Consider the following 144,179-nt stretch of genomic DNA (forward strand, 5'->3'; position numbering starts at 1 on the left):
TGTGGAGGCACTCACATGATGAGGAACCAAGGTTCACCGGCTGCCATGTGAGGGAGCTTGGCTGCAGTCCCGCCCCGGCCCCCTACCCCCACCAGACAGGCCTCCACCAGAGACTGCATCTCTGGCCAACAGCTTGGCTGTAACCTCATAGAGACCCTAAGCTAGGGGCACCCAATTAAGTAGTATATGTATTCCTGACCCATATAAACTTAGATAATAAATGCTTACTGTCTTAAGCTTAGAAGTTTTGCAGTAATTTGTTACACAGAAATATGTAACCAATTTATATATTATGTAATTAGGTGATTCTGACGCAGACTAAAGTTTGAGAACCACTGCTTTCACTTCAGGAATGGTCAGTCACCAACTGAAGCAGAATTTCTCACTCTTGCCTTTGTCTTTTAGTAAGGATCAGGTAAATTTTTGATTGCTTCACCTGCTTCTCAGAGTGGTCACTAAACTTTCGTAACTCTGGTGGGGCTTGTTATTTGCCAGATTGAGTGCCTCCCTTTCTTGCCTTTATTTTTCTCCTTGCTTTCAAACCCCACTCAATTCCTGTTCTTACACCACATTTTGCCTGAGGGGTACCCTATGGAAGGATATAAATCTGTAACTGCTAGTTTGTCAAAGTCGTCTCCTATTGAAACAAGTCTTGTCCATTCTCCCTTCCTGAGATGGATAACTTGCATCTAAGGAGACATTTCCCATCACAGTGTCCACTAACCCCAGCTGCCTGTGGTGAGTGTATCCTGTCTCTGCCACACCCTCCCTTAGTTTCCTGTAGTTCATCAAGCACACTCCCCTGGAGCTGAAGCAAACCTGTATTTCCACCTGTTGTGTCCGCATCAACCTGGAAATCCAGCAAGGGAGCTCTGATGAGTTTAGGTTGGTGAAATTGATGGGCAAATCTGACCTAGCTGTCATCCTTACTCCTGGTTGTACATAGAATCACCCAAGAACTTTGGACACAAGCTGATCCCCAGGCCCTACCCAGACTGCTAAAGTCATAGTCCTCAGGTGACTCTCACAATTTTAGGGGACAGTCTCTCAATTATTCTCAATTATGGGTATTCTTTGTGCACTACCCCTAGCCCCAGTAGTTTTGAATCTTCCCCCTCCTCTAAAGGTGTCATTCTAGTCTGTCCTGAGACCTCTCTTCTCTTCATCTGTGGGATGTCTTTGGCTCCAGCCACTGTTTCTAATTCATAATAGCATGTTTCCCTCACTTTTCAAGAGCAATTGGATCCACATTATTCCCCATCTCCTTATCTTGGCCTTCAAATCCACTTTGTGCTTCATGTCCGTCTCATTGGTCCAGGCACTTAAATTCCTAGGAAAGACTCTTCCTTTAGCTAAATTAGTAAGTGTATCAGTTACTATTCTCCAGAAAAGCAGAGTCAATAAGACCTATGTATATATATTAAGAGATTTATTTTAAGTAATTGACTTTTGTGATTATAAGGGCTAGTAAGTCTGAAATTTGTCAGGCAGACCAGCAGCCTGGAAACTCAGGAAGAATTTACATTATTACCTTAAGGCAGAATTCCTTCTTCTCCTGGAAACCTCAGATTTTGCTCTTAAGGCACTAAACTAGTTGGATGAGGCTCATCTGACATTGTTAAAGGTGATCTCCTTTACTTAAATTCGGCTAACTGCAGATGTTAATCATATTTATAAAAATACCTTTACAGCAATATTTAGACTAGGGTTTGACTAAACAACTGGGCACCATAACCTTAGTCAAGTAGATACATAAAATTTAACCTTACTGTTGATTTTCTTCCTTTTTGTTCTCATTCGTCCTCTGTTCTTGGTTTGAAAGCTAATCTGAAGAAAGTTTTCCAAAACAGTTCTGTTCTTGCTTACGTTTCTAAAGAAATCTCATTCTAGGAACAGAATGTTCCACACACAGACCTTCCAGTGGCATTCCTGACCTTTATTTAGTTTTACAGTGATATCACTGAGAAGATAAAAAAAAAAATTTATAATTAGAGCAAGGAGTGCAGTGACATCTGCAAGATGGCTGTTTTGTGCAATAATATGGGCTAAAAATTATGTGAAGACATTCACCTGGGCCCAAGTTTGCTTTTCAAAACCAATGTTATGGTTGTACTGGTTCTCATGGTTCTTATAATGATGGCAAGATGTCCTCAGTAATAAATATCAGAAATATGTAGAAAACCATATAGACTCAACAACAACTATTAGAACAAATAAGTAAACTCAGCAAGGTCACAAAATACAAAATCAACACACAAAAGTCTGTTGCATTTCTATACACCAATACTGAACTATCTAAAAAAGAAATTTAAAAAATTCCATTGACAAGAGTACCAAAAAGAATAAAATAGAAATAAACCTAACCAAGGAGGTGAGAGACATGTACACTGAAAACTATAAAATACTAATGAAAGAAATGAAAGCAGAAACAAATAAATGAAAAACCTTCCATGTTCATGGATTGGAAGAATTAGTATTGTTCAAATGTCCATATTACCCAAGCAGTTTACAGGTCCAATGTAATCCCTATCAAAATCCCAAATACATTTTTACAGAAATAGAAAAAACAATCCTAAAATTCCTAAGGAACCGCAAAAGATCCCTAACAGGCAAAGTAAGTTTGAATAAGAAGAACAAAGCTGAAGGTATCACACTTTCTGGTTTCAAAACCTTGCAAAGCTATATTAATTAAAACAGCATGGTGTTGGTTTAAAATAAACATATTTATTTTATAAATGGAACAATAAAAAGCTCACAAATAAACCCACATGTATGCATTCTACTGGTTTTTGACAAGGATACTAAGAATAAACAATTGGAAAAGAAATTCTCTTCAATAAGTGGTGCTGAGAAAACCAGATATCCACATCCAAAAGAATGAAATCAGACCCTTATCTTTCACCATAACAAAAATTAACTAAAAATGGATTAAATGGTTGAACATAGATTTGCAATCCTAAACTCCTAGAAGAAAACATTACAGAAAGTTACTTGACATTGGTCTTTGGCAATAGTATTTTGAATGTGACACCAAAAGCACAAACAACAAAAACAAAAACAAAAAAAGAAGTGAGACTAACTGAAAAGCTTCTGCACAACAAATGAAACAATCAACAGAGTGAAAAGGCAATCTACAGAATGGGAGAAACCAACTGCAAACCATATATCTGATATTGTGGTTAATTTCTACAATTCATGAGGAACGCATACAGTTCAATAGCATAAATAAATAAATAATCCAATTTAAAAATGATCAAAGAACTTGAATATACATACAAATAGTCAACAGTTATATAAAAAGATGCCCACCATCACTAAGCATCAGGGAAATTCAAATAAAAATCACAATGAGATATCTCTTCACATCCCTTAGGATAGCTATTATCAAAAAAAAAAAGCACAAAAGATAATTGTTGGGGAGGTTATAGTGAAATTGGAACTTATACAGTGTTGGTAGTAATGTAAAATGATACGACCACTGTGGGAAACAGTATGTAGGTTCCTCAAAAAATTAAAAATAGAACTGTCGTATGGTCCAGAAATCCTACTTCTAGGTATATATACAAAATAATTGAAATCAGGATCTCAAAGACATATCTGCACTCCTGGGTTCATGGCAGCATTAGTCACAGTAGCCGAGATATGGAAACAACCTAAATATCCATCAACAGATAAATAGATAAAGAAAATACGGTACACACACACACACACGCACACACACAGTAGACTATTATTCATCTTTTAAAAAGAAGTAAATCTTACCATTTGTGACACCATGGATGGATCTAGACGACATTATACCAGATGAAATAAGTTACTCACAGAAGGACAAATACTGCATGATTCCTCTTATCTGAGGCATCTAACATAGTCATAGGTATAGAGGTAGACAATAGAATGATGGTTTCTGGGAGATGGTGTGTGGGGGGCGGGTATAAGTTGCTGTTCAAAGGGTAGAAAGCTAGTTTTACAAGGCAAGTGAGTTCCAGAAATCTGCTGCACAACATAATGCCTATAGTCAGCAATAAGGTATTGTGTTCTTAAAAATTTGTTAAGAGAGTAGATCTCATTTTAAGTGTTCTTACCACAAAAGAAGGGGGGCACAGAAAATTTTGGGAGGTGGCAGATAGGTTTATTACCTGGATTGTAGTGATGGTAACACAGATGTAAGAATATGTCCAAAATCACCAAGGTATATATATTAATTATGTGCATTTTTGTATACCAATCGTATTTCAATAAAGCTGGAAAAAATAATATAAATGCAATGGGTGATTCTAGATTGCATCTTGGACTGGTAAAATAATTTCTATGATGGACATGAGTTGAACAAAATCTGTACATGGGCTGTAGATTGACAATTAATGCTGTATCAAGGTTAAGTGTCCTGATATTTATAATTGTCTTGTGTTTATGAAAAGAGTGTCCATGTCTTTAGAAAACACAACTAAAGTATTTAGGGATACATCATTATAAAATACATATGCAAAGAAAAAATAAAAGTATAGCAAAAAATGTTAATAATTGGTGAATCTGGGTATACGGGAGTTTTTGTACTATGTTTATAGCTTCCTTGTAAGTTTGAAAATATATCAAATAAAAGGTAAAGGGGAATAAAGATCAGTGAGAGATCCTCAGGGGTCCACACCCTCAGCCAGTCAGGACTCACTGGGTCACACCCAGCTGCAAGGGGACTGGGAGCTGGTGTCCAGGCAGATGGTCATGTGCCAAGTCACAGCTGAAGACTTCTATTATTAAAGAGAATAGATATAATATAGGAAGAGTGAGCAAATGGACACAATTGTTATTCACATAAATAAAATATATATGAGTGTCTCTGCTTCCTATATTCTATAAGTTATACTTCGCTGTACATGAAATTAAACTGAACTGACCTTATATGAATGCAAAATGTACCATCACCCTTATATCGGAATTAGAATCAAGGGTGGAATCTCCACCTCCGTGAAATATCTTCCTGCTCTTGTCTGTCTTAGATCTAGTTCCTTGGGATATGCAGAGCCTTCTGAGACCAATCTCTTTTCAGATGTCTTTCCTCCTGCCTCCTCTCACCTGGCAGTCTCCTGCTGGTGCCACCCTGCCCTCCACCCCAACCCAGCAGCTGGCAGAAAAGTGCTACAGAGGCTCCGTGCCTGCATCACAGCACACTTGGAGGGGACCTTTGAGGCCAAGAGGCAGAAGTCGCTGACAACTGGAGAATGCAGTTGCAGCCCCTTGTTCAAGATACATTTAAAAATTTTATTTTTCCCCTTTCCACATGTTCTTCTGTTTTGCTTCTTAAATTCCACATAGGAGTGAGATCACATGGTATTTGTCTTTCTCTGACTGACTTATTTCACTTAGCATAATACACTCTAGCTCATCCATGTCATTGCAAATGGCAAGATTTCATTCTTTTTGATGGCTGAGCAATATTTGACTGTGTATATATACCACATCTTCTTTATCCACTCATCCACCAGTGGACATTTGGACTCTTTTCATATGTTGGCTATTGTAGACATGGCTGCTATAAATATTAGGGTGTGTGTGGTCCTTCAAATCACTATGTCTGTATCTTTTAGATAAATACCTGGTAGTGTAATTGCTGAGTCATATGGTAGTTCTATTTTTAACTTTTTGAGGAACCACCATACCGTTTTCCAGAGTGGCTGTACCAGTTTGCATTCCCACCAACAGTGTTAGAGGGTTCCCCTTTCTCCACAACCTCTCCAACATCTCTTGTTTCTTGTGTTGTTAATTTTAGCCATTCTGAGAGGTATGAGGTGGTATCTCATCATGGTTTTGATTTGTATTTCTCTGATGATGAGTGATGTTAAACGTCTTTTCATGTCTGTTAGCCATCTAGATGTCTTCCTTGGAAAAGTGACTATTCATGTCTTCCACCCATTTCTTAACTAGATTTTTTGGTTTTGGGGTACTGGGCTTGATAAGTTCTTTATAAATTTTGGATACTGACCCTTTATTAGATAGGTCATTTGCAAATATCTTCTCCCATTCCCTAGGCTGCCTTTTAGTTTTGTTGATTGTTTCCTTCTCTGTGCAGAAGAGAGAGAGGGAGGGAAACAAACCATAAGAGACTCTTAACTATGGAGAACAAACTGAGGGTTGTTGGAGGGAGTGGGTGGGGAATGAGCTAGATGGGTGATGGGTATTAAAGAGGGCACTTGTTGGGCGCCTGGGTGGCTCAGTCGTTGAGCGTCTGCCTTCGGCTCAGGTCATGATCCCAGGGTCCTGGGATCGAGTCCCACGTCGGGCTCCCTGCTCAGCGGGAAGCCTGCTTCTCCCTTTCCCATTCCCCCTGCTTGTGTTCCCTCTATTGCTGTGTCTCTCTCTGTCAAATAAATAAATAAAATCTTTAAAAAAAAAAAAAGAGGGCACTTGTTATGATGAGCACTGGGTGTTTTATGTCAGTAATGAATCACTAGATTCTGCTCCTGAGACCAATATTGCACTCTATGTTCACTAACTAGAATTTAAATTTTTAAAAAATAAATAAATAAATAAATTCAAACTCAGCTTGCATGTGTGCAAAATATTTTCCACCATTTGATAGTTGTTTTTTTTTTAATTTTATTTATTTATTTGACAGTGAGAGACATAGTGAGAGAGGGAACACAAGCAGGGGGAGTAGGAGAGGGAGAAGCAGGCTTCCCCACGGATCAGGGAGCCCGATGTGGGGCTCGATCCCAGAACCCTGGGATCACGACCCAAGCCGAAGGCAGATGCTTAACGACTGAGCCACCCAGGCGCCCCACACCATTTGATAGTTTTGTTCCTTCTTTAAATATGTGTATATGAAGAAAGGAGAGGGAGAAAGGGGGGTTGGCTCTCTGATGGGTTAGACCCTTCTTTGGCTTGGGAAGGCAGGAGACATTATATCTCAAAGAAATTAGGGTATATAGTTCCAGGGTTTTATGATGTGTGAGTCAGCACCCCAAAGGAGGGTGAGTAGGAGTCAGACAAGTGAAAACTCCCTGGCAGAGCAGACCAGGTGTGGTGCAACAGTCCTATCATTCCAGATACATCTATCTGCCCTTTGACTCTACATTTTCACATAAGGAATTCTCCTGTGGGCCACAGATTAACTAAAACTCCAAGTGATCATATCTGTTATTTTATCCACTGTTCCCTCCAGCTAGGACAAAGAAACTTAACAAAGGCAAGCACGTTCTATTTCCATGGGAATAACCATATTTCCCCCTAATTCCCTAAGGTTCTTCTTCCTTACCTTTTACCTTAACATTCTTACCTGTGTTTGAAAATATGCAGGCAGGGCATTCCTCTGCCTATAAAATTAACCCCCTTCCCCAAGTGGAGCCCTTATTCTTTCCCTCTGATATTTTTCTCCTTTGACAATTCTTTCTTCCTTTTGTCCTGTTTCAAATGGCCTTGAAGCTCTGCTTTTCTTTTTTCCCTTCTCTCTCAGAGCTCTTATTTGGTTTTAAAAATGCAATAAGCCTATCCTTTCAGATGAATGCTATTTCCACATCTCTAGTTCAAATACCATTCCCAACCTGTTCTTGGAGAATTTCATTTGGGTGTAGAGAAAAGAAAGTCATCCAACTCACATGGAAACCTGGGCAACCCAAGGAGGTGATGAAAATATCCTAAGTCTGAGGTCCCCACTGAGAAACAGAGATTATATTGTCTTCCCATCAACCTGTCTGTCCTGGGGCCATCTAACAGGTCCCTGTGATGATGGACATGTTTTCTATCCACTTGTGGCAATTGAGTACTTGAACTGTAGCATGTGTGACTGAGTAGTTGAATCTTTAATTTATTTAATTTTGTTTTAAATTTTAAAACTGAGTAGAATAAAACTTTTTTCATTAAACACAACTTTGTTGTTTTGGTAGGACTGCATTCAAATTTAACTGCTGGAAATTTAGTGTCTGAATCAAGATAAACGTGATACTACAGAGCATCTAATTAAATAATTTTTATATTGTTACATTTGAAATGATAATACTTTGGATACATTTGGTTAAATAAAATATATTATTAAAATTAACTTCACCTGATTCTTTTTACTCTTGAAAATGCAGCTCCAAGATAATTTGAGATTACACACATGACTCACATATTTCTATTAGACAGTGTTGGTCAATGTGGTAATGCATTTCAAAATACTTTGGCATAAACAGTGGGAAGTGTATGCGTTCACAGAGATAAACTCTCCACAAACTAAAAACAGCTGTGAATGTTCAGCGCTCCATCAGAAATCTCCATCTCAAGGTGATTCATTGGAATCAGAAGTCACTAATTAGCAAAATGGCAGACAAGTTAACATCTGCCATTATTGAAACCTACACCAGAAGGTTTAATCAGCAAAAAAGCTGATAGAATTTACTTTTGTGTGTGTAGAAATCATAATGAGATTTGGCTGAAAAAAATTTGCACAGAGTTGGCCACCCTTGGATAAACGAGACAAGCCCAGGAACCCCCAGCATCTTGGGGCAATGCTCAAAGAGGATGGCTGTGCTGGCCATGTGACACTCCACTTCCTGGTGATCCCCATGCTGAGCCAATCCCAGGGAATGCCAGTCTGATCCACAGAATGTCTTCATCCTGGAGTCACCCTCTCAAGCAAACACCAGCTAGAGGATGGAGAGTGAGCTACAGGAGAAACCACAGGACTGTCTGGTGCCTGCACATTAATGTGTGAATGTTTGGAAGAGTTGGATCGAGGCTTGTTTCTATAACTGGGTGACAAGGTTGGGAGGAAAGGAAGATTGTGTAGCCCTCTCTTAGCTTTAATTGGGAAGGGTTACTGATATAGACCAAAAGAACTGACTTTTACTGAATGACCAAATTTACTTACATTATTTCAGTACATTCCCTCTGAAGGCAACAAGGATAGGACAACTAAGTGGGTTATAGCATGCCACGTGCTACTACAGCCATACATCTTTTTTCCCCTCTCTCCCTCCTGTCCTCTCAACCTACCTCTTTTTTTTTTTTAATTTACCTTCTTTCTCTTTTCCTTTCTTTGTCACAAATCACTTTCTTTCCCTAATTTCCTCATCTCTATTAATGGAACCATCCTTTTCCTTGCTACCCAAACTGAAAACTACATTGACTCCTCTTTCTTTTCTTCCCTCACCACCCCCCACCAACAACATTAAGACAATTTTCAAGATTGAATCAGTAATCAAAAACTTCCTAACAAAGAAAAGCCCAGGAACAAATGACATTCACCTTTCAGTAGGTGAATAGATAAACATGCTGGGTACATCCACATAACAGAATATTATGTATTCCTAAAAGAAAATGAGCTATCAAGGCTATAAAGACATAGGGAAAACTTAAATGCCTATGAGTAAGTGAAAGAAACCAATCTGAAAGGGCTACATACACACCGGGATTCCAGCTAGATGACATTCTGGAAAAAGCAAAACTATAAAGGCAAGAAAAAGATCAGTGTTTCCAGGGATTAAGGAGGAAACAGGAATAAAAAGACAGAGCATAGAGGATTTTTAGGGCAGTGAAACCACGCCATGTGATACCATAATGGTGGATACATGTATTTGTCCAAACTCACAGAATGAAACTCTGGGCTTTGTGGGATAATGATGTGTCCATGTATGTTCATCAGTTGTAAAAAAAATTGAACCACTCTGGTGGGGGTGTTGTTGATGTGGGAGGCACATGTGTGGGGGCAGAGGGTAAATGGGAAATCTCTGTATCTTCTGCTCAATTTTGCTGTGAACCTAAAACTACTCTAAATAACAAAATCTCTTTTAAAAATTCAGTACCTTTTTTTATGATAAAAAAATGCAAAACAGAGATAGAAGAAAACTACCTCAACATACTAAAGGTCTTACAGGAAAAGCCCACAGCTAACCTCATTCTCAATGGTGATAGAATGAAAGCTTATTCTCTAGGATCAGAACAGCACAAGGATGTCTGCTTTTCCAACTTCTATTCAACACAGTACTAGAAGTTCTAGCCAGAACAATGAATCAAGAAAAAAAAGACAAAACCATTCATATTAGAAAGGAAGAAGTATAGTTATCCCTGTTTGTAGATGACATGTTATATGTATAATACCCTACAGATCACACACATATTTGAACTAATAAATTCAGCAGTTGCGGATACAAAATAAAAATAAAAAATCATTTGTATTCTATACACTAACAATGAACAATCTGAAAAAGAAAGAAAACCATTTTATTTTTAGAAATAGGAGTGTAATGTGGACATCTACCCAATAAAATTGTTTTGGAGGAAAGAGAAAAAAAAGCATCAAAAATAATAAAACACTTTGAAATAAACTAAGAAGAGCAAAGACTTATATACTGATAGCTGCAGTGTGTTGATAAAAGAAATTAAAGCAGACACAGATAAATGAAAGACATCTTGTGCTCTAGAAGAGATGACAATATTGTTAAGATGGCATTACTGTCCCAAACAATCTAAACATTCAGAGCAATCCCTAGCAAAATCCCAATGATGTTTTGCAGAAATAGAAAAAATCATCTTACAATGCATTTAATTTTAAGGGACCCTAAATAAACAAAACAAATTTGAAAAAGAAGAACAAAGTTGGAGTTCTCACACTTTCTAATTTCAAAACTGACTATAAACTTGCAATAATCAAAGCAGTGTGGTCCTGACATAAAGAAAGACCTACAGGCAGCCATCAAAAGGAATGAGATCTTGCCATTTGCAACGACGTGGATGGAACTGGAGGGTATTATGTTGAGTGAAATAAGTCAAACAGAGAAAAACATGTATCATATGACCTCACTGATATGAGGAATTCTTAATCGCAGGAAACAAACTGAATGTTGTTGGAGTGGGGTTGGGGTGGGAGGGATGGGGTGACTGGGTGATAGACACTGGGGAGGGTATGTGCTCTGGTAAGCGCTGTGAATTGTGCAAGACTGTTGAATCTCAGATCTGTACCTCTGAAACAAATAATGCAATATATGTTAAGAAAAAAAAAAGAAGAAGAAGGTAGCGGGAGGGGAAGAATGAAGCGGGGGAAATCAGAGGGGTAGACGAACCATGAGAAACGATGGACTCTGAAAAACAAACAGGGTTCTAGAGGGGAGGGGGGTGGGAGGATGGGTTAGCCTGGTGGTGGGTATTGAGGAGGGCACATTCTGCATGGAGCACTGGGTGTTATGCACAAACAATGAATCATGGAACACTTCATCTAAAACTAATGATGTAATGTATGGGGATTAACATAAGAATAAAAAAAAAAAAAAGAAGATATGGTATATGGGGCACCTGGGTGGCTCAGTCTGTTAATCTGCCTTCGGCTCAGGTCATGATCCCAGGGTCCTGGAATCAAGCCCCGCATCAGGCTCCCTGCTCAGCAAAAAGCCTGCTTCTCTCTCTCTCTCTGCTGCTCCCCTGCTTGTGCGCTCTCTCTCTCTCTCTGTTAAATAAATAAATAAATGAAATCATTAAAAAAAAAAAAAAGAAAGAAAGAAAGACCTATAGGGTGCCTGGGTGGCTCAGTTGGTTAAGCGACTGCCTTCGGCTCAGGTCATGATCCTGGAGTCCCAGGATCGAGTCCCGCATCGGGCTACCTGCTTAGCAGGGAGTCTGCTTCTCCCTCTCCCGCTCCCCCCTCTTGTGCTCTCTCTCTCAAATAAATAAATAAAATCTTAAAAAAAAAAGACCTATAGATCAATGGAATAAAAAGAAGAGCCTGGAAATAAACTTTTGCATATATGGTCAAATGATTTTTGGCAAAGGTACCAATAGCCACTCAGTTGGAAAAAGACATTCTTTTCAATAAATGGCTAAAACAAGACAAGAATACCCAAAGAGTTGGGAAAACTAGATATCCATATGCAAAAGAATGAGGTTGGGCCTCACCAAACACCATATACAAAAATTTAACTCAAAATGGTTATAAGACCTAAATGTAAAAGCTAAAACTATACAACTCTCAGAAGGAAATATAGGGGAAAATCTTCAAGATATTGGATTTAGCAATGATTTCTTGGATATGACATCAAAAGCACAGGGGACCAAAGAAAGAAAGCAAATAAACTGGACAGTTTTGTGCATCAAAGGACACTATCAACAAAATGAAAAAGCAATCCATACAACAAAAGAAAATATTTGCAAATCATATACCTGAAAGAGATTAATTTCCAGAATATATAAAGAATTCCTACAACTCAACAACAACAACAAAAAACTCCATTTAAAGATGGACAAAGACTTTAATAAGCATTTCTTCAAAAAATATGCAAATGGCTAATAATCACATTAAAAAATGATCAGCATTCACTAATCATTAGGGAAATGCAAATGAAAACCACAGGACACACCATTTGACACCCATTAAGATGAGTATTAATTTAAAAAAAAGCAAAACAACAACAAAAAATGGGAAATAATCGGTGCTGGTGAGGATGTGGAGAAATTGGAAATTTTGTGCACTGTTGTGGGAATGGAAAATGGTATAGCCACTATGGAAAATGGTATGACATGTGTGGTAGTTCCTCAATAAGTTAAAAATAGAGTCATCAAATAATACAGCAATTCCACTTCCGGGTATATACCTCCAAAAATTGGAAGTAGAGACTCAAAGAAAATTTGTACTTCCATGTTCATAGCAACATTACTCACAATAGCCAAAAGGTAGAAGCTATCCAAGTGACCATGGGCAGATGAATGGATAAACAAAATATGGTGTATATATACAATAGAATATTTTCAGCCTTAAAAAGGAAAGAAATTCTGACTTGCTATAGGGATGAAACTTGAGGATAATATGCTAAGTCACAATAAGACAAATACTCTATGATTCCACTTATATGAGGGGCCTGGAGTAGTCAAATTCATAGGGATGGAAAGCAGAGTGGTGGTTGTCAAGGGCTGGGGGGAGGGGAAAATGGGAACTGTGTATGGATGGGGAAAATGAATAAGTTCTGAAGATGATGATGGTGATGGTTTCACAGCAATGTGAATGTACTTACTGGCACTGAACTGTACACTCAAAAATGGTTAGGATAGTAAATTTTATGTTATGTACATTTTACCACAATAAAAATGGCATAGAAAAAACCCTCTAAATTGAGGCAAATTTATTTTTCCCCTAGAGTGTTTCTTGCATCAGTCACATCTTCATACTTGCAGACACTGAAGTCTTACCTCATGCCAAAAACAGTTTCCCAAAAGGACAAGGTCTTACACATCACCAAGATTGGGGTGTGCAGAGCAGGATTTGGAGTGTGGATTTCTGAAGAGGATTCTCACCTTCCACAAGAGGCCTTGAGCTCTTCCTGCAAGGACTTGCTGGGCTGGGACACAAAGGAGTCACAGTGAGGGGCAGGACCAGTGTGTGCTCTTCCCATAAGAGCTCCTTTCAGGTCCCAAAAGCAATCACAACTTGCAAGAGATATGGCATGGGCATGACACTCCCTATGGATGGGTGTGTTGCAGTAAGTGACATGCTGTGAGCTGTGGGCAACCCTGAAGATCCTTCAGATCCTCCTCCTACTGGCATGTTGCCCTGTGTTAAGGATGCATTCATTGACTCAAAAGATCATGAGAACTCAGAGGACCCTTGAGACTTTCTTCTCAGTGGTTTCCAAAGGCTGGCCTGTAGATGATGCCCTTGCTGCTGCATCAGAATCACCTGAAGGATTTGTTAAAAATGCAGGTTCCTAGGCTCCACTGCCAGAGGGTCTGACTCTATCAGATAAGGCCTCAGAATATATATACATTTTTAAGCTCTCCAGGTGTTTCTGGCAGGGAGTCAGATTTCAGATTGTTGGCAATGCCAAAGAAAGATGAGCAGAGTACACTGAAAGTAACTTGCAATTTGAAGTTGTAGGGTCTGGTGGAGCTTGATGGTCTCCTTTTGGCATAGGGAGGATTGGACCAAATAGTCCCTGACCATCCCCTCCAGAACCCAAGTAGACTTTGAGATTGGTCACATCTCCAGGACTTTAATACCAATATAAGGACATAGTAGAACAGGCAAGTCTCTGTGGCCAGAGCACACCTGTGCTGGGGCTGAAATCAGTGCTCTGAGATTTCACTAAGGATTTCTTTGGTTTCTTGGGTTTTTTTGTTTTTTCAGTTGGTTGGTTTTTATTGTTTGTTTGTTTGTGTTTTTTTGTTGTTTTTTTTTAGTGCTAGAGTGAGTAAATGTTGCTGTGAATTCAATTGCAAAACAATCTTGCAATCTCATGAGACAGGGTAATGTGCAACCTCTGAGGAAGAATGTCCAGAAACAGAGACAGGAGCAGAGAAGTGGGTTTAGACTGGGAAGCAGGAAGGCAGACTCTACAACCTTAGAATTTGACTGTGAAGACCCAGGCTTTAGGCTCTTGAAACATGTGGTAGTGAATGAAGAACTCCCCATGGTTATCTTAGACCATTTAATTGGAAAATCTAAAGACAAGTGCCACGAATTACTCACCGAATGACTCACTGGGTTTTCCAGGAGCTGTCCTGTCCTGTCCTGCTTCTCACGTGGGTACCCCTAAGGAGAACAGAACAACCCCTAAGGAGGATAGAACACCCTCTGAGGAAGAGGAAGCACCCCTAAGGAGGTCAGAGCATCCCTTAAGATACTCTCTCACCTTACCCTACCCTCTTGTCCCTGGCCCCCAACCTTCATCACTCTATTAAGTCTGACAGCTTTCCTTTACAGTCAGGAGGATGCAAAAAAAAAGCTGAGAACCACTATTTTATTTTTGTCAAAGTAATATCTGCACATAATAGGAAGTGCAGATGAGTTTAAGAGGAAAAACAACAGTCTCATCTGCTCCATGCTACTGTCCTGGCCCCCAGAGCAGGCTGCTATGTTCCAGTTCTTCTCGTGTCTTCCCTTATGACTTGTCTAGGCTATAGGCTTATACCGCTCTAACTGTATTTGTCAGCGTTGGACAAGATTTGTCTGATCTCTGATATGAAAGGTGGCAATTGATCCAAACAGGCACAAACCCATCTCCCATATTTGATATTTCTATTTCAATTCTACTATATGCTATCCTTTAACTTGAACCACTGTGTGTGGACATTGGAGATATATATCCCAAACCTAATTCTTTAGCCTAAATTCACATGGGTTGCAATGAGGCTTAAGAACGACATTCACTTAGTCAAAAGCAGCTGATGTGTCTGGAAAAACAAAAAGGTGGAAACTGGACTGAATTAGTGTTTTGTCCCCCCAAAAGGGGTGTTATCTTTGCAGCGATTTGTCTGTTTTATGTTTCCAAAATAAGTGCCAGTGTTGGACATTTGTGGTTGATCTCCAAATGCTATTTGAGGAAGTGGAAATTTGGCTGAGTCACTGGAAACTGTTTCAAGATACCCAAAAAGAACACTGAATGGAACCATTTCAAGGAGAAAGCAGCCGTTGTCCATGCCTGGAGAGCCATTAAGGAAGGCAAAAAGGACACGTTTGTCAAATTGGCCAGGTTTAAAGAGACTGTTTTGAAAGAAGCAGCAGTAAACATTGCCCAAAAACTGTCAAAATGAAAAGAATTGAGGACACTGTGCACAATGTGAGTAAAATGTCTAAGGCAGGACAACCCTGACAGGCTGTGCAGACAGGGCTTCCGTGACAAAAGGCCAGCATAAAATAAAACAGAGTGGTTGGACAGAAGGTTTCAAGGGCCTCAGCCAATGATTGCATCTGTTGCTTAGGCCTTATTTTATAATGCAATAAAACCTGCTCCCAGTAGAAAACAAGAAGAACCCAAGTCCTCTTGGACTTCAACACTGGGGCAGAGAACACGGGTACTGTATGAGACAGCAGTTAGCTGGTGTTGTGAGAGGCCACACAGCTTCATTGCACACGCCTTTCATGTAAACTTCACACAAGACAATGCCACGGAAGAGGGGAAGGGCCTTGGGAAGCCTGGGTATGGGACAGGGGTTTCCCAGTTGCAAGGTCAGAACACAAGGTCTTGAACCCAAGCTTCTCAACACTTTGAAGTTCAAGAGGGTGAGTTTGGTGGCCAGAACTTCTCAAAAAAAAAAAATCATATTTAATTCTCTAGAATAAGTTTTCTTAAGCTCTTATCTCAACATGAATCAGACCAGAAGTCTAAACTTAAAGCCAAACAACAGTGCCACATCCTGTGTCCACACCCCATCCCAGGGAACCTGATAGTAACAGAGCCATGGAAACCTCTGCTCCCCGCCTCCTCTACATGTTCCCTAGTCCCACAGCTCAGAATATGTAGTGCACACCTTAGCTCAGTTGCCTTCTGCTGGGGATGAGGATGGTTAGAAACAAGCTTGGCTCCTAAGGGATCCTTTTCCAATAAGGAGAAGAATCAAACACCACAAATATAATTTGCTGAGCATCTAGTTCTGCCAGGCATTCTGTCATTGTCTTTTGTACATTGTCTCATTCACTTCATAACAACCACTTGGGTAAGATACCAGATAATTCTAATTTCATGGTTGTGGAAACAGAAGCTCATGTAAAGTAAAAATGTGTCCCAGTGCTGCAACCAGCAAGAGGTGCAAAATGGGACCCAAACTCAGGTGTGTCCAACTCCAAAGACCTCCTCAACTCTGCTTTGCCTCCTTCTAAGGTTTCTATAAACTACAACATATTAACCATACAAATCATCTAAAACCTTCAGCTTCTATAAATGGATACAATGATGATACAGCTTCTTTTCAATCAACCCATATTCTGAGTCTGCACCCCCAGTTTTTTCTCTTGCTCTTCTAGGCAAGTTCTTGCCTGCATCCAAGAGGAAGTTAAAACTTCCCAGGAAAACAAACTCCTTGAAGAATTAAACCTACAAAAATTCAGAAAAAGATAAAAGAAGAAATCTAATATTTCCAAATGATAAAGGAATAAGGTGGAGCTTATAGGATTGGGTCCTGGGGATACTAAATTATAATGGCTAATCCAGGAAGGGCTTCCTAAAACCTGAGCTCAAACTCCCTTCCCCAAAGCCAGGGTCTGAGTGGAGATCACGAAGGGCCACTGGCTCCCTGACCACAAGTTAGGAGCTGGCAGGGAGCAGCCCTAGGTAGCAGGCAAGACCTAGGTCTAGTAATGTGTCCTGACATTATACTCCCTTTCTGACCAATGTCAAATGATCACCTTCTTATATTAGGCCTATACCTTCTTCACCCACCAGTAGAGTAGAAAAAGAGACTCAAAAGCAACCAACATGTTTTAAAAAATGGCCACAGGACAGACAGGCTATTAGAATCTGGGAGTAAAGAAGGAACTGTTCCATGAACAGTGCTGGAAAAGCCAGCTGTGCATCCAGGGCTGGAGGGGGTGGGGAGGAGTGGATGTCAAGCCTTAGATCCCTACCTCACACCTAACACACACTCAGACTCCAGCTGGATCACACACATAAAGGAGAAAAGCAAAGAAAATAACACAGTTCAAAGAAAGTATAGGAGAATATGGGAGAGGATTTTTAAAATAAACATAAAAAGAGCACAAACCCTCAACAAAAATGTTGATATACTGAGCTGTCTTCAATTTAATAACAACAGAAATCATTAGCATGGTGATCCCTGATAAAACTGTAGGAGGGGCTATCCCAAGTCCCAGCAATATTCCTTCCAATATTCCTTCCACCCTAGAGTAACTCACACAGGTGCACATGGATACCAGGAAGAAGGTGCCTGTTGCTGGTCCAACTTTAATAGTAAAAGAGTAGGTGAATCCAGTGTCACTCAGCAGAGAATGATTTCATTAACAGTGGTCAATTACAGCAAGGTTCTAATGCATTAGATCAACAAGTGCCCACATGGGCGACCTCACCAATATGATTTGAATAAAAGCATCAAGTTGCAGAAATGCAGTATGATATTATTTATGCAAAATGCTAAAAGCCTGCCACTTAATAACATATATCATTCTGGCTGACTTTCTCCCTGTGAGGTTTCAATGGGACAATGCTTCTAGAGAGCCTGGGGCAGCACCTGGCAAGAGTGAGCCCACGTGAATATCAGCTACTGTCTGTATCGAGAAAAAAAAAACCTCTTGATTGTTGAAGGCACTGTTATTTGGAATTTCAGTTCTGCTGAGGCAAACCTACATTTTACCTAGTAAAAGTGGTTGTGTACCATTTCATACTTTTTAAATTTATGGAGAATATTTTGAAGTTAAAAAAAAAACTAAAGTACACAGGAAAGAAAAATAATGGGCACTGTTAGGAGAAATTCTGTTCTGGGCACATAGCAGGCTTGTCAAAGGAGACGGTGGGTGCAGTTCCGCACTGAGCAAAAGTGAGAGAGCTCAAGGTGTCTTGGAAGCCAGAGAAAGATGCTTTAGGAGACAAGATCTCAACAACCACAAGCATGTTTATAACAGGATTGGGTGATTTTCCGTCTTCTTGTTTCAGTTTTCAAATCCACTTTGCCCATATACAGCTGACCCTTGAACAACATACATTTGAGCTCCATGGGTCCACGTATAGGTGGGATTGCTCCAATTAACAACACAGTATGGTGCTGTCAACATATTTTCTCGTCCTTATGATTTTCTTACTAATGTTTTCTTTTCTCTAGCTGACTTGATTGTAAGAATACAGTATTTAATATGTATAACACTCAAAATATATGTTAACTGACTATTAAATTATCAGTAAGACTTCCTGACAACCTTAGCTAAGTTTGAGGGGGGGTCGTCAAAAGTTATAGATGGATATTCAACTGCATGGGGGTCAGTGCCCCTAACCCCCATGTTGTTCAAGGGTCAAGCTGTATATAGCCCACAGTGCAAAGAAAGCTTCTCTTTTCATGTAGACAGCAATGAAGGAGATGGGGCAGCCAGCTCTGGTCACAAGAAAGGCAAAGGACGGTTTGCAACCATGAGCCATGGAGGGGTGTGGAGCAGCACTCTGGCTTGGTGGGAGCCCAGCTGCCCAGGGACAAGGGGCCAGTGGGTCTGTTTCTCCTAAGTGGGTCTGTAAGACCACTGGCTCATAACCACACAGCAGGCTGGATTGGTGGAAGGAGGAGAAAACCACCCCAGTGACTTCCCATCTGCACATGCTGCAAGTGATTTTCTGGTGGAGACATCACATATCTTGTGGTCATATTAATATTTTTATTCTTCCTTTTGCCATTTATACATTCAGTTTTTATTACTCCTCTTTATCAATTTAAATTAGCTGGAAGTCTAAATGAGATGCCTGCCTTAAATGATCAGGACTTAACGTCTCCTGAAGACTCAAGCAAGAAGAGCTCTCCAGATGGAAGCCCCAGGGATGGGAGGGACAGGTGTGAAGCAGCTCTGCTAGGCCTGGAGGTCTCCTGCCTCCTTGGTGCTTTCCTTTGACCTGACTGTGATCACTCCATTCTGTGCTGAGTCCTGGGGTTCTCTCTGCCCCTGTTTTCCTCTTTTGCTCACATGGACTCTGGGCACAACCTTATTTCCCAGCACAGGAACCCTAGCATCTCAGGTTATCTGGGTGGGGCCCCATGAGGCGGTGTCAAGCTGGAGGTACAGGGCCCTTAGGAAGTGGTCTGGAAGCCAAACGGGCAATCCTGGGCAAGATGGTGCAGGACAGTTGGAAGGTAGGGCAGAGTTAGGCTGGGCAGTGAGTCAGACCACCTGGAAGGTATTGAGCTGTGAGGTCAGAGAGAGGAAGCTGGGAGGAATGCCATGCCTGTGTCTGGGACAGAGATGGTGGTTTCGGCTTGCCTGCTGCATCACCTTTGTCTCCACAGGGAAGAGCTGGTGGTTTGGTCCTGGCCACTGCTGACATTTCCTGATTTCCAAAAGGAATGCTTCTAGAAATACAGGGTTTTGGTTGAAGGAATCAGGCCCATTTCAGTGAGCAGTTACTGAAACCTTCCTATGTGACCTGTATGGGGCACTCTGTGCCAGTAACATAAAAGTGGGCCTAACAAAAGTCCTGCTTCTCCCAGGAGACAAGCACTTATTACTCAGGTTAGTGAGACAAAGTTTTGCCATGGGACTTAAGACAGCCTTAGAGAAAAAGTACATTTGGCCTGGGCATTGAAGGATGAATAGGAGTCCCTAGAGAAAAGGCATCCCAGATCCCAGATGGAGGGGTGGCCAGACAGAAGGCTGTGACAGGCTGCTGTATGCTCCCAGATGGGGATCATATACCTCTGGGTCTACTCAGGGCCTACAAAATGTCTGTGCCTATATCTTTCAGGTTTTGACAGGGTAAGATACATATTCACTCTTCTCATTCCTTGGCTTAATATGCTTCTAATTCCTTCTTGATATGCTAGTAGCTCTCAGCCTGGAAAGGAAGACCACTCCAGACCAGTAAGGACTTGGCCAGTGTATAAACACACTTGTAAGAGTAGTGTGTCCATGCACCTGTGATCCCAGGTCTGGATGTGGCCAGATGCTGACTTCCGCTTAGCTGCACTGTGAGGACCCGTGTGATGCACAGAGGTCTAAATCATCCCTCCTGTAAGATCATGTGAGGGCCTTCCCTTGGATGGGGAAGACATTGACATATGTAGGACAGACCTGTGTTCTTTGGACCCTTTCTATGGCAAAGTGTGAGTGGCCTCAGTGGGCATTTGCTGGTTCTGTTGGGACGCTTGCAATCTATCCATGTGTGTCAGGATTCTACTTCACACAGGTCTCCACAGCCTGTCCCCACAGCTGAAAATCCACAGCGACATCCTTATGATTGCAAACACTCCTATCCTAACCCAAAACATGCACAATCATTCTCAGGCTAAAAAACCATATCACTTAAGCTTCAGTTTGTGTAAACTTAAAGCCATCTGAGAAATGATATGACCTCTTTCTTTCCTTTCCTTTCCTTTCCTTTTTTTTTAAATTGGTTTTGGTTAATGTGCTCTATTAAAGTGTGATTGACATACAAAAGCTATAACATTTGATGTCTACAACTGACAGTTTGGAGATGAGTGTACACCAATGAAAGTATCACTATCATTATAAATAACACAATACAACCTGTCAGGATGCAGTATGGTGGGGGACAATAAAACAGTGACCATGAACTTTGCCAAAAGAGAAAAATCACAAACAACCATGGAGGATAAGACGCAGGGATGCTCACATTCCCTGGAACAAGGAGACGAAGTTCTCAGGGGAGAGCATTAGCTGAGGGCACATTGCAGCATTTCCTAAATGTGGGCAACCCTAGAATTGCAAAACTTGGGTTGGAGAGACCCAAATCATGGGAAGGACACCAGCTCTGAGGACCTTTGTGCAGTGAGGACAGGCTGTCAGCTTCAAAGCAGTCTTCTCTCTGTCTGTAGGTTCATCTGGTCACTGATGCCTGGGAGGTCTACAAACCCTGCACTAGACATGGAGTTCTGACCCCTTCCCTGATCCAGTGTGGCTCCCACACGCCATCCTCAGCCCCAGACCTTACCTTACACTTGAGTGACTTCTCCTGGTGATTTAGCTGCATCCCCCACCCCCACCTTCAGGGACTCACTCTGAACTGTGCCCCTCAACATGTGGTCCAGAGACTAGGACCATCAGCATCCCCTGGGAGCAGGTGAAGTCCCTGGGAGGAGGTGAAGATGCAAACTTTCCAGGGCTGCCTGACTGACTGGGTCAGAATTCTGGCTGGGGAAAGGCCCAGGGCTCTGGGTGTCCACAGGCCTTTCAGGGCATTCTGGTCCCCCTGAGTTCACAAGTAGTGGCAGACAAATGCTGAAGCCTTTCACAAGCACAGAGCTGAAGCCTCGTTTGGAAAGATGTGCTCTTTAGTCCTTCCAGAGCCCCATCTGCTGCTCCAGATGGAGGCTGTGAGGGTCCCTCTCTAGAACCCAGACTCTGCACACAGGAATTGTGTCCACTGAGCCTTGAGGACCTTCACCACGAGAGGGCACTGATGCTCACCTAATGGTCACAGCTCAGCCATCCCTGGGAGCTCACTGGCTTTGTTCTGTGTCTGTTTCTCCCTCACTCCACCCTCCCTCTTCTAGAGCAAACTCCTACAAAGGGATCTATAGGCCCAGTGTGTGTCAAGGCTCACCCCTGCTGCAACACCTTTGGAGCGCATGTGCTTGCATCATCCAGCCAGGCCCCAGGCTGAGCACATGGCAGCACATCCAGGGGCCAAGAAGTCCAAAGGGAGATGCAGTGAGCTCAGCTGGAAGCTTCTGGTTCCAGGACCCTGAATTCCCCTGACCTGGCATCATCCCAGGAGCCAGTGAGCCTTCTCTGCTCTACTACTCAAGGGGGGCTGGGGAGCTGAGGGGGACACAGACACTTGTACTCATCAAGACCTCAGTGCTTCTTTCTTCCAAAGATACCCATTTTCTCTGTGCAGGTTGCCTCTGTCTCCCCCAAATTTGGCTCTTGATCACTCGTCCTTTTTGGCTCTGTCCTTATCTCAGTGGCCCTCCCCCTACTGCTAAGTCCTGGGGTCACCTTCCACTTCCACCTCTTGCTCTTGTGTCCTTGTTTCAGCCTCTGATTCTGGGGCATCCAAATAATATCTCTGCCCAGCGAAGAGCTGAGAGGGATGTTGTGGCAGGGACTCAGCTACAGGGGACCCCTCCCTCCCATTGCTGGTTCTTTCCAACCCACCCTGCCTGGGCTTGTTCCTGTCTCTGGATAGGAGGCAATTATGCAGCTTGGAATGGGGAGGCAGGGTGATGTGTGGGAAGGGACAATGTGTGATAGCAGGGAGGATATACAGAGGAGGAGTTGTTCTGAAGCTATTATACTGGACCAATGCCCAGGGAGGTTTGGAGGGAGCTTGAACTAGAAGGGCAAAGCCCCTGGGTCCCCAGATATCCATAGTCATGCCACATTGGCAGGTTGGGCAGGCTCTGCCCTGGGCCTTGCTGCTGCTTCTCTTAGGTTCCCAGTTCCTGGTGACTCAAGGGTCAAGATCCGAAGAGGAAGCAGAGAGTGAAAACCAAAAAGCCATGCAGAGCTACTTCCTTGCCACTGTGGAGTATGCCTTACACATATTCAACTTGCAGAGCAATGACACGAAGGCCTACAGGCTGGTGCGCATCCTGAATTCCAGGAGGGAGCTGGTAGGTACCACACCCTGGCCTAATAATCTGCACTTGCTATGAAGTCAGGGTCAGGAGTGGGGGGGTCCTATCTAGGGATCTTGTTCTGAAGTCCATAAAATAGAGCAAAAAGACAAACTATACAGTTAGTTTCAGTTTTATGAAAAAATTTGAAATTTTAAATACCCAGGTCAATGTCTACTGTAGGTAGGATGTTCTAATTTTCATCCTTTGATGAAGTTACTTATTGATGATCAAAATACAGACTATGAGGCGCTAAAGATCCTGAATAAGGAAAAGAACAAGACAGAAAGGAGGAGGAGGAGATAGATTGAGAAAATGTCCAAGAAGAGGGTTTGAGGAAATAATCTAGCAAAACAAATGCAAACAGAAACAGAACAGATACCAAAAGAAATGGAGGTAGAAGGGCCTGAGAATCAGGGCAGTAAGGATTCTCCCTCATCCAGAGTAGCCTCTGTGACCTCCGAGCCTCTTCTCTGGGCTCCTCCCTGTGGTCTCCACCTACGGGGATGGATGCTATTCTATACTCTTCCCAGACCATGGTTCTCAACCCTAGGGCAGTGTCCTTGTAATGGAGTGTCTACAGAATGCAGCTAGGAAGGTTGTTTTCATGTGGGCTGCAGCAGGAGCATGTATGGTCATGTGTGTATGTGTGTCAGGTGTGGGTGTGAGTGTTTTAGTGAGTGTGTGAGAGTGTGAATATGGGTAAGTATGAGTTTTTGAGTGAGTGTGTGTGTCCCTTTGTGTGACTGTGTGTGTAGGTGTGGGTGTGAGTAGCATGAGTGTGTCACTGAGTGTGTGTAGTATGTGTGCAAGCATGTGTGTGTGTACACATATTAGGGCCCAGGACATTCCTCTCTCCCTCTGGACCTCTGCCCCAAGAACCTGAGGGAAGGACAGTGGGAGCTCCACCCTGCACGGAGCTCCAGCCTCCTGCTGTGCCAGGTCCCGTCTGGTTCTGCTGCCCGAGCTCTCTCAGATTAGACCTCTGGGATCCCTAGATCTGCACTCACATTGAGTTAGGGTATTGGGAGTAATTAAGCGTGGAGTGGGGTGGGTAAGGAATGGAAAGAATTGAGCAGAGAAGAGTAAAGAAGGAATACAGAAAATTCCACCTTCACTTTGTAATAGGGCAAGAGGTATCTGGAAGCCATAGTTGGGGGGAATGAGGGTTGTGTGCAAAAGTGGGCACTCTCGGGCTCACATGAGTGTTCACAGCACTGCAAGCCAACTTCCTGTTGTCAAGCAAGTGAAAGTTGTGACGATGGAGTGGTAGATGAGTCTCCTACCCTGGAGCTGACATTATTCAGCAGAATCTTGCAAAGCCAACACCCTCCCAGGCACCTGATCCCTGGAGTGCTGTTGTAACTTCAGAAGCATACTAGAAGTCAGGCTGGGTCTCCCTGGAGCATTTGGGAACATGGGGCTGCAGGGTGCGATGTATAAATGGTGTGTGACCAGGCCTGCGTCTACCCCAGGTCTCACAGCAAACACAGGCCTCTTTGCTTGAATTCCCCAAGCTTAGCTTTAACCCCAGCAAGCTGATCCAGGCCCAGAGGCAGCTCCCTACATGGAGGAGTGTTTGGGGCTCTCCCCACACTGCATGGGTCTACACTGGCAGCTGTGCAAGGGGACCAGGAGGCAGATTCTCACATTAATGTCAATGTCTATTACAGTTCATGGAGAAGAACACAATGGCATTCTCCATGGAGTTGCAGCTTAGAAGAACAAGATGTGGGAAATTTGACGAAGATATTGACAACTGTCCCTTTCAAGCAAGTTCAGGGCAGAACAATGTAAGACATGCAGCAGATCCCTGGGGTCACACAGCTGAGGATGCAGCTTAGGACAGATGTGGAGGTGAAGGAGATGACAGTGCCATTTCTAGGGACACAGACGAGTGAGGGAGCTGCAGGCACTGCTCTCCCCACCACTGGTGCTGCAATAGGAGCCCAGCTGGACAGGCCATCCTCAGGGTCCACTTGTAGCCCCCTGGCCAATCTGGGAACCACCTCTGCCCACTCACCCCATTCCAGTTGCCTGGCCCTTGGGCCCCAGTGATGACAGATTGCTCTTGGCCACACGGGTCCATGTCTCCTGGGAAAGCCACAGGATGTCCCTTCTCTTGTCTTTATTGACGTGCCTTCCCCACAGAATTCAGGGGGAAAATATTGAGATGGGCAACATGGCCTTTGCCAGATTGGCTTTCTCAGGTCCCCCTGAGAAAAGAGCCTGTGGGGTGGGGATTGAAGAGGGGACCACCGCCCTCCTTCCCATGCCCTGACGAGATTCCATGGACTATCAGCTGCTGCACCAGGGAGAATGGTCAAGGTGAACCCCAGCTCTGGGACTAACCCAACTAGGGTGAAGGGCTCCTCTGAAATAGCACCCCCTGGGAGAGAGCACCCCAATGCTATGTTAGGACCATAGGTCACACTGGTTCAGCTTGAGTGTTTTCCTGGAGACCACAGGGCTAAGGATGAGAAAATGGTACAGGAGCCCCTGAGGTCAGGACAAGGTCCTGAGTTCAGAACAACCAGGGCTCAGGTGGGGCTGTGGCTGAGGACCACAGCCTGCATCCCCAGCTGCTCACCCCAGTATGGGTGGTTGGGATGTGTGCTGTGTTTAAAGCAGGAGCCACTGTTTCTAACCATTCTCCACCCACCTTCCATCCCTGTGCTTACCCTCAGATCATCACCTGTTTCTTCATCATCAGCACTGAGCCCTGGAACACAATGTTCGAACTCTGGAACAAGACCTGCTTGGAGGGACACCTGCATGGCTCAGTTGGCTAAGCATCTGCCTTTGGCTCAGGTCATGATCCCAGGGTCCTGGGATCGAGTCCTGCATCGGTATCCCTGCTCAGTGGGGAGTCTGCTTCTCCCTCTCTCTCTGCCTGCTGCTCCCCGCCCCTGCTTGTGCTCTCTCCCTGTGTCAAAAAAATACTAGAAAAAAAAAAAAAAAAAAAAAAAAAAAAACCCTGCTTGGATGGTGCCCACTGATGAAATGTCAGCACATCTGGCTCTGGTTGTTCTTCTCCTGGACACAAGTGATGTCCTGTAGGTCTCCCTTCAGTGGCTGAGCAGCTCTAAGTTGTGTTCTCTTTATTTGCAAATATTTCATGTCTCATACCTGGACATTGTGAAAATTCCTCCTGCTCATTTTCTTCATGTAGAAAAATCATTAAACATTAGCATTTCAAGAAGCTTGTGCAGCATGGTTCCAGACAGAGGGGCTGGGCACGTGAAGGGCTCATCCTAACAGGGCAGTCGAGCGGGCCTAGGGTGATGGTTCTCCTCCCTCTCAGACCTCCAGAGTCTCTCCCGGTGGCCCAATCTGGAAGTACAGGAGTCTCTGAGCTGCTGCCTTGGGGCTCATGAGGAATGACCTGCTCCCTAGAGGTTCAATGACCATGACCCGGCAGAAAACCCAAAGTGCAGGATGGACACAGACAGGCACTCAGGCCCTCAGGACACATGAGGCCCCCATCTTGAGGGGCTTGCTTACACCCATTCCCTGGTCCACACAGCTGTGAGGATGTGGGAGCGTCTGTAGCCTCCACCCACAGAGTGGTCCAGCTGCCAGCAGGAGCAGCAAGTCCTGGAGCCTCAGAAATGTTCCATTAGTGTCTCCCCACCTTTGGACAAGGAGGCTGCATTTTCATGAAATCCCAGGAGACCCACGGGCAATTGAATTTTGAGTGGCACTGCTCTACCAAATGCTATGAGACTCTGCCTGCATCTCCCGGGTGCAGATTTAGCAGACAATTTCTGCAAAAAGAGTTCAACTGTGTTGGCCTTTGTGGGCCATCAGTCTTGTTCTCATCTCCTCAGTGTTGCTTTGAAAGCTCCATAGAAAATATGAATACATATTACAGTGTTGTCTTCCGGTGAGACTGTATTTACACACACAGGCAGGGTATGTGTTTGATCCTCAGGCTGTGGCTGCCACCACCCCCACCCCTGCCAAAATAAAGGCCCCTCCAGTGCCCGTGAAGCTGATGCACCCAGTGTCCCACAGTGTCATCACCTATAATTTAATCTTGGGCTGAAAATACATTTATAATTAACACTTTATTTTAATGATTATCAGATTATTATTTTAAAAATCCACATTCTATATCGAGTAGAGGGGTTTACAGACACTGTGGAAGTAGACTGGTTCACTCACCTTTCAACTCTGTTGCTTCCTTTATCATGTTTAGCCTTCTTGGTATCAGCTCTTAGAAAGGTGATAGAACCTTCTAACTTCATGTGCAGACGCCTATTTGCCTGTAACAGGATCAGCTGCTGTGGTGAATGGTCCAACTCTGTGGTGTTACTGGGATTCAGGTTCATGAGTACTGGAGCTTCTTGATGGAGCGCTCCTCTTAGCATCACCTCACTGCAAACTGTACTGCTCTCGAGGCTACTGGTCTCGATCCAACCATGTACCGTGTCACCACTGCTATGAGAACGTTCTTGCAGTTGCCCTCTGACTAGTGATGTGTGGGAAGGAGCTGGCCCACAATACAGGACTTTGCAGGGAGCTAGAGATGTCTACACTTGGGGTGGGTGATGAGTTTATCTCTTTGTCTCACATGGGAAAGAAATGTGACTTGGACCCTCCATGCTTGTGTGGCTCTGTGAGGATAATGGATTCAAGATGAGCGTTGAGGACCACACCCAATGTGGCACCAGTGGGCCACATTGCAAGTAGTGAGGAGTGAGCATCAGGGGTGCCCCCAGTGGGCAGGCTGGATGGGGGATGGACCGACTCCTTCAGTACCAGGAGCTGGGCCTGCAGCTGGGGTTGCAGTTCACCCATGGACAAGGCCTGTATGCCCACCATAGACAAGGCCTGTATGCCCACCATCTCCATCAGTGTGTCCTCCCCAGGGTCACTGATAATCACAGTGGTGAGAACAACTCCTAGAATCTGCACTTTAGTGTCACCTCAGTGGCAGCACTAAGGCCCGCCTTAACTCTTGTCCCCAAGCCTGTGACCGAGGGTCAGATGCTATGGACCAATGCACAAGGTGCACATGGACCTGAGCAGAGACAAGGAAAGAAGCAAATAGTCAGAGTGACTCCAAACTAGGGAGAATGTGCCAGAAAACACAACACTTCTACTCCATAACCCTGAATATTATCCCAAATGGCACCCTTAGGAGAAAACATGGAGGATGCTATCCCAGGGTGGCATGTGGGCAATTGGAGTGTAGATGGCTAAGGGCAGGGCCAAGGCTGCAGGACTGGCATGTGGCAGAGTTGGGCAGGCTCTCTCAATTCCAGTCCAGGGCCCCCAGCCAGCTCCCTGGGGCTCCCTGGAGACCAAGGGGAATGCATCACAGTTGGCCAGTGCTATATGGTCCCCAGGGTTCTCAGTGGCTTCACACCAGGAAATGGCCTTTGTCACTCACCACCTAGGGCAGAGAGGGTCAGCCAGAGAGTGGGAGCCTGGGCCCCTCTAAACTTGACCCTGTCCTCACCTTCCATGGGTTAATCCCACCTGTGTTCTCTCCCCGTGGTCTGATGCCTAGGGAGAGAGGGTGTGCTCAAGCACGAGGAGTATTGTGATCCTGAACAGGGCTTCTGCCATGGCCATACTCATCTTTCAACCAGAGCCTTGAAGGCTGCAGACATCTGGCTCTACCTGCCAGCCCTGCTCACTGAGGCAGGATGGCTCCAGGCAGCTCATTCCCAGTGCTTTCTCAAGCTCACTCCACAGCCCTGGCCTGGGTCCCCTTCCCTGGATATTCGGATTTCTTCCCTCTCCTGGCCCCAGGAAGGCAGCTTAGGCTTATTCAACAAACCTACTCTGAAAGGAGGAGAAGTGGGCGGGATCTCCGGAGCCAGGTAGAGGTGGACAGGGTAAGAGAGGAAAGGTTTCCCCACAGTACATGATCCTCAATCCTACATCTGTTACAAAGTTGGAGCACCTGGAGCATGGACTCACTGTCAGGCCCTGGGGCCAGAGTCTCTGGGGTGGGGGGGCGGGAGAACCATTAACAAAGCCCCACAAGTGTGGTCTGAGGCAGGATTTAGCAAGTCTCTGCCAGGAGCCATGACTTGATGCCTGCTTTGTGGGCTCTGAACACACAAGAGACTGTCTCCTGGAGCTACCTGATGGGACTTGAGTAGAATTAGTGCAGTGGCTATGGAAAATACATTGGGATCACAGTGGGAAAAGAGCTCCCTTTATGCTTCCTTCTGCAGATTGAGGATTGACTCAGGACAGTCCAGTGTGGGGGTAAACAGGAGGTTGGTTGGTGGGAGTGTCTTCAAGAAAAATGTACTAAAGTCTGCTACCAGACGGGAAAGCTATGGGAGAACAAAGTTGTGTCCATTCTGAGTGATGTTCAGCTGGCAGCAAGGAAGCCCACTGTCAGGCTTTCCCCATGGCTCTGCCTGGGAGATCATACATTGCTGGGAAGCCCATTCAGGTCTCTACAGAGGATGAACCCTGAAGATATCTAATACCACATGTGTACTGTGAGTCCCCAGGGAGACCCTGAGATGTGGACTGGAAGGTACAGGTAGTTCATTTGGGAGATGATCACAAGGGGCACACTGAGGGGAAGGGAAGCAGATAAGGGAGACAGTCAACATGGCTGTTGTTATGGGTCACGGTCCTGCTGGACTATGTGAGAACCCTGTGGATCTTGTCTCTGACCTGCATCTGTGGTGCTGGAACTCTAAGCCTTTTCCTGCTGCAGCTCTATGTGGGGATGGAGTGTTGCCCTTGGGCCTACCTCTCCCCACTGAGGTGTGCCTACTCTGCAGATGGGGTACCAGTTGTACAGAGGAAGCCCTGAGTAGAACTTAGGGGAGAATAGGATCTTTCAGTGATGTGGAGAGTGTCAGGTACTGAGTGGTCCACCTGCATGAGCACTGGAAGGACAGCTAGTTGGAGGAGGGGAGCCACAGCTCCAAGACCAAATGCAGACCCTGCTTATTTGTGTAAACAGTCTTACTGGAACACAACACTCATATTTGTGTTTACATTGTTTATAGAACTTTCAAAGCAAAGTCGGGGATCTGAGAACAACGCCATATGGCCCACAAAGGCCAAAACAGTTACACTCTATGTACAGAAAATGTTTGCTAATCCTCTTTTAGGGGATTCAGGCTGAGTCTCATAGCATGTGGGAGAGCAGTGCCTTTCAAATGGTAAGTGTCCATGGGTCTCCTGGGAATTCAAGAAAATGCAGCTTCCTTGTGCAAAGGTGGGGAGACACTAATGGATCATTTCTGAGGCTCTAGGACTTGCTGCTGCTGCTGGTGGCTGGACCACTCTGTGGGTGGAGGCTACAGATGCTCCCACATCCTCACAGCTGTGTGGATCAGGGAATGGGTGTGAGCAAGCCCCCAAAGACCCACAGAGGGGGGCCTCATATGTCCTGAGGGCCTGAGGTACTGTCTGGGTCCACCTTGCAATTTGGGTTCTCTGCCAAGTCATGGGCATTGCACCTTTGGGGACAAAGGTGATCCCTCATGAGCCCCAAGACAGCAGCTCAGAAGTACCTTGTGCTTCCAGACTGTGACACCTGGACTGGCTGCAGAGGTCCAAGAGGGAAGAGAACCCACCCCCATGTGCCCACCCTACTGCTCTGCTGGGATCAGTCCTTCACCTGCACAGCCCCTCTGGAACCATGCCACACAAAGCTTCTTGAAATGCAGATATTTAATGATATATTCTACATGAAAAAATTGGACAGTGAGGAATTTCCATAATGCCTGGAAGTGAGACCCGGACACTTGCAAGAGAACAACCTGGTGTTGTCACCTACATAGAAATGCTGGTGTCCAGAAGAAGAACAGCTAGAGGCCAGGTGGGGATGGCCTCAGTCAAAGGAAGCCCTCCAAGCAGGTCTTGTTCAGGAGTTCAAACTTTGTCCTCCAGGGCTCAGTGCTGATGGTGAAGAAGCAGGTGATGGTCTGAGGGAACAAGCACAAGAATGGAGGGTGGGTAGAGAATACTGGAAATCAGCGGCTCCAGCTTTAAATACAGCACACATCCCAACCACCCACCCCAAGGTGAGCAGCTAGGGATGCAGGCTGTGGTCCTCTGATGTACCCCCATCCAAGGTCTTCATATTCTGGACCTAGGACCTTGTCCTGACCTCAGGGGCACCTGTGTCATACTCCCTACCTTGGCTTGTGGTCTCTAGGGGAACACTCAGGCTGACTCAGTGTGACCCAAGCCCCTAATGCAGCACTGGGGTGCTCTTTACTGGTGAGTGCTAACTCAGAGGAGCCTCTGGTCAAGGTGGGCTTGCCCTAGAGCTGGGGTTCACATTGACATTTTCCCTTGTACCAGGAGATGGTAGTTCCCAGGAGATGGGACCCAGGTCAGGACATAGGAGAAAAGGCAGTAAGCCCTTCCTTAACCCCCACCCCTTCAGACTGTTGACAGAACCAAGGGGAACTCCAAAATAGTCAGTGAGGCAAAGGTACTGTAGGCCACCTTAACATGCCCCTATTCCTGGAGGTCAGGAAGGGAAGTGGATAAAGCTCAGAGAAGAGAATCCTGTCTCAGCCCCAGGAGACCTGGACACTCATTGCCAGGACCAATCTGATATCAGTGTGGCCCAGGGCACAGGCAGCTGGAATGGGGTGAGTGGGCAGACTTGGTTCTCAGATTGGTCAGGAGACTACAAGGGGAACTTGGGGCTGGCTGGCCCACTTGGGTTCCTACTGCAGCACCAGCAGTAGACATGGCAGCATCTGCAGCTCCCTCACTCGTCTGTGTCCCTAAGAATGGCACTGTCATTTGCTTCACCTCCACATCTGTCCCAAGCTGCATCCTCAGCTGTGTGACCCAAGGGATCTGCTGTGTGTCTTACATTGTTCAGCTCTGGACTTTCTTGAAAGGGACAGTTGTCAATGTCTTCATCAAATTTCTCACATTCAGTTCTGCGAAGCTTTATCTCCATGGAGAATGTCAGGATGTCTTCTATCTGTGGTACATGGAGACGTTACAGTCTCAACCCACCTCTTGGTTAGCTTGAGCAACTACTAGTGTAGATCCATGCAATGTGGGGAGAGCCCCAAACACTCCTCCACACAGGGAGCTTGGTCAGCTTGCTGGGGGTAAAGCCAACTTGGGGAATTCAGAGCAAAGAACCCTGAGGTTGTTGAGGCCAGGGATAGATGTCGGCTGAGTCACACACCATTCATATATCACACCTTGCAGCATTATGTCCCCAGATACGCCAGGGAGACCCAACCTGACTTCCATCATGCTTCTGAAGCTACAACGCACTCTCAGGAGACAGGTGCCAAGTGCCTGGGAAGGTGTTGGCTCTGCAAGGGTTTTGCTGAGTAATGTCAGCCCCAGAGTAGGAGACTCATTTATGACTCCACTGGCACACCTTTCACCTGCCCGAGAACAGGAAAATGTCCTGCATGTTGCTGGAACACTGAGCACATGAGCGCGCACACGCACGCGCACACACACACACACACACATACATACACCAACTATGGCTTCTGGATACCTCTTGTCCTATTACAAAGTGCAGCTGGAATTTTCTATACTCTTCTCCACTCTGTCTACTTCATTCGATCCTATATCCCCCACTCCACCCTCCATTACTCCCCACACCCTAACTCAGTGTGAGTGCAGATCTAGGAGCCCAGAGCAGAACTCAGAGAGAGCTTAGGCAGCAGAACCAGCCAGGATGTGACCCAGCAGTGGTCACAGAGGCTGGAGCTCTCTGCAGGGTGGAGCTCCCACTGCCCTTCCCTCAGGGTCTCAGGGCAGAGGTCCAGAGGGAGAGAAAGGAATGGCCCAGGCCCTAACACGTGCACACATGCACACACACTCACAGACATACACTCAGACACACATATACACACTTTCACACACTCACTCCTACACACTCACACTTGCACACATACTAACACAAACTCACTCACCCACTAATACACACTCACTCAACTCACACTTTCACATACACACACATACTCATTGACACAGTCATACCTACACCCTCTCACCCCCCAAACACACATGGCCATATATGCTCCTGATGCAGCCCATGTGCATCTGTAGACACTCCATTACAAGGACAATGCTCTAGGATATTGAGAACCATGGTCTGGGAAGAGTATAGAATAGCATCCATCCCCGTAGGTGGAGACCACAGGGAGGAGCCCAGAGAAGAGGCCCAGAGGTCACAGAGGCTACTCTGGATGAAGGAGAATCCTTACTGCCCTGACCCTCAAGCCCTGCTCCCTCCCTCTCTCTCAGTGTCTGCTCTCTGTTTTCTAATCATCTCCTTGTATTTGTTCCTTAGAATATTTCCTCAACGGATCTCATCTGTGGATCTTTTCCTTGGTCAGGATCTTTATCACCTCATAGGTTATATTTTGAGGTCATTCATCATTAATGTTATAAAATGATGAAGATTGAAAATACACCTTATATGAGAGTAGATGTTGTCTGAGGTATTTAAATTTCCAAATTTTTATTTTATAAAACTGAATCTAACTGGACAGGTTGTATTTTCCCTGTTTTATGGACTTCAGATGGTGAACAAGATCCCTCAATAAGACCCCTCCTCCCAAAACCCTGACTTTATAGCAAGTGCAGGTCATCAGGCAGGAAGATGTGGTCACCTACCTGTTCCTTCCAGGAATTCAGGATGCGCACCAGCCTGTGGGCCATTGAGTCCTTGCTCTGTAGGTTGAATATGTGTAAGGCATACTCCACAGTGGCAGGGAAATGACGTTCCATGTCCCTTTGTTCATTATTGTCCCCCTTCTCTTGGGATCTCCAGCTGTGAGTCACCAGGAGTTGAGAACTTAGTAGTAGCAGGAGAAAGGCCCAGGGCAGAGCCCATCTGAACTGCCAGTGCAGCATGGCTGCAGGAATCTGGGCAACCATGGCCTTTGCCTTCCCAGCTCAGGCTCCTACCTGAGCCTCTCTGGGCATTGGTCCAGTATAATAGCTTCAGAACAACTCCTCCTCTGTATATCCTCCCTGCTATCACACATTGTCCCTTCCCACACATCACCCTGCCTCCCCATTCCAAGCTGCATAATTGCCTCCTATCCAGAGACAGGAACAAGCCCAGGCAGGGTGGGTTGGAAAGAACCAGCAATGGGAGGGAGGGGTCCCCTGTAGCTGAGTCCCTGCCACAACATCCCTCTCAGCTCTTCGCTGGGCAGAGATATTATTTGGATGCCCCAGAATCAGAGGCTGAAACAAGGACACAAGAGCAAGAGGTGGAAGTGGAAGGTGACCCCAGGACTTAGCAGTAGGGGGAGGGCCACTGAGATAAGGACAGAGCCAAAAAGGACGAGTGATCAAGAGCCAAATTTGGGGGAGACAGAGGCAACCTGCACAGAGAAAATGGGTATCTTTGGAAGAAAGAAGCACTGAGGTCTTGATGAGTACAAGTGTCTGTGTCCCCCTCAGCTCCCCAGCCCCCCTTGAGTAGTAGAGCAGAGAAGGCTCACTGGCTCCTGGGATGATGCCAGGCCAGGGGAATTCAGGGTCCTGGAACCAGAAGCTTCCAGCTGAGCTCACTGCATCTCCCTTTGGACTTCTTGGCCCCTGGATGTGCTGCCATGTGCTCAGCCTGGGGCCTGGCTGGATGATGCAAGCACATGCGCTCCAAAGGTGTTGCAGCAGGGGTGAGCCTTGACACACACTGGGCCTATAGATCCCTTTGTAGGAGTTTGCTCTAGAAGAGGGAGGGTGGAGTGAGGGAGAAACAGACACAGAACAAAGCCAGTGAGCTCCCAGGGATGGCTGAGCTGTGACCATTAGGTGAGCATCAGTGCCCTCTCGTGGTGAAGGTCCTCAAGGCTCAGTGGACACAATTCCTGTGTGCAGAGTCTGGGTTCTAGAGAGGGACCCTCACAGCCTCCATCTGGAGCAGCAGATGGGGCTCTGGAAGGACTAAAGAGCACATCTTTCCAAATGAGGCTTCAGCTCTGTGCTTGTGAAAGGCTTCAGCATTTGTCTGCCACTACTTGTGAACTCAGGGGGACCAGAATGCCCTGAAAGGCCTGTGGACACCCAGAGCCCTGGGCCTTTCCCCAGCCAGAATTCTGACCCAGTCAGTCAGGCAGCCCTGGAAAGTTTGCATCTTCACCTCCTCCCAGGGACTTCACCTGCTCCCAGGGGATGCTGATGGTCCTAGTCTCTGGACCACATGTTGAGGAGCACAGTTCAGAGTGAGTCCCTGAAGGTGGGGGTGGGGGATGCAGCTAAATCACCAGGAGAAGTCACTCAAGTGTAAGGTAAGGTCTGGGGCTGAGGATGGCGTGTGGGAGCCACACTGGGTCAGGGAAGGGGTCAGAACTCCATGTCTAGTGCAGGGTTTGTAGACCTCCCAGGCATCAGTGACCAGATGAACCTACAGACAGAGAGAAGACTGCTTTGAAGCTGACAGCCTGTCCTCACTGCACAAAGGTCCTCAGAGCTGGCATTCTTCCCAGGAATGGGGCCTCTCAAAACTCATTCTCACATTTAATCAATGCCCAAGAATTGATTGATTCATGTTTTTCTATTTTCAGTTATTGTGATAAGTGTTGTATTGTGTATTTCTTTTCTATGTATTTATTTTTATGCCTGATTATTCCTTCTTTGTAAGCAAAGTTCCCAGGTATTAAATTGCTTCTTCTATATTGTTTCACTTAAGAATTTTGAATTCACATTGTGTAAATGTCCAATGTAATTGTTCTTAAAAATTGTTTTCAGTTCTTATATTTATGATGATTCTATCTATATTGGCTTCTCCAGACATTAAGCAATTGCTTTATCTTCTGATAAGCCCCAATCTCAATCACTCCCCTTTCCAGAAATGCTCTGTACCTGTTCACCCATCCTGGAAGCCCCTCTATCCTTGAAACAGGTCACTTGGTGTTATTTTCCCCCTTCAAAATTATCCTATAGCTTTATGCTGCCATATATGTTTCTATGTCATGGAAGTATTCTTATTTTCTTCAGGAATGTGGGGGGTCATGCTGAGGCTCCCACACAGGGCAGGAACTTTAGGCAGCTGAGGTAGGTCCCTGTGTGCATTGGACAGTCCCCCTCCCAACCCTGGGCTCCCACCCCTGTACTCCTCTAACATGATATCATCCCAAGAGTCAGTGAACCTGGTCTGCTCCACTACTCAAGGGGGCTGCGACCCAAGGGGGACAGAGTCACCTGGACCTGTCAAGTGTTCAAAACCTTTGGTCCTTCTGATGACAATGCATTTTCTCTATGGAGGTTGCTTTCCATCTCCCACAAGGCTGGCTCTTGGCAATTCTTCCTTTTCAACTCTGTCCTTATCTCAGTGGCCCTCACCCTACTGTTGTGTCCTGGAGTCATCTTCCACTTCTACCTCTTAGTCTTGTGTCCTTGTTTTAGCCTCTGATACTGGGGCCTCCAAATGATATATCTCACCAGTGAGGTGGTGATGGAGGGGTTGTGGCTGGGACTCAGCTACAGGGGACCCCCTCCCTCACATTGCGGTTCTTACCAACCCACCCTGCCTGGGGCTGGTCCTCTCCCTTGGAGAGCAGACACATTTTGCAGATTTGGATGGAGAAGGCAGAGTAACAGATTGAAGGAACAGAGTGTAATAACAGAGGAGGCCTGGAAGCAAGAGTTATTTTGGAGCCAGTGAATTGGAACAATGCCTAAGGGACACTTGGGTAGGACCCTGAGCTGGGAAGGGCAAAGGCCATGTGTGCCCAGACCCCTGCAATTATGACACACTGGCAGTGTAGGTGGGCCCTGCCCTGGGCCATGCTCCTGCTTCTCTTAGTTTTCCAGCTCCTAGTTATTCACAGATGGAATTCCCAAGAGGAGAAAGACAGTGATATGGAAAGTCATTTCCCTGCCACTGTGGAGTATGCCTTACACATATTCAACCTGCAGAGCAAGGACATGAAGGCCTACAGACTGGTGCGCATCCTAAATTCCTGGAAGGAGCAGGTAGGTAACCATATTTTTTGACATAATGACCTGCACTTGCTATAGTCAAGGCTAGGGGATCTTGTTCACCATCTGAAGTCCATAAAATACAGTGAAAATACAACTGTCCAGTTAGTGTTAGTTTTATAGAAGAAATAATTTGGAAATTAAACACCCTAGTCAGGGTCCATTCACATGTAAGACATATTTTCAATCTTCATCATTTTATGACATTATTTAATGACTAATACTTCAAAATCTGGACTATGAGGTGATAAAGATCCTGAGCAAGAAAAGGCCCAAAGAGGAGATCAGTTGGGGAAATACTCTAAGAAAACAAATACAAAAAGATCATTAACAAACAGAGGAACAGACATAGAGAGAGGTGGCTTGAGAATCCAGGGAGTGAGGATTCTTCTTCATCCAGAGCAGAGCTTCTCTGGTCTCTTCCCTATGGTCTCCACCTAAGGGAATAGATGTTACTCTACACTCTTCCCAGAGCATTGTCCTTGTAATGGGAGTGTCTACAGAATGCATCCAGGAATGCTATTTTCACATGGGCTACATCAGGAGCAGGTCTAGTCATTTGTGTACAGGTAGGTGTGTGTAAGTGTGTGTGTGTGTGTGTAGAGGTGTGTGTAAAGGTGAGTATGAGTAGTTATGAGTGGGTATATGTCCATGAATGAGTGTGTGTATGAGTGTGTTTGAGTGTATCAATGAGTGTGAGAGTGTATATTGTAAGTATGAGGTTTTGAGTGAGTATGTGTCCGTGAGTGGCTGTGGGTGTAGGTGAGGGTGTGTCAGTGAGCATGTATAGTATTGTGAAAGTGTGAGCACATGTGTAAGCACACCCATTTTGTGTTAATGTGAATGTGTCTGTTTGTGTGTGTAGGTGTGGGTGTAAGTGAGTGTGTCAGTGAGCAGGTGTATGTGTGTGTGTGAGTGTGTATATGTGCGTCCTAGTGTGTATGTGTGAGTGTGCTTGTGTTGGGGGCCCAGGGCATTCCTCTCTCCCTTTGGACCTCTGCCCTGAGAGTCTGAGGAAAGGACAGTGAGAGCTCCACCCTGCATGGAACTCCAGCCTCTGTGAACACTGCCGGGCCAGGTCCCGTCTGGGTCTGCTGCCTGAGCTCTCTCAGGCTGGACCTCTGCTCTGGGCTCTCTAGATATGCACTCACACTGAGTTTGGGGTGGGGGAGTAGTGGAGGGTGGAGTAGGGGTATGGATGGAATGAAGTAGAATGGGGTGGAGAAGAGTACAAAAAATTTTAGAAGGCACTTTGTAATAGGACAAGAGGTATCATTGTGTGTGTGTGTGTACGCATGTGTGCACATGTGAGTGTTCCAGCAGCACTGCAGGGCATCTTCCTGTCCTCAGGCAGGTGAAAGGTGTCACAATGGGGCTGTAGAAGAGTCTCCCACTCTGGGGCTGGCATTACTCAGCAAAATCTTGCAGAGCAAACACCTTCCTAAGCACTCAGCACCTAACCCTGGGGAGTGCTGTTGTAGCTTCAGAAGCATGCTGGAAGTCAGGCTGGGTCTCCCTGGGGCACTTGCGGACATGGGGCTTTAGGGTGTGATGTATGAATGGTGTGTTCCCAGGCCTGCATTTACCCTGGGTCTCACAGCAAACGCAGGCCTCTTTGCTTGAATTCCCCAAGCTTGGCTTTACCCCCAGCAAGCTGTTCCAGGTCGAGCTCCCTACGGGGAGGAGTGTTTGGGACTCTCCCTACACTGTGTGGATCTACACTAGCAGCTCTTAATAGAACCAAGACAGGTGTTCCCACTGTAATGTCTCCATGTACCACAGATAGAAGACGACCTGGCGTTCTCCATGGAGCTGGAGCTTCGCAGAACCAAATGTGGGAAATTTGACGAAGACATTGACAACTGTCCCTTTCAAGAAAGCTCAGAGCTGAACGATGTAAGACACACAGCAGATCCCTCGGGTCACAGAGCTGAGGCTGCAGTTTGGGACAGACAGGGAGGTGAAGCCATTCCTAGGGACACAGACGAGTGAGGGAGCTGCAGGCCCTACCTTGCTCACTGCTGGTGCTGCAGTAGGAGCCCAGCCAGACAGGGACAGGCCATCCTCAGGGTGCACTTGTAGCCCCTGGTCAATCTGGGAACTAACTCTGCCCACTCACCTCATTCCAGCTGCCTGGCTCCCAGGCTACACCAGTGTCAGATTGCTCCTGGCCATGAGGGTCTAGGTCTCCTGAGGCTGAGACAGGATGCCCCTTCTCTGAGCTTTATCCACCTCTCTTCCTGCCTTCAGGAGAAGGAGCATGTTGGGGTGGACAACATCACTTTTGCCCCTGTGGCTCTTTTGAGGTTTTGCTGGCTCTGTTGAGAGCCTGAGGTTATGAGGGTTGAGGAGCAGCCCATTGCCCTCCCTCTCATGCCCTGACCTGGGTCCCAATGATTTATAAGCTGTTGCCCCAGGGGAAAAGGTCAAGGTGAACCCCAACTCTGGGCCACCCCACTTAGGGTGAGGGGTTCCTCTGAGTGAGATAGCACCCCCTGGGAGAGAGCACCCCAATGCTGTGCTAGGGCATAGGTCACACTGGGTCAGCCTAAGTGTTGCCCTGGAAACCACAGGGCTAAGGATGAGGAATTGGCACAGAAGCCCCTGAGGTCAGGACAAGGTCCCAGGTCCAGAGCGAGCAGGATTCAGGTGGGGCTGCACCTGAGGGCCACAGCCTGCCTCCCCAGGTGCCTGTCACCCCAGGATGGGTGTTTAGGATGTGTGCTGTGTTCAGAGTTGGATTGTTTCCCACTACTCTCCACCCACCCTCCATCCCTGTGCTTGTCCCCTCAGACTTTCAACTGCTTCTTCACCATTGGTACTGTGCTGGGAAACAACCTTCTATCTCTTGCACAAGACCTGCTTGGAGGGCTTCCATTGAATGATACTATACCCTGCCTGGCTCTGACTGTTCTCCTGGATCCAATGTTTCTCTGTAGGTGTCTCTTCAGTGGCTGTGCAACACCAGGCTCTGTTTGTTCTCTGTCTGTGTCTCTGTTCTCTGTCTGGGTCTCACTCCAAGGCATTATGGAAATTCTTCATTGTCCATTTTCATCCTGTAGAATAGATCATTAAACATTAGCATTTCAAGAAGCTTTGTGTGGCATTGGTTCCAGACAGAGGGGCTGGGTAAGTGAAGGACTCATCTTAACAGGGAAGTCAGGTGGGCCCAGGATGGGTTCTCTTCCCTCTCAGACCTCCAGGGTCATCTTCCAGGTGGCCCAACCTGGAAGCCCAGGTGCTTCTGTTTCTGGGCTCACAGAGGTACAATGACCATGACCCAGCAGAGCACTCAGAATGCAAGATAGACCCAGACAAGCCCTCATGTCCTCAGGGCACGTGTGGCCCTTGTTTTGGGAATCTTCTAAAAGAGGACTTGGCAAACTTTTTCTGTAGGTGTAACTATTTTGGCCTTTTCGGGCCATATGGCCTGTTCTCAACTCCCTAATGTTGCCTTGAAAGTACCATAGACAATACGAACACAAATAAGAGTGTTGTGTTCCAGTCAGACTATATTTATACATACAGACAGGGGCAGCGCTTGGTCTGGGGTCATGGTTCCCCTCTTCCAACCAGCCATCCCTCTGGTGTCCATGCAGTTGGACCACCCAGTACCTAACACTTCCCATTCCTCCTCAAGATCTGCACCTCCCCCAAGTTCTGCTCAGGGCTTTCTCTGTGCAAGTGGCACTCCATCTGCAGAGTCAGCACACCTCATTGGAGAGACATAGGGCTCAAGGACGACACTCCAACCCCAGGTAGGATGGCGACAGTCTCCCAGCTCCACAGAGGTTGTCAGAGGGAAGATCCACAGGGTTCTCACACATTCCAGTAGGACAAAACCCATGGCTGCTCAGTGACCCATAACAACAGCCACGTTGACTTTCTCCCTCCTCTGTCTGCCTTCCCCTTTGTGCCTCTGTGACCATCTCCCAAATGAACTACTTGCACCCCCCAATTTGCATCACAGGGTCTCCTTGGGGACTTAGAGCAGACATGTGGTGTTAGATATCTTTAGGGCTCATTCTCCATAGAGACCTGGATGGGCTTCCCAGGATTCCAGGCAGAGCCATGGGGAGACCCTAGGGGTGGGTATCCTCCCTGACAGCTGAGCATCACTAAGCATGGACATAGCTGTGCTCTTGTCCCATAGCCATCCTGCCTGGTCCCAGACTTCAGGATATTTCTGAAGACCCTCCCACCATCCAACCTCCTGTCTACTCCCACACTGGTCTGTCCCAAGTTGTGCCTCAATCAGCAGAAGGAAGCATAAAGGGCACTCTTAACCCAATGTGATCCCAGCATGTTTTCCATAGTCAACCCCACTAATTCTACTGAAGTCCCAGAAGGTAGCTCCAGGAGAGGGTCTCCTGTATGTTCTGCCCAATGGTGGGGGGACCTGTCCAGGCCCTTTTGTGGGCTCACCTTACTTCCTGGGGCTGGGAAAGCAGAGCCCACAAGGCGGGTATCAAATCATGGCTCCTGGTAAGGACTCACTAAATCCTGCCTCAGATCACACTTGTGGGGCTTTGTTAATGGTTCCACCCCTCCCCCTTCCCATGGAAATCTACAGAAAGTTGGGGTTTTGAGGGAGGGGGGAAAGATGGCGGAGGAGTAGGGGACTCTATTTCAACTTGTCCCCGGAATTGAGCTGCATATCTATCAGACTACTCTGAGCACCCACGAAACCAGCCTGAGATGTAAGAAGATCTGGATCTCTACAAACAGAATATCGCAGGCAGTTGGTTTTGAGGTACTAAGCGGAGAGCCGTGATTCTGCAGGCAGATACCAGAGGATAAATGGAGGCGGGAGGGTGCCTGGACATGGGGATCCTACACCGCCGGTGAGTGACAGCCTCGCACGCTGTGGAGGGGGCACAGACTCGCAGACTAGTAGCGTTGGGAAAGAACTTTAGGGCAGCGCCCGGGGTGGAAAACCAGACCAGAGGGGTCGCGCACACGTGAATCGCAGGCCCCCCCCAGACAGAAACCGGAGTGACGGTCACGCGCACATGAACTGCAGCCTCTGAGATGGAAACCCGGTGCGCCGGGGTCGCGCCTGTGAACTGCAACCCCTGGGGAGTGGAAACCCCAAGCGGCAGAGTCGCACGCCCGCAAATTGGGAGCGGCTGGCGGTTTTAGAAGCACAAAGGGCAGAGATGTGCCCCGACCTGGAGGCAGGACTGGGAGCACTGCAGAGGGGCACACAACCCAGGACGCTTCAGTTTATAGCAGCACAGACAGAAACGGAGACAGTGTGGCCTGGAGAGCTCACTGAAGAACAGACTGAGGTCTCTCTGCTCTGAGGCAGAGGGTTGGAAATGGTCTCTTCTGCTCTGACTTGCAGAAGACATGCGGAAAGCCGCCAGGGAAAGGCCCAGAGAACAAAAGCCCCAAAGACTGATTCCCACTGAGCCCATCCCCCTCCACAGGGGCGCAGGGCAACTCCGCCCAAACAGGGTTGCCTGAATAACAGCGCAGCAGGCCCCTCCCGCAGAAGACAGGCTGGGAAAACAAGAGGCCAGCAACCCTAAGGTCCCAAGAAAACAGGTGCATCTTGCTTGGGTTCTGGCCAATAATTTCGACTCTATACATTCCCTCAAACACCCATGAACAGAATGACTAGGAGGAGGAGCCCCCAAAACAGAAAAGGCTCAGAGATTATGACTTATGCTGCAGATTTACAAATGGATGCAGATATAACCAAGATGTCGGAGATGGAATTCAGGTTAGCAATTGTGAAGACAATGGCTAGAATGGGGAAATCAATTAATGGCAACATAGAGTCTCTAAGGGCAGAAATAAAAGGGGAATTGGCAGAACTTAAAAATGCTATCAAGGGGGCAGAGCAAGATGGCGGAGGAGTAGGAGACCTGGATTTCGTCTCCTCTCAGGAATTCAGCTGGATAGGGATCAAACCATTCTGAACACCTACAAACTCAACAGGAGATCGAAGAAAAGAATAGCAACAACTCTCTCATCAGAAAAGCGACCACTTTCTGGAAGGTAGGACGTGCGGAGAACTGAATCCAAGGCGATATTCGGGAGGATAGATGGCGGGGAGGGGCCTCCGTCGGCCGCTTGTGGCAAGTGATAGAGCCGCGAAGCACAAAATTGGAACTTTTAAAAGTCTGCTCCGCTGAGGGACGTCACTCTGGTGGCTAAGCGGGGGGTGGAAGCCTCCAGGACAGTGTGGTCTCAGGACCCTCGGGGTCACAGGAAGACTGGGGGTGCCTGAGTGCGGAAGAGCTCCCAGGTATCAGAGCGGGGAAGCCGGATGCAGAGGCAGAGCCCAGGCACAGGCTCTCAGCTCGGGGTTGCCATAAACCATGATCCGCGGCACAGTCAGGCCCCTGCTCCTCCAGCAGGGACCCAGCAAGTGGCAAATCCAGTGAGACTCACCTTCCTCCCCCGGGAGGAGCCACGCGGGAGTGCACCGCAGGGATCTGCTGGGTTTGGAGACTCCACACGGGGTCGGGTGCCAGAGATAGAAACGCGCGGTCACAGGCCGGGCGAGCACGGAGTGCGGCCGGAGACCGGGGAGACGGGAGTGACTGACGGCTTTTCTCTGGGGGCTCACTGAGGAGCGGGGCCCCGAGTTCTCGGCTCCTCCGGGGCGGAGCTTGGGAGGCCGCCATTTTCACTCTCTGCCTCCAAAGCTGTACGGAAAGATTGCAGGGAACAAAAGCCCCGGAGAGCAAACCCAAGCAGATTACTTAGCCGGGAGGGGGCAAGGGCGGGGCAATTCCGCCTCCGGCAGAGACATTTGGAAACCACGGCAACAGGCCCCTCCCCAGAAGATCAGCGAGAACAGCCAGCCAAGACCAAGTTTACCGATCAATGAGAATGGCAGAACTTCAGCGCTAGGGGAATACTGCACATAGAATTCACGGCTTTTTTACCATGATTCTTTAGTCTTTTAAAGTTAATATTTTTGAACTGTCTTTTTGTCTTTTTATTTCTTTTTGAAATTCTCTTTTTCCCTTTTTCAACCAACATCTTATCAATCCCTTTTTTTAAAAATAACATCTTTATTTTTCATTTTTAGAGTCATATTCTATCCCTTCATAGTAGTTACCCATATTTTTGGCTTATATATATAAGTTGTTCTCTCTTTAAAATTTTGAGATAGTTTCTTCTAACAGATTAAAATATATCCTAAATCTCTAGTATATGGTGTTTTCTATTCCCCTGCCTGATCACATCCTCTCCCTTTTTTTTTCTTTTTCTTTTTCTTTTTTTAAATCCTCTTCTTTCTTTTTTCAAACAACTTCTTATCAATTCCATTTATAAAATTTTTTATAATTTCCATCTTTACAATCATATTCCATCCCTTCATCATATCAACCCTTATTTTTGTACATATATAAGTTTTTCTTTCTTTAAAATTTTGGGAGGCACTTTCTTCTAAAAGACCAAAATACACCCCAAATCTAGTGTGTGGCACTGATCTATATACCAGCCTGATCATATTTGATCACATTCTGTTTTTTGTTGTTGTTGTTCTTGTTTTGTTTCGTTTGTTTTTGTTTTTATCTTTATCTTTATCTTTTTCTTTTTTTTCTTTTTCTTTTTTCTCTCTTTCCCTTTCTTATCCCACTGCTTCAGGTCTTTTCTGATTTGTTTAGAGTATATTTTTCTGGGGACGTGGTTACTCTGCTAGCATTTTGTTCTCTCATTAATCTATTCTCCTCTGCAAAAAATGACAAGACGGAAAAAATCACCTCAACAAAAAGAACAAGAGGTAGTACCGACTGCCAGGGACCTACTCAATACGGACATTAGTACGATGTCAGATCTAGAGTTAAGAATCATCACTTTAAAGATACTAGCTGGGCTTGAAAAAAATATGGAAGTTATTAGAGAAACCATTTCTGGAGAAGAAAAAGAGCTAAAATCCAAACAAGTAGAAATCAAAAAGGCTATTAATGAGGTGCAATCAAAAATGGGGGCGCTAAGTGCTAGAATAAATGAGGCAGAAGAGAGAATCAGTAATATAGAAGATGAAATGATGGAAAATAAAGAAGCTGAGAAAAAGAGAGATAAACAACTACTGGATCACGAGGGCAGAATTCGAGAGATAAGCGATACCATAAGACGAAACAACATTAGAATAATTGGGATCCCAGAAGAAGAAGAAAGAGAGAGAGGGGCAGAAGGTATAATGGAGCAAATTATAGCAGAGAACTTCCCTAATTTGGGGAAAGAAACAGGCATGAAAATCCAGGAAGCACAGAGAACCCCTCTCAAAATCAATAAAAACAGGTCAACACCCCGACATCTAATAGTAAAACTTACGAGTCTCATAGACAAAGAGAAAATCCTGAAAGCAGCTCAGGAGAAGAGATATGTAACCTACAAGGGTAGAAACATTAGATTGGCAACAGACCTATCCACAGAGACCTGGCAGGCCAGAAAGGACTGGCAGGCTATAAGCAGAGCACTAAATGAGAAAAATATGCAGCCAAGAATACTATGTCCAGCTAGGCTGTCATTGAAAATTGAAGGAGAGATAAAAAGCTTCCAGGACAAACAAAAACTAAAGGAATTTGCAAACACAAAACCAGCCCTACAGGAAATCTTGAAAGGGGTCCTCTAAGCAACGAGAGAGCCTAAAAGCAACATAGACCAGAAAGGAACACAGACAATATACGGTAACAGTCACCTTACAGGCAATACAATGGCACTAAATTGCTATCTTTCAATAGTTACTGTGAATGTAAATGGGATGAATGCCCCAATCAAAAGACACAGGCTAACAGACTGGATTAAAAAACAAGACCCATCAATATGCTGTCTGCAAGAGACTCATTTTAGAACCAAAGACACCCCCAGATTGAAAGGGGGTGGAAAACCATTTACCATGCTAATGGACACCAAAAGAAAGCTGGGGTGGCAATCCTTATATCAGACAAATTAGATTTTAAACCAAAGACTGTAATAAGAGATGAGGAAGGACACTATATCTTACATAAAGGATCTATCCAACAAGAAGATCTAACAATTGTAAATATCTATGCCCCTAACATGGGAGCAGCCAATTATATAAGGCAATTAATAACAAAAGCAAAGAAACACATCGACATAAATACAATAATAGTGGGGTACGTTAACACCCCCCTCACTAAAATGGACAGATCGTCTAAGCAAAAGATCAACAAGGAAATAAAGACTTTAAATGACACACTGGACCAAATGGACTTCACAGACATATTCAGAATATTCCACCCCAAAGCAACGGAATACACATTCTTCTCTAGTGCCCATGGAACATTCTCCAGAATAGATCACATCCTAGGTCATAAATCAGGTCTCAACCAGTACCAAAAGATTGGGATCATTCCCTGCCTATTTTCAGACCACAATGCTTTGAAACTAGAACTCAATCACAAGAGGAAAGTCAGAAAGAACTCAAATACATGGAGGCTAAAGAGCATCCTACTAAAGAATGAATGGGTCAACCAGGAAATTAAAGAAGAATTAAAAATATTCATGGACACCAATGAAAATGAAAACACAACTGTTCAAAATCTTTGGGATGCAGCAAAGGCAGGCCTAAGAGGAAAGTATATAGCAATGCAAGCCTTTCTCAAGAAACAAGAAAGGTCTCAAGTACACAACCTAACCCTCCACCTAAAGGAACTGGAGAAAGAACAGCAAATAAAGCCTAAACCCAGCAGGAGAAGAGAAATCATAAAGATCAGAGCAGAAATCAATGAAATAGAGACTAAAAGAACAGTAGAACAGATCAACGAAACTAGGAGCTGGTTCTTTGAAAGAATTAACAAGATTGATAAACCCCTGGCCAGACTTATCAAAAAGAGAAGAGAAAAGACCCAAATCAAAAAAATCATGAATGAAAGAGGAGAGAAAACAACCAACACCAAAGAAATACAAACAATTGTAAGAACATATTATGAGCAACTCTATGCCAGCAAATTAGATAACCTGGAAGAGATGGATGCATTCCTAGAGATGTATCAACTACCAAAACTGAACCAGGATGAAAGAGAAAACCTGAACAGACCTATAACCACTAAGGAAATTGAAGCAGTCATCAAAAATCTCCCAAAAAACAAAAGCCCAGGGCCAGATGGCTTCCCAGGGGAATTCTACCAAACATTTCAAGAAGAATTAATACCTATTCTTCTGAAACTGTTCCAAAAAATAGAAATGGAAGGAAAACTTCCAAACTCATTTTATGAAGCCAGCATTACCTTGATCCCCAAACCAGACAAAGAACCCATCAAAAAGGAGAATTACAGACCAATATCCCTGATGAACATGGATGCAAAAATTCTCACCAAAATACTAGCCAATAGGATCCAACAGTACATTAAAAGGATTATTCACCACGACCAAGTGGGATTTATCCCTGGGCTGCAAGGTTGGTTCAATATCCACAAATCAATCATTGTGATACAATACATTAACCAAAGAAAGAACAAGAATCATATGATCCTCTCAATAGATGCAGAAAAAGCTTTTGACAAAGTACAGCATCCTTTCTTGATCAAAACTCTTCAGAGTATAGGGATAGAGGGTACATACCTCAATATCATAAAAGCCATCTATGAAAAACCTACAGCGAATATCATTCTCAATGGGGAAAAACTGAGAGCTTTCCCCCTAAGGTCAGGAACGCGGCAGGGATGTCCACTATCACCACTGCTATTCAACATAGTATTGGAAGTCCTAGCCACAGCAATCAGACAACAAAAAGAAATCAAAGGCATCCAAATTGACAAAGAAGAAGTCAAACTCTCACTCTTTGCAGATGATATGATACTTTATGTGGAAAACCCAGAAGACTCCACCCCAAAATTGCTAGAACTCATACAGGAATTCAGTCAAGTGGCAGGATATAAAATCAATGCGCAGAAGTCAGTGGCATTCCTATACACCAACAACAAGACAGAAGAAAGAGAAATTAAGGAGTCGATCCCATTTACAATTGCACCCAAAACCATAAGATACCTAGGAATAAATCTAACCAAAGAGACAAAGGATCTTTACTCAGAAAACTATAAAATACTCATGAAAGAAATTGAGGAAGACACAAAGAAATGGAAAAATGTTCCATGCTCATGGATTGGAAGAACAAATATTGTGAAGATATCAATGGTACCTAGAACAATCTACACATTCAATGCAATCCCCATCAAAATACCATCCACTTTTTTCAAAGAAATGGAACAAATAATCCTAAAATTTGTATGGAACCAGAAAAAGACCCCGCAGCCAGAGGAATGTTGAAAAAGAAAAGCAAAGCCGGTGGCATCACAATTCCGGGCTTCCAACTCTATTACAAAGCTGTCATCATCAAGACAGCATGGTACTGGCACAAAAACAGACACATAGATCAATGGAACAGAATAGAGAGCCCAGAAATGGACCCTCAACTCTATGGTCAACTCATCTTCGACAAAGCAGGAAAGAATGTCCAATGGAACAAAGACAGTCTCTTCAACAAATGTTGGGAAAATTGGATAGCCACATGCAGAAGAATGAAAGTGGACCATTTCCTTACACCACACACAAAAATAGACTCCAAATGGTTGAAAGACCTCAATGTGAGACAGGAGTCCATCAACATCCTAAAGCAGAACACAGGCAGCAACCTCTTTGACCTCAGCTGCGGCAACTTCTTCCTAGAAACATCGCCAAAGGCAAGGGAAGCAAGGGCAAAAATGAACTATTGCGACTTCATCAAGATAAAAGCTGTTGCAAAGCAAAGGAAACAGTCAACAAAACCAAAAGACAACTGACAGAATGGGAGAAGATATTTGCAAATGACACATCAGATAAAGGGCTAGTATCCAAAATCTATAAAGAACTCATCAAACTCAACACCCAAAGAACAAAGAATCCAATCAAGAAATGGGCAGAAGACATGAACAGACATTTTTCCAAAGAAGACATCCAAATGGCCAACAGACACATGAAAAAGTGCTCAATATCGCTCGGCATCAGGGAAATCCAAATCAAAACCTCAATGAGATACCACCTCACACCAGTCAGAAGGGCTAAAATTAACAAGTCAGGAAACGACAGATGTTGGCGGGGATGCAGAGAAAGGGGAACCCTCCTACACTGTTGGTGGGAGTGCAAGCTGGTGCACCCACTCTGGAAAACTGTATGGAGGTTCCTCAAAAAGTTGAAAATAGAGCTACCATATGATCCAGCAATTGCACTACTGGGTATTTACCCCAAAGATACAAAAGTAGGGATCCGAAGGGGTACGTGCACCCCGATGTTTATAGCAGCAATGTCCACAATAGCCAAACTGTGGAAAGAGCCAAGATGTCCATCGACAGATGACTGGATAAATAAGAGGTGGTATATATATACAATGTAATATTATGCAGCCATCAAAAGGAATGAGATCTTGCCATTTGCAACGACGTGGATGGAACTGGAGGGTATTATGTTGAGTGAAATAAGTCAAACAGAGAAAGACATGTATCATATGACCTCACTGATATGAGGAATTCTTAATCGCAGGAAACAAACTGAGGGTTGCTGGAGTGGGGGTGGGGTGGGAGGGATGGGGTGACTGTGTGATAGACAGTGGGGAGGGTATGTGCTCTGGTAAGTGCTGTGAATTGTGCAAGACTGTTGAATCTCAGATCTGTACCTATGAAACAAATAATGCAATATATGTTAAGAAAAAAAAAAGAAGAAGAAGAAGGTAGCGGGAGGGGAAGAATGAAGGTGGGGAAATCGGAGGGGTAGACGAACCATGAGAGACGATGGACTCTGAAAAACAAACAGGGTTCTAGAGGGGAGGGGGTTGGGAGAATGGGTTAGCCTGGTGGTGGGTATTGAGGAGGGCACATTCTGCATGGAGCACTGGGTGTTATGCACAAACAATGAATCATGGAACACTTCATCTAAAACTAATGATGTAATATATGGGGATTAACATAAGAATAAAAAAAATGCTATCAATGAGATCCAATCCAATCTAGATAAACTGATATCTAGGGTAATTGAGACAGAAGAGAGAATAAGCGATCTGGAAGACAGTATAATAGATAAAAAGGGAAAAGAGGAGGGGCGCCTGGGTGGCTCAGTTGGTTAAGCGACCGCCTTCGGCTCAGGTCATGATCCTGGAGTCCTGGGATCGAGTCCCGCATCGGGCTCCCTGCTCGGCAGGGAGTCTGCTTCTCCCTCTGACCCTCCTCCCTCTCATGCTCTCTGTCTCTCATTCTCTCTCTCTCAAATAAATAAATAAAATCTTTAAAAAAAAAAGGGGGGGGGAGAGGAGGCCAGGATAAAACAACTCAGAATCCATGAAAATAGAATCAGAGAAATAAGTGACACCATGAAGCGTTCCAATGTCAGAATCATTGGAATCCCGGAGGGAGTGGAGAGAGAGAGAAGACTAGAAGATGTATTTGAGCAAATCGTAGCTGAGAACTTCCCTAATCTGGGGAATGAAACAAACATTCGAGTCCTAGAGGCAGAGAGGACCCCTCCTATGATCAAGGAAAACAGGCCAACACCCCGGCATGTAATAGTAAAACTTGCAAATTTTAGAACCAAGGAAAGCATCTTAAGGGCAGTTAGGGGGAAGAGATTCCTTATGTACAGAGGGAGGAACATCAGAATAACGTCAGACCTATCCACAGAGACCTGGCAAGCCAGAAAGGCCTGGCAAGGCATATTCAGGGTACTAAATGACAAGAACATGCAGCCAAGAATACTTTATCCGGCAAGGCTTTCATTTAGAATGGATGGAGAGATGCAGATCTTCCACGACCGGCAGAAATTGAAAGAATATGTGACCACCAAGCCGGCCCTGCAAGAAATATTAAGGGGGGTTCTATAAAAGGAGAAGACCCCAAGAGTGATCTACAACAGAAATTTACAGGGACAATCTATAAAAATAACATCTTCACAGGCAAAATGATGACAATTAATTCATATCTTTCAATAATTACTCAATGTGAATGACCTAAATGCTCCCATAAAATGGCACAGGGTTGCAGATTGGATAAAAAGACAGGACCCATCCATATGCTGTCTACAAGAGACTCATTTTGAACCTAAAGATACATCCAGACTGAAAGTGAAGGGATGGAGATCTATCTTCCATGCCAGCAGACCTCAAAAGAAAGCTGGGGTAGCAATTCTTATATCAGACAAGTTAGATTTTAAACTAAAGTCTGTAATAAGAGACACAGGAGGACACTATATCATTCTTAAAGGGTCTATCCAACAAGAAGATCTAATAATTGTAAATATCTATGCCCCCAACATGGGAGCAGCCATCTACATAAGCCAACTGTTAACCAAAATAAAGAGTCATATTGATAACAATACGTTAATTGTAGGAGACCTCAATACTCCACTCTCAGCAATGGACGGATCATCTAAGCAGAAAATCAACAAGGAAACAAGAGCTTTGAATGATCCATTGGACCAGATGGACCTCATAGATATTTACAGAACATTCCACCCTAAAACAACAGAATACTCATTCTTCTCGAGCGCACATGGAACTTTCTCCATAATAGACCATATACTGGGTCACAAATCAGGTCTCAACCGATACCAAAAGATTGAGATTATTCCATGCATATTCTCAGACCACAATGCTCTAAAACTGGAACTCAATCACAAGAAAAAATTTGGCAGAAATTCAAACACTTGGAAGCTAAAGACCACTCTGCTCAAGAATGTTTGGGTCAACCAAGAAATCAAAGAAGAACTTAAACAATTCATGGAAATCAATGAGAATGAAAACACATCGGTCCAAAACCTATGGGATACTGCAAAGGTGGTCCTAAGAGGGAAATACATAGCCATCCAAGCCTCACTCAAAAAAATAGAAAAATCCCGAATTCACCAACTAACTCTACACCTTAAAGAACTAGAGAAAAAGCAACAAACGTTGCCTAAGCCACGCATTAGAAGAGAAATAATTAAAATTAGAGCAGAAATCAATGAATTAGAAACCAGAAACACAGTAGATCAGATCAACAAAACTGGAAGTTGGTTCTTTGAAAGAATTAATAAGATTGATAAACCACTGGCCAGACTTATCCAAAAGAAGAGAGAAAGGACCCAAATTAATAAAATTATGAATGAAAGGGGAGAGATCATGACTAACACCAAGGAAATAGAAACAACTCTTAGAAATTATTATCAATAACTATATGCCAATAAACTGAGCAATCTGGATGAAATGGAGGCCTTCCTGGAAACCTATCAGCTGCCAAGACTGAAACAGGAAGAAATTGACAACCTGAATAGGCCAATAACCAGTAATGAGATTGAAGCAGTGATCAAAAACCTCCCCAAAAACAATAATCCAGGGCCTGATGGATTCCCTGGGGAATTCTACCAAACATTCAAAGAAGAAATAATACCTATTCTACTGAAGCTGTTTCAAAAAATAGAAACAGAAGGAAAACTTCCAAACTCATTCTATGAGGCCAGCATTACCTTAATCCCCAAGCCAGGCAAAGACCCCATCAAAAAGGAGAATTTCAGACCAATATCCCTGATGAATATGGATTCCAAAATCCTCAACAAAATCCTAGCTAATAGGATCCAACAATACATTAAAAGGATCATCCACCACGACCAAGTGGGATTTATCCCCGGGATGCAAGGGTAGTTCAACATTCGCAAATCAATTAACGTGATAGAACACATTAATAAGAGGAAGGAGAAGAACCATATGGTCCTCTCAATTGATGCAGAAAAAGCATTTGATAACATACAACATCCTTTCCTGATTAAAACTCTCCAGAGTATAGGGATAGAGGGAACATTCCTCAAGCTCATAAAATCCATCTATGAAAAACCCACAGCAAATATCATCCTCAATGGGGAAAAGGTGAGAGCCTTTCCCTTAAGATCAGGAACACGTCAAGGTGCCCACTCTCACCACTGTTGTTCAACATAGTACTAGAAGTCGTAGCAACAGCAATCAGACAACAAAAAGAAATAAAAGGTATTCAAATGGGCAAAGAAGAAGTCAAACTCTCTCTTTTCGCAGACGACATGATACTTTATGTGCAAAACCCAAAAGACTCCACCCCCAAATTACTAGAACTCATCCAGCAATTCAGTCATGTGGCAGGATACAAAATCCATGCACAGAAATCAGTTGCTTTCTTATACACTAACAACGCAACTGTAGAAAGAGAAATGATTCCATTTACAATAGCACCAAAAACCATAAGATACCTCAGAATAAACCCAACCAAAGAGGTAAAGGATCTATACTCTAAGAACTACAAAACACTCATGAAAGAAATTGAAAAAGGCACAAAAAGATGGAAAAATATTCCATACTCATGGATCGGAAGAATAAACATTGTTAAAATGTCTATGCTACCCAGAGCAATCTATACCTTCAAGGCCATCCCAATCAAAAGTCCAATGACATTTTTCAAAGTGCTGGAACAAACAATCCTAAAATTTGTATGGAATCAGAAAAGACCCTGAATTGCCAAGGAAATGTTGAAAAAGAAAAACAAAGCTGGGGGCATCACGCTGCCCGATTTCAAGCTCTATTACAAAGCTGTGATCACCAAGACAGCATGGTACTGGCACAAAAACAGACATACAGACCAATGGAACAGAATAGAGAACCCAGATATAGACCCTCAACTCTATGGTCAAATAATCTTTGACAAAGCAGGAAAAAACATGCAATGGAAAAAAGACAGTCTCTTCAATAAATGGTGCTGGGAAAATTGGACAGCCACATGCAGAAGAATGAAACTCGACCATTCTCTAACACCATTCACAAAGATAAACTCAAAGTGGATGAAAGACCTCAGTGTGAGACAGGAATCCATCAAAATTCTAGAGGAGAACATAGGCAGTAACCTCTTTGACATTGGCCACAGCAATTTCTTTCAAGATACATCTCCCAAAGCTAGTGAAACAAAAGCAAAAATGAACTTTGGGGACTTCATCAAGATAAAAAGCTTCTGCACAGCAAAGGAAACAGTCAACAAAACAAAGAGGCAACCCACAGAATGGGAGAAGATATTTGCAAATGACACTACAGATAAAGGGCTGGTATCCAAGATCTATAAAGAACTTCTCAAACTCAACACCCAAAAAACAAATAATCAAGTCAAAAAGTGGGCAGAAGAGATGAAGACACTTCTCTGAAGAAAACATACAAATGGCTAACAGACACATGAAAAAATGTTCATCATCATTAGCCACCAGGGAAATCCAAATCAAAACCACACTGAGATACCACCTTACACCAGTTAGAATGGCAAGAATGGACAGGAAAAGAAACAACAAATGTTGGAGAGGTTGTGGAGAAAGGGGAACCCTCTTACACTGTTGGTGGGAATGCAAGTTGGTACAGCCACTTTGGAAAACAGTGTGGAGGTTCCTCAAAAATTTAAAAATAGAGCTACCCTATGACCCAGCAATTGCACTACTGGGTATTTACCCCAAAGACACAGATGTAGTGAAAAGAAGGGCCATATGCACCCCAATATTCATAGCAGCAATGTCCACAATAGCCAAACTGGAAAGAGCCAAGATGCCCTTCAACAGATGAATGGATAAAGAAGATGTGGTCCATATATACAATGGAATATGACTCAGCCATCAGAAAAGATGAATACCCAACTTTTACATCAACATGGATGGGACTGGAGGAGATTATGTTAAGTGAAATAAGTCAAGCATAGAAAGTCATTTATCATATGGTTTCACTTATTTGTGGAACATAAGGAATAACATGGAGGACATTAGGAGAAGGAAGGGAAAAATGGGCGGGGAGAATTGGAGGGAGAGATGAACCATGAGAGACTATGGACCTGAGAAACAAACAGGGTTTTAGAGGGGAGGGGGGAGGGGGATTGGTTAGCCTGGTGATGGGTATTAAGGAGGGCATGTACTGCATGGAGCACTGGGTGTTATATGAAAACAATGGATCGTGGATCACCACATCAAAAACCAATGATGTATTGTATGGTAACTAACATAACATAATAAAATTAAAAACTACAAAAAAGAAAGTTGGGGTTTTAGGGGCACCTGGGTGGCTCAGTCGGTTAAGCGTCTGCTTTTGGCTCAGGTCGCAGGGTCCCAGATCCCAGGGTCCCAGGATCAAGCCCCATGTTGTGCTCCCTGCTCAGTGGGGAGCCTGCTTCTCCCTCTGCCCACAGCTCCCCCTGCTTGTTATATTTCTCTCTCCCCCTCCACACAAATAAATAAATAAAATCTTTAAAAATAAAAAAAAAGGAGAAAAAGAAAGTGGGGATTTTGACCCAGTTCCCACTGTGTCCCCAGGGCCCTGAGGATGAGTACAAGTTTCAGGTGCTCCAGCTTTGTAACAGGTGTAAGACTGAGGGACCAGTTCTTGTGGGAAGGCCCCTCTCCCTTGCCCTGTCCATCCTTGTTGGCTTGGGGTGGTCCTGCCTGCTTCTTTTCTGGAGTTTGTGTGTTGAGGGAACAGGGAAACGGTTTCTGGATACTCAGTGTCACCCTGAGGTAGGTCCCTGGGCAAAACCCTGCCAGAGGCAGAGGCAAAAGCAGGGGCTTGCTAGAAACACACACCAGCTACCTGGCCAGGCCCCAATTCCCAGCGAGGAAAAGAGGCCCAGCTAGTGGCTCAATCTCAGGAGAGCTCCCTCTTCCCCAAAATGTGAATCTAGTGTTGACTCTGCTGCCCTAGTACTGGCCTGTTGGCCTCAGTCTCTGGGTCAAGGCCTGCAACTGGGAAAATAGCTATGCTGGTTATCAAATGCTCTACCATGTTCTGCTCTGCGGCCACTTCCTCATCTGTCAGGAGACAGTGGACACTTTCCTCAACTTTCCCAAGGTGTCAGGGTCACGATATAGCCTGGGCTCAATAAATACAGGACTGAACACAAAGTAACAATGAAGTGGAAAACTTGGGACGGCCTTGGTGGATGCCCAGGCCTCTCCCATGGAGGACAGAGGAAGGAGGAAGGGGTCTGGGACCTGGGGTAGTTGGAGCTGGCCGGTGACGTACATGGAGAGCTACCCCAGCAGCCTGCAGTCTTTGCCCTGTGAGTGAGCCTCAGCATGACCCCACACATTTCAGAGTGGTCCCTGATGTCCCTGATGCTCCAACTCCCCTCAGATCCCAATACCTGACGTGGAATGCAGACCTGGATTTCTCCCTGGCCCTAGTGTAGCCCAGTAAGGGAGTGTGTCTTGCTTGGAAGCTACATTTTTGAGTCTCTCTTTTTTTCAAAATTCTCATGATCAAAGGGAAAATGAGGACATGGTGACAAAGCCAATGCTTCTGTCATCCATGTATCTTCTAAAAAGCACAATTTCTGCAGAGGAGGGTGGAGGCAGGATAACTTCTCACAGTCACCTGGTCCCCCAGGTGGCCCAGGCTACAGACTTGGCCTTAATGAGGCTTTGAACTTTGGAAGGGAATGGGCCAATAATGAAGGTGCCTCAGAGTTCTCTTCAGGCTCGCATATGACACTGACAACTGTGGGCAAATAAAAACTCAGAAATCCGGAGCCCCTGGGTGGCTCAGTCAGTTAAGCATCCATGATTAAGCATCTGCCTTTGGCTCAGGTCATGATCTTAGGGTCCTGGGATGGAGCCCCACATCGGGCTCCCTGCTCAGCAGGGAGCCTGCTTCTCCTTCTCCCTCTGCCCCTCCCCCCTGCTCATGCATGCTCTCTCTCTCTCTCTCCTAATAAGTAAAATCTAAAAAAAAAAAAAAAAAAAAAAAAAAAACCCTCAGAAATCTCATTAGTCAATATAACTGTTTTGATACTGATTCTTCATTCTGACTAACTCAGTGCATCAGAAGGGCCCAGATAGTTCTGGAGAGTTAAACCCAAAGCAATATCCCACTAGTACTAGACAGCTGACCTTGGGTGTGGTCAGTAAAGTCTAGTTTGTCCCAGATGCTTGCAGGATTGTGGATAAGATGGAAACAACCAGCCTAGGGTGTGTCAGTGTGTTAGGTCCCTCCAGGCGTGGAACCACATTGTCAGGGTTCAGAGGAGAAAGCCCTAGGGGCTGCTCATGGGACCAGATGGGGCTGGCCAACTCCAGCTATAGAGCAAGAGAGCAAATGCTGTGGCAGTGGTTGCGGGCTGAAGGGCAGAGGTGGGCAGAGAAGTGAAAGCTACAGGGGCCATTCGCATAGGGATCCCCATCCCAAGGCGGGGGAGCAATGTGACAAGAACTGGTCTGCCTCTGTTTCTAGAACTCCATGACCACATGGAGGAGGGAGGTCTGGGCATGCCTTCCCCAGAACATGGTTACTGGCTGAGGTGAGAAAATGCAAGTGTGTCCTGTTGCCTGATCTCCCCCAGTTATGCCCCAGGTTGTCCCAGGCTGCCCTTCACAGTAGATCTGGGCTCCACTATGAGGTTGCTTCCTCCAGAAGCTCAGCTTGAGACAATAATTCAAGTGCAAGTGGTTTATTTTGAGGGGATTATACAAAATACCAGAAGGGCAGTGAGGAAGTAAGAGTGGGAAGCAGCATGTCAGAGAGAGCAGACTAACAATGTGGGAGGTTAGGGCTCTGTCTTGCTGGGCACATCTCAAAAACTAGATAGGACACGCCTCAGTGTTACTGTCCAAGGGTCTGGAGCCTGGGGCATTCCCTCCCCAGCACTCTAGCCATGTCCCATAGGTGAAGAGAAAGCCTTCAGGCAGCAAGGCTCAGGTACAGGGAGTGTTTCCTTGTCAGACAGGTGACACCCAAGCTTTACCGTCTCTTACATGTCGAAGAAGGCATGCATGCCCTTGTTCCTGTGTTACTGTTGACACTGCCCTGGCTGGACTTGACCTGCCCACCAGTGCTGTAACTTCCATATCCAGGTTTCAGAAAGTGCCTCTTTCTGGTCATGTTAACCATCTTCATCATCTTATCCTACCTCTCCACACATGCACACATACACGCACACACAAACACATATGAACATGTGTGCACACACAGTGGTAGCCAGCCTCCAAGATGACATCCACTGATCCTCATCTCCTGGTCATCATACCCTTGTACAGTCCCTTCCCACGCTGAGCCAGAGCTAATCTGGGGGACGATTAACACAAGGAAGAAGCGATGGTGTATGACATCTGAAGCTAAGTCACAAAGAGCAGTGTGGCTTCCATCTTAGTCTCTCAGAACATTCTATCTGGAGGAAGCCATATCAAGCACCCAGAGGCTCTGTGGAGAGGCCCACATGGAGAACAGAGATCTCCTGTCAGTGGCCAGCACCAACTTGTAGTCATAAGTGTGAGCCACCTGGGAAGTGGATTCTCCAGAGCCAAACTAACCCTCAGATGAGGGCAGTGTAGTCAATGTCTGAGTGTAACCTCAACAGACAATGACATCTGGAACCACCCCACCAAGCCACCCTCAGATCCCTGACCCACAGACACCGTAAGAGATTTAAATTACTTAAGCCATTAAGGGCAGAGTGATTAGTCATGCAGCATTAGATAACTGATATATCCCACTGTGCACACACGCACACACATTCATGCACAAAGCAGCCTAGTATCCATGAGCCATCAATCACCCCTACATTGTTTCTGCTTCACTTCAAAACCAAAAGTACACTGCAAATATACAAATAACCCAACTATCTTCCAGTTGGATCAGTTGTCTAAAACTGTTTTTAAGCCAATGGGCTGTGTCTTCCCTGGAGTCCTAGGCAGGGAGATTTCTGTGGAAATCCATGGAAGGAACACTCTCAAGGCAGCCAGACCCCTCAGAATCTTGCAGAAACAATCCATCAGCTCAAAACAGTTGAGGACTGCGTCCTCCAGTTAGTTCTCCGGAAACAGCTGCCAGTGAAAAGTAATCTGTGCTCAGAGTTCAATGAGATAAGGAAACAGGTTTACAGTCTCTTCCATCTACTGGCAGCAGATTGTCCCGCTAGTAGATGAGTGAGTCAACTAGAAGAGGCTGACCAACACTGTAAAAAGGTATCATGTTCTCAGTATCAGCCCCTGAAGGGCACACAAAAAAGCAAAAAGGCCACAAAAATGAAGTCAATGGGTCAGCTTATTTAGATGTTTCGCAGGTGTATTTCCTTCTTTAAAATGGAAGTGAAAACAGTCGAACATGCTAGAAGATAATTAGACCTCTTCGCATTGTTTCTTCAGCATAGTGAACTCAAATTTCCAAGGTTTGGTTGCAACAATAAAGGTGCAAAGAAACATCTAAAAGAGACAAAAAGAATAATCAGTTTGTAAGAAAGAAAAATGAAAAACAAACAGAAGCTTCTATTTCTGGGTGCTGGGATTTGGCTTCAGGGTGGCTAAAGGCAGCCTGAGCCAGTCTTGCCCCTGCAGTCCCTGAACTGTTAGACCTGAGACCGGATGGCAGGGGAGCCAGCCTCACTCACCAGGATGGACCCCTGCCAATTCACCTCCCTGTGATCTGAAGCCATCATGGATAGCAGGAGCCCAGAAACTGGTTATCTCAGAAATCTTCATCTCCAGCTCTGGCCCTCATCCAGCCACGCTGACTCCCCTGCAGCCTACTGAGATTGCATGCTGCCTGAAGGGCCTGGTGAGTCCTTCCCAGAAGAGGCAGGAATACTACAGAGTCCTGCATGTCTTGGTGGGGCAGGTCAAGGTCTGGCCAGAGACAAGAAGCAAAACTTGCAGCCAGGGAACTGAGGGGACACATAGAGCTCTTTCCCAGGGCCTGCAGAATGAGCGAGAGTTTCAGGATCCTGGTGTGGGATGAGTTCACTTGTATCCCTCCTCTCACTCCTAAAATTTTTATTCAGTTAGAATAAAAATACAAATGAGGAATACCGCTCCTATATCAATGGAAACATGAATGGCAACATCAAACAGAATTGAAGTTGTATAAGATACAAATACTGAGGGATCAGCTTGAAGAAGAAAATAAGGCCAAGCTACCAGCAATCCAGACAGGCCATTGGAGAACTGTGGCCAGCCCAGAGATTCACCCTGGCTGGAGGGGAATCTGGGACGGGTTCAGCTGTTTCTTGGCAGTAGTAGGAAGGGGAGGAAGTGGGCTTATCAGAGTCGACTAATAGCTTAACTTCTGGATCAGCCAAAGTAGACAGGAAAAAGTCAGGAAACAGAGGAATTAAAAACCCAATTATCAGGATCAATCCTAGAGGACATATATTAAAAATCTTTAAGAAGTGAAAAAAATAATGAGTAATTCAACTTCCAGGAACTTTGCCTACAAGGAAACAATAATCACACAAAGAGAAATAAAAAAGAATATTTATTAAAGCACTGTTTATAATAGCTAAAAGTTAGGAAAACTTAACCAATTCTCAGGGATCTGTTAAGTAAAATGTGGAACACAAGTAAATGAAATCACAGTTTCACTATATAATGCTCTCAAATAATTTTACAATTATACAATTATTTCTAGTAAGGTTGAAATATTTTAATATCCCTAGTAATCATCCACATTTTCACTTCCAGGCTTTGCTTTTTAATGTCTTTTTTTTTTTTTTTTTCCCCTGGAGCAACCAGAGGGCCCCTGTCAGGAGCCACAGTCAAGTCACTGGAAACCCCTAACCTCAACTCCTCAGCTTCCCACTTCCTGTCTGTCTCCCCTTGGCCAAACTCAACTGCAGGCCAGAGGGTGCCCATTGATGCGATCTCTAGAAGTCAGAGGGCATAAAGCACTGTTCATAATAGCTAAAAGTTAGGGCATGTTAATAGTTAGGGCAAAAGCATGTTAAATACACATTCCATTCCCCTCTCTCTAAGATAAACACTCAAATTGTTGAGAAGTGTTCCTACCCATTATAATAATATAAAAATATTTAGAAATCCTTACACTTTGTTATTAAATGAAAATCTAGGTTATAGAACAGTATATGTATGATCCCAACTACACAAAAATACAAATATAAAATACAGAAAAGCAGGTATAAATAACGATATATTGACAGTGGTAAACTTTACATAAGTGACTTTTGAAAGTTCCAAATTTTCCACATGAAATGAGTGAAGTTAATAACTATTTAAAATCATATCAAGTTTTAAATTTATATTCCAAGGAGCTCAGATGTTTGCCTTTTCTTCTTTTCTAAATCCCAATAAATAACTAAAGAAAGCAGATAAGGTCAAATCTATAGGAGCTCTGAAATGGGAAGCGACACCATGCAAGGACAGAGACAGAGAAGACTCTCCTCATGATAAGAAGTGGATGCAATCAAAGTGACGAAGTCTACTGAATGCCAGATGTTCTATGTAGAAGATGAAAGCATGAGAGAAAACCAAGAGAGAGAACTGCCTCAAAACCCCACAAACCTTGAAGTCATCCTCAGCTCTTCTCCTCTCACTCTCCATGGCCAATCCATCAGCAAATTTCAACCAAGCCTTTCAAAGACATCCAGAACTGAGTACCTCCACCATCCCAAACAGCATCATCTCTCATCTGAGCTAGTCCATTAGACTCCTAACAGACTCCTGTTGATCTTGCTGTCTCCACCCCCTGCCCCCATGCTGGCTTTTCTCCATGTGTCTCTCCATGTCTGCATTCCTTCTATTTTGACCTGGAGTGTCTTGAAAGACCAATGACTTCAGTGGGCTATGCCAACAGGCACACTTGCTCTATAACTTCCACTGTCTGTGTCAATGGGCACTCTGCCCTCTGACTTCTAGAGATCGCATCAATGGGCACCCTCTGGCTTGCAGTTGAGTTTGGCCAAGGGGAGACAGACAGGAAGTGGGAAGCTGAGGAGTTGAGGTTAGGGGTTTCCAGTGACTTGACTGTGGCTCCTGACAGGGGCCCTCTGGTTGCTCCGGGGCGGGGGGGGGGGGGGGGGAGACATTAAAAAGCAAGGCCTGGAAGTGAAAACGTGGATGATTACTAGGGATATTAAAATATTTCAACCTTACTAGAAATCAGGGAGCAACCAAGTGAAATGGTGGGGAGATCACCTTTCACATACACTAGAATGAAAACATTTAAGATTCAACCCCAAGTGCTGAGGGAAAATGAACAACTGTGCACACCACTGAAGGAGGGTGTGCTGGTTCAACCACTTTGGAGAGTAAAACGGAGATTGCGAGTCACGTGTGGTGGCCCCACCAGCGCTGAAGCCGCACGTGTGGCTAAGTGGTGGACCCACTTCCCAGGCACCCCAGAGGAAAGCTCTGAATCTGCTCAGTCTGCATGCACCCTGTCACTGCTGCATTATGGTTAAAAGTGAAATTTTAAGATGACCACAAATAGCAAGATGGTCAAATATGACATAATACAACCATATAAGAGCTTAATATGCAGTAATAAAAACAATTTTGCCTGATTTATATACACATTAAATGGCCCAAGAAATCATTTGGCATAAATAAATACTAACAGATTGTACCAACATAATAAATTTGAAAACATACTGTTGAGTGGAAAAGAAAACAAGAGGAAGTTCCAAAATGTATGTACATTTTGAAAAACACACAAAACTCTGCAGGCATAGATTAATTTTTTTTAATGGGTAGGAACACTTCTCAACAATTTGAGTGTTTATCTTAGAGAGAGGGGAGTGGAATGCGTATTTAACATTTTACTGGTTGAAATAAGCATTTTAAATTAATGTAATAAAATGACAACAGTTATAAAATCAAGCACATGGGTATTTGATATATCACTCTTAGTATCTACCAGAATTTTTAAAATGTTACTTAATTGAAAACTAGTTCCAGTAACTTATAGCTTACTCTCTAGATGTAGCCATCCACTTGCATTTGGTGCTCTGCTGTGGTGCCTACTATTCATTAGAATATGAAGATGTATTTTATTTGCACATGTCTGGGCAATTTTCAGGAACCACTAATCTGCCATTATTTTTGCTTAGCCATGTCTCATGCCAGCTTTAGGTATATACCAAATAGGTGAAGAAAATACATAAGACACAGATATATACATACTTGTGTACGCACCTTCAACTATGAAAGAGAAAAACCGGAAGTAACTTCTATGAAAAGATCACCAAGACAAATCTGCCCAGCCAAACCCAGCCCAGCTTTGCAGAATAGTGAGAAATAGTGAACGGGTGTTGCTTTAAGCTACTAAGTGTCTATGTATGTGTTGGCAGGAGTGAGGGATATCAGCAAAAATTGATAGAAACAGTGCTCTATGTTTAGAACCTGGCTGTCCTTGGTCCTGAATATGATCAGAATATGGTTTAAAAAGGAAACTAGCATTAGGAGAAGGAAGGGAAAAATGAAGGGAGGGAAATAGGAGGGAGAGATGAACCATGAGAGACTATAGACTCTGAGAAACAAACAGGGTTTTAGAGGGGAGGGTGGTGGGGGATGGGTTAGCCCGGTGATGGGTATTAAGGAGGGCACGTATTGCATGGAGCACTGGGTGTTATATGAAAACAATGGATCGTGGAACACTACATCAAAAACTAATGATGTATTGTATGGTGGCTAACATAACATAATAAAATTTAAAAAAATAAATAATAAAAATAAAAAGGAAACTAGCAGGGTTGGTCCTATCGTTTTTTTCTGTCTGGTACACAGACCTGACCGAGGCCATACCTTTTGCATTTGAGGATCCTGTTGTAATAAGCAGTTTTCATTTTCTCCTGAAATTTTCTTGCACATTGTTCGGGCAATTTTGACTTCAAGAAAGTAGTCCAAACTCTCTGTGACCTGTCAAGGAGTAATTTAAAAATTAGATATCATAGGGGCACCTGGGTGGTTCAGTCGGTTAAGTGTCTGCCTTTGGCTCAGGTCATGATCCTGGGGTCCTGGGATTGAGCCCTGAATCGAGCCCTGCATCGGGCTCCCTGCTCAGCAGGGAGTCTGCTTCTCCTTCTCCCTTTGCCCCTTCCCCTCACTCGTGTTCTCTCTTTCTTTCTCTCTCAAAATAAATAAATAAAATCTTTAAGAAAATAAAAAATAAAAATTAGATATTATAAATGAATACATGATATCAATTGTCATCTCTGATAAATAAACATGTCATTGACTGCTTAGGGCAAAGAACGTCTCCCCACCACCCTCCTTCCCTCCAATAGTTTCCTTGCCAGAAATTTTGGGGTAACTGGAGGGGAAGAAATTCCTCCCTTGATCTCTCTCCCTCTGTCTGTCTATCTCTCATCATGGTATTGAATGTTAAATAATGACAACTGTCCCCAAGATAAAGCAAGAAAACTATTCCCCAAAGAATGTTTTCCTGGGAAAGGTAATGGTTTGCTTATTGGAGCTTGGGAAATAAACAGCAGAGTCTATAACAGCTTCATACCTAGTCAATATTGGGAGAAGAAGACATCCCAGAACTGAAATTTGCTTGGAGGGTATTGCTTTTCTAACTTCCTTCCTTGGCAATTTTAGCAATCCAACCCTATTCCACATGATACACCCTCCCAAGTCCCTGATTTCAGGGACTCTTCCTCTCCCATGAAGAGCCCCTCACCAGCCCTTGTATTCCAGAGGGCCCTATGGGGAAATGGAGATGCACAATGGCAAATGGAGACTTTTATTATTTAAAAATGAGAACAAGGTAAGATTTTACAAAACTTAAGGGAGAGAATGTATTAAAGAGAATGACCAAGTTAAACACAATAACTGACCCTAGAAGAGTAAGAGATCATTTTGAAAACATAGGAAACATTTTGGACATTCTCAAGAAGTTGCCTGGGCATTGAACATAATGGTAGTGGTCGGCAGAATTCTAGGAACGGTTTCTTGAATATCATATATACTTTAAAATTTTCCAGTTATGTGTGTAAGTGTATATAAAGTGTCTGGAAGGACAGCCAACTGCTTCTGGGGGTGCCCTCAGGAAATGACAAGCCAGATTGGAAATGCAAGAAATTGGGTCTTTGTTTCTATTTTTCAACTCAATGACTTCCAGACGTCTATACTTCTAGAATATTTTTTATGACTGGATAACAAGTTTCTCAACCTCAGCACTATTGACATTTGGTGCTGGATCAGTCTTTGTGGTAGGGGCTATCCTGGGCACTGTAGGGTGCTTAGCAGCGTCCTTGGCCTCTGCCCGCTAAGTGTCAGTTAGTGGCCCCCTCTGGTTGTAAGAACCAAAAATCCCTCCAGGTATTGCCAAAAGTCCCCTGCCAAGCAAAATCCATGCCCACTTGAGAACAACTGCTTTATATTTGAGTAATATTTCCAAGTTAAAATTATCATAAAAACAAACTGCTCTGAATCATGCTCAACAAGCACCAACTGACCATTAGCCCTAGCTTGACCCCTAATTGCCTAGAAAAGGGAAGAGGATAGGGGTCCTGGCTGCTGAGGCAGCCCTTCACTGCTTTCACAGACAGGGCTTCTGACTCTCCTGACCTTCCATGACCTCTTTCCTCTGGCTGCAACGTCCCACCACTTTACTCCATCCATATCACTCAGGCAGTAACATGTGCTCATTCACAACAGACAGCCTGGGTTTAAATCTTGGCTCTTCTACATAATAGCTGTGTATCCCTGGACAAAATACTAAACCTCTCTGTGCCTATTTCCTTTTCAAAGTGGAAGAAAACAGTTCCTACATAATGAGTTATAAGATCTGAATGAGCATATGAAAAGCAACCAGGTCTGGCACAAAGTAGACTGTATATACAGTTGACCCTTGAACGACATGGGGCTTACAGGCACAATCAAAAATCCAAGTGGAACTTACGACTCCTCAAAAACTTAACTACTAATGGCCTACTGTTGACCAGAAGCTTTACCAATAACATAAACAGCCAACTAACACATATTTTGTGTGTCATATATATTATATACCATATTCTTGAAATAAAGTAAGCTAGAGAAAAGAAAATTTTATTAAGAAAATTATAAGGAAGAGAAAAAATATAAATATAGCACTGCACTGTATTTCTTGAAAGAAATTAGCATAATTGGACCCACGGTGCTTATTTTTACCATCATTCACCTCGCACAGAATCTGCAGCCGAGTCTCAGTCAACTATGAACTAGAGCAGGTAGCTGCAAACTTTTTCTTTAAGGACTGGAGAGTAAATATTTTAGGCTCAGAACACACAATCTTGTCAGTGAGGCACAAAAGTAGCCCTAGACTGCACTCAAATAATGCGGGTGGCAATGTTCTAATAAAACTTTATTTATAGACATGGAAATTTAAATTTTATGTAATTTTCATGTCACAAAATATCCTTTTTTTAATTTCTTGTAACTATTCTTAGTTCATGGGGCATACAAAATAAGCAGCAAGCCAGACTTGGCTGCAGGCTATAATTGTCCAGCTCTTGATAGAGAGCTTTGTACTTTTAAGTTATGTCAACCAATAAGATATAGTTGTTCTCTTTATATAGAGCCTGTGTGTGTTACTAAATTTAATCTGAATTATCACCAAGCATTTTTCTTTTTGCTTTTGTTTTGTTTTGAGTTAATTTTATTTGGGGGGGGGAGTGTTTCATTCTTCCTCACCTTTTTCTTCAGTGTGTTTTCCAGTGGTATGTAGATGGAAGGTCAAGGAATTTAAAATACCTCTCTTCTAGACTCTTTTTGAACCTGCTTCTACCTGATTCTTTTGAATTCTTACCTGCATTCAAGAGTTTACAGTGAGCTGAGAAATAAAATGTACATTCATGAAAAAACTAGCACACAGTACAAAATGATGTATAATTTTTGAGACATGAGAATTCGGTGTACTTTTGATTAAATAAAGCAGAACCATCTATTTTTGGAACTGAAAAAGCATAGATAAAGACAAGTCCGTGAAAGTGGAATAGTTCACTGTTAATTAGTTTACTACATATAAATGAGCCCCCAGGGCAGTTGATATTCATGAGACTTTAACTTGGCCACCCAGTGATGACAAACATCCTGGCCCCAGGTGTCCATTATCCAAGAAACACAAACAACATAACCAGGATCACACAAAAGAAAAGGAGGAAGCCAAGACCCACTGAGTGTGGAGGACGGCCAAGAGGCCAAATAAATGTCCCAGCCTCAAAGGGACATGAACCTGCCAAATGAGCCTTCTCTCCTGACCCCATTAAGAAAACAGGAATCTCAGCAGATTACTGGTGACCTGGAGGGATGGACAGCAAAGGCTAGAGAGCAGAGGGTGGAGAGGAGACAGGGCTAGTGAAGGAGGAAGAGGAGCACAAAGACTGTCCCTGTACAGCATGTCACTCCGATGTTGCAGGGTAGCCCCCTTTTCCCACCAACCCCTCTCTCTTCCCTTCCTTAAACTCCAGCCAGACTGGCTGAACCTCCATTCCTTCTGTGCACCTACTGATTCCTCTCTGGGGTCCCCCCAAACCACAGTCCAATCAATTTTCTTGAGAAACAACATTGATGCAATGCTCTCTTCTATGATATGGTCCGCATTTCAATTCCCCCAACTACATCTTTTATAGGGTTTTTTTTTTAATCCAAGGGATAATACAAGACCACATATTGAATTTAGTTGTCATGTTTCTTATACCTCCTTTAATCCAGAAGTTTCCCTGTTTTTTCTCCTGGTCTCTCATGACCCTGATAGTTTTAAGAGGTCTTACAGAATGCCCCATAATATGGATTTGTTCATGATTTCCTTCAGGGGGTGGATTTTAGACAAGCCTACCATGCACAGGTGATACTATGTCTTTTCCATGACTTCACATCAGGGGCACATGATGTTAGTTTGTCCCAGTGTTGGTGACAAGCATTTGGTGAACAAGGCATTTGCCAGATTTTCTGATTGTAAGGGTATCTTTTCCCTATTGTAATTAATTAATGAAAGAATCCCTGCAGCTTCTGCATGGAGCACTGGGTGTTATGCACAAACAATGAATCATGGAACACTTCATCTAAAACTAATGATGTAATGTATGGGGATTAACATAAGAATAAAAAAAATTAAAAAAAAAAAAAAGAATCCCTGCAGCAATTTGTCCTCCACCACTCTCCCACCCAGTGGGTGTAGGACTCATTGATGATGTTTGCCTGAAATAGTTATTGCCGTGATGCCATGATGATTTCCTACTTACACAGTCTTTTATATCTACAGGTAGGCGTTTTTCTGTAAAGAAGAGCCTTCCCATCCTTTTTTCAGTGAAAGGAGAGGATGCAGAAGCAGCAGGGCCAGGACTTGCACTTTCTTTGCCTTTTCACTGTGTTATAATTCATACCTATAATGACTCATTTGATGAAATCAGCCCAAATTGTCCCAGACTTAGCCCCCTCACAGCCTTCTTAGACTCTCACCTATACTTTCTGATATGACTGTAATCAATTTTAAGTTATTTTAATGGCTATTTCATAATAGAATAATAAAAGATGAAGCATAACTAATTTTCCTCCAAAAACCCCTAAAATAAAATTAATATATATTTGGCTAAAGGCATCTATCTCTCAGCTATTTTCCACTCCCTGGGGTCTGTGCCCTCTGTGGATAATGGGCCCCCTCATGACCGCATCTTGGAGAGAAAAAGCAAAGAGAACATGCTCACCAACCTGCTCCTGGGATTTCAGGACCTTTACCACCTTGAAGGTGTACTTGTCTTTGCTGGTCTTGTTATACTCTTTCATGGCAAACCACAGGGCCTGCTGCACATAGACGTAAGTTTCCGGGATGTCTTGGAACTTCCTCACCACCTTCGACCTGCCCCAGGTGTGGACACCTCTGGACACAAGGGTCACAGTGGCCACCAGGAACAGCAGGCTCAGGCAGAGTCTGGCCATGGTACCTCAGCCAAGGGGGTATAGGCCTTGTTCCTTCTATCCTTCCAGGACTGGGGCAGGACATGGGCTGGGCTGGCCTTGCTGCTTCTACACCCTCAGGTCTTCCTGGCACTGCTAGGGACGAAAGGGGGAGAACTTCTGTTAGTTTCGTGTCCTATGGTCTCTTTCTCCTTCCTCAAAGAGAGGTAGAGTAAGAATTGGGCAGTCACAATTCAGACCATTTTCCCATCTTTCTGGAGGGAATGCTTGCCTCCATGCACTCACACTCCTTTCCATCCCTACCAACTGACCCCTGCCTCTTTGCCTGCGAGGTTCCCACACATCTAGTGCAAGTGTCTCTCTGTATCTGGTCTCAGTGCAAAGAAGGCACAAGGACCTGCAACAGAAGCACTGTCACAAGAAGAACATGGGTCTCGAAACTCATCTTGTTTCCTCTTCAGGAGCATGTATGAAAATCCTCAGCTGAGCCTTTGTCTGGCCTCAAAACTGCCCCCACCATCTCTCCCATTTCCAGTCAGGCTCATTAGCCATCACACTGGGGTCTGTTTATGGAGTATTATTGAGTCTTGCCAGGCCCTATAATAAGGATATCACATGTTTCTCTTATTTAATTATCTCCCTTGGGGCCACATAATGAGTAGTCCCTTTTACACAGGACGAAAATAGGTCTCACAAAGAGGTCAAGTAAATGCCTCGGGCTACCTGTCAGAGCTTTACTTCATTGCCTGAAACACACCTTCAGACCTACCTCAATCTAACAAATGAGTAAGTGTAGATCACAGCTTGTAATGTGCATTTGCTCTTGAGGAGATTCCATTCTCCTATAAAAGGTGAATCGGGATGTAGTTCATGAGACAGAGGCACAACAGTTAATGTGTTAAGTATAGATAATGAAGAAGCAAATAGCCTGACAGGTGTAGGGGCCAGGGGCAGGCCACATCAAGGAAGCCACCTGGGCATGAAGATAATTTTGATTTAAAAAACAATCAAAACCCAGCAGATTCAGGGAAATTTCTTTACCTCCTCGCCTCCTCCAGCCACCTAAAAAGAATTTAGAGGCCCTGCTCCAGGAAGAGAGCTATCACCACAGACAACTACATTATGATGTGAACATGGTATGGTAGACAGGGGTAACCTAGTAAGGCCTGTTGGATCAAAGTCCTCTCTTTGTCTCATTGTTTCCATGGGGCCAATAAATATTTGTTTACCAAACATCAATTCTTTTTCTTTCTTCTAGAGGATTACATTTCTTCCCTTTGAAGTCCCAGATTCCACCCTCCTTTTCCTTAGTTCAGAATGACTTATATACATCAGTTTGCCTGACTGTCTTTGGAATTTCCATGTCTGTGTGGATTCCCCATATGTATGAAATTACATTTGATTTTTCTCCCGTTAATCTGTTGCATGTCAATTTGATTCTTAGTCTGGCTGGAAGGACCTTGAGGAAGACAGGAAATTTTTCCTCCCCAACAGAGACAAAGGCAGAATCCAAAGGTTGTGTTCACCACAGACAAGTGCTAAGTATAGCTTGCCTAAGTTGAGCAAGGACTGTGGCAGCAGAACCTAAGGGCAACTGATATCCATCAGACACTAACTACACATGAGATACATAGAGCACAGAATATTCATAAGGTCTTATGTCAACCAACCAGTGATGATGCCATCATGGCCCCATGTGTCCTCACCCCAGGAACCACCAACCAAATCCTCAACATGTCCAGCTGTGCCAGGCAGACTTACCTGTGTCTCTCCTCAGGGCCAGTGGGTGTTTCCGACACGTTGCACAGGCTTTGCTCAAATCCCCGCTCTGGGCCCTGTAACCCCATCAGCAAGGAGACTGAAGCAGCAGAGAGTATCACAGGTCCAGGGTCTGGGCAACATGGCCTTTGTGTCTCCCCAGTTTGCCCCCATATCTGAAGTATGTTAAATTGCTTCATTTCCCCACCTAGCCTCTTGCCTGATGGTTTGCACTTACTTGATATACATGGGATTTGCTTGAGCGGCTAACTTTGGCCTGTGAGACTTTCTACTCCATAATATCTGAATATGTTGCCCAGGGCACACTTGGAGGCCATCCTGGCATTATAGACCTTCCCCACCCAGTACAGCTATACCCCAGACCCACCTCAGAACCAAGTTCTTCACCACACTCCTGCTTGCTGAGACTTGAGCTGGCTGTCCTCACCCACAGGTGGTATCTTTCTCCTTCTGAGGACTTGAGCTTTGACCAGCTCCCCTCATGGGGACACTCAAGCACACTCAGTTCTTTCCCCTACACCTGGTCAGTGTTAGTTAGGCCTGAGTCAGGGGTGCTTCTGCCCTCTGGCTACACTCTCTGGCCAGGTGGTCACATCTATGGGCCCTTTGTGAGGTAAGCCCAGCCCCTCTGATGCTCTTCAAGGGCAGGGCACCTCTAACAGGTCCCTCAGCTCCCAGAGCCCCACAGGCTCAGCAAGACCAGCAGTATCTGCCCCTAATGCAGAAATCTTGCTTGTTTCACACCTCTTGGCTTTCTAAATTCCTGGGCTTAGGACTGAACTCCTTGGAAATGAAAGCACCTCCATGATCATTTCCGTCAGGGTTCTGTTATATGACTCCATAGTCCTAGAGGCAGGATGAGGCACCAAATGGCCAGGTCAGGGAATCTGGGACTGAGAGGCACTTGGGGAGGTGGTGCCTATGGCTAGCAAGAGCTGCCCCCAGAAACACCAAGCAGAAGACATCATTTGGCAATGACAGTACTGGCATAACCTACCTCTGTGGGATGAATGAATGAGCAGATCCCCACAGACCCATTAGCCATATGTACCTCCATTGTTAACCTTGTCCCAAGTAAACATTCCCCATTCTGCCTCCCTCTCCCTTGGGGGGGTTCCCTCTCCTGGTAGTGATTCTTAGGCCCAAACCAGGCTCCACTGAGGAGCAGACTCCATCCCACTCTGCAGTTAGAGCCTAGCAGTAACAGGGAGCTCCTGGGAACTCAGAAACCTGGGGATTAATATTTGTCTTTCCAGAGCAAAATATAGATCAGCATAAAGAGAATCTTACCTGAGATACATAAGATAAAACTCCAAACAGGAAGTCAGACTCTTGGGCCTGTAAAACCTGAGAGTGCCTGGCTGAGGGTTCAGATGTTTGAGACAAAATTGTGTGCTCGACCTGAGGAGCACTTTCTAAGCAGGTATAAAACACAATCACCAAAATGGGAAGTAATAATTAATTTGGCCACACATTTTGTTGCTTGCACACACATGCACATATAGGCAAAGTCGAGAGATGAATGGGAACACAGAATAAGTTATTTGGAAGATATTTGGTATTTGGCAAAGGACTGAATTCTCTTTTCTGGAAAACTCTTTTTAAATCCAAAAGAAAAAGACAATTTCCTCCTTTGTCTTGATTCAAAGTGAGTCAAGAATTTGAGCAGACAACACATCCAAAATGAATCCATTTCCCCTCTTGGCCACACATCAACTGTTTGAAAACAACTGGCCTGTGGTAAGAACTCTCTTTAGCTGCCCCTGTTGATTCACCTCTACCTGGTATCTGTGTCCAGAGGAAGTTGCACAATGTAAAGCAGAGAGACACCCACACCCTTCTCTGTGACTTCCACAGGTCTGGACAGGAGCCCATTTGTGATGCCACTTCCTCTCAAAGAAGGTGGTCCTGGGAAATAAAAGGGAGTGGGGGAGTTGCTGAATGCTGTGGTGGATGTGGACCCACAGATCTGAAGGGGAAGGGGCTCCATCAAGCCAGAGTCCTGGGGCCCATCCTCAGGTCTCGACTCCTCCCCCCAAAAACCCTCTCCTCCCAACAAATCACACTCTCTACTTTGGAGTCACCAGAAACCACAGATGCAGATTGTTCCAGAAGCTATTGCCATCCAAAAAGCCTTTCTTTTTGCTCATGACTGCAGGCATCAGGATTTCAAGAAGGGACCAACAGGGTGCTTGTCACTCAGGGTATCCCATGGATTTGGAGAGCAGCTGGGACGCACCTAGGCTCATTGCTCATGTTTAGGGTGATCTTTTAAGCAACTTTATTAAATCTAATTCCCATACCATCCGTCCATGTAAGTACACAATTCAACGGCTGGTAATGTTTTCAAGGGTCATTCATGTTATAGCATATCTTGCTACTTCATTTCTTTTTATTACCAAATAATATCCCATTGTATGTGTATACCACATTTCATTTATCTATTCACCAATTTGCACACATTTGGGTTGTTTCCACTGTTGAAAAGAAAACCACAGGCCTAAATGGCATCACTTAGGTTAAGTCCCCAAGTCAGTAAACCAAGACTTAATAACTAACCTAACTACAGTGTCAACCCACCAGAAATGTAATCTTTAACCAGTAAACATGGAATTTCCTGGTAAACACTAGGAAATTAACTGATAGACTCCTTTCACTCCCCTTAGAAGGGCAACTTTGCTTAAACAAGGCATCTCTTGCTAATAAATTCCTTTCTTCCTCTTCTTCCTCTTTCTTCTCCCCTTTTCTTCTTCTTCTTCTTCTTCTTCTTCTTCTTCTTCTTCTTCTTCTTCTTCTTCTTCTTCTTCTTCTTCTTCCTTCTTCTTCTTCTTCTTCTTCTTCTTCTTCTTCTTCTTCTCTCCTTCTCCTCTGTTTTTTCCTACCCCTTCCTCCCCCTCCTCCTCCTTCTTCTTGTAATGCCCTCTCTATGCTTTTAAAAACCCTTTTCTGTTTGTCTGTTTATTTAGCTCAGTGAATTTCCCTTCTACTTTTTAGATAGGATGCTGCCTAATTCACGAATCATTTAATAAAGCCAACTAGACCTTCAAATTTACTCATCAAATTTTGTTTTTTAACACCATTTTTTGGCTATTATGAATAATACTGTTAGAACCTTTATGTTCCAAGATTTGTGTAGACACTTGAGTATATACCTAAGAGTGGAATTATTGGGTTGCATGGTAACTCTATATTCAACATTTTGAGGAATTACTGGATGGTTTTCCAAAGTGGGTACACCATTTTACATTCCCACCAGCAGTGTATGAGGGTTCTAATTTCTCTACATCCTTGCCAACACTGGTTATTATCTGTCTTTTTTGATTATAGTCATCCTAATGGGAACAAAGTAAGACAAGTGCTAAGAATTTGACAAATGTGACACAGTAAATTTTAATTTTCATAATACCAAAGTGCTTTTATGAGTAATTTTTTAAGACAAAAATCCAATAGGAGATTCAGAGAAAAGTCATGAACACACAAATCACAGAAAAAGAAATATACATGTCTATAATACTTATATGGAAATATGCTTAACATCCTCAACAACAAAAATTCAAGTTAACCCAAGAATGAAATGTCACTATTCTTCTACACACTGGGAAAAAAATTAAACACAATGATAATGCTCCATTGATAAGGAACTTTCATCAGCATTGACAGAGTAGGAATCGAACAGTCTTTGTTATAGCAATTTAGCAATCCCTGTTAAACATTTAAAAGTTACATATTCTTCAGCACAGTGTTCCACATCTAGAATTTTATCTCACAGAAATGCTTGCCTACAGGCACAAAATTGACTGAAAATTATTCACTGCACTACAGTTCCTAGTAGTTAAAAAAAAAAAAGACATGAGGAAAACAGCCCAAATATGTATCTATAGTAGGTTATTAAATAAAATGTGTAATATTCTGTACCCACTGTGGAAAACTGTATGGAGATTCCTCAAAAAATTAAAAATAAAATGACCCTATGAGCCAATAATCACACTACTGGGTATTTGTCCAAAGAATACAAAAATACTAATTCAAAAGGATAAATGCACCCCTATGTTTATAGCAGCATTATTTACAAGAGCCAAATTATAGAAGCAGCCCATGTCCATTGATAGATGAATGGATAAAGAAGATGTGGTGTATATATACAATGGAATATTACTCAGCCATAAAAAGAATGAGATCTTGCCATTTGCAACAACATGGATAGAGCTAGAGAGTATTATGCTAAGTGAAATAAGTCAGTCAGAGAAAGACATCATATGATTTCACAAATATGTGGAATTTAAGAAACAAAAGAAATGAGTAAAGGGAAAAAAGAGAGACAAACCAAGAAACAGACCCTTAACTATAGAGAACAAACTGTTGGTTCCCAGAGGGGAGGTGGGTGGGGCAATGGGTGAAATAGGTGATGGGGATTAAGGATCACACTTGTTGTGATAAGCACCAGGTGATGTGGAGAATTGTCAAATCACTATATTGTACACCTGAAACTAATATAACACTGTGTGAACTACACTGGAATTATAATAAAAAACTTAATAAAATTTTAAAAATATGTAATATCCATGGAATGAGATCTAAAAAATTAACCAAAGCATGTGCATGTACTGACAAGGAACAATATCTGCTCTGGATAAATAAGCAAGTTGTAAAATATTAAGCAGAAAAAGATCAGGATTTGTTAAGAATAATGATTTGTTAAGCTCAAAAAAAGGAAACCTTGGGATTTTGAACCATTCATAGGCTTGTGCCTGAAGGATGGGATTACAGAGGAATGTCACATTCTAAGTTAACTATTTCCATAATGCTCTAGCTCTTAATAATAAAATAGAACTAATAATAAAATAAAATAATTTCTATAAAAATTTGAAAGCTCCACAGTGAAAATTAAATGTAGAGAAGACCTTAAGATGATGAAAAGCAAGTGCCTACTCCACTCTTTACCTCTCGGTTCCATTCCACAAGACTCATAAAAGATATTGTGAATCCTTGATATGAAAGATGAGGATTTGGCTCACATGCTAACTCTTTATGTTCCTCCTTCTTCTCACTATTTGGATGGATGGATGGATGGGTGGATGGATGGACTGATGGATTGATCAATCACTAGATATTCTACTAGTTATTTGTATAAGTTTAAAAAATATCATTAAACCTCTTCTGATTCATCAACCTCCAGGATCTCCTTTTGAATCTATCTCTGTAGGATAAGGGCGTTAGTAGCCTCGTCTATTCCATTACCTCCTTTATCCCCATATCCCACTCTCTGTGGCTTCCAAGGCTTTGGATGTTCCTCCTCCCCTCACTGACGTCAGGGAGGCTGGGCTCTGCTCTTGCTCCTTCTCCTGCTGCCCTGAGCCTATAATCAATCCCCAACAATGGGCTGGAGCCTCCTGAAAAATGGGTCCTTGTCCCACAAACCCTCTCCAGGAGGCTCTACCTGGGTGCCTCCTTTTTTGGCCTTCCTGGCTCGGGGCCACGTGCTCTCATTCATTAGGACAGGTGACTGCAGAAATGTCCACGATCACTGAGGCTGTGTCTTTGCCACCTGGTGGTTCTGATGACTCCTGCTCTATTTTGAGGCATATATATATAATTTGGGGTGCATTTGAGTTCAGAATTATTACATTTTCAGAATGAATCATCTTTTATGACATTAAGTAGTGGCTTTATTTAAACTTCAAGAGATATTTTCTGAGGTCTTTTTTGTGGCCTCCACTGTTCTACACATGACAGTCAGGGCTGGGCTTCCACAGAGCATGGAAAGTGGGGAGCACACCTGCTCAGGTAATTTCTACGGGTCCAGTGACTGAGTGTGCTCTTCACCCAACTCTCTTGGATTCTCCAGAAAAACAATCATAGAGAAAAAGATTGCTTCTTATCCTCTTTTCTAGTGTTTGCATCAATTCTTTCCTCATTACATTTTCTAAAACATTCTAGACCAGCATCATTTCTAGTTCCTGAGACCTATTTTCATCCATCTATTCACATATAATCTTATATTCGCATATATAAGGCCTTGTGTAGGCCCAGTGTAGCTAGAGCTAGCTAGAAGTTGTGTAGTGAGGCTCTGACAACACCCCAACAGGTTAGGCTCTTTTTAACTAGTTTCCCCTGAGGGTAGGACTTGTTAAGAACAGAGGGCTTGTATGGTGATTAACATAACATAATAAAATTTTTTAAAAAAGCATCTTTCAATAAAATATTTTTTATTAAAAAAAAAAAGAACAGAGGGCTTTGGGATCTTTCAAAATGGTTCCTGCCCAAAACAGGAGGGGACTTTTCTCTGATATTTACTGTGGGAATATGGCTGAATTGCCAGTGGTAAATCTCACAGTACTGTGGGGACATCTCCCCCACACTGCAATACCTGGGCTTCCCTGGAGTTTTTCTGAGTTGTCCTCACTGAGCCTCCTGCAATTTGTCAGTTGAAGTTTAGGCTTGCCTTCTCTGACTATGGTTCCCACAGTGGTTTCTGCTAGTCTCTGCTCTGGTAAACCATGACCCCTGTACTCGCCTCTGTGGCTCTCCAATCGTGGGGGCAGCAGTTTGCCCTGTGTCCTCCAATCTCTTATAAATCTATTGTCAGTCTATTCAGCTTGTTACTTGTTAGGATGGAAAGGTGACTTCCAAGCTCCCAGGACTTTTTAAAAACTTTTCTTTGCAGCGGGGAAAGATGGCAGAGGAGTAGGGGACCCTATTTCAACTGGTCCCTGGAATTGAGCTGGATACCTACCAGACCACTCTGAGCACCCACAAAACCAGCCTGAGATGTAAGAAGATCTGGATCTCTACAAACAGAATATCGCAGGCGGTTGGTTTTGAGGTACAAAGCGGAGAGCCGTGATTCTGCAGGCAGATATCAGAGGATAAACGGCAGCGGGAGAGTGCCTGGCCCTGGGGATCCTACACCGCCGGTGAGCGACAGCCTTGCGCCCTGTGGACGGGCACAGACTCGCAGATCGGTAGCAGCGGGGAAAGGACTTTAGGGCAGCCCCTGGAGCGGAAGCCCAGAGCGGCGGGGTCGCACCTGTGAACTGCAGCCCCCAGGACAGAAACCCAGAGCAGTGGGGTCGGGCGGGCAAACTGCAGCCCCCGGGCCGGAAACCCGGAGTGGAGGAGTTGCGCCTGTATGAAGTGGAAGCAGTTGGTGGTTTTAGAAGCACAAAGGGCAGAGACATGCCCAGACCTGGAGGCAGGACTGGGAGCGCTGTGAAGGGGCGCACAACCCAGGATGCTGCAATTAATAGCAGCATGGACAGAAATGGAGACAGTGTGGCCTGGAGAGCTCACTGAAGAACAGACTGCAATCTCTGCTCTGAGGCAGAGGGTTGGAAATGGTCTCTTCTGCTCTGACTCTCAGAAGAGACGCGGAAAGCCACCAGGGAAAGGCACCAGAGAACAAAAGCCCCAAAAACTGATTCCCACTGAGCCCATCCCCCTCCACAGGGGCGCAGGGCAACTCCGCCCAAACAGAATTGCCTGAATAACAACGCAGCAGGCCCCTCCTGCAGAATACAGGCTGGGAAAACAAGAGGCCAGCAACCCTAAGGTCCCAAGAAAACAGGTGCATCTTGCTTGGGTTCTGGTCAATAATTTTGACTCTATACATTCCCTCAAACACCCATGAACAGAATGACTAGGAGGAGGGGCCCCCAAAACAGAAAAGGCTCAGAGATTATGACTTATGCTGCAGATTTACAAATGGATGCAGATATAACCAAGATGTCGGAGATGGAATTCAGGTTAGCAATTGTGAAGACAATGGTTAGAATGGAGAAATCAATTAATGGCAACATAGAGTCTCTAAGGGCAGAAATAAAAGGGGAATTGGCAGAACTTAAAAATGCTATCAATGAGATCCAATCCAATCTAGATAATCTAACAGCTAGGGTAACTGAGACAGAAGAGAGAATAAGCGATCTGGAAGACAGTATAATAGATAAAAAGGGAAAAGAGGAGGGGCGCCTGGGTGGCTCAGTTAGTTAAGTGACCGCCTTCAGCTCAGGTCATGATCCTGGAGTCCCGGGATCAAGTCCCGCATCGGGCTCCCTGCTCGGCAGGGAGTCTGCTTCTCCCTCTGACCCTCCTCCCTCCCATGCTCTCTGTCTCTCATTCTCTCTCTCTCAAATAAATAAATAAAATCTTTAAAAAAAAGGGGGGGGGGAGAGGAGGCCAGGGAAAAACAACTCAGAATCCATGAAAATAGAATCAGAGAAATAAGTGACACCATGAAGCGTTCCAATGTCAGAATCATTGGAATCCCGGAGGGAGTGGAGAGAGAGAGAGAGGACTAGAAGATGTATTTGAGCAAATCGTAGCTGAGAACTTCCCTAATCTGGGGAATGAAACAAACATTCGAGTCCTAGAGGCAGAGAGGACCCCTCCTAAGATCAAGGAAAACAGGCCAACACCCCGGCATGTAATAGTAAAACTTGCAAATCTTAGAACCAAGGAAACCATCTTAAGGGCAGTTAGGGGGAAGAGATTCCTTATGTACAGAGGGAGGAACATCAGAATAACGTCAGACCTATCCACAGAGACCTGGCAAACCAGAAAGGCCTGGCAAGACATATTCAGGGTACTAAATGACAAGAACATACAGCCAAGAATACTTTATCCGGCAAGGCTTTCATTTAGAATGGATGGAGAGATGCAGAGCTTCCACGACCGGCAGAAACTGAAAGAATATGTGACCACCAAGCCGGCCCTGCAAGAAATATTAAGGGGGGTTCTATAAAAGGAGAAGACCCCAAGAGTGATCTACAACAGAAATTTACAGGGACAATCTATAAAAATAACGTCTTCACAGGCAAAATGATGACAATTAATTCATATCTTTCAATAATCACTCTCAATGTGAATGACCTAAACGCTCCCATAAAACGGCACAGGGTTGCAGATTGGATAAAAAGACAGGACCCATCCATATGCTGTCTACAAGAGACTCATTTTGAACCTAAAGATACATCCAGACTGAAAGTGAAGGGATGGAGATCTATCTTCCATGCCAGCGGACCTCAAAAGAAAGCTGGGGTAGCAATTCTTATATCAGACAAGTTAGATTTTAAATTAAGTCTGTAATAAGAGACACAGGAGGACACTATATCATTCTTAAAGGGTCTATCCAACAAGAAGATCTAACAATTGTAAATATCTATGCCCCCAACATGGGAGCAGCCATCTACATAAGCCAACTGTTAACCAAAATAAAGAGTCATATTGATAACAATACGTTAATTGTAGGAGACCTCAATACTCCACTCTCAGCAATGGACGGATCATCTAAGCAGAAAATCAACAAGGAAACAAGAGCTTTGAATGATCTATTGGACCAGATGGACCTCATAGATATTTACAGAACATTCCACCCTAAAACAACAGAATACTCATTCTTCTCGAGCGCACATGGAACTTTCTCCATAATAGACCATATACTGGGTCACAAATCAGGTCTCAACCGATACCAAAAGATTGAGATTATTCCATGCATATTCTCAGACCACAATGCTCTAAAACTGGAACTCAATCACAAGAAAAAATTTGGCAGAAATTCAAACACTTGGAAGCTAAAGACCACTCTGCTCAAGAATGTTTGGGTCAACCAAGAAATCAAAGAAGAACTTAAACAATTCATGGAAATCAATGAGAATGAAAACACATCGGTCCAAAACCTATGGGATACTGCAAAGGTGGTCCTAAGAGGGAAATACATAGCCATCCAAGCCTCACTCAAAAAAATAGAAAAATCCCGAATTCACCAACTAACTCTACACCTTAAAGAACTAGAGAAAAAGCAACAAACGTTGCCTAAGCCATGCATTAGAAGAGAAATAATTAAAATTAGAGCAGAAATCAATGAATTAGAAACCAGAAACACAGTAGATCAGATCAACAAAACTGGAAGTTGGTTCTTTGAAAGAATTAATAAGATTGATAAACCACTGGCCAGACTTATCCAAAAGAAGAGAGAAAGGACCCAAATTAATAAAATTATGAATGAAAGGGGAGAGATCATGACTAACACCAAGGAAATAGAAACAACTATTAGAAATTATTATCAACAACTATATGCCAATAAACTGAGCAATCTGGATGAAATGGAGGCCTTCCTGGAAACCTATCAGCTGCCAAGACTGAAACAGGAAGAAATTGACAACCTGAATAGGCCAATAACCAGTAATGAGATTGAAGCAGTGATCAAAAACCTCCCCAAAAACAATAATCCAGGGCCTGATGGATTCCCTGGGGAATTCTACCAAACATTCAAAGAAGAAATAATACCTATTCTACTGAAGCTGTTTCAAAAAATAGAAACAGAAGGAAAACTTCCAAACTCATTCTATGAGGCCAGCATTACCTTAATCCCCAAGCCAGGCAAAGACCCCATCAAAAAGGAGAATTTCAGACCAATATCCCTGATGAATATGGATTCCAAAATCCTCAACAAAATCCTAGCTAATAGGATCCAACAATACATTAAAAGGATCATCCACCACGACCAAGTGGGATTTATCCCTGGGATGCAAGGGTAGTTCAACATTCGCAAATCAATTAACGTGATAGAACACATTAATAAGAGGAAGGAGAAGAACCATATGGTCCTCTCAATTGATGCAGAAAAAGCATTTGATAACATACAACATCCTTTCCTGATTAAAACTCTCCAGAGTATAGGGATAGAGGGAACATTCCTCAAGCTCATAAAATCCATCTATGAAAAACCCACAGCAAATATCATCCTCAATGGGGAAAAGGTGAGAGCCTTTCCCTTAAGATCAGGAACACGTCAAGGTGCCCACTCTCACCACTGTTGTTCAACATAGTACTAGAAGTCGTAGCAACAGCAATCAGACAACAAAAAGAAATAAAAGGTATTCAAATGGGCAAAGAAGAAGTCAAACTCTCTCTTTTCGCAGACGACATGATACTTTATGTGCAAAACCCAAAAGACTCCACCCCCAAATTACTAGAACTCATCCAGCAATTCAGTCATGTGGCAGGATACAAAATCCATGCACAGAAATCAGTTGCTTTCTTATACACTAACAACGCAACTGTAGAAAGAGAAATTAGAGAAATGATTCCATTTACAATAGCACCAAAACCCTAAGATACCTCAGAAAAAACCCAACCAGAGGTAAAGGATCTATACTCTAGGAACTACAAAACACTCATGAAAGAAATTGAAAAAGACACAAAAAGATGGAAAAATATTCCATAGTCATGGATCGGAAGAATAAACATTGTTAAAATGTCTATGCTACCCAGAGCGATCTACACCTTCAAGGCCATCCCGATCAAAAGTCCAATGACATTTTTCAAAGTGCTGGAACAAACAATCCTAAAATTTGTATGGAATCAGAAGACCCCGAATTGCCAAGGAAATGTTGAAAAAGAAAAACAAAGCTGGGGGCATCACGTTGCCCGATTTCAAGCTCTATTACAAAGCTGTGATCACCAAGACAGCATGGTACTGGCACAAAAACAGACATACAGACCAATGGAACAGAATAGAGAACCCAGATATGGACCCTCAATGCTATGGTCAAATAATCTTTGACAAAGCAGGAAAAAACATGCAATAGAAAAAAGACAGTCTCTTCAATAAATGGTGCTGGGAAAAATGGACAGCCACATGCAGAAGAATGAAACTCGACCATTCTCTAACCCATTCACAAAGATAAACTCAAAGTGGATGAAAGACCTCAATGTGAGATAGGAATCCATCAAAATTCTAGAAGAGAACATAGGCAGTAACCTCTTTGACATCGGCCACAGCAACTTCTTTCAAGATACATCTCCCAAAGCTAGTGAAACAAAAGCAAAAATGAACTTTGGGGACTTCATCAAGATAAAAAGCTTCTGCACAGCAAAGGAAACAGTCAACAAAACAAAGAGGCAACCCACAGAATGGGAGAAGATGTTTGCAAATGACACTACAGATAAAGGGCTGGTATCCAAGATCTATAAAGAACTTCTCAAACTCAACACCCAAAAAACAAATAATCAAGTCAAAAAGTGGGCAGAAGAGATGAAAAGACACTTCTCTGAAGAAAACATACAAATGGCTAACAGACACATGAAAAAATGTTCATCATCATTAGCCATCAGGGAAATTCAAATCAAAACCACATTGAGATACCACCTTACACCAGTTAGAATGGCAAGAATGGACAGGGAAAGAAACAACAAATGTTGGAGAGGTTGTGGAGAAAGGGGAACCCTCTTACACTGTTGGTGGGAATGCAAGTTGGTACTTTGGAAAACAGTGTAGAGGTTCCTCAAAAATTTAAAAATAGAGCTACCCTATGACCCAGCAATTGCACTACTGGGTATTTACCCCAAAGACACAGATGTAGTGAAAAGAAGGGCCATATGCACCCCAATGTTCATAGCAGCAATGTCCGCAGTAGCCAAACTGTGGAAAAAGCCGAGATGCCCTTCAACAGATGAATGGATAAAGAAGATGTGGTCCATATATACAATGGAATATGACTCAGCCATCAGAAAAGATGAATACCCAACTTTTACATCAACATGGATGGGACTGGAGGAGATTATGCTAAGTGAAATAAGTCAAGCAGAGAAAGTCAATTATCCTATGGTTTCACTTATTTGTGGAACATAAGGAATAACATGGAAGACATTAGGAGAAGAAAGGGAAAAATGGGGGGGTGGGGGAATTGGAGGGAGAGATGAACCATGAGAGACTATGGACCTGAGAAACAAACAGGGTTTTAGAGGGGATGGGGGTGGGGGGATGGGTTAGCCTGGTGATGGGTATTAAGGAGGGCACATACTGCATGGAGCACTGTGTGTTATATGAAAACAATGGATCGTGGATAACTACATCAAAAACTAATGATGTATTATATGGTGACTAACATAACATAATAAAATTTAAAAAATAAATGAAAAATAAATCACAAATCATCACCATATCCAAAACTCTAAAAAAAAAAAAAGGTGAGCAGGTGTCGTGGTCTTTGTACTGCCAGGAGGTTCCATAGCCACCGAAGAGATCAGAGGTGGCATGATAAACAGTACAAGAGCTTCCATTTGGGCACAGCCCTGAAGGCCAACCCTTTTAGAGGTGCTTCCCATGCAAAGGTAATTGTGCTTGAAAAAGGAGGGATTGAAGCCAAATAGCCAAATTCTGCCATCAGGTCTTGTGTCAGGGTCCAGATGATCAAGAATGGCAAAAAAGTCAAAGCCTTTGTACCCAATGATGGCTGTTTGAATTTTATGGAGGAAAATGATGAGGTTCTGGTTGCTGGATTTGGTCACAAATGTCATGCTGTCAGTGACATTCTTAGAGTTCGTTTTAAGGTTGTCAAAATAGCCAGTGTCTCTCTTTTGGCCTCTTACAAAGGCAAGAAGGAAAGACCAAGATCCTAAGTTTTGATGGTGAAAACATGACAATAAGCTCTGAAAAAATATGCCAAAAAATTACATCTTTATACATGTGTACCCATTAACACAGATTTGTTATTTTTAATGTATTTGTCTTTTAAATCCTATGGAAAATAAAATGTGGAGTTATGAACCAAAAAATAAAAATAAAAAAAATAAAAAATAAAAACTTTTCTTTAAATTAATCTTATTTTGAGATAACTCCAAATCCACCTGCAGTTGTAAGAAATAATACACAGATTCTATGTATCCTTTACCCAGTTTCCTCCAATGGTAACATCTTGCATGAGAGTCCAATATCATGACCAGGATATTAACAGTAATGCAGTCAAAATATGGAACATTTCCATCCACAGGGATCCCTTATGTTGCCTTTTTTTTTTAAATATATTATTTATTTGACAGAGAGAGACAGAGAGAAGGAACACAAGCAGGGGGAGTGGGAGAGGGACAAGCAGGCTTCCTGCCGAGCAGGGAGCCCGATATGGGGCTTGATCCCAGGACCCTGGGATCATGACCTGAGCTGAAGACAGATGCTTAATGGCTGAGCCACCCAGGCGCCCCATCCCTTATGTTGCCTTTTATAGATGCATCATGCTTCCATCCCCACCTCCATCCCTGGAAACCATTAATCCGTTCTTCCTTTCTATAATTTGTCACTTTAAGAATGTTATATAAGTGGAAACACTTGATAAATACCTTTGTTTGTTTGTTTGTTTGTTTCAGTTATAATTCTCTGGAGATTCCTCCAGGTGGTTACCCGTGTCAATAATTTGTTTCTTTTTATTCTTCAGTATCCATGGCATGGATGTACCACTCATTGAAAAATACCTGAATGGTTTCCACTTTGGGGCTATTATGAGTACAGCTGCCATAAACGTTCATATTCAGGTCTTTGTGTGGATACAAGTGTTCATTTTCTGGGGCAAACACCAGGAGGGAAATTGTTGGGTCCTGTGGTAATTGCAGATTTAATTTTTAAAGAAACTGCCAAACAGTTTTCCAGAGGGGCCCTCCAGTTTTACCTTCCCACAAGCAATGTTTGAAAGACCCAGTTTTCAGCATCCTTAGCAGTGTGTGGAAGTGTCACAATTTTTCCCCAGCCATTCTGATAGTGTGTAGCAACATCTCATTGGGGCTGTAATTACAATTTCCCTAATGGCTAATAGTGTTGAACACCTTTCCTTATTTGCCATCTACATATCCTTCAGTTGAATTGTGGTAGTTTGTGTTTTTTGAGGAATTGGTTCATTTCATCTAAGTTGTCAAATGTATGTAAAGTTGTTTATTCCCTTATTCTTCTCATAGTTGTGTCTGTAATAATACCTTGTTTCACTCCTGATAGTAATTTGCGTCTTTTCTAATTTTTTTCTTTGATGGTCTGGCTAGAAGTTTGTCAATTTTATTGATCTTTTCAAAGAAGAAACTCTGTTTCATTGATTTTTTCTATTATTTTTCTGTTTTCAACTTCATTGATTTTGCTCTTCATTATTTCCTTCTTTTTGCTAGTATTGGGTTCATTTTGCTCCTCTTTTTTTAGGTGCTTCAGATGAGAATTTGGGTTATTGATTGGTGACTTTTCTTCTTTACCTATATGTTCATTTAGTGCTATAATTTTCCCTCTCAGGACTGTTTTTGCTGTGTCTCACAATTTAAATATGTTGCATTTTCATTTTAATTCAGTTCAATGTATTTTTTATTTTCATTGAAAATTTTTCTTTGTCCCATGAATTATTTGGAAATGTGTTGTTTAGTTACCAAGTGTTTGGAGATTACATAACACAATAAAATTTAAAAAATGTAAAATAAAAAAATAATTAAAAATGAATATTGATTATTCCTATTGACCAGGGATATTGTTTTTTTCTGTATCCTTGCTGACTTTATGTCTAGTTTTTCTTTCAATTGTTCTGTCTATTGTTGACAAAGGGTGTTAAAGTCTTTAACTACAATTGTGGATTTATATATATCTCTTTTTAATCCTATTGGTTTTCTTCACATAATTTGCAGCTCTATTGTTTGATGTGCACACAGTTGGGATTGTTTTGTCTTCTTGACTCTTTTATCATTACATTATGTCCCTCTCTGTCTCTGTTATTTTTTTTCTCAGAAGCCTACTTTCTCTGATATTAATATAGCCGGTCCTATTTTCATCTGCTTAATGTTTGCCTGATACATTTTCTCCATCCTTTACTTTCAACTTTCCTACATCATTATATTCAAAGTGAGTTTCTTTAAGACAGCACAGTTGAGTCATGCTTTTTTTAATTGTTATGTCAATCACCATACATTACATCATTAGTTTTTGATGTAGTGTTCCATGATTCATTGTTTGTGTATAACACCCGGTGCTCCATGCAGTATGTGCCCTCTTTAATGTGCAGGCTAACCCATCCCCCCACCCCCCTCCCCTCTAGAACCCTCAGTTTGTTTCTCAGAATCCATAGTCTCTCATGGTTTGTCTCCCCCTTCAATTTCCACCCCCCTTCATTTTTCCCTTCCTGCTATCTTCTTCTTATTTTTTTTTTTATTTTTTAACATATAATGTATTATTTGTTTCAGAGGTACAGGTCTGTGATTCAACAGTCTTACACAATTCACAGCGCTCATGATAACACATACCCTCCCCAAAGTCATGCTTTTAAATCCACTCTGCAAGTTTCCATCTTTTAATTTGGGTATTTAGACCATTTAAATTTAATTTAATTATTGATGTTAGGACTTAAGTCTACCATTTTATTTTTTCTTGTCCATTCTCTCTGTTTTTTTTCCTGTTTCATTGATCTCCCTTCCTACGAACTATTTGAAAAATTTTTTTGAACTTCGTTTGTACTTACCTATAGTGTTTTTGAATGATATCTCAAAAGAAGTGACAGCTTCTTTAGTGGTTACTGTAATTACGTATACATAACTTATCACAGACTGCTGGTGCCATCATTTTACCATTTTACCAGCTCAAGTGAAGTATAGAAACATTACCTTTCTTGGAACCCTCCTACACTGTTGGTGGGAATGCAAGCTGGTGCAGCCACTCTGGAAAACTGTATGGAGGTTCCTCAAAAAGTTGAAAATAGAGCTACCATATGATCCAGCAATTGCACTACTAGGTATTTACCCCAAAGATACAAAAGTAGGGATCTGAAAGGGTATGTGCACCCCAATGTTTATAACAGCAATGTCCACAATAGCCAAACTGTGGAAAGAACCAAGATGTCCATTGACAGATGAATGGATAAAGAAGAGGTGGTATATATATACAATGGAATATTATGCAGCCATCAAAAGGAATGAGATCTTGCCATTTGCAACGACGTGGATGGAACTGGAGGGTGTTATGCTGAGCGAATAAGTCAATCAGAGAAAGACATGTATCATATGACCTCACTGATATGAGGAATTCTTAATCTCAGGAAACAGACTGAGGGTTGCTGGAGTGGGTGGTGGGGTGGGAGGGATGGGGTGGCTGGGTGATAGACATTGGGGAGGGTATGTGCTATAGTGAGCACTGTGAATTGTGCAAGACTGCTGAATCACAGATCTGTACCTCTGAAACAAATAATGCAATATATGTTAAAAAAAAAAAAAGAAGAAGATAGTAGGAGGGGAAGAATGAAGTGGGGGGAAATCGGAGGGGGAGATGAACCATGAGAGACGATGAACTCTGAAAAACAAACTGAGGGTTCTAGAGGGGAGGGGGGTGGGAGGATGAGTTAGCCTGGTGGTGGGTATTAAAGAGGGCACATTCTACGTAGAGTACTGGGTGTTATGCACAAACAATGAATCATGGACCACTACATCAAAAACTAATGATGTAATGTATGGTGATTAACATAACAATAAAAAATTTAAAAAAGAAAAGAAATATTACCTTTCTCTACATCTCATTACCCTCTCCACTTAATATATTGTCTTAAATATCTCCTCTACATATATACATATATTTAGAACCACTTCAGACAATGTTATAATTTTACTTCAACCATCAAATAACTCAAGGGGTGCCTGAGTGGCTCAGTTAAGCATCTGACATCGACTCAGATCATGATCTCGGGGTCCTGGGATGAGCCCCACATCAGGCTCTGCACTTAGCTGGGAGCCTGCTTGTCTTTCTCCCTCTCCCTCTTTCCTTCCCATGAGCTCATTCTCTCTCTCTCTCAAATAAATTAATAAAATCTTTATTTAAAAAAAGCAAGAAAACTCATGAGTGGAAGGAAAGCTTATTTACTTACCTAGTAACATTTTTGTTTTTCTTTTCTGATTTTCTGAGATTTTTTTCTTTTTCTGTTTCTTTTATGTTTAGAGAACTTCCCTTAGCCATGATTTTAGGGTACAAATTTTCTTAGTTTTCCTTCATCTGAGAAAGACTTGATTCTACCTTCATAACTGAAAGATTTTGTTTTGCTGTCTATAGGATACTGGGTTTACATGCTTTGACAGAAAAAAACATTTTGCCAGGTCTTTCTTGCTCCAGGTTTCTAATAAATCTGCTGCCCCTCAAACTGAGTTCCCTCTACAGGTAGAATGCCATTTTTCTCTGACTGGTTTAAAGATTATTTATTTGTCTGTAGTTTCCAGAAGTTTAAAGGTGGATTTTTGTGTAGATTTTGTTGGAATTATTCTGTTTGTGATTTGCTCAGTTTCTAGAATCTGTGAATTTATATCTCTAGCCAAATTTAGGGAATTTTCAGCCATTTTCTTTTAAAGACCTTTATTCCTGTCCTCTGTCCCCCTTTCTCAGACTCTGATGAAACAAACTTTAAACCCTTTTAGAATCATACAGGTCCCTGAGGCTCCATTCTTTTTTTTATGCCTATATTCAATCTGAACAACTGCATGATTTCTATTATTCTATTTCCAGCTTAGTGATAGTTTTCTCTGCTCCCTCCATCTACTAGTGAGCCCAATCATTCAGTGTTTTTATTTTTTATTTATAAAATTTCCATTTTGGCTCTCTTTTACACCTTACATCTTTGCTGAGATTTTCTATTTTTTTTCTGAGGCTTTCTATTTTTTTTTTTTAATCTTAGGAGTGTTTCATTTGTGTTCATAATTGCTTCTTGGACCACTTTATCTCAGCTACTTTAAAACCTTGTTAGATATGCCTAACACCTCTGTCATCTGAATGTTGGCATTTATTGATTCAGTTTGAGAGATTCCTGGTTAGTATGAAAACAGATTCTTTTGTTAAAGCCTAAACATTTTCATATCATGTTATGTGACTCTGGATCCTATTTGAACTTGCTGTTTTAGCTAGCCTCTCCAGCAAGAAAAGCAGAGGCACTGCCTGATTCCTGCCTTGTGGAGGTAGTTCAGGAGCCTCTCTACTGCCAGGTGGGGGTGGAAGTCCAGACTCCCCATATCATCTCCACAGACACCAGGGAGTGGAGAGCCTCATTATAGTCTCCATAAGGATGGAAATCTAGGCTCCCCACTAAGGTTTTAGTGACATATGTGAGGATGAGGTCAGTTTTTTCTTGACTGGCATGGAGGAGTTAGTATCTAAAGTTTTCTGTCTTGTTAGACTGTCCCACCCTGGACCTTTGGCTAAAGAGAATGGACTTCTGTTGGAATGAGAAATAACAAACCTGGGGCACCTGGGGGCTCAGTTAAGCATTTAACTTGATTTCAGTTCAGGTCATGATATCAGGGTCGTGAGATTGAGCCCTATATCAGGCTCTGCACTCAGTGGGGAGTCTGCTTGAGGTTCTCTCTTTCCCTCTCCCTCTGCCCCTCCCCCAGCTTGTACTCTCTCTCTAAAATAAATAGGCAATCTTTAAAAAAAAAAAAGCAAATAACAAACCTTTTACAAAATGGCAGTCACTGTCTTCACTAAGTTTTTCAATACAGATCAGTTTTGACATACTAGGCAGGGTTTAGGTGAAGGAAAGGGCATCCAATGGATAGTGCTAACCCATATCAAAGGTTGTGCTTAAGGAAGGAGACTGGTCCCTGTCAGAAGCATGGTGGGCTGTGGTGGGAGCCAAGGCCCTTGACACCCTCTGTCTCCATGGTTATATCCATCAGTAGCTCCTCCACTTGATATGAACAATTATATCTTTCTCATTCCTCTATAAACTGTGGGAAAGCAGATCTAGACAAGTCCTCCAACTCCACTTCTCTCCAGATTGCTATGGGTGAACATTTCCTTTGCAAAAATTCTGGAGCCACCCAGGCAATAGGACCAGATAACATTACTAAATTAAGTTGTTTAGTGATTTATTTCTCCCTCTCTCTCCATACCTCTTTCCCTCCACTCTGACCTCCATGAAGCCTTCTCTACCTGCAGGATTGAGGATCTGCTCAGGGGCACAGATGCCAGCCATTTCACAGAATGAGACACACATGAAAGGCTGTGCAATGAAGGATTCAAGGTCTGCCTCAAGGGAGCCCTGTTCCATTTGGATTAATGACCTTGAAAAGCAAATAAGCCTGGGAAGGAAAGTGGTCCCATCACCCATTCCTTCATCTTATCCATTATTTATTGGCCATTTGCCAAGACAGAGGCTGAGCTGCAGAAGCAGCAATAGCCAGGGATGTTGCCAAGCCAGCAAGACACATGAGACATCAGCCCTGGAGTCAGGACACCTGGCCTCTTGTCTCATTTTGGAAAAGTTGCTTATCCTCCCTGGCATTCATCTGTCTTTGTGGAGCAGATAGGCTTGTGTGACTTGTAATTCCAGCCATGATAGCCTGATGTGGTGTTTCTTTTTATAGCAGTGCCCTTAAGTCTTACTCCGAGGGTGGCTGAATTGGGAAAGATCCTGTAGAAATCACCCTCATTTCAAATCAAATCTCTTTTTGTCAAGAAGAAGGCCAAAGCTGTTATTCCCAGGACTTTAGAGCAATTCTCTGACCTGTAGCCTATCTTGGGGCCTTCTCTTATGGGTGAATTTGCTGTAACACTGAGCAAGTTGAAGCTAGTTCCACCATAGATCAGGCTCCCCATCTTGGCAACGGGAAGAGTCCCACATTCCTGCTCTTTTTCCAGTGGCAAGGTGAGGCTGAGTGATTAAGTACAGAAGGGGCTTCTTTTGCATGTACACTGAGCAACCAGATGTAGGCCATGAGTTCCCAGCAGAACAGGGCAGAGCAAGCTAGGCACCTGTACGTGTGCATATCTTGGGGTGAACTTGCTGTGTTAGAAAGCTCTGGAGGCCCATCACTGCATTGTCCAAGGTGGGAGGATGTGTGGGGTAGGGAACAAAGTCATTACCACCCCCCGGGTGATTTTTTTCTAAGAGTGGCCCCACAGATTCACATTCCCATTCACATGGATGAGAGGGTGCATGCTACATATGCACCATTGTGTCTAAATAAAAGCTGGAGGTCTCCCAAATTCAAGCCCTCCCTATTGCCAATCTAAGGACTCTCTGTTCTTTGGCCAAGAGCATTGCAGTATGTTTTGTCCCTGGCCTACTTTGAAGTTGCAACAATCAAACTCTGTGTCAGCTCAAGAATAAAGGAGATGATTGAACTAACATTTTTCAACTCTTTGATGGGATAAGGTGTACAGTGAGCAAGTGGGAGGAGGCAGAAGGGGCAAGGACTCAGATCTTGCCACTTCTACCATCTGTGCCCAAGGCCACTGCTCTGGCCCCAGTCTATTTGTGACTCACAAATTTAAGTATCCTAACAGATCCATAGCCAGACAGGTGTGGAGCAGAGGAGGGCCTCCTGAGAGACAATAAAATAGCTCTGGGCAGAGGTGGAAGTGTAAAAGGGGGGACTGTGCAGTCCCCACCACCAGGCCTGCAGAGGGTCCATCCAGGCACTGAAAGTCCCCTCTCCTTCCTGACAAGCCACACCAGTGGGACCCACAGGAGAGGTACAGTTCCTCAGGGAGGACTGCAGGGCCTCTCTCACTGGCCCTGGATGAGGTCGATGGAAGTGAGCTGACACAGCCCCAGCACATCCTTTGAAAGGCTAGTGAACACAGGTAAGAGAAGACTTTTTTCATGTCCTTTTGTCCTATAGAAATCAACATCTAATTTTGAGAGTGAAGAAAATGCATTAAGTAACAATAGAAATGGTACTGGTTATGCACAATTGCCCTTGATGGCCCTTTAATACTTGAGGAGAGAATGGTGTCATGACAAGAATTACACAGTTGGCACTGGCTGAGCTAGGAGGTGCTGGGGAAGGAGACCAGGAGCCATTGGAACATACCACTTTTGGTCCAGTTCCTGCCAGAAAATCAGGGGCACACTCCACAGGAGACTTGAGGACAGTTATAGGAAGTACCATTTACCAGGGAAAACCAACAGGGAGGACAAAGGACCCACAGTCAGAAGAAGGGTTATATTTCCCACCCCTCAACCCAAAGGGGTGTCATCTGGGGTCTTCTGGCCATTCTCTTTGGCCGCAGTCCTGGGCTTCATTCTCTCTCCCTTCCTTCTTCCTTCATAGAATAGAGCCAAATCATTTTTATGCCCCTTGGAAACAAAATGGTCTCATTATTTTACTTACTTCATCTAGTTTCTTGATTTTCCTCCTACTTGACGTGCTAACTTCTGAAAGATTTCTCATTTTTCTACTCTATTTGTGATTTTATCATTTCCATAATATTGGGAATAGGTGTCTGTCATGGCCGTAGTATTTGTATTTTCTTGGTATCTTAGAATAAATTTTCTAGGGAAAGACTTCTTCACTCCACTTAAAACTCTGCCTAAATTCTACTATCCCTGATAATATTTTCTCTCCTGCTTTTGTTAATTACCAGTTCTTTGGTATATCTTTATCCATCAGCAAATTTTCAACATGCCAAGATTGGTGTGTGGTAGCTGTGTTCCTTATGAAAATCCTTTGTTAGAAGACAAAATTCAACTATGATCTTATTGGCTTTATTCAGTGTTTCATGAATTGAACAGCATCCAATCCAGCAGATAGAAAGGAGCTCAGTGGAGCAGTACAAAATGAAAGACTTTAATAGGCAGGAGGGAGCAGGAACAAGAAGGTTACAATGGAGAAAAAAAGCCAGATTGGTTATCACTAGGCTACTTTCCTTTAGGGGATGGCAGGCAGATTACCTCAGTAGTGCTGATGAGGTGATTCCCAATTGACTGGTTAAGATTCCGTTTCTAGGAGAACCCAAATGATAATTAAAACTAAATCTTCGAGGGAGGAGCAAGATGGCGGAGGAGTAGGAGACATGGATTTCATCTGGTCCCAGGAATTCAGCTGGATAGGGATCAAACCATTCTGAACACTTACGAACTCAACAGGAGATCAAAGAAAAGAATAGCAACAACTCTCTAAACAGAAAGGCGACCACTTTCTGGAAGGTAGGACGTGCAGAGAAGTGAATCCAAGGCGATATTCAGGAGGATAGATGGCGGGAGAGGGGGCCTCCATCAGCCACTTCTGGCAAGGGATAGAGCAGCGGAGCACAAAATCAGAACTTTTAGAAGTCGGCTCCGCTGAGGGACGTTGCACCAGTGACTAAGCGGGGGGTGGAACCCTCGCAGGGACAGTGTGGTCTCAGGACCGTTGGGGTCACAGAAAGACCGGGGGTACCTGAGTGCAGCAGAGTGCCCAGATATCAGAGCGGGGAAGCCAATTGCAGAGACGGAGCTGAGGCGCGGGCTCTGAGCTTGGGGTTGCCATAAACCATGATCCGTGGCATAGTCAGACCACTGCTCCTCCAGCAGGGACCCAACAAAAAGCAGATCCAGGGAGACACCTCTTACTCCCCCGGGGAGGAGTGGCGTGGGAGCTCACCGCAGGGATCTGCTGGGTTTGGAGACTCCACACGGGGTCAGGTGCCAGAGATAGAAATGCTCGGTCACAGGTCGGGTGAGCACAGAGTGTGGCCGGAGACAGGGGAGACAGGAGTGACTGACTGCTTTTCTCTGGGAGTGCACCAAGGAACAAGGCCCCGAGTTCTCAGCTCCTCCCCAGGGGGAGATTGGGAGGCCACCATTTTCACTCTCATACTCCAAAGCTGTACTGAAAGCTTGCAGGGAACAGAAGCTCCCAAGAGAAAACCCGAGCAGATTAATTAGCCTGGACCCAGCAAGGGTGGGGCAATTCCGCCTCCAGCAAAGATATTGGGGAACCATGGCAACAGGCCCCGCCCCCAGAAGATCAGCAAGAACAGCCAGCCAAGACCAAGTTTACCGATCAATGAGAACTGCAGAACTCCAGTGCTAGGGGAATATTGCACATAGAATCCATGGCTTTTTTTACCATGATTCTTTAGTCTTTCAAAGTTAATTTTTTTGTAACTGTCTTTTTTTTTTTTTTGAATTTTTCTTTTTTCCTTTTTCAACCAACATCTTATCAATCCCATTTTTAAAAAAATCTTTTTTATTTTTCATTTTTAGAGTCATTCTATCCCTTCATAGTAGTTACCCTTATTTTTGGCATATATATGTAAGCTGTTCTCTCTTTAAAATTTTGGGATACAGTTTCTTCTAACAGATAAAAACATACCCTAAATCTCTAGTGTATGGCTTTTTCTAGTCTCCTGCCTGATCACATTCTCTCCCTTTTTTTTTAAATCCTCTTCTTTCTTTTTTCAACCAACTTCTTATCTTATCAATTCCTTTTATAAAATCTTTTATAATTTTCATCCTTACTATCATATTCCATCCCTTCATCAAATTAACCCTTATTTTTCTACATATATAAGTTTTTATTTCTTTAAAATTTTGGGAGGCACTTTCTTCTAACAGACCAAAATACACCCAAAATCTAGTGTGTGGCACTGATCTATGCACCAGCCTGATCATATTTGATCATATTCTGGTTTTGTTTTGTTTTTGTTTGTTTGTTTTTATCTTTTTCTTTTTCTTTCTTTTTTTCTTCTTTCTTTCTTTCCCTTTCTTTCCCCCCAGTTTCAGGTCTTTCCTGAATTGTTTAGTATATATTTTCTGGAGATGTTGTTACCCTGTTAGTATTTTGTTCTCTCATTCATCTATTCTCCTCTGGACAAAATGACAAGATGGAAAAAATCACCTCAAAATAAAGAACAAGAGGCAGTACCGACTGCCAGGGACCTAATCAGTATGGACATTAGTAACAGAACTAGAGTTCAGAATGATGATTTTAAAGATACTAGCTGGGCTTGAAAAAAGGATGGAAGTTATTAGAGAAACCCTTTCTGGAGAAATAAAAGAACTAAAATCTAACCAAGTCAAAATCAAAAAGGCTATTAATGAGGTGCAATCAAAAACGGAGGTTCCAACTGCTAGGAAAAATGAGGCTGAAGAGAGAATCAGTGATATAGAAGATCAAATGATGGGAAAAAAAGAAGCTGAGAAAAAGAGAGATAAACAACTACTGGATCATGAGGGCAGAATTCAAATGATAAGAGATACCATAGAACGAAACAACATTAGAATAATTGGGATCCCAGAAGAGGAAGAAGGAGAGGGGCAGAAGGTATATTGGAGCAAATTATAGCAGAGAACTTCCCTATTTTCAGTAAGGAAAAAGACATCAAAATCCAAGAGGCACAAAATCCTATCAAAATCAATAAAAATAGGTCAACACCCCAGCATCTAATAGTAAAACTTACGAGTCACACAGACAAAGAGAAAATCCTGAAAGCACCTCAGGAGAAGAGATATGTAACCTACAATGGTAGAAACATTAGATTGGCAACAGACCTATCTATCCACAGAGACCTGGCAGGCCAGAAAGGACTGGCATGATATATTCAGAGCAGTAAATGAGAAAAATATGCAGCCAAGAATACTGTATCCAGCTAGGCTGTCATTGAAAATAGAAGGAGAGATCAAAAGCTTCCAGGACAAACAAAAACTAAAGGAATTTGCAAACACAAAACCAGCCCTACAAGAAATCTTGAAAGGGGTCCTCTAAGCAAAGAGAGACCCTAAAAGTAACATCGACCAGAAAGGAACACAGACAATATACAATAACAGTCACCTTACAGGCAACACAGTGGCACTAAATTCATATCTTTCAACAGTTACCCTGAATGTAAATGGGCTCAATGCCCCCAAAGGAAAGACACAGGCTATCATATTGGATTAAAAAACAAGACCCCTCGATATGCGGTCTGCAAGAGACTCATTTTGGACCCAAAGACACCCCCAGATTGAAAGTGAGGGGGTGGAAAACCATTTACCATGCTAATGGAAACCAAAAGAGAGCAGGGGTGGCAATCCTTAGATCAGACAAACTAGATTTTAAACCAAAGACTGTAATAAGAGATGAGGAAGGACACTATATCCTACTTAAAGGGTCTATCCAACAAGAAGATCTAACAATTGTAAATATCTATGCCCCTAACATGGAAGCAGCCAATTATATAAGGCAATTAATAACAAAAGCAAAGAAACACATCGACATAAATACAATAATAGTGGGGGACTTTAACACCCCCCTCACTGAAATGGACAGATCATCTAAGCAAAAGATCAACAAGGAAATAAAGACTTTAAATGACACACTGGACCAAATGGACTTCACAGACATATTTAGAACATTCCATCCCAAAGCAAGATAATACACATTCTTCTCTAGTGCCCATGGAACATGGCAGACCTCATATTGAGCGGTCTTGTTTTTTAATCCAATCTGATAGCCTGTGTCTTTTGATTGGGGCATTTAGCCCATTTACATTCAGGGTAACTATTGAAAGATAGGAATTTAGTGTCATTGTATTGCCTGTAAGGTGACTGTTACTGTATATTGTCTGTGTTCCTTTCTGGTCCGTGTTGCTTCTAGGCTCTCTCTTTGCTTAGAGGACCCCTTTCAATATTCCCTGTAGGGCTGCTTTCATGTTTGCAAATTCCTTTAGTTTTTGTTTGTCCTGGAAGCTTTTGATCTCTCCTTCAATTTTCAATGACAGCCTAGCTGGATAGAGTATTCTTGGCTGCATATTTTTCTTATTTAGTGCTCTGAATATAGCCTGCCAGTCCTTTCTGGCCTGCCAGGTCTCTGTGGATAGGTCTGTTGCCAATCTAATGTTTCTACCCTTGTAGGTTACATATCTCTTCTCCCGAGCTGCTTTCAGGATTTTCTCTTTGTCTCTGAGACTCGTAAGTTTTATACCCTCTTTCTTCTTCTTCTGGGATCCCAATTATTCTAATGTTGTTTTGTCTTATGGTATCGCTTATCTCTCGAATTCTGCCCTCGTGATCCAGTAGTTGTTTATCTCCCTTTTTCTCAGCTTCTTTATTTTCCATCATTTGGTCTTCTATATCACTGATTCTTTCTTCTGCCTCATTTATCCTAACAGTTAGCACCCCCATATTTGATTGCACTTCATTAATAGCCTTTTTGATTTCGACTTGGTTAGATTTTAGTTCTTTTATTTCTCCAGAAAGGGTTTCTCTAATAACTTCCATGCTTTTTTCAAGCCCAGCTAGTATCTTTAAAGTGATGATTCTGAACTCTAGATCCGACATTGTACTAATGTCCGTATTGAGTAGGTCCCTGGCAGTCTGTACTACCTCTTGTTCTTTTTGTTGAGGTGATTTTTTCCATCTTGTCATTTTGTGCAGAGGAGAATAGATGAATGAGAGAACGAAATGCTAACAGGTAACAACGTCCCTAGAAATTATACTCTAAACAAATCAGAAAAGACCTGAAGCAGGGACAAAAGAAAGGGAAAGAGAGAAAAAAGAAAAAGAAATAGAAAAAGATCAAGATAAAAGCAAACAAAAACAGAACAGAACAAAAAAAAACAGAATATGATCAAATATGATCAGGCTGGTACATAGATCAGTGCCACACACTAGATTTTGGGTGTATTTTGGTCTTTTAGAAGAAAGTGCCTCCCAAAATTTTAAAGAAATAAAAACTTTTATATGTACAAAAATAAGCATTGATATGATGAAGGGATGGAATATGACTGTAAAGATGGAAATTATAAAAAATTTTATAGAAGGAATTGATAAGAAGTTGTTTGAAAAAAGAAAGAAGAGGATTTAAAAAAAGAAAAAAGAAAAAAAAGGGAGAGAATGTGATCAGGCAGGGGAGTGGAAAAAACCATACACTAGAGTTTTAGGGTATATTTTGATCTGTTAGAAGAAACTATCTCAAAATTTTAAAGAGAGAACAACTTATATATATATGCCAAAAATACGAGTAACTACTATGAAGGGATAGAATATGACTCTAAAAATGAAAAATAAAAATGTTTTTTAAAAAAGGGATTAATAAGATGTTGGTTGAAAAAGGAAAAAAGAAAAATTCAGAAAAAAAAAAAAGGACAGTTAAAAAAAATTAACTTTGAAAGACTAAAGAATCATGGTAAAAAAAAGCCATGGATCCTATGTGCAGTATTCCCCTAGCACTGGAGTTCTACAGTTCTCATTGATCGGTAAACTTGGTCTTGGCTGGCTGTTCTTGCTGATCTTCTGGGGGAGGGGCCTGTTGCCATGGTTCCCAAATGTCTTTGCCAGAGGCGGAATTGCCCCGCCCTTGCCCGGTACAGGTGAAGTAATCTGTTCGGGTTTGCTCTCGGGAGCTTTTGTTCCCTACAAACTTTCCGTACAGCTTTGGAGGTGGAGAGTGAAAATGGCAACCTCCCAATCTCTGCCCCTGAGGAGCTGAGAACTTGGCGCACTGCTCCTCAGTGCGCCCCCAGAGAAAAGCAGTCAATCACTCCTGTCTCTCCAGCCGCACTCCGTGCTCACCCGGCCTGTGACCGGGCGTTTCTATCTCTGGCACCCGACTTGGTGTGGAGTCTCCAAACCCAGCAGATCCCTGCAGTGCGCTCCCACGCAGCTCCTCCCAGGGAAGGAAGGGGAGTCTCCCTGGATCTGCCGCTTGTTGGGTCCCGGCTGGAGGAGCAGTGGCCCAACTGTGCACCGGATCACGGTTTGTGACAACCCCGAGCTGAGAGCCTGGGCCTCTGCAGCCAGTTTCCCCGCTCCAATACCTGGGAGCTCTGCCACACTCAGGCACCCCCGGTCTTTCTGTGACCCCAACGGTCCTGAGACCACACTGTCCCGCGAGGGTTCCACCCCCCGCTTAGCCACTGGAGCGATGTCCCTTAGCGGAGCCGACTTCTAAAAGTTCCGATTTTGTGCTCCACTGTTCTATCACTTGCCAGAAGCGGCTGATGGAGGCCCCTCCCCCGCCATCTATCTTCCCAAATATCCCCTCAGATTCACTTCTCCCCACGTCCTACCTTCCAGAAAGTGGTCGCTTTTCTGTTTAGAGAGTTGTTGCTATTCTTTTCTTTGATCTCCTGTTGAGTTTGTAGGTGTTCAGAATGGTTTGATCCCTATCCAGCTGAATTTCTGAGACCAGACGAAATCCAGGTCTCCTACTCCTCCGCCATCTTGCTCCCTATCTTGATTTTCTTTTTTTTAATTTAATTTAATTTTATTATGTTATGTTAGTCACCATAAAATATATCATTAGTTTTTGATGTAGTGATCCATGATTCATTGTTTTCTTATAACACCCCATGCTCCATGCAGTATGTGCCCTCCTTAATACCTATCACCAGGCTAACCCATCCCCTCACCCCCTTTCCCTCTAAAACCCTCAGTTTGTTTCTCAGAGTCCATAGTCTCTCATGGTTCATCTCCCCCTCTGATTCCCCCCCTTTATTTTTCCCCTCTTTCTCCTAATGTTTTCCATGCTATTCTTTATGTTTCACAAATAAGTGAAACCATATGATAATTGACTTTCTCTGCTTATTTCACTTAGCATAATCTCCTCCTGTCCTATCCATGTTGATGTAAAAGTTGGGCATTCATCCTTTCTGATGACTGAGTAATATTCCATTGTTTGTATGGACCACATCTTCTTTATCCATTCATTTGTTGAAGGGCATCTCAGCTCTTTCCACAATTTGGCTATTGCAGACTCTGCTACTATGAGCATTGGGGTGCCTATGGCCCTTCTTTTCACTACATCTGTGTCTTTGGGGTAAATACCCAGTAGTGCAATTGCTGGGTCATAGGGTAGCTCTATTTTTAAATTTTTGAGGAACCTCTACACTGTTTTCCAAAGTACCAACTTGCATTCCCACCAACAGTTTAAGAGGGTTCCCCTTTCTCCACAACCTCCCCAACATTTGTTATTTCTTACCTTGTCAATTTTTGCCATTCTAACTGGTGTAAGGTGGTATCTCAATGTGGTTTTGATTTGAATTTCCCTGATGGCTAATGATGACATACAAATGGCTAACAGACACACATTTTGATTTTCTTAGTTTGGTGCTCCTCTTTATTATGCTTTATTTCCTGGGTTTAGTCTGGGTGGATTGTTGGCATTCCTCTGGATTTCCTGCTTATGGGTTTGTAAGTGCTACCTGATTTTTCTCTTCTGCTCACACTTACTGCTAAAATCTATAAACTATGTATTTACTCTCATTTTTTTTTCAGTGCATAAATCAGTATCTGCCCAACAACATAAGCCTTTTTACCAGTTTCACATTTGCCACAAGAAACTGGGTTTTCTCCTTTCTTCTTTTTTCCCCACAAAAGCTAATTAATATTTTTCTTTTTAAGAAAGCAGTGCATTCCTTTTTTAAATGTATGTGCTCTGGTCAAATCTCCACAGTGGACTGGTTTCCTGAACATGTCCTGCAGCAAGTGCTGGCTTTCAGGCAGCTTACGGGGATAAGCTACTGTGGTTTTATTCAAAACCAAAGTCAGGGGCTAATTTTACAACCAGACATGGCTTTTATGGGGCCCTGAGGTTTTTGTCACCTTACCTCTGGCACAGGGAGTAGTCCCTGAGTCTTTGACTGTCATATTTGGGGTTTTATCAGCTACACCTGGGTGATCTACCTGCAGCCTTGGTGCAGGTGACAAATCCCTGGGAATCTGGTTAGCAAGGCAGAAAACTAGCTCTTCAGGCCAATGAGACTTGCAGTCAGTGCTCCCTGCTGCTCACTCAAAATGTCTCTGTATTTGGGGATGCAGATATTAAAAACAAAAACAAAAACAAACTCCGAAGAGTTTAGAACCAGAAAACGGAAAGTATTGTTCCAAGAGAAGATCACTCATCTTATTGCCTCCTGGCATCATAAGTTCATAACCAAAAAGTCCCCATTTGACAATGTGTGGCAGTTGTCAGTTTGAGCCCTTACCTTCTCTTTGTCAAGGGTCAAAAGGCATTCTTGGTGCCAATTTCTCTGGACTCCCAGATGACTGGAAGGTGTTCCTGATAGCTTCCAAGCCCCTGAACAAGGGACCAGTGTTTATACCCATCAAGGACAATTTTTGACTTGCTGATATTTTTATTTATCACTTGTGGTCTTGACCTCCTGTCCCTCCATAACAAGTGACAGGTGTGTGAGGAGGCCCATCGCAGAGTCTCCCTGAGTCAACTTGGTTGAGGGATGGGACTCAGGAAGGAAGGAGAGCAGGTCCTAAATGCCATGGGACATACCTGATGTCTGGCATGTGGAGAATTTTGGGAGGGTCACATGGAAGCATCAAAGGATAATTTTCAGAAGGTTACAAACCTGATCCACTTATAAATATAGAATGTTGAGGGGGAATTCCTAAGTTAGTTACTAAATTGGCTTATTTTCCGCAGAGCAATAAAACCATACCCCTAGAGTAAACCTTTCTATTAGACAGTAGTCATTTGCACCTCTCAGAGGGAAAAAAAAAAAAAAAAAAACCCCACAAGTGAACACATGACTTTAGAGTCTGGCTTTTAATCAATAATGAACAGAACATCAAATAGAGGTATATCCCCTGGATAACTCAAAAATCCTCATCAGACCCATTGAACAATATCTAAAATGGCATGAAAAACACATGTTGACTTCTCTGGGTCTTATTCCATCTGACCCTGGGTCTTGACCAACTGTCCCTGACTTCTTTGGAGACACTAGAAATGCATCTACTAAGTCCAATCTAAGTGTACCAGCTGCATAGAAAGGGAAATGCCCCCCCCCAACCCAGAGCAGACATGGAAAATCTCTCTGCAACCCACCCACACTGCTTCTGTTCCAGCAGGCCCCTGGGATCCAGGCAGTCTTGACGTTCTCCCAGGTCAGGTGAACAGATCAGGGGTAGGTTTAGTGATGAAGGTGCTGCAGTAGGAAGCGTCAGACCTGGGACAGCACTCACATCCTCTGAGATGGAGACCAGGACCAGGCTGCGCTCTCAACATGGCCCCCTGGCCCCTTCCCAGGTTTGAGGCCCTGAGCTCCCAGCCACTGCTGTCCATGTGTCCTCAGAGTGCTCACCTCTGGTCCTGGCAGACCCCTGCCTCCGACCTCATTTCCCACCAGCCTGTCGGTTCTCAGTGACCCAGCCTAGGATTGGGCTAAATGCATTCATTCCTTGTTCTCACACACAGCATGACCATGACCAGTCATCACAGCCCCATACCAGTTCTGAGTCTGGGAAGCCCCTAAACCATGTGGCTTATCTGGTCAAGCCCCATTTCCCTGATGTCCATGGCCTCCCGTGGCTCCAGGGCTCTTGTGTCCCAGACTCAGATGGACAGTGCTTGGGGTCCAGGGCTCACAGGTAGAGTTTCAGTAGAACCTAATGGAGACTGCAGGTCCTATCTTGGGGGACTCCTCTCCTCCACAGGGGAAGTGAATTTGTGTGTGTGTGTGTGTGTGTGTGAGAGAGAGAGAGAGAGAGAGAGAGAGAGAGAGAGAGAGAGAAAGTGCTGTCCAGTAACATCTTAGCAGAAAGGACATGAAATCCAGCAAAGGAAAGTAAGGCCTGCCTTGCATTTTATTTCATGAAATGAAAGAGATTTGTTGGAGAGACAGGTTGAAAAGAGATGTTAAAATAAATAAAATTTTAATGTTAAAGTATACTTAGAAATAGATCCCTGCATGTAAATGCATATGCACACAGGACATGTCTCTGGGCCCGTGGGGGAAGCTAACCCAAGCAGAGCACAAGCAGCGGTCACCCCCATCCCCAGCGTGTCCAAGCTGGTCCACACTGCCCTGCTGGCCTGCTCCAGACATCTGATTCCCTGTGGTTCCTGCCTACCTGTCCATAAGGAAAGACAATTCCAAGATTTTGTTCCAAAAACACAGTCTTTCCTAAGAAATTTACATATGAATTAGACTGTTCCACAAACAGCGGAGACCCATGGAGCCTTAAGCTGACCAGTCCCGCAAGCCCCTCCAAAGCTGGGTGATGGGTCTGCTGCCCGCACATGGGGAGTTCCATCAGTGTGTCAGAGGTGGAGGGGTGAAGGTTAGGGGGTAATTTTTGATGGAGCCTCCTGGCCCGAAGGAAAGAACACTTTTTAATCAGGATAAGTATATTAGGTCCAAGAAATGCAAAAATCTGTACCGGATCCAAACCCTAGTCCCTTAATTAGAGGAGGATCTTGAGAGGGGGAAGAGGAAACAGGGCAGGGGTTTCATCAGAAGAAAGTGGGCGTGGAAGTGGGTGTGCCTGGAAGAAAATCATGGGGCCTGATGGGGGGAGAGCAGGGAGAGACGCAGGAAAAGCAAGGACTTTGCAAGGTGAATGTCACTTGTCCCTGCTGCTTCCAAGTGGTGCAGTGTCCCTACCCATGAAACATCAGTTGGGTAAAACACAGGAATGAGAGGTAAAAGGAATGGGCTTTGAGTTTCATGGCCTCATTCAGTCTGGGGCAGAAATACTGCAATCTCTACCACCTGCCAGCCCTGTGAGGTGAAGCCTGGCCCGTGTGTGTGCACATTTGAAATATAGTTGGCCTTCTGAATTTTACCTACCACCATGGTTAAAACAGACACATCTACTTATTTTTTTATTTTTAATCATGGTAAATACATATAAAATCTACCATCTTCACCATTTTTAAGTATACAGTTCAGTAGTGTTAAATATATAGTTACTCTGTTGTGAAACTAGTCTCCAGAACTCTTTCATCTTGCAAAACTGAAACTTAGTACCATTAAATAATTCTCCATTAGACTGACTTTTTTTTTGAGAATTTCTTTATTGTTATGTTAATCACCATACATTACATCATTAGTTTTAGATGTAGTGTTCCATGATTCATTGTTTGCGTACAACACCCAGTGCTCCATGCAGAATGTGCCCTCTTTAATACCCATCACCATGCTAACCCATCCTCCCACCCCCCTCCCCTCTAGAACCCTGTTTGTTTTTCAGAGTCCATCATCTCTCATGGTTCGTCTCCCCCTCCGATTTCCCCCCACTTCATTCTTCCCCTCCTGCTATCTTCTTCTTCTTTTTTTTTTTCAACATATATTGCATTATTTGTTTCAGAGGTACAGATCTGTGATTCAGCAGTCTTGCACAATTCACAGTGCTCACCATAGCACATACCCTCCCCAATGTCTATCACCCAGCCACCCCATCCCTCCCACCCCACCCCCCACTTCAGCAACCCTCAGTTTGTTTCCTGAGATTAAGAATTCCTCATATCAGTGAGGTCATATGATACATGTCTTTCTCTGACTTCTTTCGCTCAGCATAACACCCTCCAGTTCCATCCATGTCATTGCAAATGGCAAGATCTCATTCCTTTTGATGGCTGCGTAATATTCCATTGTGTATATATACCACATCTTCTTTATCCATTCATCTGTCGATGGACATCTTGGCTCTTTCCACAGTTTGGCTATTGTGGACATTGCTGCTATAAACATCGGGGTGCACGTACCCTCCGGATCCCTACATTTGTATCTTTGGGGTAAATAACCAATAGACTGACTTATTTTTAATGATTATTTTCTTCAAGAGAATTTCATCTCCTGCTATCATCCATGTTTGCCTACTTCCTTCTTCACATTTTCCATCTCTGTCTCTCTCTCTTTCTCAATCCATCTCTCTATCTCTCTACACACACACACACACACACACACACACACGTGCGTGCGCATACACACGAACAACACAGCTTACTCTGAAGGCGTTACTGCCCTTTGCCTCTCTTGGTGTGACCATTGTTGACATTTACAGGAGAAGAAATACAAGTTCCCCAATTCACAGAGACCCCACAGGGGAAGACTGTTTCTTCTGCAGGAGTTCTCCCAGCCCAGGTGACCTGTGGACTCAGAACTCTCAGGAAGAAGGAGCCTCGGGCCAAAAAGGAGGCTTCCAGAAGGAACCTGTTGAGTTAGCACCCACTGTCTTCAGACCACTGGAAGGGGTTATTACCCAATCAAAAAGGAATCCCTCCTCAGATTTGCAGTGGGGAATGGAATCAGACCTTACTCCATCCTTTGTCCTCAGGGACAAACTTATTCCTGGTGGTGGGTCACCAAGTTGGCCAAAGTCAAGGGGCTTCCCTTGAGGCCAAAAAAAAAAAAAAGAAAAAGGAATTGGACATACCCATCTTTTGTTACCACCTAATAAGAAACTAGGAAACAAAATAAGCAGAGAGGCTTGCATGAGGAAACCACATTGGTAACACGGTGCGTGCCATTTATCTCTTCACAGAAAAAGGTAGAGATGGTGGTGGTGGGGTGATGCTCCAGAATCCCCTAAGCATCCACACACTGCTTCTTCATCACCATGAATTCACCATTCCAGGGGAGTGCTCCGACCAAAAAACTGCACATTACTTTCTGAAAAAGACCACACCACAACAAAATCAGTAATGCCAAAAAAGAGGGGGAAAAATGTCCTGTTGCTAGCTGGAGGATGGGTCATCAGCCATCAATGAATGCTCCTAGGAATCCCCTAGACCTTTACAGCCATCAGCAGATACCTGGAGGGGTCTCTGTTCCCATAAGAACCAGGGACAGACAGCAAATACTAACAATCATCATGTTTTTCTGGGAGATCAGATGCAAACTTGATTTTATTTTTAATTCTAATATTTTCTATAATGTAAATAAAGCAATTCTGTCAGATATAAACTAATATATGTTATCTTAATAATTAAATAATGTCTTTTAAGTCTAATAATGTCTTTTGTTCTAATAACAAGAGCAATTCGGAGGGCTCTAGGGCCTACCAGCTGTTATTCCAAAGAGCCCGTCTCTCCATTTCAAAATACCATAGAAATGGCAAATGAAATATTCTATGTGTGTGTGATGGATGGATGGATGGATGGATGGATGGATGGATGGATGGATAGGAAGGTAGGTAGATAGATAGATAAATAGCTAGATAATAGAAAAATCTAGCTAGTTAGATAGATAGCTGGATAATACATATATAGCAGTCCTGAAAAAACAGCAAAGAGCATCTTAAATAATTGGAAACATTGAGATGCCATTAGGAGTCAGAGAAAAGAAAGCCTGGTCTCTGCTGAGTTTTGGACGCATGCAAAGGAGGATTATGCAGGTCTTTCTCCCCCCAGAAACCCACAAAAAAACACCAAATCAAGAGGGTTTTATAGGCAAATTACACAAAACCTTGGCAACCCAAAGCTCTTGTGGTCCCTAAACTGATCCAGAACACACACACAAAAGATGGAAAGTCCTCATTCTCATTATACCAGACCAGAAAAATCCTGAAACCAAAATATAACAGAGGAATAAATTATAACTCAAACTCCCCTAAAACAAAAATCCTAAAAAAAAAAAAAAAAAAAAAAATACTGGCAAATGAAAGGCATTTGCGTATTAAACAATTGCTATCCCTAACACAGTGTTTCCCAGACTTTCCCAGTGATATGAAATATGTGGGGTGTCTGCACCTGGAAATTCTGATGGAATAAATTTGGGATGAGGCCATGGAACATGTGTGTGTGGTTTCACCACATGCTCCAAGTGATTCTTTTTTTTTTAATTTTATTTTTAAGTAATCTCTACATCCAATGCAGCATTCAAATTCACAACCCTGAGATCAAGAGTTGCACACTCCACCGACTAAGCCAGCCAGGCGCCCCTCATTCTTAAAATCAGGGAAGATTAAGAGTACTTAATGTATATAATTCCTATATAAAAATCCCTTAAAAAAAAGTGGCATATTGAATTTCACCATATTCTAAAAAACAAGGGTGGACATAACACATCATGCCCAACAGAATGGTTCCCACAAAGAAAGGTGGCAAGAAAAAGGGACTGTTCTGCCATCAGTGAGTTGACCAGAGAATATACCATCCATGTTCACAGCACATCTATGGAGAAGCCTTCAAGAAGTGTGCCCCCAGGGCACTCAGGGAGAGCTAGAAATTTGCCGTGAAAGGGATGGGTGTGCATACTGACACCAGGCTCAACAAAGCTGTCTGGCCCAAAGGAGTAAAGAATGTCCCATGCCACATCTGTGTGCAGTTGTCCAGAAAATGCAATGAAGACAGACATTCCCTGAACAAGCTTATACATTGAGGTACTAGGTACTTGTCACCACTTTGAACAACCTGCAGTCAGTCAACGTGGATAAGAACTAACTAAGGCAATCCAAGCAATAAGATACCCCCCTAAAAAACCATCTTCCAGATATGTAATAATGACAAAACATTAGTGAATCTATTACTTTATTTCACTAATGGGTCAAAGAAGAACAATTATTTAGTATACTCGGTAGATGCTGGAAGAATAATTGATAGAAGAAACATAATTTAAAAAATAACTCTTGGCTGTCCATCAACAGATGAATGGATAAGAAGATGTGGTATATATATACAATGGAATATTATGCAGCCATCAAAAAATGAAATCTTGCCATTTGCAACAACATGGATGGAACTAGAGGGTATTATGCTAAGCAAAATAAGTCAATCAGAGAAAGACAAGTATCATGTGATCTCACTGACATGAGGATTTTGAGAAACAAGACAGAGGATCATAGGGAAAGGGAGGAAAAAATGGAACAAGATGAAACAGGAGAGGAAGACAAACCATAAGAGACTCCTAATCTCAGGAAACAAACTGAGGGTTGCTGGAGTGGAGAGGGGTGGGAGGGATGGGGTAGCTGGGTGATGGACACTGGGGAGGGTATGTGCTACGGTGAGTGCTGTGAATTGTGTAAGACTGATGAATCACAGACTTGTACCCCTGAAACAAATAATACATTATATGTTAACAAAATTTAAAAAAAGAAAGAAAAAAAATAACTCTTGGCAAACGGAATTGGAGGAATTCCAGAAATCAGCACTTGATATAATATTTAATAATAGGATATAAATACTGAAAGCACTGCCATCAAAGCTGGGAATAAGAAAAACTGCCCAGCATTATTACTCTTCAGCTTTATTCCAAAGACTTGGAAAGGAAAAAAAAAAAAAAAAACCTGTTTTCATTATTGGTAAGTGTGTGCTTAAAAACGTGCACCTTAAAATTTGGGATGGTCCATGGAAACCTTAGATAAGTGAGCTCCTTCAGGACAATTCTCTTTAATTCTTTTTAAGATTTTCTACAACCAGGTAAAAAGCAACAACTTTTCTATAATCCCAATGGGTCCAGTAGAAAATATAAATTTGAACCAACCATACTTCTGCTAATAGTAAAAAATAAACAAAAGTAACATAAAAGCCACATGGCATAAAGACATGCTCCCTGCTTAAATGTTTGTCCTGATGGGTATCTGCTGTTAACTGGAAATGATCGGATTTATAAAGTTTGAGCATACAGAGGAAGTTTTAGTGAAACATACTGGAAGTGCACTTTGTTAATAGGCCCTTGCAATTTCCTGTGGCAAGGCTATATGAAGCAGTGGTTCTCAAAGTATGGTCCCACAGCCAGCAGCAGCAGCTGGGAACTTGTTAAGAATGCAAACTTTTGGTTCCCAATCCAGACCTACTGAGTCCAAAACTCTGCAGGTAGGACCTGGCCATCTGGGTTTATTGAGGCTTATTACCTCAATAAATAAATTACCTTCCAGGTAATTCTGATGCCTGCTCACATAAAGAACCACTGGTGTAAACAAAAGCAAAGACACATCTCTTGGGCAAACCTGCAGAAAGCCTTCACCAATATCACACTAAGGACTTAGATGAACCTGGGGTTCTCCCCACCTCTGAGATCAGAAATATGGGCTTGAGGCTAAAAGCCCCTGGCCCAGGTCAGCCCTTTGGTGGGGGTCTTTGGGCTTTTCCATGACCTTCCTGGAAATCATGGTTGAGCCTGGCAAGAATCAACTGTAACTCTGGGGGGATGGGAACAATGTCTGGCCTAGTCACTGCTTAATCTCTAGCACCCAAAATACCACCTGGTGCATAGTAATCTTTAATACATAGCTGAGTGGATGAATGAGTTTCCTTTCGTGCCTTCACAAAGATGAGCAGCTCTGCGGCCAGTAATGGCTAGGTTGCTCATCTGGGTCCAAGAGGACACTTTCAATGAATAGTGTTGTCAAGTTTTCCTGCACCAAAAGGCCAGAGTGGATGAAGCCCTTGCAATAAGAGTGACCCTGACAGCATTCTGCCCCTAGGATGAGGTGTAAGGAAAGGCTCAGAGAGGTTCATCATATTCCCTTGTTCTCTACCCTCTGCTCTAAAGCCCACTTCCGGGGCAAAACTTTGGGAGTAATCCAGACCTCAGAGAGAGGATACAGGCACCTCGAGTTCTTCTATCTAGGGCTCAGAGCAGCCAAGACCATCACAGAATGTTGATCACCTACCTTTTCCAGTTTAGAGTTCTCTTGAATGGCACAGTTTTCAGTACTATTTGAAAACTTTCTGCAATTGCTGCGGCCAATTTCAACATCAATAAAGTATTCCAAACGATCTGTAACCTGTCAATTAACATGGTGCAATTTTATTCAAAAGATTTTTATTTTACTTTTTTAAAGTTTTAGCCAAAAAAAAAAAATCTAAAAAACACTCTCCCCTTCATCCTCTCTCCCTATCTCCTACTCCCTATCCCCTCTTTCCAACATACCTTTAGAGGAAGGCCTGGATTCCTCTGTATACTGATAGCAGTTGGACCCTGGAAACCATTCCCCGGAGCTGTATCCTAGGGGAAAAGTCTCCTTTCCAGTGTGGGGCCCAATGAAGGTGAAACCTTCTAATTCCATTTTCTGTCCCAAAGTCCAGGGCATGCCGCATGCTCCATGAAGGATCAGGGAGAAGAATGAGGTCACCAGAACCATCAGCTCTCCTGGGCCTGAGATATTACAGGTTCCCACAGGCCAGAAGAAAGGACAGGCCCTGCGGCCACATTGGATGTTCCTCCCTGATTCCTTTTCCACAACCCCCTCAGAGTCTGTTATCTGGTGACATTTCCTGCTTTGGAGGGCTTCTCCACAACCTCAGCAAGCAGTCCTTAAAGGGCCCATGCCAGCTGGAGTTGGTCTTGCTGTTCTCTGTTGAGTGTTTAGTAAGCAGAGAAGCAGTGGGTTTACAGCAAGGCATCAGTAGTTTCTGAACTCATTAATGGCTGAGTGTGGTTAAGGCCACTCGAGAAGCTCATTTAAATCAGCTTTCATCTGGTTTTAAGAGATTACAGCAGGAGACAAAAGGGGTATCTTTCCTCATTGCTATCTTCAAGCCTTTAATAAAATTGTATTACTTTTAGCTACATTCCAAAGAATTAACAAGGTGACTCTGGCCTGCCATGGGGGAGAAGCTGGTTAGCTGACATCAAGAAGAGACTGGCAGAGCTGCCTGTTGGGTTGGAGTGTTAAGTTGGGTACCTTCAAGGCCCTGAATGGTCTAGTCCCTGCCCACCTCTCTGTCCAGTCACACTGGCTCCTTTGAGTTGCTGAATGGGTCATGCCCCTTCCCAGTGGCAGCCAGCTATGCGTAACTGCTCTTCCCAACCCCTGTGCAGCCCCCCAATCCTCCTGGGCTCCCCTCCTGTAACAGATCTGTGAGTGGTGTCCATGTCCTTTGCTCTTCCCAAACACACTGCCACTTCCTGGGGCTCCCTGCCTGGAGGTTTCCTGACCAGCAAGAGCGAAGAGTAGTTCTTAGCCAACAATGGATGGGAGTTGATGGGTAAGCAACTGAGCTTCCCTCCTGCAGGGTGGCCAAACTCTGAGGCAGGCTCTGCATCCTTTCCCGAGGCCCCAGGGAGGCCCATTGCGGTCATCTGCACAGTAACTCACTCTGTTCTGGCCACTTCCCTGACTTCTCGCCCTTCTCATCCAACCTCCTGGTGCTTACTGGGATGGCCTCCCAAATAAACTACTGGCACTTGAATTCTAGCATTGGGATCTGTTGTGAGAAACCTAAACGAAAACACTTCCCACCAGCATCCTTCACCTGATTCCCTCCTAGTCTGCCCTCAGGTTTGGCACCAATATCACTCCCTAGAGAGGTGGTTCTTGGCCTTGACTGTGTATTGGGATCACCTGGAAAGTTTTAACACCTACTGATACCTGGGTCCTACCTAGAGATCCTCATTTAATTGGTGACGGTGAGGCCAGTGCAGTAGGACATTTGCAAGCTCCTCAGGTGAGAGCCTATCCGAGGAACCCTTCCTCTGACCTCCGGACTCCTGGGTACCACGCCACCAGGTCAAATGCCCCAGCTCTCATTCTGGGTTTGGCACTGTTTCTTTCTGATTAGACTGCTGGCTCCCTAGGAGTGTGATTATTTCTGTCCATCTCACCACCCCATGTACATCTGCTGGCATAGGGCTGCTTGGGAGAAACTCGCTGAATATGTGTGCTACTTGAATACCAAAGAGAGACAACTGCAAAGGGGTCTGGAGAAGTTACAAGAGACAGAATCCATCCCCCTACTTCAAAGGGATGCAAGAGTTCCCCGGGGGATTGTGCAGCATGCCAATCAATAAACAGAGCGCCATCAGCATGATATACTGGAAATACGGGCTGTTGGTTCACAAGGTCCCAAAGGGAGGGGGTCATAGGTGCCAACATGTACACTGGCTCAGTTCCTGCAAATGGACACGCCATATGGAGAATATAAAAACTGAAGTCAACTCTGCCAACAAGGACCTCTCTGCTGAGTATCCTTACAATTCACTCCTGCAAGTTTCATGGTGGAATTACAAGCCACACCACCAACCCGCAGACTGAGGATGGTACAGTCAGCTCAGTTCTAGCTCTGGGAGCTTTTTCTTGACCATGGCATGCAGGACCACATGATGCAAGCTCCGGGAAGCATCATTCTCAATGGAATCCAACTAAGCAATGCTTCCTAGCCTTGGGCCATGCATGACCCTGCGAGGAGGGATACATTTTTATGAACATAGAATCAGAATGTCTCCACTTCTACTAAACAAATGTTGGATTCAAAGAATTATAGACTATAGGAGGAGAGACTTTATTACCTACACATTAGATAAGCCGCATGTCTCTTTTCAACCGCACAATCTACGTTATGTGGATAAATTGAAATGTTGCCCATGGCAGCATTATTGCAAAATATTCATGGCACTCAATTTGTCTCCCAGCCCTAGCAAATACAAATCATGAACATGTGATTTGCAGTTTGGAGTTTACATGAGTTAGCACACATAAAGTACTTAGAACAACAGTGGAAGCATATACAGAAAGTGCAGTGGTGTCACAGTGATCTGCAAATGTGTAAGTACTTGATCACTCACATATTTAGGACTTTTATATATCATTGTTTTTCTCCCATGCCTACCCTCTCAGTCCAGCTTCAATCTCTCCCACCATAGGCACACATGCATGGTGCGAGGGAACACCTTTACCTGCAGTTGGACTTGTACTGTCTTGACCACCTGGAAGAGGTACTTATCCTCACTCTCTTTGTTGTATTCTTGCATGGCAAACCAGAGACACTGCTTCACGTTGGCATTCGAGGCATTGATCACTTTCAATTCCCTCAACACCTTGACCTTATTCTTGCCTGGGTCTGTGCTGGCCACCAGGGCCACCAAAATGGTAAGCAGGAGCAAGCAGGACCCCCAGGATCTAGTCATGATCCCTCCGTCCAGGGACACAAGTGAGCCTCCTCGTCCTCCCATGGCTGGAGCTTCAGCTGGGGTGGGATGGATGTGGTCGCTGCAGGTTCAAAGATCTAAAACAGCTTCAGCCCAGCTGGATTCAAGAAAGAACCATTAGGTTCACCCTTTAAGGCTACCCCTGTCTCCAAGGAAATCAACCCACAAGAAACCAGTTAAAGAGTCCCCGTTACCAGGCATCCGCCCTCCATCCCCTGAATGTGGTCTGCAATTTCATGGAGAACACTCAGACCCAGGTCTGCCAGGACCTACCCGGGTCACCTCAAGCCCACTCCTGGTTCTGTACCTCAGCCTGTAAGATGTGACTGTGAAAAGTGTTGCTGCCCCAAGTTTTCCTGGCCCCGGCTCTCTGGGGACTTTCCAACCTGCCGTACCCACTGGCTGCCCCCTCTTCCTTGTGTAGTTGGCTGTGGCCCACACCCCAGCCGTGGTTCTCCTGGGCCTCTAGCACTCAGTTTGTGCCTAAGCCCTGGTCAGGGGTCTCCCTCAGTCCTGAACTCTGCTCTGCCCATGCCCCTGTAGGCAGGGCACACTTTGTGATGTAATCCAGCACCTGTGACACAGCCACTGTCCTCCAGTGCAGACAGCTCACACACAGCAGGCAAGCTGTGGGAACCACCCAGAGGTCTCCTGCCCACCTGTGCAGTGATCCCAGCTTCCCAAATGCCTGGCCTCTGGACCGCTCTGTTTGGACCAATAGCACCTCCCTCTGCCGTCCTGCAAGGGTGAGGGTCACCCAGCCAACCTGATGGCCGAACCTGTGCCTTAGCGGGAGGGGGCCCATGCATCCCCTGAGCTCTTGGAAATTCTGCTTCTCTGTGAAAATCCCAAATCAATGTCCAGCAAGTTCCTGGAGGGGCCGAGAGGTGGGCATTGGTCCCGGGGCCAGAAGATTGATGGGCTCTTGACCATGAGAAGTGGCAATATATAGGAAACAATATGCAGGTATAAGTCTGCCTGGCAGGTTGTAAATTGTTGCAGTGTGAATATACCATATTGTATTTTAACTGCCTATTAATGGATGTTTTGTTTCCCATTTACAGCTGTTACAAACAGTACTGTAGTGGACAATACTTTTCCAATATCTTTGTGAAATTACCCAGGTATTTCTGTATAATAAACGACTAGATGGAAAATTGATGCAAAAGCTTCACTTAAATTAAAATTTAGTATATATTGCCCAACTGTTAATCATGTATTAATAATGTATTAATGATTTTGAAATTTTGCTACATGTTAAAAGCACCTGGGGAGTTTTAAGAAGGACCTAGGCCACTCCGACCAATAAAATCAATCTTGGGCGAGGGCCCAGCGAAGAGGAAGCCATCCCAGGTTCCAGTGTGTAGCCGTGTCTGAGAACCAGTGTGCTGCATTTGTCCTCTTGAGTATCAATATACACGTGAACCAGGAGGCAAAACACTAAAAATGATCTTCGTAAATAAAAACTTTTATTAAGCTTTTCTGGAGGGCTGACAAGATGGCGGAGGTGGAGCAGAAGAAGAAGCGCACGTTCCGCAAGTTCACGTACCGCGGCGTGGACCTGGACCAGCTGCTGGACATGTCCTACGAGCAGCTGATGCAGCTGTGCAGCGCGCGGCAGCGGCGCCGGCTGAACCGCGGGCTGCGCAGGAAGCAGCACTCGCTGCTCAAGCGCCTGCGCAAGGCCAAGAAGGAGGTGCCGCCGATGGAGAAGCCCGAGGTGGTGAAGACGCACCTGCGGGACATGATCATCCTGCCGGAGATGGTGGGCAGCATGGTGGGGGTCTACAACGGCAAGACCTTCAACCAGGTGGAAATCAAGCCCGAGATGATCGGCCACTACCTGGGCGAGTTCTCCATCACCTACAAGCCTGTGAAGCACGGCAGGCCGGGCATCGGGGCCACGCACTTGTCCCGCTTCATTCCCCTCAAGTAGCCCGTCTGCCCAATAAAGGCACAGACTTGTCTAGTCCGGAAAAACAAACAAACAAACAAAAAAAAAAAACTTTTATTAAAAAATGCAAGTCATCTTGATCACACTTTATGTGCACCCACATCTTCAACCACATCTCTAATAGCCTCTCCCACCGCACCAAGGACCAAGTGGCACCCTGCCTCTACACCCAGGCCCAGCCTCCTTACCAGGGCTTGATATTTCCTCACCTCCACCCAGAGGCTCAGCCACCTGCAAGTCTCCATATGAATGTCACCGCCTCCACCCAAATCTAAAGTGTCTCTCCCACCTACTCCCAGCTACTCTTGCCTACCCTCACCTATTCCCAGCTACTCCCCTCTACTCCTAGCTACTCCCCCTACTCTCACCTACTCCCACCTATCCCCAACTACTCCTGTCTATTCCCAGCTATTCCCACTTACTTCCAGCTACTCCCAGCTACTCCTGCAAGAGTCATTCATTGCTCCTCAGGCCAAGCGGATAATTAAGGACCAACCCCAAAGACATAGCCCAGTAGACAGGGAACCCACTTCAGAAGGTCTTTGGAGCAAGGAGTCCCACCACCCCAGGTCCCACTGAGCCTGTGTTGCTAGAGTAACTCCATAAACTACCCCTTAACCCTTTCTTAATTAATTGCCAAGTTCAAAACATCTGTTTGATTTTCTCTGACTCTAGGTGCATTTGAGTTTTTTGTTTGCTTGTCTTTTTCTTTTCTTACAAACCCTAGTGGCCCAGAGTTTGCTTAAACATCATCCTTTCCTTTGTTCATGACACACCTGGCATTGGTTCATGTGTGGCTGTATAAGACAGCGAACAACCCACAATCCATCACCTAAACCAAGAGCCAGAATATTATCAATATCTGACAATATGTGCTCCTTTGTTATCCAGGACACCCCGTGTCATCCCTGCCTTTACTCAAGAGTTTAATCACCAGTGTCTGCATACCTGACATGCTCAGTTTTGCTCGGTTTTGTACTCTATAAAAGGGTATCTACCACAGTGTATATAAGACTCCTGGGACTTAGATTTTTACATTCAGCGTTATATAACCAAGTGTTACAGACTGAGTCATTGCTGCAATCCTCCAAGCTCTCCTGTTTAAGAATACTTCCTCTGTACCCTCTGCAGTGACTTCTCAGGGCCTCCCCTACAGTGGATGGAATATATTTCTCCATTCATGTGATGGGTTTGAGCATATGGCTGGTTTACCACTGTGCAGTAGAGGCAGAAGTGACCATGTGTCAGGATAATGGTGAGATGTGAAGACATACTGCATTTGTCCACTTGTCCTCAGGTGATTCTCCAAGGTAAGGGGTGCCCAGGGATGTAGTCTGAGAATGTGCTATGTAGGAATACCTAGTCTGGACTCCAGAACAATGTTCTGAACCCACCTGAAAGTGAGTCCACGTGCATCAACCTAAAGTGAAGCCACAGCAGCACGCCTCCTAGAGCAGTGTAGTGTAAGTGCCTGATGTAAAGTTTATTGATTGTAATGTAAGTAATATATGGAGCTATTGACTTCCAAGGCATTCATTTCAAAGATGTCTACCTCAAACAAACACTGCAGCTTTAGGACACAGCTACTAGCAAACAATAAGATAAGGAAGCAGGCCACCCCAACCATGAATGTCTCTTTTTCAGAAAGCCCTGGGTGACTTAGATACCTGACCATGTGAGTGACCCTGCTTCTCCCTTCCTATGCTCCACCTCTTGCTCTTTTTTTTTAAGTTTTTTTTTTTAATTTATTTAAGTAACCTCTACACTCAACATGGGGCTCAATCTCACGACCCTGAGATCAAGAGTCACACGCTCTTCCAACTGAGCCATCCAGATGTCCCTCCACTTCCTGCTGTTATACTTTAAATTCACTGATAAAGAGTGAACCTATAAAACCCTGGATACCCCACCCTCAGCCTCTAATAAAGGTGAAGCCCCAGGTCTGTGCTCTCTCTCTCTCTCTCTATTGAGACCTCACTGTACCAGGGAGGTGTACCATGTACCCACTAGGACTTGTGAGTAAATAAATTTTGTTTTCCAAAGTTCCCTGATAGTTTTGCTGAGGTGTGTCTTGCTATTATAATTGAACCATAAGGGCCAGTCCAACCACATTATCCTGGTGCAGCATAGGGGGAATATCTGTGGGGCTTGCTATTAGAAAAGACAGGCCCAAGTGTTGCCTCAAGCAACACTGTGAATAGGCTGACAACTGTCAACCAAGCTACAGTCAGCCTTCAGACCCATACACCAGATAATGGATGTTCACTACAAGGGTTCACTACAAGGGTAAGGAATAAGTTAGTATACAACATTTCTTTGCCAAGAGCTGACTAGTACACTAAAATACACCCAATTAAAACAGTATTGCTTATGTGTTCCCACTTCTGCAGACGTTGGCACTTCTACTTTTCTCCTTTACATCAGTTCATTTTTCTCTTTCTTATCTTGTTGTCCTCTCTTGCTGACTTCTGAGAGCATTTCCCAGACAGCTTGTCCACCCTGTGATTCACTCCTCTCGTGTCCATCTTAATACCCTATCCATTTCCCTGCTATACCTATTCACCCCTTGGGTTTTTTATATCTAGTATTTCCATGTGATTCTTTTTTTCTTCTTTTTTTAAAATAAATGTTTGTCTTTTTTTTCATATTATGAAAACCTTTCTTTACCTTCTTAAACATTTTATCTTGTTTGTTTTAAATTTTTTAGCCATCTTTTCTGACAATTCTGCTTCAGAAGGTATATTATAGAGCAGAGATCAGCAAACTTATTCTGTAAAGAAGCAAATAGAAAATATTTTATGCTTGGCAGCCCATGTGGTCTCTAAGAATTTCTCAGCTGAACCACTATAACATGAAAGCCACCAGAGGCAATATGCCTCTGTTCCAATAAATAAGTATGTCTGCTCCAATAAAATTATTTATAAAAACATGCTGTGGGCCAGATTTGGTCATGGACCATAGTTTGATCATTCTTATTTAGAGTATTAAGTTGAACCACAGGGAATTGCTAATATTTGACTGGTACTGATCTATAAAAATAGTGGTTTTGTATGGTTTGGCTTAATAATTGTACTCTTCAGGTATTTAGTTCTTTTGGCCTGCAGGTCCACATTCCCCCGAGATATATCAGCTGCTCTGTCTGGAATTGTGACCTGGATTAAGACTCTAAATTGACTGAATTTAAGGAAGAGAGAGGGGATGCATCCCAGAGTATAAAGGCCCAGGGACCCTAGAGGCTTCATCAATCACCTCCTTTGCTGCCACCCCACCAAGCAATGCCTGCAGTGAGGGATTCACCCTTAAATTCTGATGAGGCAACCTTAAGAGCAGGCAGGCCCCTTAAAATGCAATCCACTTGTTTTGGTTTTCTGTTGCTGCTGTAACACATTACCATAGACTGAGCAGCTTAAAATAAACAGCACAGATTCATTATCTTACAGGTCTGGAGGTCAGAAGTCCAGAACAACTTTCACTGGGCTGAACTCAAAGTACAGGCAGGGCTGCACTCCTTCTGGAGACTACAGGGAAATGCATTTTTTTTTTCTTTTCCAGCTTCCAGAGGCTGCCTAAATCTTTTGGTTCAGTGCCCCTTCCTCCATGAAGCCTCTTCAAATCTATATATATCACCTTCTTTCTCTCTCTCTGTCAAGCTCTATCTCCCCTCTGCTGCTTCCATCTTCACATCTCTGTCTCTGACTTTGATTCTGAGCCTCCTGCCTCCCCCATTATAAGGACCTTTGTGGTTACAGTGGACCTATCCATATAATCCAGAATAATCTCCCCATTTCAAGATTCTCCATTGCATTTGCAAAGTCCTACATGCAAAATGCATTCACCCCAAGCCAACATTCCCACCAGGAATCCATTACACTACCACACCAGGAGATTTGGGGTAGGCTACATAGCTGCCTGGAAGTAGACCCTTGATTTTCCACTGGTTTTCACCAACTCCTCTTTCTGGAAAGAATCTTGCTGTGTTCTTAACCCAATCCCTGGTACCTGCAACCTTGGAGGATGCTGCCAATTTCTGTGGTGGAAAGGTAAATAACGATTACCACAAAACATGAGTAAACCTATAGCCTCCAGTCACCCCAGGAGTCTCACATAGTTTTTGTTTTATTATGCTTTGCTAGTTTACTAGAATCTAAGTTTTTCTCATTTCTGTAATCTTTCTAGCATGGATCCTAGGAGCGAGCCAGCAGCTTATGGTAGTTTACCAGCTTGGCTGGATGTGGGAGCCAGAGGGGTAAAAAAGCATGAAAATGGTCTTGAAGTTAAATGAGCAATAACCACGAGAATAAAAACAGAATGGAACCATCAGGAGAAACTTAAATTTACCCATTGAAAAGCAGATTAGGAGGGCAAAAACATAAAATGAAAAAATACAATGAATGCAAGTATTGAAAATGGCAGAGAAGATATGTAGTATAATAGTAATAAAAGTAGCTCACTAAATAAAATGTCAAAATTCACAGATTGGATTTTTTAAAAGGACCCAAACATGTTGTCTCTACAAAAGATACATTTAAGACAAAAAGACACAGAAAAAATAAAAATAAAAGGATAGAAAAATATTTAGGCAAATATGAAGCAAAAAAAATTAGAGCATCAATCTTAATAAATGACAAAATAAGGATTAAAACCAAAAAATAGAGTCATAAGAAACTGTGGTAGAGAGAACTCTAAGATGACCCCCAGGATATACCCCCTGGTATATATACCCTGCATAATCCCCTCCCACTGATTGTGGGTAGGACATGTAAATATAATGGGATACTAGTCCTGTGATGAGGTTGGGTAATATGGTGAAGAGGAAGACATTTTGAAGAAGTAATTAAGATCCCTAATCAGAGATCTTTAAGATAATACAAAGGGACCTTATCCTGGATAGAGCTGACCTAATCAAATGAGTCCTTTAGAAGAGGGTCTAGAGAGGATTTTCACTTTCAGGATGGTAGAATAAAGAGCTGCATGGATCCATTACTCATAAAGTGTGAGAAACCCAAACTAGCCCCAAAAATCTTGCAAAAAAAAAAAAGACAAAGTTGGAGAACTGACACTTTCCAATCTCAAATTTTACTCCAAAGCTACAATAATCCTAACAGTGTGGTCCTGGCATAAGGATAGACATATAGCTCAATGGAATGGAACTAAGAGTCCTTAGAGTAAACGCTCATATTTTATAGTTATTGAGTTTTCACATGGGACCCAAGACAATTCAATAGGAAAAGAAGAATTTTTCAACAAGTAGTGCTGGAGCAACTTGATATCCACATGAAGAATGAAGTTGGAATCCTACCACACACCATATACAAAAATTAACTCAAAATAGATTAAAGACCCAAATGTAAAAACTAAAATAAAATCCTTAAAAGAAAACATGGGTGTAAATATTTGTGACCTTTGATTAGGCAACACTTTCTGAAGCATGATACCAAAAGTACAAGCACCAAAATTAAAAATAGATAAAAGGACTTAATCAAAATGAAAAACTTTTGTGTTTCAAGAGACATTATCAAGAAAGTGAAAAGACAACCCACATAATGGCAGAAAAACTTTGAAAATCATCTATGACTTAAGAGATTTGGAATATATAAAAAATACTACAACTCAATAATAAAAATACAAATAACCCACTAAAAGATGGGCAAAATATCTGAATAGACATCTCTGCAAAGAAGATATGCAAATGTCCAATAAACACATGAGATGTTCAACTTTATTAGCCATTGGGAGTATGCAACTCAAAGCTGCAATGAGCTATCACTGCATACCACTGGGATGACTAGAATAAAAAAGATGGATTATTTCAAGTCTTGGCAAGCATGTAGAAAAATTGGAATCCTCATACACTGCTAGTGGAAGGGTAAAGTGGTGCAACTACTTTGGAAAACAATCTGGCAGTTCTTCAAATAATTAAAGAATAGAATTACCATACATTCCAGCCATACTACTCCTAGGAATATACCGAAGAGAAAAATTATGTCCTCACAAAAATGTATATACAGCACTATTACTCATGATTAATGAAAAGTGGAAACAACCCATATATCTATCAAGTAAAGAATGGATAAAATATAATGTGGTATATCCACACAATAGAATATTATTAAGCAATAAAAAGGAATGAAGTACTGATTACATGCTATAGCATGAATGAACCCTGGAAGCATTAGGTTAAGTGAAAGATGCTAAGTTATTAATATCGTATGATTCCATTTATGTGAAACATCCAGAGTAGGCAAATCTATATGGACAGAAAGTTAGTTGCTGATAGGGCTGGGGCAGAGGAATATTGGGAACTGGAGGATGATACCTAAGGAGTGTGGCATTTCTTTTTGTGGTAATGAAAATATTCTAAGATTGATTCTGGTGACGGATGCACAACTTTGTGAATATAGTAAAATCCATTGAATTGCACATGTTAAATGAGTGCATTGTATGGCATATGGATCATATCTCATGAAAGCTGCGTTTGTTTTTTTGTTTTTTGTGTGTTTTTTTGGAAAAAACAAAAAGATAATCTAGAGGTAAAAGAAAAGAGGCAGCAGAGACACTTGTCTATTGGCCTTGAAAGAGCAAATGCTCGTGTTGAGTGGAAGACCATGTTGGCAGAAGACAGCAGCCTCTAACAGCTGAGAGCCTCAGTCCTACAACCGCAGGAAGTGAATTCTGCCAACTACCACATGAGCTTGGAGGAGGACTCCATCTTGGGTGAGTCCCCAGTCTTGTCCAACACTTGGAGGCAGCCTGGAAAGACCCTGAACAGAGGACCCAGATAAGTCTGACCCACAGATACAATGAGATAATAAATGAGTATTGTTTTAAGCTGCTAAATGTGTGGTTATTTGTAGCATAGCATAGAAAAACTAATAAAGGAACAAAAATGGACAAAAGACAAAAATAGAACAAGAAGATACACTCATCAAAATATTTATAAGCCTAGCAATAGCCTAACACACATCTGGCAAGAAATGAGACGGCTGCAGGGGAAAGCAGGTAAAAGTGGTCAGCTTTTTATCTGATTAATCTGAAGCAAAAAGTTGATAGATCAAGAAGCCCAAAAACAAGCAGAGATCAAAAGCCTGAAGAATACATTAACAAGTTCTAGTATGAAATGCCACACTCCACATTAAAACTCACAAAATTTAGGATGTCTATTCAACAAAAGATACTATTCACAAAAGTCAAAAAAGACTTTTGCCAAATCTGAGACTAAGAAATGAACTAATGTTGTGAGCCAGGCATTGTCAGAGGGAAAACCTAGCAGTCTGAGCATATCAAAAGATATTCAAACCCACTGGTAACCAAAGAAGTGAAAATAGGTATCACCAGTGAAATGGATTACTCCTTTTCACCTACTAGGCTATCAAAGATGAGAAAGCTAGATGAGACTGATCACAGGGACACAGGAGGGCTTCTGCACATCTAGGGAGTGTGAGAACTGGTGCTTCCATTCTGGAGAATAAATTGAGGGTGTGCAAAGCCCAGGACACAACAATTCTGATCCTGAGTACCAGTCCAAGGAATTTCTCAGGACATCCATAAAGAACCTAAAGGAAGATGTTCACTGCAGCAGATTTGATGCGGGAGTCAAAAACCACCTGGGGGTAAAGGAAATGTGGGTAAAATGGTGGACACCTCCCCACAAAGCACAATGCAGAGGTTGGAAGCTAGACTGGATGTATACAGAGAAGATTCATTCTTACTTCCAAGAGTCTAAGATTCCAAGAATGGATCTTTTAAAAGACAATACTAACAGGAAAATGTCAAATTCAAAAGAAGATATATAACACAACCCAATTAAATAACTATTATGGACACAAAACAATACTACCCACTCTTCCAGAAAACCGATGTAAAGGCACACACAAAAGTCATGAGAATGGTTGCCTAAAAAGAGGGGCAGGGGACTAGAATAGGTGTGGAAAAAAAAGACAGTGACTGAATGAATGAATGGCAAGCAGGCAAACCAGAGAGGACCCCAGGGTTCTGGAGAGGGTGAGGGGGCAGGACTAGGAGTGGAAAAGTACTGAGAACTGAGTCAGAGTGGAGACAGGTGTCAAGTGCCCCTATTCCATGAAGAGGTCCCCCTATGCAGTGTCTCTTGAGCATCTTCTCCATGGGAGGGAGGGGCATGTGAGTGAGTCCCTGCCTTAAATTCTTTCCACAGAATACAAAATGTGTGCATGAGGCTGGTGGGGAAGGCCAGCCTCCCCCTTAAACCTACCAGGTGAGCCTTTATAATTACCTGCAGCCTGAAAAGTTACTCATACCAGTGTGGCCTGGAACCATCTCCTCAGAGAGGAGCCCCACAGAAGTTTCTCTCCCTCTGCAACACATCCTCCAACTCCATCCACCTTAATCTCCAGGTCACTTCAAAGAGAAAGCCAATACAGAGGACAGGGAGGGTTCACAGAAACAAGGGAAGCTTCTTCTGATCTCTGGAAGTCTCTAACATTTTCTTATTGATTGATTTCCAGCCTAATTTCATCATGGTCATGGAATGGTGTCAGGCCTGTAAATTTTGTTAAGAATTACTTGTGGTACACAATTGATCAATTCTGGAAATATTTCATGTGCACTTGAAAAGAGCATGTATTGGGGCACCCGAGTGGCTCAGTTGGTTAATCGTCTGATTTTTTATTTCGGCTCAGGTCATGATCTCAGGGTTGTGAGATTGAGCCCTGCATTGTCAGGCTCCACAATGGGTGTGGAGTCTGCTTAAGATTCTCTCTCTCCCTCTCCCTCTGCCCCTTCCCCCCCTCTAAAAAAAAAAGAAACAAAGAATGAAAGAAACGAGCATGTATTCATGGTCAATGTTTGAGTGGTGTTCAGTACAAGTCAAGGACAAGTTGATATGTCTCTATGGGAACTTCAGAACTTGGCTGATGTCCTGTTCAGCTGAGTTTTATCAGCTCCTGTGGTTTGTCTTTGTACTCTATCTGTGATTGTGGATTTGATTATCTTTCCTTTTTATTCATTCTGTTTCTGCTTTGAGTATTCTGAGATAGGTACCTACACACTTAGAGTTGTTATATCTTCCTAGTAAATAATATTTTCATCAGTAAAATGTCCACCTTTATTTCAGCACTGCCTCTTGTCTTAGAGTTTATTTTATGGAGTCTTAGTACTGTTACACTGACATTTTTTGGTTGGCATTGACATAATATACTTTAATCTGTTCTTATTTTCCCATATCTCTGTGTTCTTATATTTGAGATGTGTTTCCTTTTAGTTTTGCCTTCTTGTATTTTTTCAGTGGTCAACTAACCATGTCTTTTAATTATAGTACACAATTCATTTACATCATCCTAGCCACATTGACTACTGTTCAGCTTTGTGCTACTATTTTCATGTGTACTAATTCTATATGTATTTAACAAACTTCAATACAATATCATGATTGTACATGTCAAAATATCTAGATTTATCCACATATTCATCCTGCTGATGTATTTGTTCTTTTCTTCCTACCATATTATTTTTCCACCTGGGTTTATTTTTCCTTCTGCCCAGAGAATTCCCTTTAGTCTTTATTTTAGAACAGTTCTCCTGGCAACAAATACACTCCATTTTGCCTATTTAAAATAACTTGGTTTTGTATGCATTTTTTAAAATTTTATTATGTTATGTTAGTCACCATACAGTACATCATTAGTTTTCGATGTGGTGATCCATGATCCATTGTTTTCATATTACACCCAGTGCTCCATGCAGTACGTGCCCTCCTTAATACCCATCACCAGGCTAACCAATCCCCTCACCCCCCTCCCCTCTAAAACCCTGTTTGTTTCTCAGAGTCCATAATCTCTCATGGTTCATCTCTCCCTCCGATTTCCCCCCCTTCATTTTTCCCTTCCTTCTCCTAATGTCCTCCATGCTATTCCTTATGTTCCACAAATAAGTGAAACCATATGATAATTGACTTTCTCTGCTTGACTTATTTCATTTAGCATAATCTCCTCCAGTCCCATCCATGTTGATGTTAAAGTTGGGTATTCATCCTTTCTGATGGCTGAGTAATATTCCATTGTATATATGGACCACATCTTCTTTAACCATTCATCTGTTGAAGGGCATCTTGGCTCTTTCCACAGTTTGGCTATTGCAGACATTACTGCTATGAACATTGGGATGCATATGGCCCTTCTTTTCACTGCGTCTGTGTCTTTGTATGCATTTTTGAGAGAAATTTTTGTTGCCCAAGGAACTGTAGGTCAATGGTTAATTTTCTTCATCGGTTAGCAAGTACATGACAATGTCTTCTGACTTTTTGTTGCTTCCTATCTGAGGTCAGCTAAAAGCCTGATGGTGGTTTATTTGAAAATAAGAGATCTTTTACCTCTGGCTGATTTTAAGATTTTTCTCCCTAAGTTTGATTTAGAACTCTTTTATGCTTGGTTGTGGGTTTCTTTTATTATATCCTGCTTAGGGTTTGTAACATTGCTTAAATCAATGGCTTTATGTCTTTGGTCAGTTCTAGAAAACTCAAGCTTTACATTTTCAAATACTGCTTCTGCCCCATTGTCTGCTTCTTCCCCCATGGGGCAGATCTCACCTCACCCTTCTCATGCTTCCCATCTTGCATCTGCTCTGGCCTGCCTCCCTGCTGTCTAAATCCCATGCAGGTTAACCTGACTATTACATCATTCATTTCTGTTATATTTTTCAGTTTTAGAACTTTCTTTTTATTCTTTTTGGTAGCTTCTACTTTTCACCAGTATTACCCATCTTTTCCCCATAACTTATTCATCTTGAGGACATTAAAACCCCATATCTGATGACTGCACTGTTTAGACATTTTCAGGTTTGTTTCTATTATTAAATTTTGGTCTTGATTTACCCATCAAGTCTTGTCTTTTTTTCTTATTGTTTTTGACTGATTGCTGGACTTTCTGTCTTTTAAACATGTAGAACTAATTGAGGCTTTGCATGATTTAGAAAATATTTTACCTTGATCTGACAGCAATGCACAGGATGTAAGCCATGGGACAGGTCTATATAAAATATAGACCATTTCAGAGATAATGTCATCATCTAAAGAGTAGATTCGGAAAGTGGTTGCAGCCAGGAGACTGGAGAAGAAAGAGAGGTTGTACAGGGCCTAGGGGCACACAAGGAGGACATTGGGGCAGATGCTGAGGGATGGCACCTGAGTGTAGGGCAGTTGAAGACAGAGGCAAGGGGCCAGTCTAATGAATGTGATGCTTCAGGACATTGATTTGTTGATTTTGATTCACTGATGGTATTGCTAGACTGACAATGTGGCCTCATAAGAGAGGACAAGAAAGCAGATAAACAATAGCAGTTTCTGTGGTGAGTGATTTGGTTAAGAAAATAATATTTGGGGGGTGCGGAGCAAGATGGCGGAGGAGTAGGAGACCCGGATTTCGTCTCCTCTCAGGAATTCAGCTGGATAGGGATCAAACCATCTGAACACCTACAAACTCAACAGGAGATCAAAGAAAAGAATAGCAAGAACTCTCTCATCAGAAAAGCGATCACTTTCTGGAAGGTAGGATGTGCGGAGAAGTGAATCCGAGGCGACATTCGGGAGGATAGATGGTGGGGGAGGGGCCTCCGTCGGTCACTTCTGGCAAGTGATAGAACCACAGAGCACAAAATCGGAAGTTTTAAAAGTCTGCTCCGCTGAGGAACGTCACACTGGTGGCTAAGCAGGGGGTGGAACCCTCCGGAACAGTGTGGTCTCAGGACCCTCGGGGTCACGGAAAGACTGGGGGTGCCTGAGTATGGCAGAGCTCCCAGGTATCAGAGTGGGGAAGCCGGCTGCAGAGACGGAGCCCAGGCGCGGGCTTTCAGCTCCGGGTTGCCATAAACCGTGATCGGCGGCACAGTCAGGCCCCTGCTCCTCCAGCAGGGACCCAACAAGCGGCAGATCCGGGGAGACTCACCTTCCTCCCCCGGGAAGAGCCGCGCGGGAGTGCACCACAGGGATCTGCTGGGTTTGGAGACTCCACCCGGGGTCGGGTGCCAGAGATAGAAATGCTCGGTCACAGGCCGGGTGAGCACGGATTGCGGCCGGAGACCGGGGAGACGGGAGTGACTGACGGCTTTTCTCTGGGGGCTCACTGAGGAGCGGGGCCCCGAGTTCTTGGCTCCAACGGGGCGGAGATTGGGAGGCTGCCATTTTCACTCTCTGCCTCCAAAGCTGTACAGAAAGGTCGCAGGGAACAAAAGCTCCAGAGAGCAAACCCGAGCAGATTACTTAGCCAGGAGGGGGCAAGGGCAGGGCAATTCCACCTCCGGCAAAGACATTTGGAAACCACGGCAATAGGCCCCTCCCCAGAAGATCAGTGAGAACAGCCAGCCAAGACCAAGTTTACCAATCAATGAGAGCGGCAGAACTCCAGCGCTAGGGGAATACTGTACATAGAATTCATGGCTTTTTTTACCATGATTCTTTAGTCTTTCAAAGTTAATTTTTTTTAACTTTTTTCTTTTTTTTTTTTGAATTTTTCTTTTTCCCTTTTTCAAACATCTTATCAATCCCTTTTTAAAAAAAAAATTATTTTTCATTTTTAGAGTCATATTCTATCCCTGCATAGTAGTTACCCATATTTTTGGCATATATGTATAAGTTGTTCTCTCTTTAAAATTTTGAGATAGTTTCTTCTAAAAGATTAAAATATACCCTAAATCTCTAGTATATGGTTTTTTCTACTCCACTGCCTGATCACATTCTCTCCCTTTTTTTTCTTCTTTCTTTTTTTAAATCCTCTTCTTTCTTTTTTCAAACAACTTCTTATCAATTCCTTTTATAAAATTTTTTATAATTTCCATCTTTACATTCATATTCCATCCCTTCATCATATCAACCCTTATTTTTGTACATATATAAGTTTTTCTTTCTTTAAAATTTTGGGAGGCACTTTCTTCTAAAACACCAAAATACACCCCAAATCTAGTGTGTGGCACTGATCTATATACCATATAGATCATATTTGATCATATTCTGGTTTTTTTTGTTGTTGTTGTTTTGTTTTGTTTTGTTTGTTTTTGTTTGTTTTTATCTTTTTTTCTTTTTCTTTTTTTTCTTTTTCTTTTTTCTCTTTCTGTTTCTTTTTCCACTGCTTTCTTTCCCTTTCTTATCCCACTGCTTCAGGTCTTTTCTGATTTGTTTAGAGTATATTTTCTGGGAACGTTGTTACTCTGCTAGCATTTTGTTCTCTCATTAATTTATTCTCCTCTGCACAAAATGATAAGATGGAAAAAATCACCTCAACAAAAAGAACAAGAGGTAGTCCCGACTGCCAGGGACCTACTCAATACGGACATTAGTACGATGTCAGATCTAGAGTTCAGAATCATCACTTTAAAGATACTAGCTGGGCTTGAAAAAAATATGGAAGTTATTAGAGAAACCCTTTCTGGAGAAGGAAAAGAACTAAAATCTAACAAAGCAGAAATCAAAAAGGCTATTAATGAAGTGCAATCAAAAATGGGGGCACTAAGTGCTAGGATAAATGAGGCAGAAGAGAGAATCGGTAATATAGAAGATGAAATGATGGGAAATAAAGAAGCTGAGAAAAAGAGAGATAAACAACTACTGGATCATGAGGGCAGAATTCAAGAGATAAGCGATACATTAAGATGAAACAACATGAGAATAATTGGGATCCCAGAAGAAGAAGAAAGAGAGGGGGGGCAGAAGGTATAATGGAGCAAATTATAGCAGAGAACTTCCCTAATTTGGGAAAGGAAACAGGCATCAAAATTGAGGAGGCACAGAGAACCCCCCTCAAAATCAATAAAAATAGATCAACTCCCCGACATCTAATAGTAAAACTTACGAGTCTCATAGACAAAGAGAAAATCCTGAAAGCAGCTCGGGAGAAGAGATATGTAACCTACAAGAGTAGAAACATTAGATTGGCAACAGACCTATCCACAGAGACCTGGCAGGCCAGAAAGGATTGGCAGGCTATATTCAGAGCACTAAATGAGAAAAATATGCAGCCAAGAATACTCTATCCAGCTAGGCTGTCATTGAAAATTGAAGGAGAGATAAAAAGCTTCCAGGACAAACAAAAACTAAAGGAATTTGCAAACACAAAACCAGCCCTACAAGAAATATTGAAAGGGGTCCTCTAAGCAAAGAGAGCCCCTAAAAGCAACATAGACCAGAAAGGAACACAGACAATATACAGGAACAGTCACCTTACAGGCAATACAATGGCACTAAATTCCTATCTTTCAGTAGTTACCCTGAATGTAAATGGGCTAAATGCCCCAATCAAAAGACACAGGCTATCAGACTGGATTAAAAAAAAAGACCCATCGATATGCTGTCTGCAAGAGATTCATTTTAGAAACAAAGACACCCCCTGATTGAAAGTGAAGGGGTGGAAAACCATTTACCATGCTAATGGACACCAAAAGAAAGCTGGGGTGGCAATCCTTATATCAGACAAACTAGATTTTAAACCAAAGACTGTAATAAGAGATGAGGAAGGACATTATATCCTACTTAAAGGGTCTATCCAACAAGAAGATCTAACACTTGTAAATATCTATGTCCCTAACATGGGAGCAGCCAATTATATAAGGCAATAAATAACAAAAGCAAAGAAACACATGGACAACCAAACAATAATAGTGGGGGACTTTAACACCCCCCTCACTGAAATGGACAGATCATCTAAGCAAAAGATCAACAAGGAAATAAAGACTTTAAATGACACACTGGACCAAATGGACTTCACAGACATATTCAGAACATTCCATCCCAAAGCAACGGAATACACATTCTTCTCTAGTGCCCATGGAACATTCTCCAGAATAGATCACATCCTAGGTCATAAATCAGGTCTCAACCGGTACCAAAAGATTGGGATCATTCCCTGCCTATTTTCAGACCACAACGCTTTGAAACTAGAACTCAATCACGAGAGGAAAGTCGGAAAGAACTCAAATACATGGAGGCTAAAGAGCATCCTACTGAAGAATGAATGGGTCAACCAGGAAATTAAAGAAGAATTAAAAAATTTCATGGGCACCAATGAAAATGAAAACACAACTATTCAAAATCTTTGGAATGCAGCAAAGGCAGTCCTAAGAGGAAAGTATATAGCAATGCAAGCCTTTCTCAAGAAACAAGAAAGGTCTCAAATAAACAACCTAGCCCTACACCTAAAGGAGCTGGAGAAAGAACAGCAAATAAAGCCTAAACCCAGCAGGAGAAAAGAAATAATAAAGATCAGAGCAGAAATCAATGAAATAGAAACTAAAAGAACAGTAGAACAGATCAATGAAACTAGGAGCTGGTTCTTTGAAAGAATGAACAAGATTGATAAACCCCTGGCCAGACGTATCAAAAAGGAAAGAGAAATGACCCAAATCAACAAAATCATGAATGAAAGAGGAGAGATCACAACCAACACCAAAGAAATACAAACAATTATAAGAACATATTATGAGCAACTCTATGCCAGCAAATTAGATAACCTGGAAGAAATGGATGCATTCCTAGAGATGTATCAACTACCAAAACTGAACCAGGAAGAAATAGAAAACCTGAACAGACCTATAACCACTAAGGAAATTGAAGCAGTCATCAAAAATCTCCCAACAAACAAAAGTCCAGGGCCAGATGGCTTCCCAGGGGAATTCTACCAAACATTTCAAGAAGAATTAATACCTATTCTTCTGAAACTGTTCCAAAAAATAGAAATGGAAGGAAAACTTCCAAAGTCGTTTTATGAGGCCACCATTACCTTGATCCCAAAACCAGACAACAACCCCATCAAAAAGGAGAATTACAGACCAATATCCTTGATGAACATGGATGCAAAAATTCTCACCAAAATACTAGCCAATAGGATCCAACAGTAATTAAAAGGATTATTCATCATGACCAAGTGGGATTTATCCCTGGGCTGCAAGGTTGGTTCAACATCTGCAATCAATCAACATGATACAATACATTAACAGAAGAAAGAAAAGAATCATATGATCCTCTCAATAGATGCAGAAAAAGCACTTGACAAAGTATAGCATCCTTTCTTGATCAAAACTCTTCAGAGCATAGGCATTGAGGGTACATACCTCAATATCATAAAAGCCATCTATGAAAAACCCACAGTGAATATCATTCTCAATGGGGAAAAACTGAGAGCTTTCCCCCTAAGGTCAGGAACGCGGCAGGGATGTCCACTATCACCACTGCTATTCAACATAGTATTGGAAGTCCTAGCCACAGCAATCAGACAACAAAAAGAAATCAAAGGCATCCAAATTGGCAAAGAAGAAGTCAAACTCTCACTCTTTGCAGATGATATGATACTTTATGTGGAAAACCCAAAAGACTCCACCCCAAAACTGCTAGAACTCATACAGGAATTCAGTAAAATGGCAGGATATAAAATCAATGCACAGAAATCAGTGGCATTCCTATACACCAACAACAAGACATAAGAAAGAGAAATTAAGGAGTTGATCCCATTTACAATTGCACCCAAAACCATAAGATACCTAGGATTAAATCTAACCAAAGAGACAAAGGATCTGTACTCAGAAAACTATAAAATACTCATGAAAGAAATTGAGGAAGACAGAAAGAAATGGAAAAACGTTCCATGCTCATGGATTGGAAGAACAAATATTGTGAAGATGTCAATGCTACCTAGAGCAATCTACACATTCAATGCAATCCCCATCAAAATACCATCCACTTTTTTCAAAGAAATGGAACAAATAATCCTAAAATTTGTATGGAACCAGAAAAGACCCCGCATAGCCAGAGGAATGTTGAAAAAGAAAAGCAAATCCAGCGGCATCACAATTCCGGACTTCCAGCTCTATTACAAAGCTGTTATCATCAAGACAGCATGGTACTGGCACAAAAACAGACACATAGATCAATGGAACAGAATAGAAAGCCCAGAAATGGACCCTCAACTCTATGGTCAACTCATCTTTGACAAAGCAGGAAAGAATATCCAATGGAACAAAGACAGTCTCTTCAACAAATGGTGTTGGGAAAATTGGATAGCCACATGCAGAAGAATGAAACTGGACCATTTCCTTACACCACACACAAAAATAGACTCCAAATGGTTGAAAGACCTCAATGTGAGACAGGAGTCCATCCACATCCTAAAGGAGAAAACAGGTAGCAACCTCTTTGACCTCAGCCGAAGCAACTTCTTCCTAGAAACATCGCCAAAGGCAAGGGAAGCAAGGACAAAAATGAACTATTGCGACTTCATCAAGATAAAAAGCTTTTGCAAAGCAAAGGAAACAGTCAACAAAACCAAAAGACAACCGACAGAATGGGAGAAGATATTTGCAAATGACATATCAGATAAAGGGCTAGTATCCAAAATCTATAAAGAACTCATCAAACTCAACACCCAAAGAACAAAGAATCCAATCAAAAAATGGGCAGAAGACATGAACAGACATTTTTCCAAAGAAGACATCCAAATGGCCAACAGACACATGAAAAAGTGCTCAATATCGCTCGGCATCAGGGAAATCCAAATCAAAACCTCAATGAGATACCACCTCACACCAGTCAGAATGGCTAAAATTAACAAGTCAGGAATGGACAGATGTTGGTGGGGATGCGGAGAAAGGGAAACCCTCCTACACTGTTGGTGGGAATGCAAGCTGGTGCAGCCACTCTGGAAAACAGTATGGAGGTTCCTCAAAGAGTTGAAAATAGAGCTACCATATGATCCAGCAATTGCACTACTGGGTATTTACCCCAAAGATACAAAAGTAGGGATCCGAAAGGGTACGTGCACCCCGATGTTTATAGCAGCAATGTCCACAATAGCCAAACTGTGGAAAGAGCCAAGATGTCCATCGAGAGATGAATGGCTAAAGAAGAAGTGGTATATATATACAATGGAATAATATGCAGCCATCAAAAGGAATGAGATCTTGCCATTTGCAACGACATGGATGGAACTGGAGGGTATTATGTTGAGTGAAATAAGTCAAACAGAGAAAGACATGTATTATATGATCTCACTGATATGAGGAATTCTTAATCGCAGGAAACAAACTGAGGGTTGCTGGAGTGGGGGGTGGGGTGGGAGGGATGGGGTGACTGTGTGATAGACAGTGGGGAGGGTATGTACTCTGGTAAGCGCTGTGAATTGTGCAAGACTGTTGAATCTCAGATCTGTACCTGTGAAACATATAATGCAATATATGTTAAGAAAAAAAAAAAAGAAGAAGAAGGTCGCAGGAGTGGTAGAATGAAGGTGGGGAAATTGGAGGGGTAGACGAGCCATGAGAGACGATGGACTCTGAAAAACAAACTGAGGTTTCTAGAGGAGAGGGGGTGGGAGGATGGGTTAGCCTGGTGGTGGGTATTGAGGAGGGTACATTCTGCATGGAGCACTGGGTGTTATGCACAAACAATGAATCATGGAACACTACATCTAAAACTAATGATGTAATGTATGGGGATTAACATAAGAATAAAAAAATAAAATAAAATAAATATATATAAAAAAAAAGAAAAGAATATTTGGAAAGCATCTCAAAAAGGAGAAAACAATTGGCTAGTTACATGTATTTCCAAGCCTTCATTTCTTTGCTAATGCCTGTGGATATTTGTGTTCGGAAACCAAAAAGTTAATATGGGTGATAGGAGCTGGGCCCAGTCTGTGAGCTCAACTTAAGAAAAGCACAGTAAAGAATCATGAAACTAGCTACCAGGGCCCTGATAGGGAAATGGGGAAGGCGGCTGGTCGTGAGTGTTAATAGAGATCATTTCATAACTTGGATTTTATGACATTGAACTTGCAAGGAGCATGGTTCCCCTCTTTCTCCTTTACCCCCTCCCTTTCCCCTTTGAAGCTTCCCTGAAAACCCCAGTGCTGAGATTTTGGCTAAGCCCCTATTTCAGGAGGGGTCTCACAAATATATTCTGAGGAGCTCTATTCCTTCAGGCTGGGAAGTCACATAAAACATTCTGGGTTTTGTGGAAATCAAGAATTTCTGAAATGTGTGTCAATGTTTCTACGTGTATGCTTGTATTGTAACTTCCAAGTATATTTTTGCTCCCTACTGATCTGGGACAATGAGTGACTGGGCTGGATCTGGAGAGGTCTCTCCAGGACATGATGACACAGGACAGGCTGACCCTGGTGCTGATTCACCTTGGACAGTGTTGTTTCATTCAAAAGCTACTAATGTGGGCTCACCACTGGCAATGGTTGCAGGCACAACATTTACTCACCCTACCAAAGACCCTTGCACAAACCATGACCATGACCTGTGAACGTCAATCCCATGAATGGAACCATGTTTTTAATCCCCTGTTCTATCAGAGCAGGAACCAGAGCAAAGACATTGGTCACAAACAAAATACCCTAACTACAATTCACACATTTCTAAATATTGCAGTTCCTTAGAAAACTATTTCCCAACTTTATGTATTTCTGATGTCCAGTCACAAAGATTCTTCTATAGTGGTGGGGGGGAGTATGGCCTGGTCTCTACATTTGTAAAATGAAACCAAGGCCATTTTCCTGTGGATCAAGAGAGAACATGACAGACATAGTGAGAAAAAACAGGACACCAGGCCATCCTCGGGTGAAGCCACATGGCCCAAGAACAATGGCTCAACCCTTCAGAACCTGAGTGCTCTAAAGCAAGGGTAGGTAATAGGTCAGCTCTGTTAACCACACAAACTCATTCTTGTTTGTTTGTTTTTTTTAATTTTATTATGTTATGTTAGTCACCATACAATACATCATTGGTTTTTGATGTGGTGATCCACGATCCATTGTTTTCGTATAACCCCCAGTGCTCCATGCAGTACGTGCCCTCCTTAATACCCATCACCAGGCTAACCAATCCCCCCTCCCCCTCCCCTCTAAAACCCTGTTTGTTTCTCAGAGTCCATAGTCTCTCATGGTTCATCTCTCCCTCCAATTCCAGCCCCCCATTTTCCCCTTCCTTCTCCTAATGTTCTCGATGCTATTCTTATGTTCTACAACCATAAACCATATGATAATTGACTTTCTCTGCTTGACTTATTTCACTTAGCATAATCTCCTCCAGTCCCATCCATGTTGATGTAAAAGTTGGGTATTCATCCTTTCTGATAGCTGAGTAATTTTCCATTGTATATATGGACCACATCTTCTTTATCCATTCTTCTGTTGAAGGGCATCTCAGCTCTTTCCACAGTTTGGCTATTGCAGACCTTGCTGCTATGAACATTGGGGTGCATATGGCCCTTCTTTTCACTAAATCTGTGTCTTTGGGGTAAATACCCAGTAGTGCAATTGCTGGGTCATAGAGTAGCTCTATTTTTAACTTTTTGAGGAACCTCCACACTGTTTTCCAAAGTGGCTGTACCAACTTTCATTCCCACCAACAGTGTAAGAGGGTTCCCCTTTCTCCACAACCTCTCCAACATTTGTTGTTTCTTTCCTGTCCATTTTTGCCATTCTAACTGGTGTAAGGTGGTATCTCAATGTGGTTTTGATTTGGATTTCCCTGATGGCTAATGATGATGAACATTTTTTCATGTGTCTGTTAGCCATTTGTATGTCTTCTGTAAGATAGTGTATGCCCCTATCAATGTGTGGGAGATGTTACAAAATCTACATTCAGACTGGTCAAAAAATCAAAGCTGAACCAGGCCACTACTTTTGTGCTGTGTCCAATGGAACTATCCCCAGTTGTCTTGGGAAATCCTATCACATCATTGCTTATGATCACTCGATGGAAATGGATTGTTCAGGAAACAGGCAGACTTTCAACTAGAAACCACTCAAATCAGAGTCTTTAGAAACCCAGGAGGAAGAAAGGTGCTTCAGCCCCTCCATTTTGAAAGATTCCTCCAAGTGGCATTGCCATAGCCTCTCTGTCCCAGTCATGCCCCCAGGTGCTCCCACACCCTCCCTCACTCTGCCCCTCCAGGGCTACTCCCCACAAGGATCACAGAAGACAGAGCTGCTCATCAGGCTGGGTGTCTGTCACCATAGTGCTTATCCCAGGGGTAGGGATTGGTGTTGACAGCCGTGGAAGCCAGGTTGGGCTAGGAAAGGGGATACAGACATCATCAGGGAGCAGGTGGAACATGGTGACTGGAGCTACCATTTTCTGAGCTATCCTCAGAGGCCCTGGGATGACCTTCTATGTGTCAAGGGTCTCACGTGCAGATGCCTTGATGGGTGCTCACGGAGGGCAGGGCCTTTTATCAGCTTCACTCACCCACCTCCAATCTCTGTGACTAGATATAGCCCCTCTTCAGAAGGACCACCCCATTGTGAGCCTGGCCCTAGAGCTGGAAGAGAGAAGAAGCAAGAGCTGTTCCCTGGCAAAATAGTCTGCATTCCTTTTGAGTGAGGTGAATGAGGGGCATGGAGAGATTGGAGGATGAATGAATAAATGAATGGATATATGGATGGATACATGGATGGGTGGATACACGTATGGATGAATGGATGGATGGACGAATGGATGAATGACTAAATGAATAAATACACCAACCAACCAGTGGGGACCCCGCAAGAACCACTAGGGCAGCCTCCCATGAGCTGGGGAGTCTGATTGACTCCACGCTTTGCACTACAGTCAAGGTAAGAGCAATAATGATGAATTCATCACCCCTTGTCAGAGGCAGCACCATTTATAAAAGATAAAAGATGTGGGAGAGTGCAAAACAGACAGGGACCCAGAAAGTGCTCTGAGATACATTTAATTTCCCTGGTACTGAATAGGCCTGGGACTACAGACTAACTGTTGCTCTCTGGAGGGAAAGGAACTTTTTTTTTTTTAAAGATTTTATTTATTTGTTTGTCAGAGAGAGAGAGAGAGATAATACAAGCAGGAGGAGCGTCAGTGGGAGAAACCCGCTCTGCACTGAGCAAGAACCTCGATGCGGGACTCAGTCCCAGGACCGTAGGTTCATGACCTGAGCCAAAGGCAGATGCTTAACAGACTGAGCTACCCAGGTGTCCCAGGAACTTCTGCTTGAGGAGCAAGGGACTCCTTCTCTGCCTATTTCGGCACGCAGGTACTGTTCAGGAGGGAGAACTGGGAAAACCATGGTCTGACATCCACAATAAAGGTGCAGTCCACCTGAAAAAAAAAGTAATTATGAGATTAGAACAGTTTAACACATGGAGAGCACTTAGCATGAAGGACTGAGTAAGAGTTCAAGGTGCATGAAAACCACAAATGACGAAAAACAGAAAGAAACAGTGGCCTAGGGTAGGATCCGAGGAGCTCAAGACTCCACCAAAATGATGGACAGGGGTTGCTGAATCTGCACATGTGGGTCAGGGGCTCCTGAGAGGGTCCTGGTGAGACCATGGCTTGCCACTCAGGGGTCCTGCCAGTACCCATGACACTGCCTGGATGCCCCCTGCCCCCATGAGTTCTGAGGGAGCCAGCAGACTGCCCAGGAGATGGTCCAACGGGACACTGAAAACTCAGTAGCAGCTGCAAACCTACCCAGAGGGGAGGCTGCCCCTCAGGCTGGGATAGGGGGTGGGGCTGAAACAAGCCCCACTGAGGGTGTCATCCTGACTCAGGCTCATGCCCAGGGTCTGAGTCCCCTGAACAATATCAGCTCATAGATGATGACACAAGAAGGCCATTACACAGGCCAGCTGTGAGCACAGGGCTCTGCTGGCCTAGAAAATCCATATTCTCCCTCAGTGGGGAGCCCTGGGACCTGAAAGGAGAGGGGCCAGGACTCTCTTTCTGGCCCACGATCATCCCTGACAATGTCCCTAAGCCTTCTCCCATCAGTCCTCCTTTACATGAATGTTCATCATATTCTCAAACCTTTTTCTCTTCTGGGCCTTCTTGCAAGGGGCAATTTTCCAGATCTTCATCCTGTTTTGTACAAATGGTTTGGCCCAATTCCAACTCCATTAAATATATTAAGGTAAACTCCTGTCAAGAACAAATTGTAGAAACTGCAATGAAATACTTTGCATTAGTAAGAAAAACAGAGAACCAAAAAGAAAACAGGCAAAAGCTGTGAATATACATACATAAATGAATAAGGACATACATATGTACAATGTCTCTTATTTTTCTTATTTTTAAATTGATTTATTATTTCATCTTTTCCTCTTAATTCTCCATTTTTCTACGAAAAGATGTCCATATGTACACCTAAGGCATGTATTAGAATCTTCCCTGAGGCACTCCTCCTGGTGGCCTGCACCTGCTAGTCACATCCACAGTGCTATGAATGCACAGGAGGTAACAGGCTCACAGGAGCAGAGGCTACACAGCAAGGAGCCTGCACGGGCTCCAGCACCACTGATAGCACCACTGATCTCTCAATCGTACGCTTGCGTGGCATCAGCCAGACACAAGGGGAGCACACCAGGGAGTCCTCCTCGGAGAGTAGGATAACAGGTGTGCTAGTCCACTGATTAGCCATCGTAGATGGCAGTCCCTTTCAGGGCAGCATCTAGACAGGGATGTGGGGGGTCCTGGGGGCTGGGAATGCTTGCCTCTTTATGTGGGAGCTGGCTGCACAGAAGGGCTCTTCTTGTTGAGGTTCACTGAGGTGGATATTTGCGAAGCAGATGCTTTCCCATGTGTCAGTTAGGCTTCTATCAGAAGTTATTAAAAGTTACCATTTCATCTTGTTAAATAGAAAGAAGTGCGTGAAAACTCAAGAAGAGCTCAAACTTAGAAATGCAGCCAGAAAACCCTGAGGGGAGGAACCTGCCTCTCACTGGACTGAACTGGAATTATCTAGAAGGCTGACTTCTTTTGGGGGGCTCAGTTCTTACAACTGACACATGATATCCACTCATGCCTCAACAATCACCAACAACAGACACACACACACACACACACACATACACACACACTCATGCACCCCCAGCCTCACTTGCATGGTCCCCAGACCCTGAGCTAGGATGGGGCACGGGGGCTGGAGCAGCAACTGTAGGCTCTATGCCCAAGGGGTTCCCACATCCTCCAGGTGTCCAGGGTTGGCTGCTGTCTAAGGAAGAGGCAGAGGGTCAGGAAATGGGAAAGACTGAGAGAAGCCAGTGGGCACTGTGAGGGAAGGGGGCCACTCTCAGTGTGATGCAGAGGTGAGACTCTCCCCATCAGGGCCCTGCAGACGTGATGCCTGGCTCAGGACTGTTCATGCAGGGACCAGAATCTGGGCACGCACAGAATGAGTTCAGGACAGTAGTCTGTATTCCATTCAAAGAAAGCACGAAGTGATAAGAATAAACAGTAGTGGGAAAGGTTTGCCCAACAGAGGCTAAGGACACATTTCTATCAGGCCCAACATTTTCTCTACTCTAAAGGCTCTATAACCCATGACCTTCTTCTGCATGGGCTATTTCAGGAATCCTAAATGTGATGTGTCCTGCCCAGATCTGTCTGTGTCTCCTCCAGCCTTGCTCTGTTGTCTCAGTTGATGGAGTCACTGCACACCCACATGTTCTGGGAAAACACCAGGGGTCCATATTTGACCCCCTCTTTCTCTACACCGTCACACCAGTGCACCCCACATCGACCTCCAACAGATGCAGAAGCCAGCACTTCTTTTACTTCCCAGTGACCAGAGGACCATCCCCTGCATCCTGGTCTCAGCCTGCCATGGCCTGTGGAGCTCTGAGTGACTTTTTTCAACGGATCCCCAGATCTTCAAGGATAACATCTCAAATCTTTGCCTGGGGCCCTGAGGTGCCCCCAGCCCTACCTCCCCCTGCACTCCTGCCTCTCTGCACCTCCTTCCCAGCAACCCCAGTCCACAGAATTTCAGGCTGTCTGCAAGTATATTTGTTGCTTGTCCCCATCCAGGTCCTCCCCCAGGGCTGCCTGCCCTTTTCATCCCCAACTTCCATGTGACTGGATCTTTCCAGGAGTACCCTTCATTGAGATGCCTTCCCTGACTGCCCCCCATGCCCCTAGCCTCTCCTCTGCCCTGGGCTCCCCACACCCACTGCTTTTCCCCAGACTTCCACTATTCCACTCATGAACTTGGAGGCCATTGGCCTGTCCTCACCAGCGCCACAGCCCCATGAGAACATGTCCCAATCTGTCTTCTCTGCTACCTACAGTGTTTCATGCAGGAGCCTCACCGCTCAGCCTCTGTGATGCCTTTCCTTCTTGGGTTGGTTCTCCCCAGCTACCGCGTCTCTTAGTCTTTCTGGTTTCTTGTCTCCCTGCTGCTCTGGCTTCTCCTAGCCACCTCATTGGCAGCTTTTCTTCCCTCTCTCACTCGGCAGCTGGATCTCTGCATTCAGTGCTTGCTTTCTGCTCACCTTTTTTCCTTCCCTCTGTTATGCAGGGAACTTGCTCATGAAGGAAACAAATCAGAAACTCGGAACACTTCTAATGAAACCTTGTAACTTTTTAAACAATATTTACCAAATTAAAACATCCATTGCTCTTTCCTGCAGATCAAGGACTCGCCCCTCCCAGGTGTGGCCTCAGGGCAAACATGGAGCCACATGGAGGGAGGACACTCAACTCACCTTGCGCTGGCTTCGCCGCACCCACAGCAGCTTATACGCATACTCATCTGGGTAAACTTGGTTGAAATGAAACACCGCAAACTCAACACACAAGGTGAAGTAATTTGTTCTCCTATCAATGTCCACGAAGTTGGAACTGCAGACATGAGGCACCAGCACAATGAGCCCCAGAAGCAGAGGTGCCTTCAGGAGCATGCTGTCTGGCGTGAGCCCTGGAGGCCAGCAGCAAACGGGTGGCAGCCAGCGTGGGGCCACCCTCCGAAGCTCTGCATCCCACACAGCCTTACCCCAGGGAGTCCCTGGGCTGCTGGCCAGTGCTCTGTCCAGCTCCTCCCCTTCACCCTGCCTTGTCCCTGCCTTGTCCCTCCCATCATCACTAACAGAAAGCAGAGCAGGGGCTCACCATTTCCACCGCTTTGTTCCATAAGTCTTGGACCCAGGAACATGCATGCAATATGCTCTGTTTCCAGGGCTACCTCCACCTGCCCCAGTCCAGCCCTAATAGGCTCTGAATGGGGGTTTTGAACCCACCTCCCTTGCTCTCACAGCACTGTATTCTACAACTGCCAAGTCACAGGAACTCTTAGGAACACTGGTGGGCTCTAGGAAGTTGAGGTAAAAACCAGGTCTACCTCTGACCATGGCTGCAGCCATCAGGAGGGTACAAGGAAGGGTTACCATTGGGCCTGGGTTACCATCCCTTCCACCACCTCTGGCACCTGCTGACCTGCTTGCCATGAGGTCTAGCTGTGTTTGGCAGTGGGGAGAGGGATTTCTAATGTCCTGGGCGGGTGGAGAGAAATCCAGGACGAAGCAGGTACTAGCCCAGGGCAGGGCTCTGCTGGAATGGATGTGGATGGCAGCCATGGGCATGAGAGGGATCGGGGACTGGGAAAGACAGGCCTTGCCCAGCCCTAGCCAACATGCATTTCCACACAGCTCTGCCACTTTGAGGTCCCATGGCCTTTGCCAAGTCATTGTTGTTAGGCTTTCCTTGGGGGAACCACAGTACGTGGGAGTGTCCTACCTGGCCTCATACAAGGCATTGGGAGTGAGTGGACCAGGAAAGTATGACATGCTGTCCATGCATGTGAGGACACTCTGCAAGGGAAGGATTTTCCCACCTTGGGCATGGAGTCAACAGACACCTGCACATTGATGATGATCCCAGAAAGGGTACAGGGCCAGGGCCACAGCTGTTCAGACTGGGGCTATCCCAGAAAGAGATGGGAGTGTGGCCAGAATGGCAGACACCTTTGTGACCACCTTCACTGCTGCACATCAGTAGATAGCTGGCGGCATGGGTGTCTAAGGATAATCATGGTGAGGACTCCACACCCTGCCTAGAAGTGCATCTGATCCTGAGTGTTGTCTCTCCCGAGGAGATCAGGTCCCCACATGGCTGGCTCTTCCTCCCCATTTCCAGCAGCAGGATGACTACAGTGTCCAGTGTCATCTTTCGAGACCAGGAAGACACTACTGACAGGGGCTGTGACTGCCTCACTTCTAGATTTCTCTCACCAGGAGTCAGAGATTTCATGGGGCCTGCCAATGGACCAGCTGTTGCATTTCTTGGCCCTCTCTATCAGTCTGTTTGTTCTTTCCTTTGTTTATGCTTTTTTGTCATAATTTCCTCCCATTCTTGAGAGAGACTGTGATCACTGGTCAACTTTGTGCCCATCCTCTGCGTGTGCCTGTCCAGACTGTCACTTCCCTTGAGGCTGAACCTCAGCAGCACCACATATACTTGTCACATCATAAATTTTAATCATTTCCTTTGATCATATACCCTAATCAGAATTGAGACTACTTGTGTTATTTTAAGGTGCGTTGCTGACTCGACAACCATTTTTCTTCTTAATTTCAATATAAACGTCATTGCAGCCAGAGACCTTATTCCTTATGATATCAGTACTTTCAAATGCATTGTCACTTTATGGGTCAGAATATGTTCAGTTTGGATTAATATTCTATCAGCTCAAAAAAATACATGTTCCGGGGCACCTGGAGGGCTCAGTCATTAAGTGTCTGCCTTCAGCTCAGGTCATGATCCCAGGGTCCTGGGATGAAGCCCCACGTCGGGCTCCTTGCTCAGCCAGGAGCCTGCTTCTCCCTCTGCCTGCCACTCCCCCTGCTTGTGCTCTCTCACTCTCTCTCTCTCTGTCAAATAAATAAATAAAATCTTAAAAACATAAAATAAATAAATAAAATTATATTAAAAAAAGAAGAATACATGTTCCATAGTTGGTGGTGAATATTCTATATAATTGTTATTAATTTGTCAAATTAACAATTAAGTGGAGCACAGGGTGATGCATGGTAAATCTCAGTTCAACAAAGGACCATGGGAGAAACTGAAATAGAGGAGCAATCATTCACAGGTCCTGGGGGAAGTACTCAGCAAGCTGAAGGGGCCGCACGGGGAGGTCAAGGCACAATGCAGATGGAGCCACAGGATCTGCTTACTGGGTGGAGTACTTCAGGGTTCTTGGGATAAAACTAGACTGACCAACTCAACCCCAAAGGGCAGAGTTCTGGTAAACCCCACGAGGGTCTTATCTAAGGGGCCACAAGGGGGAGGTCCTGGGAGGCAGAAGAGACTATTGCTCACAAGGACTGCAGGGGAAGTCACATCAGGAGCTTCCATTTACTTAAGACTCTGGAGGATGCTATCTAGGGCACATGCTTGTGTTTATATGAGAGGCTAGTGTCAGTTTTAAGACTCTGCAGGCCTCCTGGCCACACAAAGTCGTTGCCAAGGTAGCAGTACCGTGGGGTAGCTTAGCTAAACTCCCAACAATAATCAAAAATCAAATTTGTTCAACGGATTCTTAAATTTTTGTATATATGTTCTGATTTTTACCTGGTGGGTTCTGTCAGTTACTGGATTGGGATTTGATCATTTTCCCTCTAGTCCTGTCTGGTCTGGCTTTACTAATGTGGAGACCACAAGAAGAGGTAGCCCAAGGATAGAACTGTTGTAACTTCCATATTCAAGCAAAGCTGTGACTTTCAGTTCCCAAAAAGCTATGTTTCTAATCCCATATTTGTTGAGAGCTGCAAGAGGCCACAGTCAGAGTTATGAACCTATATTCACACCTTGGTGCCCAAAGGGAAGCTCATTAGAATCATCAGTGCAGGGCTTAAAATAACCCAGTGGCTGGGTCCACTGAACACATGATATTAACACAGTTACATGTACAATGCCCCAGGTGCATGTAAGGTGTATCTGAGCTCAAAGCACAGCATAATTGAAAACAAGATGCCAGGCCTTCCCAATGTGAAATGGGAGTGAAGATAAAGGTGTTCACCTATGAGGGGCACCAGTGAGCAGCAACAACTGGACTTCAGTGAGGGTCTGGCTGTCCTCAGCCACCACGGGCCTCTGAACAATGAACAGCTAGACCACTCTGAACCTGAGTGATCTCAAGCCAAGAGCAGGTAATAGGCTGGCTTTGCTGACCACACATCTACCTTGTTAGTTTATATTTGCCCCTATCAAACTGTGGGGAGATGTCATAAATTCTATGCTCAGGCTGGTCAAAGGACCAAACCTGGCTCAGGCCACCATCTTTATTCTGTGCCCAATGAAGCTGTCCAGAATATGTGGAAAATCTATCTTATCAGTGTTTATAGCCCCATCATGGAAACACATCAGCAAGAAAAGGACAGACTTTGAACCACACTCAGAATAGACCCCCTAGGAGCCCAAAAGGAAGGAAGGTAACCCCTAACCCCTCCATGCTGAAGGATTCTTCCAAGCATCATTGCCACAGCCTCTCTGTCTCAGTCATGCCCCCAGGTGCTCCCACACCTCACTCTGTCTGTCCTTCACTCTGTCCCTCCAGGGCTACTCCCCACAAGGATCCCAAAAGACAGAGCTGCTCATCAGGCTGGGTGTCTGTCACGACAGTGCCTATCCCAGGGGTAGGGATTGGTGTTGACAGCCATGGAGGCCAGGCAGGGCTAGGAAGGGGGATATAGGCATCATCAGGAAGTAGGTGGAACATGGTGACTGGAGCTACCATTTTCTGAGCTATCTTCAGAGGCCCTGGGATGACCTTCTATGTGTCAAGGGGCTCATGTGCAGATGCCTTGATGGGTGCTCACGGAGGGCAGAGACTTTTATCAGCTTCACTCACCCACCTCCAATCTCTCTGACTAATATGGTCCCTCTTCAGAAGGACCACCCCATTGTGAGCCTGGCCCTAGAGCTGGAAGAGAGAAGAAGCAAGAGCTGTTCCCTGGCAAAATAGTCTGCATTCCTTTTGAGTGAGATGGATGAGGGGCATGGGGAGATTGGAGGATGAATGACTAAATGAATAAATACACCAACCAACCAGTGGGGACCCTGCAAGAACCACTAGGGCAGCCTCCCAGGAGCTGAGGAGTCTGATTGACTCAACGCTCTGCACCTACAGTCAAGGTAAGAGCAATAATG

The 144,179-nt window shown here is 43.6% G+C and overlaps 6 protein-coding genes and 2 pseudogenes across 6 annotated transcripts; 4 read left to right on the plus strand and 4 right to left on the minus strand.

Annotated features, from left to right (window-relative positions):
- The first annotated feature begins 22,719 nt into the window (after positions 1-22,719).
- Positions 22,720-26,128, plus strand: LOC123842410 (cystatin-9-like). The gene is made up of 3 exons (XM_045871741.3): positions 22,720-22,959; positions 24,636-24,755; positions 25,650-26,128. The coding sequence occupies exons 1-3, from the start codon at positions 22,720-22,722 to the stop codon at positions 25,752-25,754; spliced, it is 465 nt and encodes a 154-aa protein (XP_045727697.2). The 3' UTR covers positions 25,755-26,128.
- A 4,660-nt stretch (positions 26,129-30,788) lies between these two features.
- LOC123841833 (cystatin-9-like) lies at positions 30,789-33,807 on the minus strand. Its single transcript, XM_054506713.1, has 3 exons — positions 33,564-33,807; positions 31,787-31,896; positions 30,789-30,878 (listed from the first exon to the last, which is right to left on the minus strand). Exons 1-3 carry the CDS (start codon positions 33,805-33,807, stop codon positions 30,789-30,791), a joined length of 444 nt encoding a protein of 147 aa, XP_054362688.1.
- A 2,847-nt stretch (positions 33,808-36,654) lies between these two features.
- On the plus strand, positions 36,655-39,769 carry LOC123841796 (cystatin-9-like; annotated as a pseudogene).
- A 19,199-nt stretch (positions 39,770-58,968) lies between these two features.
- Positions 58,969-68,502, minus strand: LOC123850538 (cystatin-13-like). Its single transcript, XM_054510214.1, has 4 exons — positions 68,275-68,502; positions 63,385-63,498; positions 62,776-62,781; positions 58,969-59,052 (listed from the first exon to the last, which is right to left on the minus strand). Exons 1-4 carry the CDS (start codon positions 68,500-68,502, stop codon positions 58,969-58,971), a joined length of 432 nt encoding a protein of 143 aa, XP_054366189.1.
- Positions 68,503-83,220: 14,718 nt separating this feature from the next.
- Positions 83,221-83,679, plus strand: LOC123842356 (small ribosomal subunit protein uS12-like; annotated as a pseudogene).
- A 21,358-nt stretch (positions 83,680-105,037) lies between these two features.
- On the minus strand, positions 105,038-114,520 carry LOC123851495 (cystatin-8). Its single transcript, XM_045885345.1, has 4 exons — positions 114,499-114,520; positions 112,070-112,278; positions 109,065-109,178; positions 105,038-105,121 (listed from the first exon to the last, which is right to left on the minus strand). The coding sequence occupies exons 1-4, from the start codon at positions 114,518-114,520 to the stop codon at positions 105,038-105,040; spliced, it is 429 nt and encodes a 142-aa protein (XP_045741301.1).
- LOC123851494 (small ribosomal subunit protein uS19) lies at positions 113,804-114,291 on the plus strand. The gene has a single exon (XM_045885344.2). It carries the CDS (start codon positions 113,820-113,822, stop codon positions 114,255-114,257), a length of 438 nt encoding a protein of 145 aa, XP_045741300.1. The 5' UTR covers positions 113,804-113,819; the 3' UTR covers positions 114,258-114,291.
- Positions 114,521-136,271: 21,751 nt separating the features above from the next.
- LOC123850539 (probable cystatin-15) lies at positions 136,272-139,933 on the minus strand. The gene is made up of 3 exons (XM_045883797.2): positions 139,739-139,933; positions 137,064-137,174; positions 136,272-136,352 (listed from the first exon to the last, which is right to left on the minus strand). Exons 1-3 carry the CDS (start codon positions 139,931-139,933, stop codon positions 136,272-136,274), a joined length of 387 nt encoding a protein of 128 aa, XP_045739753.1.
- Between the last annotated feature and the right edge of the window lie 4,246 nt (positions 139,934-144,179).

The sequence above is a fragment of the Mirounga angustirostris genome, unplaced genomic scaffold, assembly GCF_029215605.1.
Source record: "Mirounga angustirostris isolate CCGP_5_RB_7025 unplaced genomic scaffold, mMirAng1.0.hap1 SCAF_10, whole genome shotgun sequence".
NCBI classification, from domain to species: Eukaryota; Metazoa; Chordata; class Mammalia; order Carnivora; family Phocidae; genus Mirounga; species Mirounga angustirostris.

Bases quoted from the DNA above. Each gene is read 5' to 3' on its own strand.
- LOC123842410 (XM_045871741.3), top strand. From the start codon at position 22,720: ATGCCACATTGGCAGGTTGGGCAGGCTCTGCCCTGGGCCTTGCTGCTG. The intron at 22,960-24,635 runs GTAGGTACCACA...TGTCTATTACAG, and splicing joins TGAATTCCAGGAGGGAGCTG to TTCATGGAGAAGAACACAAT. The intron at 24,756-25,649 runs GTAAGACATGCA...GCTTACCCTCAG, and splicing joins CAAGTTCAGGGCAGAACAAT to ATCATCACCTGTTTCTTCAT.
- LOC123841833 (XM_054506713.1), bottom strand. From the start codon at position 33,807: ATGCTGCACTGGCAGTTCAGATGGGCTCTGCCCTGGGCCTTTCTCCTG. The intron at 31,897-33,563 runs GTGACCACATCT...TACCACAGATAG, and splicing joins TTCCTGGAAGGAACAGGTAG to AAGACATCCTGACATTCTCC. The intron at 30,879-31,786 runs GTAAGACACACA...TTGTTCCCTCAG, and splicing joins AAAGTCCAGAGCTGAACAAT to ACCATCACCTGCTTCTTCAC.
- LOC123850538 (XM_054510214.1), bottom strand. From the start codon at position 68,502: ATGGCCAGACTCTGCCTGAGCCTGCTGTTCCTGGTGGCCACTGTGACC. The intron at 63,499-68,274 runs GTTGGTGAGCAT...ACTCCTTGACAG, and splicing joins TCCTGAAATCCCAGGAGCAG to GTCACAGAGAGTTTGGACTA.
- LOC123851494 (XM_045885344.2), top strand. From the start codon at position 113,820: ATGGCGGAGGTGGAGCAGAAGAAGAAGCGCACGTTCCGCAAGTTCACG.
- LOC123851495 (XM_045885345.1), bottom strand. From the start codon at position 114,520: ATGGAGACTTGCAGGTGGCTGA. The intron at 112,279-114,498 runs GCCTCTGGGTGG...CCTGGGGGTCCT, and splicing joins GGAGACTTGCAGGTGGCTGA to GCTTGCTCCTGCTTACCATT. The intron at 105,122-109,064 runs GTAGGTGATCAA...GGTCTTTTTCAG, and splicing joins AGAACTCTAAACTGGAAAAG to AAAGTAATGTGCAGTTTTTT.
- LOC123850539 (XM_045883797.2), bottom strand. From the start codon at position 139,933: ATGCTCCTGAAGGCACCTCTGCTTCTGGGGCTCATTGTGCTGGTGCCT. The intron at 137,175-139,738 runs GTGAGTTGAGTG...TGTTCTTGACAG, and splicing joins TGCGGCGAAGCCAGCGCAAG to GAGTTTACCTTAATATATTT. The intron at 136,353-137,063 runs GTTTGAGAATAT...TTTTTTTTTCAG, and splicing joins AAGGCCCAGAAGAGAAAAAG to GTGGACTGCACCTTTATTGT.